This window comes from Denticeps clupeoides, chromosome 7, assembly GCF_900700375.1.
Source record: "Denticeps clupeoides chromosome 7, fDenClu1.1, whole genome shotgun sequence".
Classification (NCBI taxonomy): Eukaryota; Metazoa; Chordata; class Actinopteri; order Clupeiformes; family Denticipitidae; genus Denticeps; species Denticeps clupeoides.
Genome location: NC_041713.1, coordinates 20,580,781 through 20,724,959, shown reverse-complemented (window position 1 = coordinate 20,724,959; position 144,179 = coordinate 20,580,781). Strand labels below are relative to the sequence as shown.

The following is a 144,179-nucleotide window of genomic DNA, read 5'->3' as shown; positions in this document are numbered from 1 at the left end:
GAGAATACGAGGTGCAGTGTGAGGTGTAATAAGGGTTGTGAGGTAGGATGGGGCTACTCCATGTTTGGCTTTGTAGGCCAGCATCAGTATTTTGAACTTGATGCGTGCAGCTACTGGGAGCCAGTGGAGGGAACGTAGCAGAGGGGCGGTGTGGGTTGTATGAGTTGTAGAGGTCGGATGGTGCATAGTGGTAGACCAGCTAGAAGGGAGTTACAGTAGTCCAGTTGTGAGATTACTAAGGACTGAACCAGTATCTGGGTGGCCTCTTTTGACAGATAAGGGCGAATTCGTCTGATATTGTAGAGAAGGAATCTACATGAGTGGGAAAGGTTGCTGATGTGAGTCGAGAAGGAGAGTTGGTTGTCCGCCGTGTAATCCATTTATTTCAACAAAGTAACTGTATTCTGATTATCACTCATTTAAACAGTAACTGTAACGAAATACAGTTACTCATATTTTGTATTCTAAATACGTAACACCAGTACATGTATTCCGTTACTCCCCAACACTGCCTAAATTGAAGTGATTGTCATTGTGATACACTGCAGCACAGCACACAGTGCACACCTCTGCTTTTAACCCATCACCCTGAGTGAGCAGTGGGCAGCCATGACAGGCGCCCGGGGAGCAGTGTGTGGGGACGGTGCTTTGCTCAGTGGCACCTTGGAAGACCAGGATTCAAACCGGCAACCTTCTGATTATGGGGCCCCTTCCTTAACCGCTAGGCCACAACTGCCCCACACCTATGGCTTCGGATTGGGAAACGTTCTTGATCGTTTTCTGCACAGTATCATCTGTTGAATGATATGAATCTCACAACCGGTTCCGTAAACACATTGATCTCCTCGGAGCTGTTTTAGAACATGTCCCAGTCTGCATCATCCAGTGCATCCTGTAGAGCGGCCACGCGATTGGTCTGTCCAGTGTAACACCTCCCTCTGAACCGGAACTTCCTGTTTCAGCCTTTGTATTTAGACATGCCTTGTAACCATCCTTGAATGTAAACTGCACACATTATGACTGTTGTGAACTCCCGAGGAAGATAAAGAGGACAACATTTGATCGGCAATAGTCCAGGTTGGGTGAGCATGAGCGTGCAAGAGGAACAATGCTCGCACTGTTGCACCAGCTGTTGTTTACCATCAAGCACACGCTGCCTCCCTGAGACTTTCCTGAGTCCCGTGTCCTGTCCATGTGGTGAACCGAGAAGAACTCGTCCGGCTGGCTGGGTTCAGCCATGTCTCGTTGAAGCAGAGGAGACTGCAGTCCCGGATGTCTCTCTGGAACTCCAGTGACTGGACATTGCGGAGCAGGCTGCTAGGCAGAGGTGTGCGGTGTGCCTGGGCTCTCAGCCTGTTCCCCCGGGGCCGCTGCTTCATGTCCGCTTGTTCTTCCTCAGGATCTCACTCAGCCAGCTTGGATCTGGAGCAGTTAGTAACTTATAATTGTGTAACTTATAAATGGCTATAGCTGCAATTGCAATTCACCTCCCTTGCACTAATTTATAAGTCAATTCCCATGTACCCTTATATCTTAGGTCCCAGCTCCTATACCATAATTTAGAAGTGAAAATCACATAAAACAACAATCACAGGTACAATGGAACTATATATCACAACTGAACATTAAAACAAGAACACAAATAAAATAAAATACCCGGGTTTTAAAGGTTCACACAGTCTAGGTACCTTTTACTATCGTTGGCGCGCTTGGTGGAGCTCAAACTGGTGGACAATATGTGTGTTGAGTCTACTCACAACTTCCTCAAGTATTGTACCCACGATCCGCTGCACTTCTGCCATCTGCAAAATAAACCTTTCATCGGTGCAGTTCTTACTGTACTCTTAACGCTCCTCGCGTGGTCCAAGGCTTCCGCAGCAGCGGGCCATCCCGCGTCGCACTGGTTTCTCTGTGTGCAGAGGTGGTAGTAGCCTAGTGGGTAACACACTTGCCTATGACCCAGACGACCCAGGTTCAAATCCCACTTACTACCATTGTGTCCCTGAGCAAGACACTTAACCCTAAGTTGCTCCAGGGTGACTGTCCCTGAAACTACTGATTGTAAGTCGCTCTGGATAAGGGCGTCTGATAAATGCTGTAAATGTAACTGCAATAGTAATAGTTAAATTAGAAACTGTTCTTTCTTGTAACTTTTAAGTAATGTGCTAAGGAAAGTTTAGTTTCAAAATTCTCAATCTCTCCATTCACAAATATATTTCTTAACTTGGCAACAAATGTAACAAGATTCACAAATATATTTTATGACAAATGTAAATGTAACACCATTCACAAATCCATTTCTTGATTTGTGATGCACAAATGTCAGTGCAGTTTACATTTATTCACAAACCTGCATTTACAAACCACCATATATATTTGTGAGTATCCTTTTTTTGTGAGTATTTTGTTTTTTTTAATGTCTCCAGTGTTTACAGCCAATCACATGAACTGATGTTTGAGAGTTTGATTTAATGCCGACAACAATTGCGTATGAGGGGCCGTTTAGGAAATATTTCAGACTTACACAAGCACATGTGAAACACACACACATTCACATATGAAACTGACAAGCACGCCTTTATACTACTGAAAACTCACACACACACATATAAAACACACAGATACACGTGAAATGGACGCACACACACATATGAAACGCTCACACAGATACAGGTGAAAAGGACTCTGATGTAACAAACAAAAATTAAACTTAAACTGTGTTAAAGGCCTATATAAAGTAAAGTGAATGTAATTGTGATACACAGCAGCACAGCACACAGAGCACACAGTGAAATGTGTCCTCTACATTTAACCATCACACTTGGTGAGCGCCCGGGGAGCAGTGTGTGGGGACGGCGCTTTGCTCAGTGGCACCTTGGCGGATCGGGATTCGAAAATGGCAACCTTCTGATTACGGGGCCACTTCCTTAACTGCTAGGCCACCACTGCTCCATGAGCTTAGTAAAAAACAAATGAAAAAGATTTTAATATTTATAGGAGGTGCGCTGTGGCTGGTATCCCGGTTTGGACTGCACATGCGCAAAATACCATTACTGCTTTGAATCGGGTCTCCAAAATAGAATCCATAGAACCGCCTTCCGGATATAGTAAAATGACTTCCAGATATAGTCCATCACATGTATCTGTGTGAGCGTTTCATATGTGTGTGTGCGAGTTTTCAGTAGTATAAATGCATGCTTTTCAGTTTCATATGTGTTTGTGTAACAAAAGTCTGAAATATTTCCTAAACGGCCCCTCATAATTGCGATACTTTTGTGCATTGTCGCGGTCTTTTGGAAGGAATTTTCACTCACAATGAATTGAGACAAAAGACATTATATTTATGTAAATCCTCCAGTGTTTTGTTCTGGAAGTAACTGTATTTCAGCTGAATTTAAATTAAACTTACCCCGCTCACTCATGTCAAGTGGTGTCTGTCGGTCACATGTCAACATGGACAGCCTGGACAAACCTGAATACAAGAATACGATCTGAAATTCTCTGAACAGGTTAAAGGGAACACACATAGGTTGGATGCCGTTACCCATAAGCCTTGATTCAGCAGTCAAATACACTATCATCTCAAGTCAGATCTTTCTGTTTCACATTCCTTGGTTTATTACTCTGAAGCCTAAAAAGACCTCCTGCACCCCAGAAGCAGAGGTCAGAATCCAGATGGATTGTTAAAATCCTCTTTGATTCATTAACAACTCTCAGGAGTCATGATTTTCCCGCCTCTGGAAGAGGAGTGAAACATAGAGAGACATCTCATGAAACAAAAAACAACCAACCATGCATCGTATTTGAATTTGTAAGTCGCTTTGGATAAAAGCGTCTGCCAAATAAAGTAAAGTAAAGTAAAGTAAAGATCACAGGAATTAACCATCCCCAGGTCCCAGTGATAACGATGGAAGGACCAAAGGACCAGACACTGCGGCCCCCCTACTGTTGAAACGCGCCTAGAATCAAAGCTCACCTATTGACCGATCGATAAAGAACCGCGCACAGGACTCCAATGGACTCTAAAAGCACCCAAACTCATCTGCATAATCATTGATTCATCAGATATCATTAATTTAACCATCATGTTCTATTGAAGTGTGTTAGTGTAAAATATATTTTATGATATGTTTGCAGAATCATGGTCAGAACAAAGGACAAAATCTGTTCTACATAATCATCTAAAAGCATCCATGTGCTTACTGACATTTGCAATAATGGCACTTGGGTAAATTTCAAGACCTCAGTACGCAATCCCAGGCTCATCTTATTTCTTACTTGTCCAACTTAAATCTGTGATGAAGGTTTACAGAGTACCCTGGCGCTCATTACACTTTCATCCCTTATCTATTCACATTAGCCCAGTGGCAGTTTACGAGGCCTGGTTATGAAACTATACATACTTCTAATAATAAAATCCATGAAATCACTTCTTGTTATGTCAGTATGGGATATGAGGCTAAAATCAATGGATTTCCAGCCTGACAGGGATGAGATATGATCCAATCATTAACATCTGAATGTTTAGCACACCAATTAATTCATTGTAAGATGATTCTCAAGGCTTACGAAACACTAAACATAAGATTTAAAATGAATCTCTCTCAAAATCCACATTGCTCTCTTTGCCAGAATTCCATAGGAATGATTTTACATGTTCTGGGATTGCACCAGTCTAGTGTTGTTGTGTAAGACCCCTGATTTTCTTTATTAAATCCTGATATTAATTTAAAATGCTACTGGATCAGATCGTTACTCAACATTGCAAGAAGAGGAGACTGTAGCTCGACTGAATATTGCTAGTTAGTCCACAGTAAATGCATGGTTAATTAATAACACTATGCAGCTGAATTCCACTGGTATGATGTCCTTACTGTTTCCTTCTTGTTTACTTTGTTTTGTTTTGATTATTTAATTCTGCCCCCTCCCCCTTTTGGTTTTGTTGCTTATTCATATATGCAGTTAAACCGTCTGTTTGTATGTGTTCTATATAGAAAATATAATCATAGAAAAATAAAAGACAGACTTCAATGGGGGGCAATAAGCACTTCACCAAATAGTAGCAAGTGACCATCTAGAGGACTGTTCAGCTGCTGAAATCCCATATCAATAGAACAACATTTCAAGAACCCTGGAACTGGTGTCATCAATTCCTAGATATTTACTTAAGCTGTTTATTTAAATGATTTGAAAATTATTGCTAAATTAATTTATTTAAATGTAAAGATTATATATATCTGTAGTGATATTTGAAATATCACTTCAAACCTTAACATTCCTTTTACAAATTCACTACATGAGTGTCAGGTGGCAGGGCAGGAATATTCACATCAATGTGTATCGGACAGAATGTGTGGATGCAAATCAAGCTGATTACACCAGAAATCTCATAATTAACTGATTACTTTACTGCAGTGGGGCAGGATTTTTAATGAGGGGGGTGTGGTTTTAAACAACAGCCACTAATACATCAGTGAATCTGGTGAGCTATAAAAGAGTCCCTCAGTATGCAGGTTGATAGGGAGTGTTTGTAGTGTTGTGGATATGGGTAAAGGAGGGAGCATGTTTGGTGTCCTGGTGCTGGTTTTTGGGGGCCCTTTGTGCTTTGCCCAAATAAAGACCATTCCTTCTCCCTCTGGGCCACAGATCCCCAGCTTGGCCCGTGATCCAGGCCTGCCAGTTTCAGACCAATGTCAAGTGAATAATTTTGAGCGGGTACCCTGTGGGGAACCTGGAATCTCTGCTAGTAACTGCAGTGCTATAAGATGCTGTTTTGATGGTCACCAATGTTACTATGGCAAAATGGGTAGGTGTCAGTTTTACTTTATGGTTGACTGTGTAAGGAGGATCTTTTACTTTTTCTTTGACTTTCCTCAGTAACTGTCCAGTGCACCAGGGATGGACAGTTTGTGCTTGTGGTGTCCATGGACGCAACCCTCCCTCGGCTGAGTTTAGACTCCGTTACGTTGTTGGGAGGAAGCCATGCACCCTGTGCTGCTGTTGATTCCAATGGTGCCTTTGCCATTTTCCAGTTCCCTGTGACTGCATGTGGAACCCTTGTGACGGTGGGCATGTAATACTCTTTCCTGTATGTCCGGTCTTCCCAATCTTTGCCCTGTAGGCCCTCCTGGCAGTTCTGGTTGTAACCACTGTTCAATGGCCTAATTAAGTTTGGACTGAATGTGCTCAGTAGGGACCTTCAACCAGGCTCAGGAGCCCTTTCTGTAAGTGAAGCCAGAACGAACGCTTATCCTGTACGGTCTTGTTGCAGGTGGAGGCTGGCTATGTGATCTATGAGAATAGGATGTTCTCCTCTTATGAGGTGGGAGTTGGTCCTCTTGGTTCCATCACAAGAGACAGCCAATTTGAGTGAGTGAGCAGTTCTATTCTGTGTGTGGAATGAGTGTGGGGAGGTCTTAATGCACTGTCTTCTGCAGGCTTCTCTTTCAGTGTCGCTATTTTGGTGCTGCTGTGGAGGCAGTAGTGGTTCAAACTGGCTTTTCTGACTCACCACTTCCAGTTGCTGCTCTTGGTCCACTCCAGGTGGAGCTCAGGCTGGCTAATGGCCGCTGTGCCATCAAAGGATGTGTGGAAGGTACTGCACGTCATAAATTCGTCCTTTCCTCTATTGAATTGTGAGCTTTGCCGTTTTCTCTCTGTAGCGACTGTCGCGTACAATTCCTACTACGGTGATGCTGATTACCCAGTCACTAAAATTCTGCGGGACCCAGTGTATGCTGAAGTACGTATTGTGGGGAGAACCGATCCCAACCTTGTTCTGATGCTGGGCCGCTGCTGGGCCACATCCAACCCAAATCCCTACAGCTCCCCACAGTGGGACATCCTGGTTGATGGGTAAGGAGCGGTTTTGGATAACTGGATAAAACTGTATGCAGTGTCCTCACTACTGAATTCTCTTCAGATGTCCGTACCAGGATGACCGTTACCTGTCCACCTTGGTTCCTGTATCTGGCTCCTCAGTGCTTCAGTATCCAACGCAGTACAAACGCTTCATCCTTCAGATGTTTACATTTGTGAACCCTACATCTTATGTGGCGTTGACTGAGAAGGTACTCTTATTAAATATGAACCCCCCCCCCCCCCCCCCCCCCTCAAGGCTCATGCTAGGCTAAATGTGCTAATCTTACCTTCTTGTGTTAGGTTTTCATCCACTGTAATACTGCAGTTTGCTATCCTTCTCCCACAACATCCTGTCAACAGACGTGTGGTCGACAGAGTGAGTAGCTTGTGCAGTCCATCTGAAATGATCTAGTAGTGGTTGTTGCTGACCCTCTTATTTCTTCCTGCAGGGAGGTCCACAAATGTGAACACTGGTAAAGAAACCCTGGTTTCCAGTGGCGAGGTTCACTTGGGATATTTTTATTGAAATAAACCTTCTTAAATGACTCCAGTTCTGGCAGTGTGGTTTTTGTAATGGTGCATGCCCATAACTGGCTTTATTCCAAGTATTTTAGGATCTTGTACAGCTGTAAGGAAATGTTCCTTTTCTCTGGGCTACTCTGTTGGTTCATCCAATGCAACATTGCAAATGGTTTCTAATTTCATTGCACTGACAAGACTAATTGTTACTGGCCAATGTACATGAGCAGCTTTCTTGATATTACTCTTTCCCTCAGGGCTGGTTCTAGACTGTGTGCTCCCTTGTATGCATGCATGCATGTTAAGGGGGGCACACAATTGCAGTGGAGGTGGGAAATGACTGGGGTGCTCAGGATTGCACTGTCAGGCCTCTACCCTAAGACCGGTCAACATTGTCCCACCTGAAGGCCGAGCTTAGGGTCACTGAGGCACACTAACCCTGACAAGGTGTCGATCCCATTGGAGGGGGGCAAAGAACAGTATTCATCAGCTTAGATCTAAAAACAAACCCAATACCACTTCAGTATTGCCAATGTTTCCAAAATTAAAGGATTAGTTTCTTTTGTGAGCAGCTGGGGAGGAACGTAAATGAAATAAGCTTTTCTGTCTGGGTCCTCCAGTTGGTTCTTTGCAACAGACAGGCTGTTGCTTGTGGACTTGAGATTGTATAAGCAAGGACTATTTCTGTATTCCAACACTCAGCTTCAGTCATGGAATATTTTAGACTGCCGTGCCAGCAGCAAAACTGCAATCTCACCTTACACTTTGGTGAAGCGCAAGGATGGGTGGTTTTCCAACATTTATCTGTTGTGCTGCGCATAAGATGACACTGGTGTGTGTGTGTGGGGATTTTTTTTAAATTTAAGAATGGAGTCTTCCCAACGGCTACACTGTTTGCCTCTGCTTTGAATTCCTCTTTACCAAACTTTTGGAACAGCAGTTGATCTGAACTCCACTCCTTCGTCCTACAAACCATTGTAACCCCTGCTGGAGTAGCAATTGCTACAACAGCCACTGTCCGCTGCAGTGCCACCACAGCACGATGTAATCACGGGAGCCAGTTCATCAACTGCACTACAGAACTGGCAGGGGATTTCCTGGTTTGTCTCCAAGCTGTCTGATGACTGCAGCGGCTTTGCTCGCCCCAATGATTATGATGCTTCAGTGCATCTTGCTGATGTTCTGCGCCACGCCCAAGCCAGACAGGCTGAACCAAAGACCAAATAGGACAAATGACCAAAGAACTTCCCCAAGAGGCCCAACTTACTCTTCTGCAACATGCTGCTGCAGCCCCCCACCCCACATCTCGGCCTGGCTAATCAACACAGTGAGGGACAGTCTGATGTGTGCTGATGTGGCTGAAGTGGACATTAGGCGAGAGAACGCCCCAACAAACACAGAGGAAGAGGACAAGGCAGAGGATGAAGTGCCCCCTATGGCGAGAGATGTGGACACAGAGGATGACATGTCCACCACGGTCATCCCCAATTGGACTGATTGGTGATGCAAGGTGCAGCTTTGGAGGAAGCTCCAAATAAGGTCATGCACACTGACTCACTGTTCCCACCTGAAAAGAGCGTTCAGTCCCTTCCCATGTTTAATTTCACTGTCAATGGTATGGATTTTTTTTATTCTGGGGCGACCTATTCTGTAATAAAAGCTTCTGATTTACCCTGCATGAAGCACAGTGGAAAATACTGTAGCAAAGGGTAACAATGGCACATGCTCATCCCAATCCTGTTGGTGCTGGCCGGTGAGCATGGCCAACTGGGTAGCCAGGGTCCTGTTGAACCTCTTGACCAACCCGTCGCTCTGAGGGTGTAGTGAGGTTGTCCTTGTCTTGGAAATCCCCAAGTGGCCACACAGTTCTGTCACCAGGTGGGACTCGAAGTTACGTCCTTGGTCACTGTGTAGCTCCTGTGGGTTGCCGAATCGACAAAACATTCCCTCCATCAGGCAATCAATCACTGTGGCTGCTTCCTGATTTGGGATGGTGTAGGCTTCTGGCCACTTTGTAAAGTAGTCTACTACCACCAACACGCCTTGCCTAGTGGTCGGAAAGGGCTGCAACACATCCATGGCCAATCTCTCCATTGGTGGCCTCATCTGCAACTGTTGAAGGGGTGCCCTTGACTGGTTCAGTGGCCCTTTCTTGGCTGTGCAGACATCACAGCATTTGCAGAACCATTCTACATCTCTACAGCTTCCTTCCCAGAAGAACCTTAGTGATGCCACTCACGCCGTGCACCAGTTGGAGAGCCAGGGTGCGCATTCCTCTAGGCACCACCAGCTGCAGCACCTCACGAGTCCCAGTTGCGTTGCTCCAGTTCCGGTAGAGCACACTCTCTTTCAGCTGCAGGGTATCCTATATAGCCTCCAGACATTTTGTTGCCCCGGAATGCGGAGCCAGTTCCTGATGGTTAGGCCTCCGATCCATCTCCTTCCATACCAGCACTGGCCGAATGACGGGGTCCTCTCGCTGGGCCTGTCGCACCCTGGCTGGCTGCCAGGGATCAGCAGGTACTAGAATAGTCATTGCCCTCACCGGTGTTCCACCTGGAACTGGTAGGATTGAAGCACCTCTAACCACCTGTCCAGCTGCCCCACTGCAGTGATGAATGGTCTGTTCGCAGTCAAAAGTCCACGGCAAGCAGGTATGGTGTTACCCCCTCCACCAGGGCTAGCAGCTCCCGCCGGGTAATGCATTAGTTCCGCTCAGGGCGGCTGAGGGCACGGCTGTAGTAGGCAATTACTTGATCCCCCTCATTGTACTGCTGCGACAATCAGAATCAAAATTGTATTTATTGGCCAATTAAGTGCAAGTACACACAAGGAATTTGATTGGTGTCTTTCAAGTACAGTGTAGAAAAAAACAACCAAAAACAACAACAATGTGCAAGGATGTGTGTAAGTGTTATTGTACAAGTTGTGGAATTTGTTTGTACTGTTTATAAACTATATCTACAGTGTATAAATAAATATATGTAAGAATGTACATAGGTCTATGATTAAATAGGCAAAAAACTAAATCCTATATACAGAGTGTACATAAAGTGCAGTGTGCAATGTTGAAGAGATTTGCAGTATGACAGTTTCAGCTGTTTAGGAGGGAGATGGCGAGGGGGAAGAAACTGTTCCTGTTTCAGGTTGTCCTGCAGGTAAAAAAGTCTGTGTTCAGGGTGTGAGGAATCTGAGATGATTTTCCCTGCCCTTTTCCTGGATCTTGAGAGGTACAGGTCCTGGATGGAGGGCAGTGGGGCACCGGTGGTCCTTTCTGTTGTCTGAACAGTCCGCTGCAGTCTGATCCTGTCCTGTTTAGTGGCTGCTCCATACCAGGCAGTGATGGAGGAGCACAGGACAGACTCAATGACCGCAGTGTAGAACTGGATCAGCAGCTCCTGTGGAAGACTGTACTTCCCCAGTTGCCTCAGGAAGTACATCCTCTGTTGGGTCTTTTTGAGGATGGAGGAGATGTTGGTCTCCCACTTCAGGTTTTGAGAAATGATGGTGCCCAGGAACTTGAAGGTCTTCAAAATAGACACTGGGCTGTCTGATATGGTGAGGGGGAACAATGTTGAGGGACATCTCCTGAAGTCCACTGTCATCTCCACAGTCTTGAGCATGTTCAGCTCCAGGTTGTGTTGACTGCACCAGAGTACCAGCCGCTCAGCGGGCACCCTTTCATCCCAAGCACCCGTGCTTTTCAGCTCCTTCTTGCCCCTGGTTACCTCTCCCACGTCTCGTTGTAGCGTTGTCCTGCCGCAATTTGTCTGCATCTTTTCTGCCGATGTTGTCAATGTCAGATTTGCCTTGCCTTTGAACATTAGGCTTGCCTGACTTCTTCAAACCTTTTATCCAAACTCTTGATGAGAAATGTGGCTGTATAACCTTTGTTCTCCTACAACCACATGGTGATGTGCTCTGTCCAGTAGCTTATTTTTCATGCAAACTGGATCCAGTTGCTGCAGGCATGCCACGCTGGCTCAGGGCAATTGCAGCAGCAGAAAAAACCCTGTTGGCCTCTCGAGACATTGTGGCCTACTCTCCCCTCACCCTACTTTTTCCAAATGAAGTAACCTTAATCCTGTCTGAGTACAAAACATCACATTTCACTTTACCTTGTTTTTCCTTTTACCATACCTGTTTGGTAGGTACCCTCATGATTGTTTCGTGACCGTAAGGTTACTTAATGCTCCAAACACACGTTTATAAACCGCAAGTGAAGCACCACCAATGCACATTTTAAGAGGGTTGGTGGGTAATAAAATCAGTATGGTGACAAACCAGGCTGGTTATCTTAACCCCCATACACACACACAGCATTACTAATTATCTAATAACATATACCTATATAAAAATACCTATCTAATAAGAAGAAGATCTTAAAAACAGTCAATACTGGTCGGCTCCCCCCGACCAGTATGATAATTAGTCTACCCAAACCCACGAAACAAATGGTCACACGAATTGTCAAACCGGAATTGTTCACACTTCGGGCTCCAAGGGCTTCACTCCGCAGCTGCGCCGGATCACGCAGTCCAGGATCCCGCCAACACTCCCACGTCGCCCTCCGGAATGCTCGGCCACAAGCTCCGCCCAGTTCCCGGACAGGCCATATGAATGAAACCGTAACAAGAGTAGGCGCCGTTCCACTCTGTCCACGCTTCCTTCTTTCGTCGTCTGCCGTCGCCATACGCCGATCCCGCTGCAACACAAACACCATCGGGCTGCTAGATGGAATGATTCAGGTCCACATACAATACCGCGTCAACCGGAAATTACAACTCCGACGTCCCTTTGCGGGGTACATAGCTCGCGTTGTCGGTTACTGGCTGTAGCGCCGCTGGCCACTCCGCCCTCCACTACGCCGCCGGTCACGGTCCGGCGTCTGGTCGCGTCGCCGCCGTTCGTGCCGCTGGTGACGTCACGAGTCCCGGGTTCCAGTTCCTCGTCACGTTCTCTCCGCCCCCTTGCGATGTAAGGTGGGCCCTATTTATAAGACATACAAACCTACCCACAACCAATACCCAGTCTCCACCAATTAGTCCATCAGAGTCACTGAAAACCAGGCTGATGCAACACACCAGTCCCTGGTAGGAACATAGCCGGTTAGTGTTCATTTAGTCCTGGACCCATTAATGCGCACCAGTCAGTAAAAAACTAAAAAAAACACATTACAGCCAATAACACCATACTACAAGCCACTGTACTTGACAATTGTACATCTGAACTTTCTTTGTCATGCTCTCCTAGGCCTGACCTCTTGGACAGTCCACTTGATAACCCTGACTTTCTTTGTGTATGGATCGGATTTCTGCCCACTTCATGGCTCTTCTTGCATTGGATATGCAGTCTGTGATGCCCACTCCACCTTGGAATCTGGTTCTTTGCCCTCCCACTACTCAGTCCAGGCTGCTGAGCTGGTGGATCTCACATGTGTATGCATTTTGGCTGCAAACAAAACTGTTACCATATACACTGACTCACGTAATGTTTTTGGTGTTGTACTTTGGTGCCCAGTGGAAACAGAGGTTTTATTAAATCTGATGGGAAACCTATCCTTAACCATTCCCTCATAGCAGACCTTCTGGAGGCCATTTTGCTCCCAAGCCAGATTTCTGTGTGTAATGTACTGCCCATACTAATAGCTCTGACCTCATCTCCGCAGGAAATGCACTAGTGGATGCTGCTGTGAATATGATTTCTCCCACTCTGCTGTGCAGTCCCTAGCTACTAGACAAGACAAACATCTCTGGACATCAGCAGGCTTTGTTAAAAACCCTGATGGAGGGTTCTCCCCTGATGGGAAGCCCTGCCTATCATGTGTCAAAAGGAGGGATGATGTCTTCTATTGCAGCTGATTGGTTCACAAAAGGTTTCACTGTTTTTGCACTAAAATACTATCAGTCATGTATGATTGCGCTTCACATAATGTAGGAAAGTGGACACAGAACACACAACAAGCAGCACATCAAGCTCCATCTAGGCCTTTTGAGCATGTGATGCTGGATTTCATTGAGCTCTCTCCTGCCGAAGGGAAAAAATACTGCTTAGTGATGATATATATGTGGTCAAAGTGGGTGGAGGCATACCCCACATCTAAAGCTGACACATCCGCAGTAGTATGTGCCCTGCTGAGTGAAATTATCCCTCATTGGGGCATTTCACAGAAGATTTCTAGTGACAATGGAGCCCATATTGCTAACGAAGCCATTATCCAGCTCTCTTTGTAACTCGACATTGATGTTAGAAAACATTGTGCATACCACCCAGCCAGCGGAGGAGCAGTGGAGAGAGATAATGGCACATTAAAAACAAACTTGCTAAATGTAGTGCAGACACAGGTCTCAATTGGGTTAAAGTTCTACCTCTTGTCCTTATGTACATGAGAATGAGAAAAAGAAGCAGAGTTGGCTTGAGTCCATATGAAAACTTCTCCGTTGAACTCTGCCCTGTGTGAAAATGACATGTTAACCTATTGTGTGTCTCTCAGCAAACATCTGTCAGATATTCATTCCCAGGTTGTTTTTACCCTTCCAAAACCAGCTGAGATCCAACTCCATCGCTTCCAGCCAGGAGACTTACGAGCTGCCAGAGGAAGAAGTGGAACCATCAACACTGGATGGACCTTTCCAGATCCTGCTGACAACCCACACAGCAGTCAAGATCACAAAGTAAGCCACATGGATCCATGCGTCCAACTGTAAGAGGGTTCCAGCCCACCAGAAGGCCCTCCAACCTGAGCAGACAACGCACCCGAGCAAGATCAGTAAGGAAATCTGTGTCCTTACTGTAACACATAGCATGCCAAGCTACCAACCCAGCTCATCATGGATTAACCTCGCCCCGGCACCCTTTTCCCATATATGTCTGGTTCCAGAGAGGAATCATGTGCTGTTTTTTCCTCATCAGCCTCATCACTACACTCCCCATCCTTCAGTGGCATGAATACTTTAACCAGCCGACACCCAGCACCACCCCTGGCCCCACCAACTCTACCCTCTCCTCGAGCTCAATAACCTCTTCTGTTTCACCTCCATCACAAAGGAAGAGATCTGTCGAAGTGCCAACTAGCACTTCCCAATGCAGTATTAATCATGCACGCAGGTCTCTCATACAAGTGTGTTTTCCCATTAACTCTTCTGCCACCATCTCAGTTCCACTAACTGGCTTGTCCTTCAAGGGATGTAATGCCCTAGTCTCCTCATTGCAGTTCCTTAGATGCTTCAGTGCTGGAAAGATTTCCACAACAGACTTTTACAAGACTGAAACTGTGTGTTTCTATATGTTTTTTTTTTTTTTTGGTGTGTGTATTTCACCAGCTGTTGACCGGTTTACAGCATCTTCTAAGCCTCCCGCTCATTTTGCCTCCCACTCAATGCATTTGCTGGGCAGAAAACTAAGAGGGGGCAGTGTCTATGATTCCTTTTAAAGAGGGTGGGAAATCACAAAAATGTATTTGGTTTACCACTATAACATTTCTCCATGTTCCAGTCATAAGTAGGTGAGACTGTTAAAAGGGTTTGCTTTGGTATGCTACAGTGGAACCAACAAAGCCAATACTTGTACTTCTGTTATGTGTTTTCACATTCTCAGTGAGGACAGACCTTAGGACAGGTTACTAATTTCAAGAAAAGAAACCTGTCATTTAATATGTGCCTTCCCCAGTAGCTCTTTCAGCTACTGTAGTACATCTTGTCCATATTCAGTTTGTGGCAAATTTATTTTCTTTCTCAACTTCTGAAAGTTTGAGTGAAGGTGGCAGTATGTTTGAGGGAGCACATTCCATTCTTTCTTTTTTTTTGAAAAGTGTGAAAAAGAGATGCTAGAAGGCACTATATTAAAAAACACATATGATGTTATTCATGAAAGAGGCATGGCACAATAGATGTTCAATAGAAGAATGAACAGTTTCTAAATGTATATAACACCGGTAAATTACTATTGCAGTCACATGGAAATATTGTATGTAAAAAATGGTACAATATTACAGAAAAACCCAAAATAAAAGAAAAGGGAAGGGTTAGAGAAAGAGAGAAAAGCCAGGAACCAGGCTTCAGAGTGGCCGCCTGGCCCAGGTGAAAAAAGGAGAGAGAGAAAAACCCAAGGAACTGGGCGGCGAACCCTTCAGCTCTCGGTGGAGGAGGAAGAGAAGAGGTGCAGCCCACCAAGAGAAAAGTCTTTTATACATTTGACACCAAAAAAGTTGCCACAGACCAATCAGGATTTGTGCTTTGAAGTCGCTGCCTTGTCTTTCTCATCATGACACCTCAAGCCATTTGCTGGCTTTTGACATTTCGCTGATCGCAGTGTGTCTGATCCAATCAGACACACTGACCTGCTTCTATGCTGACAAAGATTCCTGCTCACTGGGTAATACTGCGGTGCAGCGGTGACCTGTGTGTCTACATCAATAACAGCTGGTGAAGGAATGCTGCGATCGTCTCTTTGCACTGTTCGTAGACATTTTAGCAGTCCAATGCAGACGGTTTATTGACTTCATCTCAGCATTCAATACTGTCATCCCTCAGAAGCTGGACCTGCTAGGAATAAGCTCTCCACTCTGCAGCTGGATCTTGGTTTTCCTAACAGACAGGCCCCAGTCTGTGTTTATAGGAAACACCTCCATGGTGTCAGACTAAGGACAGGTTCCACACAAGGATGCTGCTCACCCCACTGCTGTTCACTCTGCTGATACACAACTGTGATGCACTGTAGTGTTCAAACCACATCATCAAGTTCGCAGATGACACAGCAGTAGTGGGGATCATCACCAACAATGATGAGCCTCAAAACCACATCCACCACCAAGTAAGCCCAGCATTGTGTGCACTTCCTCAGAAAGCTGAAGAAGGCCAACTTTCCTCCCATCATTCTCCTCCCATCCTCATATCATTCTACCAGGGGAACAATGAGAGTGTTCTCTGCTGCTACATCACTGTCGTTTATGGGAACTGCACTGTAGCAGATAGTAAAGACAGCAGAGCTCTACGAGAAACACCTCATCCGCTGAGCTAGGAACATAATGAAGGACTCTTACCACTCCTTACATGACCTGTTCCCCCTTCCTACTGTCTGGCAGACGGTTTCGGGGCATCAGAACTGTAACGGCCAGGCACTGCAAGAGCTTCTTCCTCATTTACAGCATTTACCAGACGCCCTTATCCAGAGGGACTTTCAATCAGTAGTTACAGGGACAGTCCCCCTCGAGAGACTAAGGGTTAAGTGTCTTGCTCGGGGACACAATGGTAGTAAGTGGGGTATGAACCTGGGTCTTCTGGTGAGTGTCTTACCCACTAGGCTACTACCATCCTCAAAGCAGTCAGAGCTCTCAATGCACTGCCATCACCAGAACACTGTAAAACTCAACAATCAATACACTTCCAGCCTTATGCACTTGATAAAATACTGACCATTTTGCACATCTCAATTCAGTTTGCACATTTCTGCTCATTTTGCACATTTGTCTTGTCTTGTGTGTCCTGTTTGAAATATCCAACTCATACACTTACCTGCATCCTACATGATGTTGTCCAGTTATGTCCTAATTGTCCTGTTCATTGTACAGAAAAGTTTAACTTTTCTCCTATAAAGATAACCTGTACAGTATTTAAGCGTTAATTTTAGTTAGTATAGTTTAGTTCAGTGTGTATATACATATATTTTTTTTATTTTGTGATTGCACTATGGGGGGTCTGTATGAAACAGTATTTCAATACGCGTTATACTGTGTATACTGTTGTACTGACAATAATCCTGAATGTTGAATCTTGCTTGGGGGAGGTCACAGTTTGACAAAAATACAAGCGGGGACCTTCACGAAAGACAAAAGCACAAAATGCCATGGACCTGAAATTTCCCATCTTACAGAAGTGTAAATAAAAATTAGAATCATTAAAGAACAAAACAGACTTCAAAGGGGGACATTTGAACTTTATCAGATGACAGCAAGTGACCATCCAGAGGACTGTTCAGCTGCTGAAACCCCATATCATTCTAGAATAGGACAACAAAAACCCTGGAACTGGTTTTAACAATTCTCAGATATTTATTTAATATATTTATTTAAATGAATTGACAATAATTGCTGAATTAATTTATTTACCTTTAAACATTGTCCCAAACAATGTTTGTGACAAGTGACAAGACCTTAAGGAGATATTTGGTGCTTGTCAAAAAAGGTGACTGATGACTTTTGACTGGATGGATGGATGCATCTGATCCTCCAGTCTGATAAAATATTAATCTTTTGTGAAAAATAAAACTGATTTGAAATATCACTTTAAACCTTAACATTCCTTTTACAACTTTAGTAGATGAGTGTCAGGTGGAAAGGTAGAAATATTCACATCAATGTATATCGGACAAAATGTGCTGTTGCAAATCAACCTGATTACACCAGAAATCTCCTAAACTAACTGATTACTTTACTGCAGTGGGGCAGGATTTTTAATGAGGGGGTGTGGTTTTAAACAACTTCCACTTATACACCAGTGGATCTGGTGAGCTATAAAAGAGTCCCTCAGCATGCAGGTTGATAGTGAGTGTTTGTAGTGTTGTGGATATGGGTAAAGGAGGGAGCATGTTTGGTGTCCTGGTCCTGGTTTTTGGGGGCCCTTTGTGCTTTGCCCAAATAAAGACCATTCCTTCTCCCTCTGGGCCACAGATCCCCACCTTGGCCCGTGATCCAGGCCTGCCAGTTTCAGACCAATGTCAAGTGAATAATTTTGAGCGGGTACCCTGTGGGGAACCTGGAATCTCTGCTAGTAACTGCAGTGCTATAAGATGCTGTTTTGATGGTCACCAATGTTACTATGGCAAAATGGGTAGGTGTCAGTTTTACTTTATGGTTGACTGTGTAAGGAGGATCTTTTACTTTTTCTTTGACTTTCCTCAGTAACTGTCCAGTGCACCAGGGATGGACAGTTTGTGCTTGTGGTGTCCATGGACGCAACCCTCCCTCGGCTGAGTTTAGACTCCGTTACGTTGTTGGGAGGAAGCCATGCACCCTGTGCTGCTGTTGATTCCAATGGTGCCTTTGCCATTTTCCAGTTCCCTGTGACTGCATGTGGGACCCTTGTGATGGTGGGCATGTAATACTCTTTCCTGTATGTCCGGTCTTCCCAATCTTTGCCCTGTAGGCCCTCCTGGCAGTTCTGGTTGTAACCACTGTTCAATGGCCTAATTAAGTTTGGAATGAAGGTGCTCAGTAGGGACCTTACACCAGGCTCAGGAGCCCTTTCTGTAAGTGAAGCCAGAATGAACGCTTATCCTGTATGGTCTTGTTGCAGGTGGAGGCTGGCTATGTGATCTATGAGAATAGGATGTTCTCCTCTTATGAGGTGGGAGTTGGTCCTCTTGGTTCCATCACAAGAGACAGCCAATTTGAGTGAGTGAGCAGTTCTATTTTGTGTGTGGAATGAGTGTGGGGAGGTCTTAATGCACTGTCTTCTGCAGGCTTCTCTTTCAGTGTCGCTATTTTGGTGCTGCTGTGGAGGCAGTGGTGGTTCAAACTGGCTTTTCTGACCCACCACTTCCAGTTGCTGCTCTTGGTCCACTCCAGGTGGAGCTCAGGCTGGCTAATGGCCGCTGTGCCATCAAAGGATGTGTGGAAGGTACTGCACGTCATAAATTCGTCCTTTCCTCTATTGAATTGTGAGCTTTGCTGTTTCCTCTCTCTGTAGCGACTGTCGCATACAATTCCTACTATGGTGATGCTGATTACCCAGTCACTAAAATTCTGCGGGACCCAGTGTATGCTGAAGTACGTATTGTGGGGAGAACCGATCCCAACCTTGTTCTGATGCTGGGCCGCTGCTGGGCCACATCCAACCCAAACCCCTACAGCTCCCCACAGTGGGACATCCTGGTTGATGGGTAAGGAGCGGTTTTGGCTAACTGGATAAAACTATATGCAGTGTCCTCACTACTGAATTCTCTTCAGATGTCCGTACCAGGATGACCGTTACCTGTCCACCTTGGTTCCTGTATCTGGCTCCTCCGTGCTTCAGTATCCAACGCACTACAAACGCTTCATCCTTCAAATGTTTACATTTGTGAACCCTACATCTTATGTGGCGTTGACTGAGAAGGTACTCTTATTAAATATGAACCCCCCCCCCCCCCCCCCTCAAGGCTCATGCTAGGCTAAATGTGCTAATCCTGCTTTCTTGTGTTAGGTTTTCATCCACTGTAATACTGCAGTTTGCTATCCTTCTCCCACAACATCCTGTCAACAGACGTGTGGTCGACAGAGTGAGTAGCTTGTGCAGTCCATCTGAAATGATCTAGTAGTGGTTGTTGCTGACTCCCTTCTTTCTTCCTGCAGGGAGGTCCACAAATGTGAACACTGGTAAAGAAACCCTGGTTTCCAGTGGCGAGGTTCACTTGGGATATTTTTATTGAAATAAACCCTCTTAAATGACTCCAGTTCTGGCAGTGTGGTTCTTGTAATGGTGCATGCCCTAAACTGGTTTTATTCCCAGTGGGTTTTTTAGGATCTTTTACAGCTGTAAGGTTTTTTTTTTTTTTTTTTTTTTTTCTGCCCCAGAATATCTGTGCCTTTTCTCTGCAGCTTTATCAAATTAGTTTAAATGGTTCCTTATTGTTATACAAATCTACAGTTGTGGCCAAAAAGTTGAGTGACTTGTGTATATATATTTATTATTATTTTTTTTTGCATATACTCCAGAATGTTATAGGTTATCAGAAGAAGTGCAAACTAAATCCCAAGAAAATGTTCTGCTGCAATTCAGCCCTGCCCCAAAATTATCTTTTTTCACTTGTCTTGGGAAAACTTGTGATGAGCACAAGGCTGTAGGCCCTTGTCATGCTAAATGACTAGCAGACTGGATCCTTTTAAAAGGAGTGCTAATACTTCACATTGTGCTGCTGTTACACAAACACCTGCAATGAACCACATGTAGCCACAACCGTAGTCGTTGTCATTACACATGTTGAAGTACAGGGCAACGAAATGCAGTTTAGGTCTAATCAGAAGTGCAATAAACAGCAAGTGCAGGATAAGGGTAAAATAAGTTATGGGTATACATAAGGTGATATGTACAGGAGATGGATAAATATGAACATATTTATATTTAAAAAAAAAAAAAAGTGTAGTCAAAATTCTACAAATGTGTGTATGCAATGGATATATTTGTACATATCCAACTGTCAATATAATGTAGTGCAATGATTGTGGAAGATATAGTGGTTATAAGACGTGTATGGGGGGGCAGAGGAGTTCAGCAAGGAGACAACTCTGAGGGGGGGAAAAAAAAAAAAGCTGTTCCTAAGTCTGCTGGTTCTTGTCCGTGGTAGCCTAAAGTGTCTGCCCGAAGGCAGGAGAGGAAACAGTGTGGGAGGAGTCCTTAAGAATACTGTGAGCTTGACACAGACAACAACAACATTTATTACTTATATAACCCAAAATCACATACAGTATGTCTCAATGGGATTTGACAGGCCCTACAGTTGACACCCCCCACACTTGACCCTTCTGTACACAAGGTAAAACTCCACACAAAAAAAACTAGGAGAGAGAAAAAAGGAAAGGAAGAAACGTTGGGAAGGAGTGATACAGAGAGGGACCCCCTTCCAGGGTAGAGTGAGCCTGCAAATGGTGTCAGTGCAGGGTGCTGGGTGCTTGATTCCGTGTCTTATCAGTTGTAGGGTTGGAGGAGTCCAGGATGTAGTCAGTGTCATGGTCTAGATTACGTGTCCATAATGATGTTACTGGTCCATTTGAAGATCCCTATAGCTGTAGTTGTAACGCTGTGGTGACCCTCTGGTTTGTTTCATGGTATGTCCTTGTTAAGCAGTTGTCAGGAACCAGGATTTATCTGCTGGTCTCTTCACTGGGGTCTGCCAGTAGTCTGGGTGCTTGATTCCGTGTCTCGGAGAAAAACAAACAGAAGCAGCGGCAGACGGTTGCACTGTACGACCGATACTGAAATATGTGGCTATAGTGGTATATTGGTGCTACAGTGGCCTGGTACCCTAACTAGGACAGCCTAACTGGTGAATTTAACTTTGTGTCTAACAGGGGGACTCTGTGATAAACTGGACTTTATAATTGACACTGCGTCAAAGTGAAGTGAAATGAGGGTCTAGGACTTTAACAAAAAGCCAGAGTAAACCGATTGGAGATTGGACAGTGCTTCCTCTGGATGTCCTCAGTGGATAGAAGTGGAGTCCCTGTGATGTGCTTGGCAGTTTTCAATACCCGCTGCAGCGACTTATGCTCAGCAACAGTGCAGCTTCCATACCACACTGTGAGACAGCTGGTTAGGATTCTCTCTATTGTAGAGTGGTAGAAGTTCACCAGAATGGTTGAGGATAGCTGGTTCTTCTTTAATGTTCTCAAGAAGAAGAAGCGCTGGTGACCCTTCTTGACCAGGCTGGAGGTGTTTGATCAAGGACAGGTGGGTCCCCAGGAACTTGAAGGATGAAACAGGCTCCACAGCCATCCCATTGATGTGGATGGGATCATGCGAGCCTCTTCTCTCCCTCCTGAAGTCCACAATGAGCTCCTTGGTCTTGGTGGTGTTAAGGAGCAGATTATTGTCAGTGCACCAAGTGGCCAGATGCTGATTAATTTAGGGGGGAGTGTTAAATGCTGAGCTAAAATCAACAAACAGCATCCATGCATGGGTGTTTTTCTTGTCCAGTTGTGTGAGTACAGACTGCAGCGCTATGGAGACTGCATCCTTTGTGCTCCTGTTGCTATGGTAAGCAAACTGGTGTGGGTCCAGAGTTGGTGGGAGAAAGTCCCTCAGATGTGCCAGGACTAACCGCTCGAAGCACTTCATGATTATGGGTGTGGGTGCTACAGGGCGGTAGTCATTCAGGCATGTTGGGCTAGAATGTTTCGGCACTGGTACAATGGAGGTAGATTTGAGGCATGTTGGAACAGCTGCTTGGGCGAGGGACATGTTAAAAATGTCCGTGAATACGCCAGCGAGCTGCTCTGCACATGCTCTAAGTACGCGCCCCGGGATGCAGTCTGGTCCGGCAGCCCTGCCCGCGTTGATCCGGATCCGTGCAGTGCAAACATCTGAGGAGGCGAATGTGATGGGTGAGTGGTCGGTTGAGGAGGAGATCCTGACAGCAGGTTGCTTGGTGTCTCTTTCAAAGCAAGAATAAAAGTCGTTAAGCTCATTCAAAAAGAGGATATTTTTGGTTGTGGGGGTTAAGTCGCTGGGTTTATAGTCTGTAATGGCCTGAATGCCCTGCCACAAGTGTCGAGGATCAGCGTTGGAGAAGTATTCCTCTAGCTTTAGTTTGTAGAGGTGCTTGGCCTTTTTGATGCCCCTCTTCAGATTTGCCCTGGAAATGCTGTAGGCCTGTGCATCACCTGATCTGACGGCATTGTTGCGTGCCTTCAGCAGGAGACGCACCTCCTTGTTCATCCAAGGCTTCTGGTTTGGGTATGTGGTGATCTGTTTCTGAGTAGTGACCGTGTCTATGGTGGTGTTAATGTAATCCAGAACAGAGGAGGTGTAGCTGTCTATGTCCGTGTGAGAGCCACAGGTGGCCTGTGAAGCAAACATACTCCAGTCTGTGTGTTGGAACCTGTCCTGGAGTGTGATGTCAGCCCCCGCTGGCCACACTTTGATGATCCTCAGTGAAGGCTTCGCACGGTTGATGAGGGGGAGTACTTGGGGGTGAGAAACAAAGAAAGGTGATCTGATTGTCCCAAGTGGGGGAGAGGAGTCACAGCATAGGCTTCAGCCATGTTTATATAAACTTGGTCCAAGGTTTTGTTTACTCTGGTGTGACAGAGAATTTTTGGTGAAAGTTAGGGAGTACAGTCTTTAAATTGGAGTGACTAAACCCCCTGCAACAATATATGCAGCCTCTGGGTGATCGGTCTGTTTACTGATGGCGGCTTGTCTAGTTAATCTAGTCCATATTCATTTTGTGGGTATTCTTTCTCACCCTCTTACCCTCTCCTTCCCTCTTGCAAAAGAGTTACCAGTACATGTTTGGATCCTGGCCCCAGATAGTCCAGATCAGAAACACATCAAGTTCACTGATGACATTACTGTTGTCACGGCTGTGCACCCCCCCCCCCCCCCCCCCCCCCCCTTCCCGGCCGTCAGGGGGTGCAGAGACGTATTGGACCTCGTTACATCTGAAGGACACTAACAAGGAAGTGCACAGTATAAAAAGGGGAGATCGGAAAAAGCAGCCTTGAACTCATTAATTGAAACTTTTCTCTCTCCTTTGTTGTAAGCCGTTCCGTGACTGACCACACCTCAAGCCGACCTTCTTAGGCCCAACCTCACCTTCTTGCATTACTCTCTTACCCTCATTTGCCATTAATGACACTGGCCAATTTTTCTGTCCACGAACAAAAACCAACCCAGCCTCTGACATTGTATCCAACCCCGATGACTTTCAGGCCTGTCGACCACAAGTTCTGCCGGCCGCTAATGTGCCCCACGCCCATGAAAATGATGGCTGTTGTGAGAGTGGTGAGGGACTACAATGAGATGGTGTACAGCTTTTTTTTATTCTCTGGTTTGGTAACTGCTACACTGCAGACCACACAGCCCTCCAGAGGATTATACTGACAGCTGAGTGCATTAGCGGAAAATAGAATCCTGACACCTGGATGAAGAGGCCAAGCAAAGAATAACCATACAGGAAGTATGTTATGGGTTTATCAAACCTTATGTCAGTGTACAATCTTTCACAAAAATCAACACACTTGTGCTGAATGTCAGTGCTCCCATTAAACAACCAGTTACCTCCAGTTGGAATTATATCTACTTGATGCCCATTATTTGGTTTATCATAGGAAAAGAAGAACCTTTGCAGACTCGTGGTCAGAACACAGTACAAAATCTCTTCTACATAATCATCTAAAGGCATCCATGTGGTTACTGACATTTGCAATGATGGCACCTTGCAAAAACAAATTCCAAGACCTTCAACATCAGTAAGCAATCCCAGGCTTATTTCTTACTTCTCCATCTTAAATCCATGATGAAGGTTTACAGAGTACCCTGGCCCTCATTACGCTTGCATCCCTTATCTATTCACGTTAGCCCAGTGGTAGTTTACAATGGCCTGATCACAAAACTAAACTTCTAATAATTAACTCCATGAAATCACTTCTTGTTATGTTAGTATGGGATAGGGGGCTAAGATGGATAGATTTCCAGCCTGACATGGGGTGAGATATGATCTAATCCACCATTAACATGATTAGACCAATGAATTCATTAAACAATGATCCTCATGGCTTACACTATACATAAGTTTTAAAATGAATCTCTCTCAAAATCCACACTTTGCCAGAATTCCACAGGCACCTTCATAGGCACCTTCCTTCACATGTTCTGGGATTGTTCTAGTATAGTGTTGTTGTGTTAGACCCTTGATTTTCTTTATTAAATGATGATTCCTCAGCTACTTTCTTTATGTGAACAAGTTCTGTTTTTTTCTGCTTTACTGCTGCCAAAGAGGCAACCGTCCAGCTGTGGTTTAATCCTGATATTAATTTAAAATGCTACTGGATCAGATCATTACTCAACATTGCAAGAAGAGGAGACTGCAGCTCGACTGAATATTGCTAGTTAGTCCACAGTAAATGCATGGATAATTAATAACACTATGCAACACTATAATAATTAATAACACTATGCAGTTGAATTCCACTGGTATGATGTCCTTACTGTTTCCTTCTTGCTTACTTTGTTTTGTTTTGATTCTGCCCCCTCCCCCTTTTGATTTTGTTGCTTAAACCATTTTTTTTGTATGTATTCTATATACACAAATATCTTCACCAAATACTAACAAGTGACCATCCAAAGGACTGTTCAGCTGCTGAAATCCCATATCATTCAAGAATAGGACAACATTTCAAGAACCCTGCAACTGCTGTCATCAATTCTCAGATATTTATATTTAAATGATTTGAAAATGATTGCTCAATTAATTTATTTACATTTAAACATTGTCCAAAGAAATGTAAATAGAATTAATTTATTCTGAAGATTATATATCTGTAGTGATCGGACAAAATGTGCTGATGCAAATCAAGCTGATTACACCAGAAATCTCCTAAAGTAACTGATTACTTTATTGCAGTGGGGCAGGATTTTTAATGAGGGGGTGTGGTTTTAAACAACTTCCACTTATACGCCAGTGAATCTGGTGAGCTATAAAAGAGTCCCTCAGCATGCAGGTTGATATAGAGTGTTTGTAGTGTTGTGGATATGGGTAAAGGAGGGAGCATGTTTGGTGTCCTGGTGCTGGTTTTTGGGGTCCCTTTGTGCTTTGCCCAAATAAAGACCATTCCTTCTCCCTCTGGGCCACAGATCCCCACCTTGGCCCGTGATCCAGGCCTGCCAGTTTCAGACCAATGTCAAGTGAATAATTTTGAGCGGGTACCCTGTGGGGAACCTGGAATCTCTGCTAGTAACTGCAGTGCTATAAGATGCTGTTTTGATGGTCACCAATGTTATTATGGCAAAATGGGTAGGTGTCCGTTTTACTTTATGGTTGACTGTAAGGAGGATCTTTACTTTTTCTTTGACTTTCCTCAGTAACTGTCCAGTGCACCAGGGATGGACAGTTTGTGCTTGTGGTGTCCATGGACTCAACCCTCCCCCGGCTGAGTTTAGACTCCGTTACGTTGTTGGGAGGAAGCCATGCACCCTGTGCTGCTGTTGATTCCAACGGTGCCTTTGCCATTTTCCAGTTCCCTGTGACTGCATGTGGGACCCTTGTGACGGTGGGCATGTAATACTCTTTCCTGTATGTCCGGTCTTCCCAATCTTTGCCCTGTAGGCCCTCCTGGCAGTTCTGGTTGTAACCACTGTTCAATAGCCTAATTACGTTTGGAATGAAGGTGCTCAGTAGGGACCTTCAACCAGGCTCAGGAGCCCTTTCTGTAAGTGAAGCCAGAATGAACGCTTATCCTGTACGGTCTTGTTGCAGGTGGAGGCTGGCTATGTGATCTATGAGAATAGGATGTTCTCCTCTTATGAGGTGGGAGTTGGTCCTCTTGGTTCCATCACAAGAGACAGTCAATTTGAGTGAGTGAGCAGTTCTATTCTGTGTGTGGAATGAGTGTGGGGAGGTCTTAATGCACTGTCTTCTGCAGGCTTCTCTTTCAGTGTCGCTATTTTGGTGCTGCTGTGGAGGCAGTGGTGGTTCAAACTGGCTTTTCTGACTCACCACTTCCAGTTGCTGCTCTTGGTCCACTCCAGGTGGAGCTCAGGCTGGCTAATGGCCGCTGTGCCATCAAAGGATGTGTGGAAGGTACTGCACGTCATAAATTCGTCCTTTCCTCTATTGAATTGTGAGCTTTGCTGTTTCCTCTCTCTGTAGCGACTGTCGCGTACAATTCCTACTACGGTGATGCTGATTACCCAGTCACTAAAATTCTGCGGGACCCAGTGTATGCTGAAGTACGTATTGTGGGGAGAACCGATCCCAACCTTGTTCTGATGCTGGGCCGCTGCTGGGCCACATCCAACCCAAACCCCTACAGCTCCCCACAGTGGGACATCCTGGTTGATGGGTAAGGAGCGGTTTTGGAAAACTGGATAAAACTATATGCAGTGTCCTCACTAATGAATTCTCTTCAGATGTCCGTACCAGGATGACCGTTACCTGTCCACCTTGGTTCCTGTATCTGGCTCCTCCGTGCTTCAGTATCCAACGCACTACAAACGCTTCATCCTTCAGATGTTTACATTTGTGAACCCTACATCTTATGTGGCGTTGACTGAGAAGGTACTCTTATTAAATTTGAACCCCCCCCCTCAAGGCTCATGCTAGGCTAAATGTGCTAATCCTGCTTTCTTGTGTTAGGTTTTCATCCACTGTAATACTGCAGTTTGCTATCCTTCTCCCACAACATCCTGTCAACAGACGTGTGGTCGACAGCGTGAGTAGCTTGTGCAGTCCATCTGAAATGATCTAGTAGTGGTTGTTGCTGACCCCCTTATTTCTTCCTGCAGGGAGGTCCACAAATGTGAACACTGGTAAAGAAACCCTGGTTTCCAGTGGCGAGGTTCACTTGGGATATTTTTATTGAAATAATAAACCCTCTTAAATGACTCCAGTTCTGGCAGTGTGGTTCTTGTAATCGTGATTTGCCCTAAACTGGGCTCCTAAGGATCTTGTACAACTGTAAGGCAAGGCTCCTTTTCTCTGGGGCACCACTCAGCAGGTTCATCCAATGTTCCCCACCTCTGGGCTTTGAGACTGTATGTGCTTGCGCCCGGTTATTACTGGCCCCAGTAATGTTTTACTTTTCTCCTGACTGGCACTCCTGAGTCTAGGACTAATTGAACCCAAATCATGACTTATGTTCTTACCAGGCGCACCCCCACCCCCCCCATTTGGACATTGTGGGTTTTTACATCTACTCTGAACTTTGTCACTATTTGCTGTGTGTGTGTATTGGGGAGGGTGACATCAAATCGACAGTACTAGTGATTTTATTCTGATTTGCTGCAAACATTTTTTAACTGGTTGATCTAAATAGCAAATAAAGTGCTCCTATATTAATTTACTTGTGTCTGGGGTGGACCAAGGGTGAGCATAAAGTAAGATTGCAGGAAGTCCACTCTTGACTGACAGCATGAAAAGTGGAGGTCCACAAGGTGGTGCTGCTACTGCAGAAGTTCCTAATGTGCTTTTGATGCCTTGGTTTTTGGGAGGCACCTGGGTGCCTAAATTTGGGGATAAGGAGAGAAAAATGAGTCTAACTGATTGGCGGATTCAAGCGGAAACTCTCATTCATGCCCAAAATCTTAATCAGGTCCAGCATGTGGATTTTGTTTTGAGTGCCCTCCAGGGGAGAGCAGGGTGGGAGGTTTTACTGCTTGCTGGCATCAAGTCCAAAAAAAATCAAGGTCCTGGATGTGTATGGGGAACTAGTCTCTGTAGTGTGCCTGCTGCTTCACTTGTAAGTGGAGGAGGTTTGTGCATTTATCTTGCAACGCTGTGAGTGCATGGCCATGTGGAGGAACAAGGAACCAAGGACTGATGGTGGGGTTGAAGATGATTACTATGAAATGGTGAGGTCTCCACAGGGCTGCGGCTAGGTCCCTTACACGTAAGTCACTCTGGATAAGGGCATGCCAAATGCCTTAAATGTAAATTTACAAGGAATCCTGCTTTGAAGATTATAGACATAAGCAAGGAGGACAAGGCAGTGGAACAAGAGCAGAATCTCAGTGCGGAGCATGCCAATGTAAGACAGACATATGCAGCGGGAGTGCCCCCAACGGCAAACCCCACCACAGGGTTTGACCACTTCGGCCACTGTTGGGCGGATGGCCAAGCGTGGGACTCAAACAGGAACTCCACATAAGCCTGCAGTAGTTGGACAGTGCCTTGAAGTTGAAGATCCAAGGAAAGAAAATCCCCTGCTTTTCTAGATACCGGCTCACAGGTGACTATTCAGTCAATCATTGTTTCAGCGTCACGTCCATCTTGGCTGACTAAAAGCTGTTAATGCGCTGAAGTTACCTTGTTGGCTATGCTATATTAGACTTTCATATACAGGGGGTGGTAGTGCCAGCAAAGGGTGGTGTTCTAGTCTACTGACAACTTTCAGTCAGATTATGGCATCCTTGGGATGAATGTGATAACTCATTGCTGAGAGGCCCTCTTCCAGAATGGTCACCCCAGCCTGGCAGCATGTTCCAGGGGCTGGGCAAGCATCGGAGAGGGCTTTCCACGTGTGCTGACGTGTACAGGCAATAACCACCATTTCTGAAGTTCAGATAAATGCCTGTTTGTATTCCCAGGGACCAGTCCTCTTGCCCCCTGAGAGATGATAATGTGGGCTTGTGTGCCACAGGCGGCTGGACATGCAAATTGTTGTGTGATGGCCGGGCACTAGTGCAGATGAGGTCAGGCAAAATACACCTCTGTGATTGTAACCCACACACCTCTGGTAGAATTGCCAGCTCATAAACCCTTGGCACAGGTTACAGACATCCTGGGGCCCAGACATTTGGTACTGTGGCAGTCTCGGGGTTGTGAAGTGGAGGTTGATGTAAGCCTTATGAGTGTCAAAGGAAACAATGTAACCAGGGTGGTAGTAGCCTAGTGGTAACACACTCGTCTATGAACCAGAAGATGCAGGTTCAAATCCCACTTACTACCATCTTGTCCCTGAGACACTTAACCCTAAGTTGCTCCCGGGAGACTGTCCGTGTCACTACTGATTGAAAGTCGCTCTAAATCTAAATGCTCTAAATCTAAATGTAAATGACTGCGATCACAACATTGGAGAGCTCCAAGGTGACAGATTGTAGTGGACAAAGACTACTTTCCAACAGGAGCAATTGACTAATCTCCCTCAGCGGTGGTTGGATCAGTGCAGTGATGCACCAGATTCCAACAGTATGAGAACAATACAGACCAGTTACCCCAGTTTGTATCCTGAGCTCCTTGACCTGCTGCAAGGGTTGTTGGCCAGCGGGATCATCACAGAGAGTTCTAGTCTGTGGGCAGCCCCAGTGGTCTAAGTGAAAAAGAAAGATGGGACCTGGCTTAATGAAAGCTAAATGCAGTCACCCATAAAGAAGCATTCCCGCTCCCTCATATCAAAGAATCCTTCACTGGACTGAAAAAGGCTATCCGACCTTGGCTATTGGCAAGTTGAATTAGACCCGTGTGACAAAGAAAAGGCTGCTTTTGTAATGCCAATGAGTCTCTACCAGATGAAGTGTATGCCCTTTGGACTTTGTAATGTGCCTTTTACCTTCCAGTGCCTAATGCCGAGTTGTCTGGGGGAAAGAGTCAATGACTTCCTTTTGATCTATCTTGATAATGTGATCCTGTATTAATCAGATTTTGATAGTCACTTAATGCACCTGGAACAAGTGTTTGAATTACTTCACCATCATGGCCTTAAGCCCCAGCCAACTGGCCAACTACAGCTTTGAAATCTGCTAAAGGCCCGGATCTGTAAACCAAAATGCAGATGCCCGATTGCCCTGTTGGGGCCAGTAATAACCGGGTGCAAGCACATACAGTCTCACAGCCCAGAGGTGGGGAAAATATGGAGGTGCATATTGGAGGAGGAACATTCGCCGGTGATTCAGGAGGCTGACCCTGATCTTAGCATGGTACGCCAGTGGAAAACCGAAGGCATGGGATGTCCACCGCTGGACATAGTCCCTTTCAGCAGTGGGCCAGAAGTTAATTAGAGAATGGGAACATCTGAAATTGTGTGATGGGATCTTGGTATGGGGAAAGTCAGGACCCTGCAACTGGACAGATGTTGGCACCAGTGGTGGTGCCAGCCGAAGAAACATGGGAAATCTGGGAATCTTATCATGGCACCTTTGGCCATGCTCTGGGTCAGAGAATGGTGCCTGCACTCAGGGGGCAGGTTTATTGGGATGGCTTGGCTCGTGATTGTGGGAAGTGCCCAAAAGAGTGCTGTTAGTGCATACTGGGTCAGCACTTTTGAATTTTGGCTATGGACTTTCTTTCTTTAGGTAGAGTGAATGACTCCCAATCTTTTTGGTTTTAACTGATTTGTTTTCTAAATATGCCATAGCCGTCCTCACATAGGATCAGACAGCACAGACTACAGTGAAAGCTCCATGGAGGCATGTTATTCAACCGTTTGGATGTCCAGAACGAATTTTAACTGATCATGGGGGTGCATTTGAATCTGACCTCATGAGAGACTTTGCCAAGTGTATGCTTGTACTAAGAGTCACAGAACTCCCTATCATACTCAAGGTAATGGAGCTGGTGAGGGGTTTAATCAGACCCTCCTAAGGTTATTAAATACTGTGGATCAGGACGGCCAGACACATGGGGTCTATCAATTGCCCCATCTGTTGCAAGCATATAACAATACCCCACATAGATCAACAGGCTTAGCACCTTTTTACACTCTGTATAGGAGACATGCTCAACTACCAGTTGATATGGTCCTGGACATCTCCTTACCACAGACACAGGGCTCTTTGAATGACTGGGTATGACAACACCAAAGAGAGCTAGTGGCAGCCTACCACCAGGTATGGAGGTGGACAAAGCAGCAGCAAGAGTGGGACTGACACCCCTTGGTGCCGAGGGAAAGGGTACGGTCCAAGAACTTTAGACCGCAGGCCTGGGAAAAATTAGGCCCCCACTGCATCACAAAACCCTTTGTGGTCGTCTCCCAACTTAACCACGGTTGGCCTTTTTATGTGATATGCCCCGAAGGTAAACAGTGACCTGCTCGTACAATCCACCAGAACAACTCCCAAGAGGGAGGATATCCTGGGGGTGGGAAGGTATCACAGGGCGGTGTAGGGTTTTGGACTTTTAATATTCAGTGTTGTCCTCTACAGCCAGGCTTCTCCCAAGGTGAAGAATATGCATTAAGGCCTGTCATTGATTTACGGGAACAGAGGCAGGTAGGTCCTAACTCTCAAGGAAGTGTTTGGGTCGAGAATTTAGGACCTAGAGTTAATTTTGGTGTGCCTCCTGACAGATTTGGGAATTAGTGGTCTGGTTGACTACTGGTAAAAGGGGGAGGGGAAATGTCAAGTACATGGAATTGTAGAAATGTAGTAATGGTTGTTGGGATGTTTTACGTTTCTACTGACTTGCACTCATTAATGCGTGTAGGACTAATTGAACCCTTATCATGACTTTTATGTTCTTACCAGGGACTTGTGTGTTGCATTTGTCTTATTTCTAATGACACTGATGTATTGATTATAGGGGACTGGGTACTGGTTGTGGGTATTCTTATGTGTTTCTTATGAATAGAGCCCACTTTATGTCATGGGGAGGGCAGTCGGAAGAGCGGTGATGAGTACCTGGAACTGGGAACCACAATGTTGTTGATGACAGTGGTGCGAGCAGTGTGACCAGAGGCCGGCGGAAATTGTGGAGGGCAGTACAGCCAGTGATGCTACAACCAGTGACAGCAGCACGAGCTAAGTTTCCCTGGAAGGGACGTCAGAGTTGTAATCTTCAGTTTGTGTGTTCTTTTCTGTGTGTTTGGAGCATTCCATCCATTGGCCTGACTGTGTTTGGGTTACAACTGGATTTATTACCCACCCAACCCTCCTAGAGTGTGAAATGGTGGTGTTTTATTTGCGGTTTGTGTGATTTCTATTTTGACAAATTGTGGGTTTTTACATGTACTCTGAACTTTTGTCACTATTTGCTGTGTATGTATTGTGGAGGGCAACATCAAATCGGCAGTACTAGTGATGTGTAACAGCTCCGGACAGTATTTTATTCTGATATGCACCAAACATTAATTTTAACTGGTGGATCTAAATAGCAAATAAAGTGTTACTATGCTAATTTGTAGTTTGCGTGTACCAAGGGTAAGCATCAAGTAACCTCATGGTCACGACACTTCTGTTCTGTGTTTTCACATGCTCACATGACACATTTCAAGAAGTTTCTCAACTTCTGAAAGTTTGAGTGAAGGGGGCAGGATGTTTAAGGGGGAACTGCTCCCACTTTCGCTCTTGCAAGAGAGTGTATGAGTGAGAGGGACCAGCACACGAATGGATCCTGACCACAAACAGTCCATATCGGCAACACCTCCAGCTGCAATACAAATCACATGAAGTTCACTGATGACATTACTGTTGTGAGACTGGTCAGGGACAATCATATATACAATCATATAGTGTTGTCAGATGAGAAATTCCAGGTTCATGAAGACCCCCCCACTTTATCTCAGAGCTTTGTCCTTCTGCTCACCAGGGTGGCAGGTTGTATTAGCAGGTTTTACTGCTGCCTAAAAGGCAATCCTCCAGCTGTGGTATCTTGATAGTAATTTGAAATGTTACTGGATCAGATCGTTACTCAACACTGCAGGAGGAGGAGACTACACGTCGACTGAATATTGCTAGTTAGTCCACATTAAATGCATGAATAAGACTCCTTAATTAATAACACTCTGTCCACACAGCGCATGTGGCCAACATATCAGGCCTGCAGCAGCAACCCCTCCCTGCCAGATGAGCTGAATGACTTCTTTGCAAGGTTTGAGGCAGAGATCAGGGAGCCACTGAGAAAGACGACCTCCTCTCCCAATGACCAGGACCTCTGTCTTTCCATGGGAGACTGTGTCCTGCCTATATGATTATTGACCCATTGCACTCACACCCATCATTAAAAAGAGGCTGGTTCTGAGGCACATGAAGACCCAACTCCCACAGAATCTGGACCCACTTCAGTTCTCCTACTGGCCAAACTGCTCCACAGATAATGCAATCTCGTCTGCCCTTCACACAACCCCACCTTGACAAAAAAGACATTTATGCCAGAATGCTGTTTATTGTCTTCAGCTCAGCATTCCTGGGACCTGCTGGGAATAAGCTCTCCACTCTGCATCTGGATCTATAAAGCAGTCTCTGTTTATATGAAACACCTCCATGGTGTCAGACTGAGCACAGGTTCTACACAGGGATGCTGCTCAGCCCACTGCTGTTCACTCTGCTGACACACGACTGTGCTGTACAGTACAGTTCGAACCACATCGTCAAGTTTGCAGATGACACAGCAGTAGTGGGGGTCGTCACCAACAATAATGAGTCTGCTTACAGAGAGGAGATAAAACATCTGGTGGATTGGTGCCAGAGTAACAACCTGACTCAAGTCCAAAAATATGGTTGTCAACTTCAGGAAGAAACTGACTGTCCCCACCCCACTACACATCGATGAATGTGATTATCAGCAGCATGAAGTTCCTGGGTGTGCACATGGCAGACAACGTTTCCTGGAGTCTCAAAACCACATCCACCACCAAGAAAGCCCAGCAATGTCTGCAAATGTAAATGTCTGCACTTCCTCAGAAAGATGAAGAAGGCCAACCATCCTCCCTTCATCATTCTCCTCCCAACCTCGCATCATTCTACCAGGGGACCATTGAGAGTGTTTCTGGTATCGTCTGGTACGGGAACTGCACTGTAGCAGATAGTGAAGACAGCGGAGCGCATCATCGGTGCTCCATCTCCCAGCTCTACGAGAAACACCTCATCCGTCAAGCTCACAACATAATGAAGGACTCTCACCACCCCTTACATGCCCTGTTCTCTTTCCTACTGTCTGGCAGACGGTTTTGGGGCATCAGAACTGTAACTGCCAGGCACTGCAAGAGCTTCTTCCTCATTTACAGCATTTATCAGACGCCCTTATTCAGAGCAACTTTCAATCAGTAGTAACAGGGACAGTCCCAGACTCAGGGTTAAGTGTCTTGCTCAGGGACACAATGGTGGTAAGAGGGGTATGAACCTGGGTCTTTTGGTTAATACGTGAGTGTCTTACCCAGTAGGCTACTACCATCCTCCAAGCAGTCAGAGCTCTCAATGCACTGCCATCACCAGAACACTGTAAAACTCAACAATCAATACACTTCCAGCCTTAAGCATTTTACACATTTCTGCTCTTTTTGCACATTTCTGCTCATTTTGCATGTTTGTCTTGTCTTGTGTGTCCTGTTTGAAATATCCAACTTATCCACTTAGATGCATCCTACATGATGTCATCCAACTATGTCCTGTTTATCCTGCTCATTGTACAAAAAGTTTTACTTTTCTCTTTCAGAGATCTATAGAGTATTAAAGTTTTAGTTTTAGTTAATATAGTTTAGTTTAGTGTGTATATACATATATATTTTTCTTTTATGATTGCACTATGGGGGGTCTGTATGAAACAGTATTTCAATACATATTATACTGTGTATACTGTTGTACTGACAATAAACCAATCCTGAATGTTGAATTTTGCTTGGGGGAGGTTGCAGTTTGATAAAAATACAAGCGGGGGACCTTCACAAAAGACAAAAGCACAAAATTGACCTGGAATTTCCCATCTTACAGAAGTGCAAATAAAAAAGAGAATCCTAAAACAACAAAAGGGGACAATAAGAATTTTAGCGGATGGCAGCAAGTGACCGTCTAGAGGACTGTTCAGCTGCTGAAATCCCAAATCATTCAAGAATAGGACAACATTTCCAGAACCCTGGAACTAGTTTCATAATTCTCAGATATTTATTCAATATATTTATTAAAATGATTTGACAATAATTGTTAAATACATTTATTTACCTTTAAACAGTGTCTCAAACAATTGTAAATAGGGTTAATGTATTCTGAAGTATTCTGAAGAAGTGACAAGACCTTATGGAACTATTTAGTGCTTGTCAAAAAAGGTGACTGATGGCTTTTCACTAGATGGATGGACGCATCTGATCCTCCAGGCTAATAAAAAATGAATCTTTTGTGAAAAATAAAACTCATTTGAAATATCACTTTAAACATTCCTTTTACAACTCAAGTACATGAGTGTCAGGTGGCAAGGTAGGAATATTCACTTCAATGTAAATCAGGCAAAATGTGCTGATGCAAATCAAGCTGATTACTTTATTGCAGTGGGGCAGGATTTTTAATGAGGGGGTGTGGTTTTAAACAACAGCCACTAATACATCAGTGAATCTGGTGAGCTATAAAAGAGTCCCTCAGCATACAGGTTGATAGGTAGTGTTTGTAGTGTTGTGGATATGGGTAAAGGAGGGAGCATGTTTGGTGTCCTGGTGCTGGTTTTTGGGGGCCCTTTGTGCTTTGCCCAAATAAAGACCATTCCTTCTCCCTCTGGGCCACAGATCCCCACCTTGGCCCGTGATCCAGGCCTGCCAGTTTCAGACCAATGTCAAGTGAATAATTTTGAGCGGGTACCCTGTGGGGAACCTGGAATCTCTGCTAGTAACTGCAGTGCTATAAGATGCTGTTTTGATGGTCACCAATGTTACTATGGCAAAATGTGTAGGTGTCAGTTTTACTTTATGGTTGACTGTGTAAGGAGGATCTTTACTTTTTCTTTGACTTTCCTCAGTAACTCTCCAGTGCACCAGGGATGGACAGTTTGTGCTTGTGGTGTCCATGGACGCAACCCTCCCTCGGCTGAGTTTAGACTCCGTTACGTTGTTGGGAGGAAGCCATGCACCCTGTGCTGCTGTTGATTCCAATGGTGCCTTTGCCATTTTCCAGTTCCCTGTGACTGCATGTGGGACCCTTGTGACGGTGGGCATGTAATACTCTTTCCTGTATGTCCGGTCTTCCCAATCTTTGCCCTGTAGGCCCTCCTGGCAGTTCTGGTTGTAACCACTGTTCAATGGCCTATGTTTGGAATGAAGGTGCTCAGTAGGGACCTTCAACCAGGCTCAGGAGCCCTTTCTGTAAGGGAAGCCAGAATGAATGCTTATCCTGTACGGTCTTGTTGCAGGTGGAGGCTGGCTATGTGATCTATGAGAATAGGATGTTCTCCTCTTATGAGGTGGGAGTTGGTCCTCTTGGTTCCATCACAAGAGACAGCCAATTTGAGTGAGTGAGCAGTTCTATTCTGTGTGGAATGAGTGTGGGGAGGTCTTAATGCACTGTCTTCTGCAGGCTTCTCTTTCAGTGTCGCTATTTTGGTGCTGCTGTGGAGGCAGTGGTGGTTCAAACTGGCTTTTCTGACTCACCACTTCCAGTTGCTGCTCTTGGTCCACTCCAGGTGGAGCTCAGGCTGGCTAATGGCCGCTGTGCCATCAAAGGATGTGTGGAAGGTACTGCACGTCATAAATTCGTCCTTTCCTCTATTGAATTGTGAGCTTTGCCGTTTCCTCTCTCTGTAGCGACTGTCGCGTACAATTCCTACTATGGTGATGCTGATTACCCAGTCACTAAAATTCTGCGGGACCCAGTGTATGCTGAAGTACGTATTGTGGGGAGAACCGATCCCAACCTTGTTCTGATGCTGGGCCGCTGCTGGGCCACATCCAACCCAAACCCCTACAGCTCCCCACAGTGGGACATCCTGGTTGATGGGTAAGGAGCGGTTTTGGCTAACTGGATAAAACTGTATGCAGTGTCCTCACTACTGAATTCTCTTCAGATGTCCGTACCAGGATGACCGTTACCTGTCCACCTTGGTTCCTGTATCTGGCTCCTCCGTGCTTCAGTATCCAACGCACTACAAACGCTTCATCCTTCAGATGTTTACATTTGTGAACCCTACATCTTATGTGGCGTTGACTGAGAAGGTACTCTTATTAAATATGACCCCCCCCCCCCCCCCCCCCCCTCAAGGCTCATGCTAGGCTAAATGTGCTAATCCTACCTTCTTGTGTTAGGTTTTCATCCACTGTAATACTGCAGTTTGCTATCCTTCTCCCACAACATCCTGTCAACAGACGTGTGGTCGACAGAGTGAGTAGCTTGTGCAGTCCATCTGAAATGATCTAGTAGTGGTTGTTGCTGACCCCCTTATTTCTTCCTGCAGGGAGGTCCACAAATGTGAACACTGGTAAAGAAACCCTGGTTTCCAGTGGCGAGGTTCACTTGGGATATTTTTATTGAAATAAACCCTCTTAAATGACTCCAGTTCTAGCAGTGTGGTTCTTGTAATTGTGATTTGCCCTAAACTGGGTTCTTATCTAAGGATCTTGTACAGCTGTAAGGAAAGGTTCCTTTTCTCTGGGCCACCACTCTGCAACTTCATCCAATGCAAATGGTTTCTAATTTCATTTCACTGACAACACTAATTGTTACTGGCCAATGTACATGAGCAGCTTTCTTGATGTATTTGTCCTTCCCTCAGGGCTGGTTCTAGACTGTCTGCTCCCTTGTATGCCTGTTAAGGGGGGCACACAATTGCAGTTAAGGTGGGGTGCTCCGGATTGCACTTTCATGCCTCTACCCTAAGACCTATCCAACTTTCCCACCTGAACTGAGCTTTGGGTTTCTGAGGCACACTAACCCTGACAAGGTGGTGATCCCACGGGGGGGCAAAGAACAAAATATTCATCAGCTTAGAACTAAAAACATTTACCCTTTTAACTAGATGGCCTGTCACTTATTCAAACTGGTAACACTCCCTATTACCAAAACTAAAGGATTCATTTCACAGCATTGTTTCCTTTTGTGATCAGCTGTGGAGGAACGTGAAATAAGCTTTTATATAGTGTCTGGGTCCTCCAGTCAGTTCAATGTAACAGGCTGTAGCTCGTGGAATTGAGAACACAAGATGGAAGAACAGTGGCCTAGTCCACTGTTGGTTATGAATGGATTTTGCTGACTGAGCAGGAGGCTTAGAAGATGCTGTAAATCAAACATGCTGCTGTGTCAATTTGCTGGCCAGAAATATAAAAACAGGCAGCCTCTATGGATCCTTTATAGAGAGGAAATAGTTTTATTTGGTTTACCACTATAACATTTTTCCATGTTCCAGTCATAAGTAGGTGAGTGTTAAAAGGGTTTGCTTTTGGTCTGCTACAGTGGAACCAGCAGAGATTCCATGTGCTGATACTTGTCAAGTACGTGGAATTGTAGTAATGGTGGTTGGTTGGTTCTGTTTTACTTCTCTACAAGTAGTGACAGCGGTGTGAGCTAAGTTCCCCTGGAAGGGACGTCGGAGTTGCATGTTCTTTCTGGAGTTCTTGGAGCATTCCACCTATTGGCGTCACTGTGTCATAGTGGAATTGTCATACAGCAGCTGAGGTCGATGTTGGGAGGAAGTTTGGGGATGTGGGTGAGCATGAGAACCATGTCAATGCTCCGGTTACATTTACATTCATTCAAACTGGGTGGAGGGAATAAGCTCTCCACTCTGCAGACAGGCCCCAGTCTGTGTTTATAGGAAACACCTCCATGGTGTCAGACTGAGCACAGGTTCCCCACAGGGATGCTGTTCAACCCACTGCTGTTCACTCTGCTGATACACTACTGTGCTGCAAAAAGATTGTCAGCAGCATGAAGTTCCTGGGTGTGCACATGACCGACGACCTCTCCTAGAACCTCAACACCACATCCACCACCAAGAAAGACCAGCAACGTCTGCACTTCCTCAGAAAGCTGAAGAAGGCCAACCTTCCTCCCATCCTCACATCATTCTACCAGGGGACCGTTGAGAGTGTTTCTCTGCTGCTACATCCTGTACTCGTCTGGTACAGGAACTGCACTGTCACTGTGAAGACAGCAGAGCGCATCATCATGGCTCCACTTTCACCATCTCCCAGCACTACAAGAAACACCTCATCCGCCGAGCTTGGAACATAATGACTCTCACCACCCCTCACGTGCCCTGTTCTCCCTCCTACCGTCTGGCAGATGGTTCCGCAACATCAGAACTGTAACTGCAAGAGGTTCTTCCTCATTTACAGCATTTATCAGATGCCCTTATCCAGAGCGACTTTCAATCAGTAGTTACAGGGACAGTCCCCCTCGAGAGACTCAGGCTTACGTGTCTTGCTCAGGGACACAATGGTAATAAGTGGGATATGAACCTGGGTCTTTTGGTTCATAGGTGAGTGTCTTACCCACTAGGCTACTTCCATCCTCCAAGCAGTCAGAGCTCTCAGTGCACTGCCATCACCAGAACACTGTAAAACTCAAACATCAATACACTTCCAGCCTTATGCACTTGATAACACACTGACCATTTTGCACATCTCAATTCAGGTTGCACATTTCTGATCATTTTGCACATGTTTGTCTTTTCTTGTGTGTCTTCTTTGAAATATCCAACTTATCCACTTCAATGTATCCTACATGATGTCGTCCAGTGTTACATCCTGGTATTTTGATATGTTTCTGTTCTGTGTTTTGTGTTGAGTTTGCAGGTGCCTGGTAATAACAAATTCAGCCCATCTGTTCCTGCTGTGGACAGACAATAAAAGGAGCCTCAGTCTCCTTTTTCAGGGCTGCGCTTGCCGTGACATCCACCCCGCCCGCCTCCCTACCATTTCCCTTTTGCATCATTTCCGGTTTCCCCTGCGCTTCCCCTAGGAGGCGACGCAACTTGTGTCGGCCTGCTGCGTTTTTGTTTTTTTGTATTCTAGTTTTGTTTGACGTTATTCGTTGTAATTCGTTTTGTATGTATTTCTTCTTTATTTGTATATTTATTTGTTAATAAAATACTTGTTAAATTTCTCAGTTTAGTCTTAGTAGGTTTTTTTTTTTGTCCTTTCTTTTGTTACGGACCGGATCCCCTAGACCTATGTCCTCTTCATTGTACAAAAAAGGTTTTACTTTGCTCTTACAGTGATCTATAGAGTATTTAAGTTTTAGGTTTAGTTAGTTTAGTGTGTATATATATTTTTCTTTTATGATTGCACTATGGGGGGTCTGTATGAAACAGTATTTCAATACACGTTATACTGTGTATACTGTTGTACTTAAAATAAACCAGTCTTGAATCTTGCTTGGGGGAGGTCGCAGTTTAACAAAGTTTAACAAGTGGGGGACCTTCATGAAAAACAAAAGCACAAAATGCCATGGACCTGGAATTTCCCATCTTACAGAATTGAAAATATAAAAATATAATCAGAAAAGAACAAAAGTTAAACTTTAAAAAGGGACAATAAGAACTTTATCAGATGACAGCAAGTGACCATCCAGAGGACTGTTCAGCTGCTGAAATCCCATATCATTCAAGAATAGGACAACTAGTGGAACTAGGATCAGAATTATCAGATATTTATTTAAAATATTTGTTTAAATGATTTCACTATGATTGTTATTTACCTTTAAACATTGTCCCAAACAATTGGAAATAGGGTTAATGTAGTCTGATGTCATGTGACAAGTGACAAGACCTTATGGAGATATTTGGTGTTTGCATTGTCAAAAAAGTGACTGATGGCTTTTTGCCAGATGGATGGATGCATCTGATTTGAAAAATCACTTTAAACCTTAACATTACTTTTACAACTCTAGTACATGAACGTGGCAAGGTAGTACGTGGCAAGGTAGGAATATTGACTTCAATATAAATTGGGCAAAATGTGCGGATGCAAATCAAGCTGATTACACCAGAAATCTCATAATTAACTGATTACTTTACCGCAGTGGGGCAGGATTTTTAATGAGGGGGTGTGGTTTTAAACTTCCAGTGAATCTGGTGAGCTATAAAAGAGTCCCTCAGCATGCAGGTTGATAGGGAGTGTTTGTAGTGTTGTGGATATGGATATGGATATGGATATGGATATGGATATGGATATGGGTATGGGTATGGGTATGGGTAAAGGAGGGAGCATGTTTGGTGTCCTGGTCCTGGTTTTTGGGGGCCCTTTGTGCTTTGCCCAAATAAAGACCATTCCTTCTCCCTCTGGGCCACAGATACCCACCTTGGCCCGTGATCCAGGCCTGCCAGTTTCAGACCAATGTCAAGTGAATAATTTTGAGCGGGTACCCTGTGGGGAACCTGGAATTTCTGCTAGTAACTGCAGTGCTATAAGATGCTGTTTTGATGGTCACCAATGTTACTACGGCAAAATGGGTAGGTGTCCGTTTTACTTTATGGTTGACTGTGTAAGGAGGATCTTTACTTTTTCTTTGACTTTCCTCAGTAACTGTCCAGTGCACCAGGGATGGACAGTTTGTGCTTGTGGTGTCCATGGACGCAACCCTCCCCCGGCTGAGTTTAGACTCCGTTACGTTGTTGGGTGGAAGCCATGCACCCTGTGCTGCTGTTGATTCCAACGGTGCCTTTGCCATTTTCCAGTTCCCTGTGACTGCATGTGGGACCCTTGTGACGGTGGGCATGTAATACTCTTTCCTGTATGTCCGGTCTTCCCAATCTTTGCCCTGTAGGCCCTCCTGGCAGTTCTGGTTGTAACCACTGTTCAATGGCCTAATTAAGTTTGGCATGAAGGTGCTCAGAAGGGACCTTCAACCGGGCTCAGGAGCCCTTTCTGTAAGTGAAGCCAGAATGAACGCTTATCCTGTACGGTCTTGTTGCAGGTGGAGGCTGGCTATGTGATCTATGAGAATAGGATGTTCTCCTCTTATGAGGTGGGAGTTGGTCCTCTTGGTTCCATCACAAGAGACAGCCAATTTGAGTGAGTGAGCAGTTCTATTCTGTGTGTGGAATGAGTGTGGGGAGGTCTTAATGCACTGTCTTCTGCAGGCTTCTCTTTCAGTGTCGCTATTTTGGTGCTGCTGTGGAGGCAGTGGTGGTTCAAACTGGCTTTTCTGACTCACCACTTCCAGTTGCTGCTCTTGGTCCACTCCAGGTGGAGCTCAGGCTGGCTAATGGCCGCTGTGCCATCAAAGGATGTGTGGAAGGTACTGCACGTCATAAATTCGTCCTTTCCTCTATTGAATTGTGAGCTTTGCCGTTTCCTCTCTCTGTAGCGACTGTCGCGTACAATTCCTACTACGGTGATGCTGATTACCCAGTCACTAAAATTCTGCGGGACCCAGTGTATACTGAAGTACGTATTGTGGGGAGAACCGATCCCAACCTTGTTCTGATGCTGGGCCGCTGCTGGGCCACATCCAACCCAAACCCCTACAGCTCCCCACAGTGGGACATCCTGGTTGATGGGTAAGGAGCGGTTTTGGATAACTGGATAAAACTGTATGCAGTGTCCTCACTAATGAATTCTCTTCAGATGTCCGTACCAGGATGACCGTTACCTGTCCACCTTGGTTCCTGTATCTGGCTCCTCCGTGCTTCAGTATCCAACGCACTACAAACGCTTCATCCTTCAAATGTTTACATTTGTGAACCCTACGTCTTATGTGGCGTTGACTGAGAAGGTACTCTTATTAAATATGAACCCCCCCTCAAGGCTCATGCTAGGCTAAATGTGCTAATCCTACCTTCTTGTGTTAGGTTTTCATCCACTGTAATACTGCAGTTTGCTATCCTTCTCCCACAACATCCTGTCAACAGACGTGTGGTCGACAGAGTGAGTAGCTTGTGCAGTCCATCTGAAATGATCTAGTAGTGGTTGTTGCTGACCCCCTTCTTTCTTCCTGCAGGGAGGTCCACAAATGTGAACACTGGTAAAGAAACCCTGGTTTCCAGTGGCGAGGTTCACTTGGGATATTTTTATTGAAATAATAAACCCTCTTAAATGACTCCAGTTCTGGCAGTGTGGTTCTTGTAATCGTGATTTGCCCTAAACTGGGCTCCTAAGGATCTTGTACAACTGTAAGGCAAGGCTCCTTTTCTCTGGGGCACCACTCAGCAGGTTCATCCAATGTTCCCCACCTCTGGGCTTTGAGACTGTATGTGCTTGCGCCCGGTTATTACTGGCCCCAGTAATGTTTTACTTTTCTCCTGACTGGCACTCCTGAGTCTAGGACTAATTGAACCCAAATCATGACTTATGTTCTTACCAGGCGCACCCCCACCCCCCCCATTTGGACATTGTGGGTTTTTACATCTACTCTGAACTTTGTCACTATTTGCTGTGTGTGTGTATTGGGGAGGGTGACATCAAATCGACAGTACTAGTGATTTTATTCTGATTTGCTGCAAACATTTTTAACTGGTTGATCTAAATAGCAAATAAAGTGCTCCTATATTAATTTACTTGTGTCTGGGGTGGACCAAGGGTGAGCATAAAGTAAGATTGCAGGAAGTCCACTCTTGACTGACAGCATGAAAAGTGGAGGTCCACAAGGTGGTGCTGCTACTGCAGAAGTTCCTAATGTGCTTTTGATGCCTTGGTTTTTGGGAGGCACCTGGGTGCCTAAATTTGGGGATAAGGAGAGAAAAATGAGTCTAACTGATTGGCGGATTCAAGCGGAAACTCTCATTCATGCCCAAAATCTTAATCAGGTCCAGCATGTGGATTTTGTTTTGAGTGCCCTCCAGGGGAGAGCAGGGTGGGAGGTTTTACTGCTTGCTGGCATCAAGTCCAAAAAAAATCAAGGTCCTGGATGTGTATGGGGAACTAGTCTCTGTAGTGTGCCTGCTGCTTCACTTGTAAGTGGAGGAGGTTTGTGCATTTATCTTGCAACGCTGTGAGTGCATGGCCATGTGGAGGAACAAGGAACCAAGGACTGATGGTGGGGTTGAAGATGATTACTATGAAATGGTGAGGTCTCCACAGGGCTGCGGCTAGGTCCCTTACACGTAAGTCACTCTGGATAAGGGCATGCCAAATGCCTTAAATGTAAATTTACAAGGAATCCTGCTTTGAAGATTATAGACATAAGCAAGGAGGACAAGGCAGTGGAACAAGAGCAGAATCTCAGTGCGGAGCATGCCAATGTAAGACAGACATATGCAGCGGGAGTGCCCCCAACGGCAAACCCCACCACAGGGTTTGACCACTTCGGCCACTGTTGGGCGGATGGCCAAGCGTGGGACTCAAACAGGAACTCCACATAAGCCTGCAGTAGTTGGACAGTGCCTTGAAGTTGAAGATCCAAGGAAAGAAAATCCCCTGCTTTTCTAGATACCGGCTCACAGGTGACTATTCAGTCAATCATTGTTTCAGCGTCACGTCCATCTTGGCTGACTAAAAGCTGTTAATGCGCTGAAGTTACCTTGTTGGCTATGCTATATTAGACTTTCATATACAGGGGGTGGTAGTGCCAGCAAAGGGTGGTGTTCTAGTCTACTGACAACTTTCAGTCAGATTATGGCATCCTTGGGATGAATGTGATAACTCATTGCTGAGAGGCCCTCTTCCAGAATGGTCACCCCAGCCTGGCAGCATGTTCCAGGGGCTGGGCAAGCATCGGAGAGGGCTTTCCACGTGTGCTGACGTGTACAGGCAATAACCACCATTTCTGAAGTTCAGATAAATGCCTGTTTGTATTCCCAGGGACCAGTCCTCTTGCCCCCTGAGAGATGATAATGTGGGCTTGTGTGCCACAGGCGGCTGGACATGCAAATTGTTGTGTGATGGCCGGGCACTAGTGCAGATGAGGTCAGGCAAAATACACCTCTGTGATTGTAACCCACACACCTCTGGTAGAATTGCCAGCTCATAAACCCTTGGCACAGGTTACAGACATCCTGGGGCCCAGACATTTGGTACTGTGGCAGTCTCGGGGTTGTGAAGTGGAGGTTGATGTAAGCCTTATGAGTGTCAAAGGAAACAATGTAACCAGGGTGGTAGTAGCCTAGTGGTAACACACTCGTCTATGAACCAGAAGATGCAGGTTCAAATCCCACTTACTACCATCTTGTCCCTGAGACACTTAACCCTAAGTTGCTCCCGGGAGACTGTCCGTGTCACTACTGATTGAAAGTCGCTCTAAATCTAAATGCTCTAAATCTAAATGTAAATGACTGCGATCACAACATTGGAGAGCTCCAAGGTGACAGATTGTAGTGGACAAAGACTACTTTCCAACAGGAGCAATTGACTAATCTCCCTCAGCGGTGGTTGGATCAGTGCAGTGATGCACCAGATTCCAACAGTATGAGAACAATACAGACCAGTTACCCCAGTTTGTATCCTGAGCTCCTTGACCTGCTGCAAGGGTTGTTGGCCAGCGGGATCATCACAGAGAGTTCTAGTCTGTGGGCAGCCCCAGTGGTCTAAGTGAAAAAGAAAGATGGGACCTGGCTTAATGAAAGCTAAATGCAGTCACCCATAAAGAAGCATTCCCACTCCCTCATATCAAAGAATCCTTCACTGGACTGAAAAAGGCTATCCGACCTTGGCTATTGGCAAGTTGAATTAGACCCGTGTGACAAAGAAAAGGCTGCTTTTGTAATGCCAATGAGTCTCTACCAGATGAAGTGTATGCCCTTTGGACTTTGTAATGTGCCTTTTACCTTCCAGTGCCTAATGCCGAGTTGTCTGGGGGAAAGAGTCAATGACTTCCTTTTGATCTATCTTGATAATGTGATCCTGTATTAATCAGATTTTGATAGTCACTTAATGCACCTGGAACAAGTGTTTGAATTACTTCACCATCATGGCCTTAAGCCCCAGCCAACTGGCCAACTACAGCTTTGAAATCTGCTAAAGGCCCGGATCTGTAAACCAAAATGCAGATGCCCGATTGCCCTGTTGGGGCCAGTAATAACCGGGTGCAAGCACATACAGTCTCACAGCCCAGAGGTGGGGAAAATATGGAGGTGCATATTGGAGGAGGAACATTCGCCGGTGATTCAGGAGGCTGACCCTGATCTTAGCATGGTACGCCAGTGGAAAACCGAAGGCATGGGATGTCCACCGCTGGACATAGTCCCTTTCAGCAGTGGGCCAGAAGTTAATTAGAGAATGGGAACATCTGAAATTGTGTGATGGGATCTTGGTATGGGGAAAGTCAGGACCCTGCAACTGGACAGATGTTGGCACCAGTGGTGGTGCCAGCCGAAGAAACATGGGAAATCTGGGAATCTTATCATGGCGCCTTTGGCCATGCTCTGGGTCAGAGAATGGTGCCTGCACTCAGGGGGCAGGTTTATTGGGATGGCTTGGCTCGTGATTGTGGGAAGTGCCCAAAAGAGTGCTGTTAGTGCATACTGGGTCAGCACTTTTGAATTTTGGCTATGGACTTTCTTTCTTTAGGTAGAGTGAATGACTCCCAATCTTTTTGGTTTTAACTGATTTGTTTTCTAAATATGCCATAGCCGTCCTCACATAGGATCAGACAGCACAGACTACAGTGAAAGCTCCATGGAGGCATGTTATTCAACCGTTTGGATGTCCAGAACGAATTTTAACTGATCATGGGGGTGCATTTGAATCTGACCTCATGAGAGACTTTGCCAAGTGTATGCTTGTACTAAGAGTCACAGAACTCCCTATCATACTCAAGGTAATGGAGCTGGTGAGGGGTTTAATCAGACCCTCCTAAGGTTATTAAATACTGTGGATCAGGACGGCCAGACACATGGGGTCTATCAATTGCCCCATCTGTTGCAAGCATATAACAATACCCCACATAGATCAACAGGCTTAGCACCTTTTTACACTCTGTATAGGAGACATGCTCAACTACCAGTTGATATGGTCCTGGACATCTCCTTACCACAGACACAGGGCTCTTTGAATGACTGGGTATGACAACACCAAAGAGAGCTAGTGGCAGCCTACCACCAGGTATGGAGGTGGACAAAGCGGCAGCAAGAGTGGGACTGACACCCCTTGGTGCCGAGGGAAAGGGTACGGTCCAAGAACTTTAGACCGCAGGCCTGGGAAAAATTAGGCCCCCACTGCATCACAAAACCCTTTGTGGTCGTCTCCCAACTTAACCACGGTTGGCCTTTTTATGTGATATGCCCCGAAGGTAAACAGTGACCTGCTCGTACAATCCACCAGAACAACTCCCAAGAGGGAGGATATCCTGGGGGTGGGAAGGTATCACAGGGCGGTGTAGGGTTTTGGACTTTTAATATTCAGTGTTGTCCTCTACAGCCAGGCTTCTCCCAAGGTGAAGAATATGCATTAAGGCCTGTCATTGATTTACGGGAACAGAGGCAGGTAGGTCCTAACTCTCAAGGAAGTGTTTGGGTCGAGAATTTAGGACCTAGAGTTAATTTTGGTGTGCCTCCTGACAGATTTGGGAATTAGTGGTCTGGTTGACTACTGGTAAAAGGGGGAGGGGAAATGTCAAGTACATGGAATTGTAGAAATGTAGTAATGGTTGTTGGGATGTTTTACGTTTCTACTGACTTGCACTCATTAATGCGTGTAGGACTAATTGAACCCTTATCATGACTTTTATGTTCTTACCAGGGACTTGTGTGTTGCATTTGTCTTATTTCTAATGACACTGATGTATTGATTATAGGGGACTGGGTACTGGTTGTGGGTATTCTTATGTGTTTCTTATGAATAGAGCCCACTTTATGTCATGGGGAGGGCAGTCGGAAGAGCGGTGATGAGTACCTGGAACTGGGAACCACAATGTTGTTGATGACAGTGGTGCGAGCAGTGTGACCAGAGGCCGGCGGAAATTGTGGAGGGCAGTACAGCCAGTGATGCTACAACCAGTGACAGCAGCACGAGCTAAGTTTCCCTGGAAGGGACGTCAGAGTTGTAATCTTCAGTTTGTGTGTTCTTTTCTGTGTGTTTGGAGCATTCCATCCATTGGCCTGACTGTGTTTGGGTTACAACTGGATTTATTACCCACCCAACCCTCCTAGAGTGTGAAATGGTGGTGTTTTATTTGCGGTTTGTGTGATTTCTATTTTGACAAATTGTGGGTTTTTACATGTACTCTGAACTTTTGTCACTATTTGCTGTGTATGTATTGTGGAGGGCAACATCAAATCGGCAGTACTAGTGATGTGTAACAGCTCCGGACAGTATTTTATTCTGATATGCACCAAACATTAATTTTAACTGGTGGATCTAAATAGCAAATAAAGTGTTACTATGCTAATTTGTAGTTTGCGTGTACCAAGGGTAAGCATCAAGTAACCTCATGGTCACGACACTTCTGTTCTGTGTTTTCACATGCTCACATGACACATTTCAAGAAGTTTCTCAACTTCTGAAAGTTTGAGTGAAGGGGGCAGGATGTTTAAGGGGGAACTGCTCCCACTTTCGCTCTTGCAAGAGAGTGTATGAGTGAGAGGGACCAGCACACGAATGGATCCTGACCACAAACAGTCCATATCGGCAACACCTCCAGCTGCAATACAAATCACATGAAGTTCACTGATGACATTACTGTTGTGAGACTGGTCAGGGACAATCATATATACAATCATATAGTGTTGTCAGATGAGAAATTCCAGGTTCATGAAGACCCCCCCACTTTATCTCAGAGCTTTGTCCTTCTGCTCACCAGGGTGGCAGGTTGTATTAGCAGGTTTTACTGCTGCCTAAAAGGCAATCCTCCAGCTGTGGTATCTTGATAGTAATTTGAAATGTTACTGGATCAGATCGTTACTCAACACTGCAGGAGGAGGAGACTACACGTCGACTGAATATTGCTAGTTAGTCCACATTAAATGCATGAATAAGACTCCTTAATTAATAACACTCTGTCCACACAGCGCATGTGGCCAACATATCAGGCCTGCAGCAGCAACCCCTCCCTGCCAGATGAGCTGAATGACTTCTTTGCAAGGTTTGAGGCAGAGATCAGGGAGCCACTGAGAAAGACGACCTCCTCTCCCAATGACCAGGACCTCTGTCTTTCCATGGGAGACTGTGTCCTGCCTATATGATTATTGACCCATTGCACTCACACCCATCATTAAAAAGAGGCTGGTTCTGAGGCACATGAAGACCCAACTCCCACAGAATCTGGACCCACTTCAGTTCTCCTACTGGCCAAACTGCTCCACAGATAATGCAATCTCGTCTGCCCTTCACACAACCCCACCTTGACAAAAAAGACATTTATGCCAGAATGCTGTTTATTGTCTTCAGCTCAGCATTCCTGGGACCTGCTGGGAATAAGCTCTCCACTCTGCATCTGGATCTATAAAGCAGTCTCTGTTTATATGAAACACCTCCATGGTGTCAGACTGAGCACAGGTTCTACACAGGGATGCTGCTCAGCCCACTGCTGTTCACTCTGCTGACACACGACTGTGCTGTACAGTACAGTTCAAACCACATCGTCAAGTTTGCAGATGACACAGCAGTAGTGGGGGTCGTCACCAACAATAATGAGTCTGCTTACAGAGAGGAGATAAAACATCTGGTGGATTGGTGCCAGAGTAACAACCTGACTCAAGTCCAAAAATATGGTTGTCAACTTCAGGAAGAAACTGACTGTCCCCACCCCACTACACATCGATGAATGTGATTATCAGCAGCATGAAGTTCCTGGGTGTGCACATGGCAGACAACGTTTCCTGGAGTCTCAAAACCACATCCACCACCAAGAAAGCCCAGCAATGTCTGCAAATGTAAATGTCTGCACTTCCTCAGAAAGTTGAAGAAGGCCAACCATCCTCCCTTCATCATTCTCCTCCCAACCTCACATCATTCTACCAGGGGACCATTGAGAGTGTTTCTGGTATCGTCTGGTACGGGAACTGCACTGTAGCAGATAGTGAAGACAGCGGAGCGCATCATCGGTGCTCCATCTCCCAGCTCTACGAGAAACACCTCATCCGTCAAGCTCACAACATAATGAAGGACTCTCACCACCCCTTACATGCCCTGTTCTCTTTCCTACTGTCTGGCAGACGGTTTCGGGGCATCAGAACTGTAACTGCCAGGCACTGCAAGAGCTTCTTCCTCATTTACAGCATTTATCAGACGCCCTTATTCAGAGCAACTTTCAATCAGTAGTAACAGGGACAGTCCCAGACTCAAGGTTAAGTGTCTTGCTCAGGGACACAATGGTGGTAAGAGGGGTATGAACCTGGGTCTTTTGGTTAATACGTGAGTGTCTTACCCAGTAGGCTACTACCATCCTCCAAGCAGTCAGAGCTCTCAATGCACTGCCATCACCAGAACACTGTAAAACTCAACAATCAACACACTTCCAGCCTTAAGCATTTTACACATTTCTGCTCTTTTTGCACATTTCTGCTCATTTTGCATGTTTGTCTTGTCTTGTGTGTCCTGTTTGAAATATCCAACTTATCCACTTAGATGCATCCTACATGATGTCATCCAATTATGTCCTGTTTATCCTGCTCATTGTACAAAAAGTTTTACTTTTCTCTTTCAGAGATCTATAGAGTATTAAAGTTTTAGTTTTAGTTAATATAGTTTAGTTTAGTGTGTATATACATATATATTTTTCTTTTATGATTGCACTATGGGGGGTCTGTATGAAACAGTATTTCAATACATATTATACTGTGTATACTGTTGTACTGACAATAAACCAATCCTGAATGTTGAATTTTGCTTGGGGGAGGTTGCAGTTTGATAAAAATACAAGCGGGGGACCTTCACAAAAGACAAAAGCACAAAATTGACCTGGAATTTCCCATCTTACAGAAGTGCAAATAAAAAAGAGAATCCTAAAACAACAAAAGGGGACAATAAGAATTTTAGCGGATGGCAGCAAGTGACCGTCTAGAGGACTGTTCAGCTGCTGAAATCCCAAATCATTCAAGAATAGGACAACATTTCCAGAACCCTGGAACTAGTTTCATAATTCTCAGATATTTATTCAAGATATTTATTTAAATGATTTGACAATAATTGTTAAATACATTTATTTACCTTTAAACAGTGTCTCAAACAATTGTAAATAGGGTTAATGTATTCTGAAGTATTCTGAAGAAGTGACAAGACCTTATGGAACTATTTAGTGCTTGTCAAAAAAGGTGACTGATGGCTTTTCACTAGATGGATGGACGCATCTGATCCTCCAGGCTAATAAAAAATGAATCTTTTGTGAAAAATAAAACTCATTTGAAATATCACCTTAAACATTCCTTTTACAACTCAAGTACATGAGTGTCAGGTGGCAAGGTAGGAATATTCACTTCAATGTAAATCAGGCAAAATGTGCTGATGCAAATCAAGCTGATTACTTTATTGCAGTGGGGCAGGATTTTTAATGAGGGGGTGTGGTTTTAAACAACAGCCACTAATACATCAGTGAATCTGGTGAGCTATAAAAGAGTCCCTCAGCATACAGGTTGATAGGTAGTGTTTGTAGTGTTGTGGATATGGGTAAAGGAGGGAGCATGTTTGGTGTCCTGGTGCTGGTTTTTGGGGGCCCTTTGTGCTTTGCCCAAATAAAGACCATTCCTTCTCCCTCTGGGCCACAGATCCCCACCTTGGCCCGTGATCCAGGCCTGCCAGTTTCAGACCAATGTCAAGTGAATAATTTTGAGCGGGTACCCTGTGGGGAACCTGGAATCTCTGCTAGTAACTGCAGTGCTATAAGATGCTGTTTTGATGGTCACCAATGTTACTATGGCAAAATGGGTAGGTGTCAGTTTTACTTTATGGTTGACTGTGTAAGGAGGATCTTTACTTTTTCTTTGACTTTCCTCAGTAACTGTCCAGTGCACCAGGGATGGACAGTTTGTGCTTGTGGTGTCCATGGACGCAACCCTCCCTCGGCTGAGTTTAGACTCCGTTACGTTGTTGGGAGGAAGCCATGCACCCTGTGCTGCTGTTGATTCCAACGGTGCCTTTGCCATTTTCCAGTTCCCTGTGACTGCATGTGGGACCCTTGTGACGGTGGGCATGTAATACTCTTTCCTGTATGTCCGGTCTTCCCAATCTTTGCCCTGTAGGCCCTCCTGGCAGTTCTGGTTGTAACCACTGTTCAATGGCCTAATTAAGTTTGGCATGAAGGTGCTCAGTAGGGACCTTCAACCAGGCTCAGGAGCCCTTTCTGTAAGTGAAGCCAGAATGAACGCTTATCCTGTACGGTCTTGTTGCAGGTGGAGGCTGGCTATGTGATCTATGAGAATAGGATGTTCTCCTCTTATGAGGTGGGAGTTGGTCCTCTTGGTTCCATCACAAGAGACAGCCAATTTGAGTGAGTGAGCAGTTCTATTCTGTGTGTGGAATGAGTGTGGGGAGGTCTTAATGCACTGTCTTCTGCAGGCTTCTCTTTCAGTGTCGCTATTTTGGTGCTGCTGTGGAGGCAGTGGTGGTTCAAACTGGCTTTTCTGACTCACCACTTCCAGTTGCTGCTCTTGGTCCACTCCAGGTGGAGCTCAGGCTGGCTAATGGCCGCTGTGCCATCAAAGGATGTGTGGAAGGTACTGCACGTCATAAATTCGTCCTTTCCTCTATTGAATTGTGAGCTTTGCTGTTTCCTCTCTCTGTAGTGACTGTCGCGTACAATTCCTACTACGGTGATGCTGATTACCCAGTCACTAAAATTCTGCGGGACCCAGTGTATGCTGAAGTACGTATTGTGGGGAGAACCGATCCCAACCTTGTTCTGATGCTGGGCCGCTGCTGGGCCACATCCAACCCAAACCCCTACAGCTCCCCACAGTGGGACATCCTGGTTGATGGGTAAGGAGCAGTTTTGGCTAACTGGATAAAACTATATGCAGTGTCCTCACTAATGAATTCTCTTCAGATGTCCGTACCAGGATGACCGTTACCTGTCCACCTTGGTTCCTGTATCTGGCTCCTCCGTGCTTCAGTATCCAACGCACTACAAACGCTTCATCCTTCAGATGTTTACATTTGTGAACCCTACATCTTATGTGGCGTTGACTGAGAAGGTACTCTTATTAAATATGAACCCCCCCCTCAAGGCTCATGCTAGGCTAAATGTGCTAATCCTGCCTTCTTGTGTTAGGTTTTCATCCACTGTAATACTGCAGTTTGCTATCCTTCTCCCACAACATCCTGTCAACAGACGTGTGGTCGACAGAGTGAGTAGCTTGTGCAGTCCATCTGAAATGATCTAGTAGTGGTTGTTGCTGACCCCCTTATTTCTTCCTGCAGGGAGGTCCACAAATGTGAACACTGGTAAAGAAACCCTGGTTTCCAGTGGCGAGGTTCACTTGGGATATTTTTATTGAAATAATAAACCCTCTTAAATGACTCCAGTTCTGGCAGTGTGGTTTTTGTAATGGGGATTTGCCCTAAACATCTATACTTGACCTAGGCCAACCACAGCCTACTCAATGGTGCTCTATTGTATCGCTCCACATTCTCTCGATGAGCTTCAAGAGGTAGTCACCTGAAATAGCTTAACAGTCTTGAAGGAGCTAAAGTTCAAATTTTGTCAGTCATACATGGTGTGAAATGCTTTTAGTGACTGCTACAGACAAGATTATTGCAAGTAAACAATGAACCAATATGCAAATATTTCAAGCATAACCAAATATTACACTACTTTTAACTAGAACATAAAATGTGTAACCGGTAGGGTAAAGGTGTGCAAATAGATTTACTCAAAGTGACTAAGTATAACAAGGTGAATGTGCAAGGATTAAAAAGTTAATTTAAATTTGTGCAAGGATTTCTAGGGGAATTGAGTCCAGAAGTGATTGAGAAGAGTGCTGGAGTGTTATGGAGTTATGTACAGTTGTGGTTGAGAGCTTGGATAGCCTATGGGAAGAAGCTCCTCCTCATTCTCTCTGTGTTGGACTTGAGGGAGTGGAAGCGCTTCCCTGATCGCAGCAGAGAGAAATCCATTGTTGGGGTGGGTGAGGTCCTTCATTATCTTCCTGCCCCTGGTACAGCACCATTTGCTGTAGATGGATTGAAGGTCAGGGAGCTTGGTACGGATGATTCGTTCGGCTGATCGAACCACCCTCTGTAGGGCTCGCCTGTCCTGCATGGTGCTATTCACAAACCAGGTTGAGATGTTTCCCATCAGGATGCTCTCTATGGTGCAGGAGTAGAAGTTCCTGAGCACCTTGGAGGGCAGTCTGAAGTCTCTCAGGCGTCTGAGGTGGTAGAGACGCTGCCGGGCCTTTTTCACCACGGTGTTGATATGACAGGACCATGACAGGTCCTGCGTGATGTTAACACCAAGGTAATGGAAGCTGTCCACTCTCTCCACTGGGCTCCTGTTGATGACAGGGGTCTGGTAGGTCCTCTCCTGCTTTGTACTGAAGTCCATTATTAACTCCTTTGTTTTGCTGACGTCCAGGTGGATTGTTCCTCTGGCACCAATTCTCCAGATTTCCAACCTCCTCCAGGTAGGCAGTCTCGTCGTTGTCAGAGATCAGGCCCACCACGACAGTGTCGTCAGCAAATGATGGTGGTGGAGTTTGTAGTGGCTGAGACATGTCCGCCCATCTTTACTGCCTGTGGTCTCCTGGTTAGGTTGGAGATCCACTGACAGAGATATGAGCTGAGTCCCAGGTGCTCCAGCTTGGTGGTGAGTGTGGAAGGGATTATTGTGTTAAAGGCTGAGCTGTAGTCAATGAAAAGCATTTTAACATAATTTCCCTTCCAAGTGTCCAGGTGGGTGAGTGCTGTGTGGAGGAGATATGAGATGGCGTCATCTGTGGAAGGAGTTCCCAGAGGTGTTCGTGTCGTTCACAGAATCGACTGTATAGACTTAGGGGTTGCAACACTTAGAATTTTTGTTGATACCTTTGCTTGTCCCATTTAACAATGGCGAGTGGCCAGGTAGAGACACAGCTGCAAACAATTAGATGGCAGTGTTTAAAACAGGCATAGCTAACTAACTAACTAGGGAAAAAAACACAACAACAAAAGACTGTCTGGGTCCTGGAGTAGAGACAGTGGTGAACAAACAGCAAAGATCGAGAGTGTATTGTGATGCAGTTGTTGGTTTGGGGCTCACCTGGGGTAAGGGATCGTTTATATTGTATTCTTTGTATTTTTAATGTTTTGGTGGGTTTTTTTTTAGTTTGTATTTTAATGTATGTAATTAAAGGTTTTCTTATGTGTATGGGAAATAACATCTTTATATTCTCTTTTTGGTAGTTGCTGTAAAGCTGCTGGGTTGTCGGCCGTTGTTTTATGGATAATTAGACTTAATTGGTTCATCTTTTTTTAAGCCTTTGCTTTAGATTTTTTTTTTTTTTATTGGTTATTTATTCCGATGTTTTAGGATTTTTAGTTTAGTTCTTTTAAGTACCTGGCTGAAACACCAGTAATCCATAACAGAGGACATTATAAGGAAGGTTTGGTTGTCAGCAGAGTGTACTTTTTGTGTTTTGATGTGGAAACAGCTTATTACAGCTTATACAACAGATTATTTTGCATGAAATTTTTATTTTGATTGTGTTATTGTGTGTTTTTATACTTTTACCTTTTTTGCTTTTATACATTATACCGGTGACCATGCACACCCAACTTCTCTTTTTCAACTCCTGTGTTTTAGATATTTTAAATTGTGTATTAAATCTGACCCTACATTAAAGAATATTGTTTGTTCCTAAAATGGTGTGGTGGTTTATGGGCTAAACAGAACTCATAGGTAACCATAGGCCTACAGAGCTGAACCTCGGGGCATAGTTGCTACACACAGAAATGATGGTCGTCAGCATTGCTGGAGAAGGCGAGGTGAGCGATATGCTGAGGTAAACATGGTCCCCATTAAAATGCAGATCAAATAGGAAAAGCTCTATCACTAACTTTTTGTGAGTAGCGTCAATAAAATAAGTCACTGTACACATCTATAGCATAGCTCATATGTTACTGCCAAAATCATTAACTTAAATGCCGTGATAAAATAAAAATGAATAATGTTAAGCCTGTCCACATTAGCGCTTCAAGCACGTCCCAGGTGGCGAGGTCAGGTTGTTGGTTGCCTCTCATTGTCTTTCTGCCATGATCCGCTTGAAGTGTTTTGTGTGTTTCGCTTTGTCTCTGTGGCTTTTCTATGTATTTGGTTCAGTTTGGTAGATTTTTATTTATATATATTTTTTAATATGCAATGTTGCACACCACAGTTTATCCCTGCAACCCTATTTATAGCTATTATTTAAACTATAAGACGACAAGGACATGAGGAAGAGAAGGATGATTAAGACTAGGAGGTGAATATAAAGGAAGAAAATGAGAAGGTGAAGAGGAAGGGTAAGACTAAATACAGTTACTGATGTCACTATAATAATGGATTATGTGATCAACCATGGAATGACCTTGTAGAAAGCTGGACTAACCTGAACACCTACACATGTCAAAATGAGAATTGGTTAGAACACCTTCCAAAACATAATACAGAGATGCTCACATTGTTTATCTTGTGTACTGGCATTCAACAGAATCAGAATTCAGAATCAGTTTATTCACAAAAATCTAAACATTCATACTTCAAATTTGAATGTGAGCGCAGAGGATCGCGTCATCTCGCGATTTGGTTCCACATCTCCTCCTACATTCACCCTTCAACTCCTCCCACAAAGTCAACCTAAAAGAGACAGGACACAAAACCAAAGCCAGACAGACAGAACACGTGGGAGCATACGTCCAGGGACGTGACAGGGATGAAATTACAACCGTTTATTCCAGCTATCTAACACACCGGCAATACCATGTCCTGCACCATCCTGCCCCATCAGGGAAGCTGTGCCAAGTTGTTCAACAATTACTCCAAATTTGGTGTACAAATCACTGTTGTTTATAATTTATGTAAGTAGTCCAATCAGCATTTTTTTATTTCGCATAATCACAAGAGTACCCTCTCTGTAATTGGGTCTCTTGCTTTACTCCTTAGATTTCTCACAAAACACCCCCAGACATAGATGTGTGGAGCCATAAAACCCTCCACAGGGTAGGAGGCTCCCTGTGCCCCTATGCTCATGACCCCTCAAGCTGAACGGGGATAGAAAGGCATGAGCAAGTGGAATAATGCACAGCTTCCAGTCCAGGCTGGCCAAGGAAGGTTGGAGTCTGTAATCACCACACACACACTCATCACTTTGCTTAAGATAATTCAGATAATCAGAAGAGCATCCATCAGAATTTTGTGCTACTTAAAACATAACCATATATTTTCAAACCTAGGGTCAATATGATTTTACTACATCTTCTGCTATGTTCGAATTTGAAAGATATCTGGCTACACCCACTGAGATCTTGATGTTATGATCTCTGGGGCTCAGTACAGGTGCAGCTTCTGGTGCATCTGTAACTCTAATTTTAAGGATTTGGATCCTTAAATCCTGCTTACATATTAATTTAAGCTAGTAAAGAATATTCGTGAACAAACTTCAATTTTGACTCGGAAATCAATGAAAGGTTTAAAGACAAGAGGATGAAAGGATAAAGGATAAATCATTATTGTATTAATTAATTTTGTGGAATTGGTAAAATTGTAAATAAAAGGAAAAAAAAAGAATGGACTCAACAATTCTAACCTCAAATTTGAGGTTGAATGAAGCATAAGAAGAAATAGAAGAACAAACTTTTTCATTTACCAAGTCAAAATAATAAGAAGAAGAACAAAGAGAAGACATTTTGCTTCCCAATTTTCTGTCCCTCTTTTTCATTCTCCCCTATGTGAGTCAGGATCTGTTCTTATATAAAAACCCCTTTTGTACTCCAGTCTTCCACTAACCCACCTTGGGAGATCTGTCCCTTCACTAAACTGCACCTTCTTACAGTGGGAGACATGAATCCACAAGGATGGGTGTGGAGATTGACATGACTCTTCACGCCTTGGGCTGAACCAATTCTTCCCCATCTCTTTGACAATCGGGCCTCAACCTGAAACAGAATAAATCTCCATCGTCCCGTTAACATTTTTGCCATTTACTCTGATAATATTTAGTCTGTCTTTTTGTCATATCCATCCATGCCTATGTAATCCTTGTAACCATCAAAATATGACAATAAAGAAATGACACCAGGCATTATGTCACCTTGTTGGTGCCCTCAGAAAGGACAAAAAAAAAACGTTTCAACATTTTCAGAGAGGACAGAGTCTAAGAAATACACTTGTATTCTTACTCTTACTGGGGCAAGGATGTAGTTCTACAGCAATATGCCAATCCCTGTCACTGGATTACAATGCACGGGGGACTAGAGTACATTTGTATTGCCAAAATTATATTAATATACTCTCACTGTCTCTTTCACACACACACACACACACACACACGCAAACATAACACAGGCCTGTGTGTCCTGACCTCTCTGACATCTCACTGATAGTGCAGCTCTGCCGTCTCTCCCTTGGGGCTGTGGGTTGTTGCTCATGACTGGATGAGGGCAGTGGGAAGGTCAAGGTTGTAGATTCACACAGCACTGGAAACAAAAATCACCAGTGGCGATGCAAAGCCAGCAGACTTAATTACATTTCCTTCTCCTCACAAGACTAAAGAACAAGTTCAAACACACTTCACACATCAACATCTGTGTAGCACTGTGCTGTAGTTTTAAAGCCATGCAGGCTGAATTAAAGCCCATTAAAAAGTGCTTTAAAAATAATTAAAAAACCATCAAAAGTGGACATAGCAACATGATCTGCAATTAAAAGGTGTAATAAACCCAGGTCAACCACGAAAACAACAACTTAATGTCATTGTAGAGGATGAATGAGCTGCAAGTGCAAGATATCGTTCTTTTTAATTAAGCAAGCAAAATATGTCACGTTGGCCGAAAAAAAACAGAACAACAATCTCTTGACTGGGCACAGCAGGTAAAGACATCTTTCATCACAAATAAAAATGTATTCCAGGCGCAGATGGGTTCTGGTTTTCTTTCCTTTCCATACAAAAACAAACAAGGGGACATTGGAACTGGGATCTGAAAACACTAAATTTACATTTACAGCATTTAGCAGACGCCCTTATCCAGAGTGACTTACAATCAGTAGTTACAGGGACAGTCCCCCCCTGGAGACACTCAGGGTTAAGTGTCTTGACACGCAGGGACACGATGGTAGTAAGTGGGATTTGGACCTGGGTCTTCTGGTTCATAGGTGAGTGTCTCTGGAGAGAGAGATCGTAGAATTGGATAAAGAGACAAGGACTAAAACCCAGAGTCGTTTTTACCTTGGGACAATACGGCCGGTGAGGTGACCCAGAACACTTGTCCTCATATAGTGATGCAAGATTGATAACATCTGCCCATGGGAAAGAATATGCATCATTTACATGCATAGACCCCCATTAAATTCTACTTAAGAGCCGTGAACTTCTTCAGTAAACATTTGTAAAAATATTACAATTTTTGGTGAAATCACTCAACAAGGACCAGTGAGTTGTCAGGGGTGAAACTAAAACGTATGTGTATAGTGTTTTGCGTTCTGGCAATCACCACACGCCTGCGGGTTGGTTTACGTTCTCCCCCTTTTCTCTTAAAACACATGATGGCGGCGCATACACATCGCAAGGCTCAGCGTCTCACCAGTCTCTGCAGTTTTGCTGTATTTTTCTTGCTCATTTCGGAGCTGTTCGTGCAGAATAGTAGTGCTTTAACATCGTACACCCAACAGGAGCTTCTGGAAATTGGTTCTCGCAATTTTAACAGTTTTATCAGCAATCTTCGACTCATCTCTGACGGGGGGAAGCGCGGAGGGCTAATAGCTAAACTAAAGCTAACACCACACCGGCTCTCTTTGCCCAGCATTCTTCTCGCCAACGTACGGTTATTGGTGAAAAAAATGGACGTGATTCGAATCCGAATCAATCACAGTAAGGAACTCTGTAACTGCAAAGTCATGACTTTCACCGAATGGCGGATGACTCCGGTAAGACCAGAGGTGGGGGATTGTGCATTTATTTTAACAAAGCTTGGTGCACGAACTCTACTATCATTGGGAGACACTGCTCAGCTAACCTGGAGCTTCTCGTGGTTAAGTGCAGACCGTTTTATCTGCCAGGTGAGTTTACTTCTACCATTACAACTGCTGCTTACATTCCTCCTGATGCTGATGCCAAGCTTGCTATGAACGAACTTCATGCGGCCATCAGTAAACAGGCCGATCACCCAGAGGCTGCATATATTGTTGCAGGGGGTTTAATCACTCCAATTTAAAGACTGTACTCCCTAAGTTTCACCAAAAATTCTCTGTCACACCAGAGGAAACAAAACCTTGGACCAAGTTTATACAAACATGGCTGACAGTCTATGCTGTGACTCCTCTCCCCCACTTGGGAAAATCAGATCACCTTTCTTTGTATAAAACGTGTGAAGCCTTCAGTGAGGACTATCGTACACAGCTACACCTCCTCTGTTCTGGATACATTAACACCACTATAGACACTGTCACTACTCAGAAACAGATCACCACATACCCAAACCAGAAGCCTTGGATGAACAAGGAGGTGCGTCTCCTGCTGAAGGCACGCAACAATGCCGTCAGATCAGGTGATGCACAGGCCTACAGCATTTCCAGGGCAAATCTGAAGAGGGGCATTAAAAAGGCCAAGCACGGAAACAAACAGTACTTCTCCAACGCTGATCCTCGACGTATGTGGCAGGGCATTCAGGCCATTACAGACTATAAACCCAGCGACTCAACCTCCACAACCAAAAATATCCTCTTTTTGAATGAGCTTAATCACTTTTATGTTCGCTTAGAGTAGCTGGCCATCGCAGTTTGGTCATTGTCAAACTCACTCAAATTTAAAAGTTTGCCATTTTTTCTGGATAAAAGGGTAAAATGTTCACTTGCCCCCTTTATCCCACCCAACAAAAAAAAAATGTTATTCCTTTCATCTGTAATTGGTCATAATATTGTCTGTAATTAAATATTTGAAATGAAAAATAAATAATAGCTAATATATTATTAAATTTGTCTCGACTATATATTTTGATTAGGTGTTGCCGATTACACTTTTCTTAAGAGTCGCAAGTTTCTATTACATTGCAAAATCTGTGCCGGGAAATGATTAAAATGTGAAACAGGGTTACAGCATTGAGCCGATTCTTGACTAATTCCATCAGAACTCTCAGTATGTTTCATTCATTTTCTCCCCAGTGTACAGATCCTGATCCCAGTTCTAAGGATCTCAGGATCCCTCTGAGAAACTGTGCAGTAAACACATCAAACAGCGGAACGCTTTGATGTACAGTAAGAGACAGCCTGACTTTGGCATAATCAATGATGTGCTTTCGCTTCTCTTCTCTTCTCCAAGGCCACTAGTAAATGCAGTGTGAAACTGGCCTGCCATTATGACTGTAAGAGTGCCTTTGTGCTCAGTGTTCACAGTTTGAACCAAGGAAGTGGGCTAATTGTGTATTTTTTCCCTTTGCTTTAGGAGGGAAAATGTAGACTCAGAATTGAATGGAAGCAGATCGAGGAATTTCTGTGGTTTTGTTGCTTTGGCACAGACAGACATTTGTCACCAGACCATTTAACAACTGTTACAGTGAAGAACCATCAGCACCATGGCAACACTAACTAAAATGTTTGAATGGCAGCATGAAATGAAATCCACTGACTGTGCTTGGGCTGCTGGTTGAGTAATGGGTTCCAAGCTGACTATCTGAGCCCGGGCAGTCAGTGGCTTCTCTCAGCTGAGCATGAGCCAGTTTCCAAAGTCTTCTCTTTTAGTCACCTTGAACAGTCCTGAGTGAGACAAAAGCCGCCAAAAGGACACAAACTCACACACACGTATATTTGTTTCATACCAATATAAGGATCTGGTGTAATAAATGTCTCTAGTGTATATAGAGAGTCTATTTAGAGTCTATTGGGTATATAGCCTATGATGTATATAGCTTCTACAGCGGCTTGTTTCTGCCGCAGCACATTCCGAGACATTGGTGACAGGGCAGGGGCTCATCCAGGGCTGTGGGACAGGTTACGCTGTCTCTACCTGAAGCTCCACCAGAGGGCAGTCCAAGCCAGTCCAGTCCACTTCATCTCCTCCGGGTTTCTGTGTCTATTTCCTGTGGAGAAACAGCCCTAGTTGATTCTGGCTGCTGCGTGCAACTTAATCTCCAGGCCATTAGTGAAGCGGCTCGCTCTCACCTGCTCAAGGCTGCCTTATCCACTCTCTGTGCATGCCCTGGATGGAGACCCAATGGGGAAAAACATAATCACCCACAGCACACACCCTGTAGCCCTCGAAGTTGAACATAGCCCCCACATAGCCTGGAACACTCACCATATTCTCTGCTGGACCTCCCATTACATCACACCTGCCAGTCACCGTAAAGAACCCACTACTTTAATTAATCAATCAATCAATTTTTATTCATACAGCACTTTTTTTTGGCTTACATTGGCACAGCCCGACACAGGCATTTGGTTTTTTTTTAAAAAAGAGCAGTGTCTCTTCATTTTGGCGTCCACTGTAACTTTAAATTATATGAACAAGAAAAAATATATTATCTATTTAAATTATATATATATAATCAAACAGTGCACCATCAGCAGTTATTTTTCAGGATGCTGTGATTGAAATAGTTTCACAATATCGGTTTGTGCCCGAATAACAGAGGGACTTTGTCTTTCCTTTGCTGTAAAAGGCTATATTGGTCTTAAATCATCATGAGAAATATCAGATACTAGATACATTATAATAGCATCACTTAGTATTAATCTTTGTATCACTCTCTGCACACCAATGACTTTATTATGCTCAAATTGTCTAAAGGACGCCTTGTCATGCCCACGCCTGGTGGAAGATCCAGTGAGGTTGCTGGGATGTGTTGTGGCACCAAACCCTGTTTGTCGCTCTTTTTTTTACCAAATGATCACTGTTTACCAGAGTGTTTTGGTTTTGTGCATATTGTCTTTACACTGTGTACGGCTCACTTTAGATCAATATATGTAGACTACAGCCAGTTACAAAACTAGAAACCACCTCCCAGTTACATTCCCAGATTCCTGTTGTGGTACAACTGTGCACCCTTTCTCTGTTTATACCACCTTCTGCCTTGCTGCGCAGGTATCCAGCTATGGACATCAGGTTCTGAGCTTAGTGGGTCTTAGTCAAGATCTTCAGATACTTTGTCTTTTTAATTCTACCCAGAAATAGGCCTTCTTCACAAGAACCAACGTAGAAACATTAAGCACTAACAGAGTGAGGAGACCATGAAAGAGGCAGAGCATGGGGGATCAGGATGAAAATGAAAATGAGAAGAGAAGCGCAGAGCAGCTGGGGAGAGGAGGTGACAGGTGGCTCAAAAGAGCTGTTTTAGCACCACAGCATGGACTCAGCTTTTAAAACCTTACACCCTGACATACACCATTCACTTTAATTGCATGGCGTCTCTAACTACATATTTTCAGCAAGGAGCTAAGAGATCCTTTTCAATTCCACCGATGGGCATGGTCAAAATACTGTTGCCACTGATTCATCTGCAGCTCAGACCTCGCTCAGAGCCTGCAAACTGACAAAGGGGAAAAATTAGGTTTCTTACCTCTACATCTCTACATCTTTAATTCCATCTTCATAATCAAAACATATCTTATATTTTTTTTAGTACAACCTTTTTTTTTTACCATGCCTACCAGGATTTTGTATGTTTAAAATATGACCCAATAAAGACACATCGCATAATGTTCAAATGACCGTTACTTTTCCACATTCCATTCTTTTGACAATGTCCAAAAATCGCTGGCAGGTGCTGAAAAATTAGAACATTCTTCAGAAATAATTTGAACAGGAATTCAATTGTAAAATATATTCTAAAAGAGAATTAGGTGGTCACAAAGAAAGTTGAAATAGAAAGTGTAACATGATTGTGGGAAACTAAATCTTAGTTAATCAAAAGAAATGAAGACATTATCAATAAATAAGTAATTTAACACAGAATATCTATACTTCAGCATGAAAAATTTCATCCGGTTATGATGGGACAGCTATAGAGTCTTCTTCCTGCTCCCGATTTGTTGCTGGCATAAATTCTGTTTTCTGTAAATTAATCGTAAATGCAGCAGCTTTATCCAAGAAATTATTTCAGGGCCAAAACCAAATTGCCTAAGGGAATAGATTGTCCCACTCCACCTGATCAAATGCCTTCTCCGATTCAAGTGATATCAGTCCGTCTGAAGTATCAGATGGAAAGAGATCATAAAGAATGTTACACAGCCGCCTTAAAATATGTAGGGAGAGGACCATTCCTTAGAGTCTCCTCATAAACAGACAGAAGAATTTCTTGGAAAAGCATTGTGGTCTGGCAATTTTTCAGTCTGTAGTAAGATCCTTTTTGGCTAGGGGTCTACCCAAACCTACCCTTGTTTCATCATTAATCTTTGGCATGTTCAGATTCATGCAGTCCACTCACGGAGACTCCAATTTAGAGAAAACACAAGTTAATTTCAGAGTGATCTGTGATATTTGTCAAACGGCCTCCACTCGAGCAAGAGGTGTGAAAGGCCATTTGTTTGGGGTCCTCTGCTTGTGTCTTTGTTGGGCTGCTACACCCCCGAAGCAGGAGTCGCCAAGGGCCGGCAAATGACGACGAGAGCAACAGGGCGGAAACAACAAATTCTGATTGGTCTGTGGCAACTTCTTGAGAGTCAAATGTATACAAGAATTTTCTCTTGGGGTCTCTGGGCACTTCTTTTTCCTTTCCATTGGGGTTTTCCCCCCAGTTTCTGGGCCTTTCCCTCGCCCTGTTTCTCCTGGACCAGGCGACCTCTCTGAAGCTCTATTTGTCTCTATCCTTTTCTACTTTCTTTTATTTTGGGCTTTTCTGTAACATTGGTACCCTTTTTACATACAATATTTACATGGAACTGCAATAGTAATTTACTGGTGTTAATAAATTAGAAACTGTTCATTGCTATGATTGCTATGATTATTAACATTCACCATCTTCTCATTCTTACTTGCTAATTCTCAGCCTGCCCACTATCAATCACTAATGGCAGTACCTGTATCAGCTTTCATTCAGCTTCTCTTTCACTTGTTCGCTATCATGTATTTTCTGTGAAGCTGGAAGATGCTCACAGATCATCTGGTCGTTCCTTTTAAATTTAGATTGCACCAACACATTAAAATTGGTCCATCACATCCATCACCAAAAAAGGCCAGCAGTGATTGTCCTTTCTTAAGACACTCAATATATCACATTAAAATCAACTCAATCACTGTCAAGTTAACATTAAACCAATACTCTCTCATTGTTCATTGACCATTTTAAAAGACGTGACACGTCCAATCAACCATCACTCCACCACAGTGTCATCACAGTTCCAACAATGACATCTGCACCTGTCTCGTTCCTAACCGGAAGTTTCCGGTTTCCACTGATTACCTTAATTGTTTTCTGCTGCTATGATCAGTATCCTTGCTGTGTCCCACCCTCGCCCCGTCATCCGTAATTTCGCCCGCGGTTCGTGTGTACATGTCCGTGTCTTTTTGCCGTTTATTTCATTAAAACCCGTTGTGAGTCGGGCGAATGCATCCTTCTTTTCCCCGCCGTGCGCTGCTGACAGCACGGCTTCTTTCCTGAACCCATCCATTTCCTAAATGCTCTCTGGAGAACCCCCTGACAGAATGTTTACATTCTGTGCTTTCATCCTCTCTCATGCATCATTGCATGATTTAATAAAGGAAAACATCCTGTCAGGGGGACCTCCGTCAACAAGGCTGAGAACAGCCATCATGAAAACTACACTTGCACTTATCCAATAAATGTTAACATTTTTTTCCATGTCTGCTTTTATCACAAATGAACTGCTACTACTGCCCTAGATATGAATGAATGAAATATTTTTTATTAAATACTTTGCTCTGTTCTTTACATAGTTGAATGTGCTGACAACAAAGGCACACAAAGGTTATCAATGGAAATCAATTATCAACCCATGGAGGATTTGGAGTCACACTCAAAATTAAAGCGAGTTGTTGCCGTCCTGCGGCCTCCTGCACGTCTCTTGATGTACGGGCCTGTCTCCTGGTAGTGCCTCCATGCTCTGGACACTACGCAACAGATACAGCAGATATGTGCCATCCTGGATGAGCTGCACTACCTGAGCCACATGTGTGGGTTGTAAAGTCCGTCTCAAAGCACCACCAGAGTTCAAAAGTGATCAAAACATTAGCCAGAAAGCATAAGAACTGAGAAGTGGTCTGTGGTCACCACCTGCAGAACCGCGCCTTTATTGGGGACGTCTTGCTAGTTGCCTATAATTTCCATATGTTGTCTATTCCATTTGCAGAACTGCACGTGAAATTGATTGTCAGTGTTGCTTCCTAAGTGGACTGAAGTGTGATTAACTTGGAGTTCCATTGTGTTGTTTAAGTGTTCCCTTTTTTTTAAACAAAGGGGTGTTGAGCGGGTCAACTGGCAACCCATCTGAATTTACTGTGACCTCAAACATTGTCACCCTGTTAATACAGTAATTTAGTAAAATGTGTTATGAAAACATCCACCTTTAGTAAAACAGCTTCATCTTACATTGCTTTTAGAGAAACAAATACATCCACAGGAAATGTATATGTTGAATGTGGATGTGCCACTGAATGCAAATTGTACATTTTTAGTTCATTGGAGTTTGTTTAAAATATAATCCATAAATTAGTATCTTGGTTAAATATAAAAAAAATCACTTGTGCATCAATTGACAAGAGATAAATAGAAAAGTGTGCTGGCCTCCATAAATCAGGAAAAGGTTATAAAAACAGCTTTGAAAATGCCCATTTCTACTGTTAGACAATGATAAAACTGGACATCAACAGGAACAGTTACAAATTTGCCCGGAGGACAACTTAAGTTGTTCATCAGATGCCCTGCCAGCAAATTATTTGGCTGTGATGCAAGAAAAAGTCTTCTCTGTCAGTTAGCCATGAATGCAAGTGCCTGTACTGCAAAAAAAACCCATTAGTATTTTGCTTCAGCAATTTTTACCAAGCAAAATTTGATTGCCTCATTGGCAGATTATTTATTTATAGTATTGCATTTTACAGTGCATAAGATGATTTATCTATGATGGCTTAAACAAGGCCTTGCTGACTTTATGCAAGACTTTACGGCCAGTAATATGGCCAGGTGGTCCGCTGGAGTGCCGCAGTACTACAGGGTGAGAACAGAGACACACCCTTACATTAAACTCTCATTCACCCTCAGCCTACAGTAGTGCAGCAGCTGCTTTACTCCATTCACAGAATCCCACACAGCAGAACATGATTTATCAACCGAAGATTCTTCTACATTTACATTTACGGCATTTATCAGACGCCCTTATCCAGACTTACAATCAGTAGTTACAGGGGACAGTCCTCCCCTGGAGCAACTTAGGGTTAAGTGTCTTTCTCAGGGACACAATGGTAGTAAGTGGGGTTTGAACCTGGGTCTTCTGGTTCACAGGTGAGTGTGTTACCCACTAGGCTACTACCACCCTAAGAGCGGGCACTGACCGTCAGCGGAGAGATGGCGGTAGCAGCCTAGTTTTTAACACCTTGCCAATGAGTCAGAAGTCCACAATGTCACTGTCAATGTTACCACCATTGTGTCCCTGAGCAAGACACTTAACCCTGAGTGTCCCCAGGGGGACTGTCCCTGTCACTACTGATTGTAAGCCTCTCTGGAAAAGGGCGTATGAGAAATGCTTTAGATGTATAAATGTATATCTTTAGTATGGTTGACTGTGTCTGAGACTGTGTCTTTATATGTAAATACAAAATAATCAGTGCTGTTTCGATTTAATTAAGCAGTGAGGATTGACCACATGACCGGAATGATGTTTAACTTTGCATGGTGTAGAACTCAGGACCAATGTCAGGGGTGGCGGCTCGTCACAAAAGCACACATCAGCTTGCGCTTCTCAGGAACTATTAATACTTGACGGCCACTGCACACCAATTGACTGATGCCAATGTCACTCCTACAACTCTCCATTACACCATTAAGACTCATTAATACAAACAAGTCACCTGCCGTCACCTGCCGTCACCTTACTAAGTGAAGTTGGCAGGTGCATTATTCCCGCACACAATCTCGCTCACGGTATTTTTATTCAATAGACCAATGCATTCATTCATAAAATAGCACAAGGGATGGAAGGATGTCCATTTTAGAAAAGGAATGATGATGACCTTTTATTTCTGGTAGGGTGACATCCCTCCTCATCCCCCTCAACTTGAGTACTGTCAATATATTAAGGAAACTAATTGGCACAGATTCGTTTAAAGCAATTGGCAATTTCTTTTGTTATTTTTTAATACCAGCATACTTTGGTGTCAAATTGTGTTCCTTGTGTTCAAAATGCAGACAGGATGGCAGGTTGACAAAGTATTGGTTATCCTTCTGCTACTATCGCCACTACTAATAAACATAAATGTTTATAATAAATGTTTTAATAATTACAATAAATAATTACAATAAATCACACTACAATAAACCAGGGGCAAATAACTGGTGGCTTAGCCTTTTTAGGAATCAGAAGATTGCCGGTTCGAATCCCGATCTGCCAAGGTGCCACTGAGCAAAACACCGTCCCCACACACTGCTCCCCGGGCGCCTTTCATGGCTGCCCACTGCTTACTAGGTGTTTTGGTAGATTAAGGCAGTTAGCAGGGAAAGCATGTGGCTCTTTCCCCCTTACACACAGTAAATCCCCACAGCGTTAGAGACAATAAAACCAAGTGCTGAAACAACTCCCAAAACGATGGGGTAAAGTACTTGTTCAAAGCACCGTCCCCACACACTGCTCCCCGGGCGCCTGTCATGGCTGCCCACTGCTCACTCAGGGTGATGGGTTAAATGCAGAGGACAAATTTCACTGTGTGCACCATGTGCTGTGCTGCTGTGTATCACATGTGACAATCATTTTACTTCACTTCAGTTCACTACTGATGGCACACACAAACCCATGTCAGATAGACAAGGTCAAACAAATGGCATAGAAACAATTGATCAGGACGGAACCCCATGTTGAAAGACCGTGATGGACTTATGGACCTGCTGCTGTCGGTCCCAGTGGCCCAGCAAGGTGAGGACATGATATTAAAAGCAGCTCAGATAATACATAATGCTTATTTATACATTACATCATACTGACTCAACACGTAGAACATAGTCCTTCTGTCTTTACTCATTCGGAACACCTGTTTCTGCCAAAAAAGGTAAACTGTTGCTCTTCATGAATACAGTAGAAGAACAGTTGCAAATCCTTCACATTATCTATGAGAACATATGAATATAGTTGTTGCCTTGTTCAGCCATTATGTGTGCTTTTGCCCTTAAGGCTTCACACCCTTAATTATTTGTGTGAGAACATATTGTCTGGCACTTTTAATAGCTGTTGGCGAAGATAATTTTTTTCAGAAAGCCATATATAAAGTCAGCATTTTTCTTCTGGAAGTTTTGGATTAAGCTCAACTACCAGTCTATATAGGCATGATTTATCAGACCAAATGATTTGCATTTTAGTATTATGGTTGTATATTCACATTAAGCTCCACATTTCCACACGGGAACAGGCCTGGTTGCAGTGGTAGCCTTACATTACCTCCTGAATAAGGCTCAACAATATCTGCAGGCACATCAATATGCTGTAATCTGACTGAATTTGAAACAGACTGTTTTATTGAATGGCGCATGTTAATGTTACAGTATTCAGGTCAAAATTTGCATTTGAGCAAGATGTGAAGCACAATGTGATGAACAGGCAAAATTCGCTCTTAATAAAATCACTGACAGGGTCCATCAAAATGTTTCTAAAAAATTGGGCGCAATTGAACTTAAAAGCATCTGTGACATGAAATTGCTCATAGCCCCCAGACATCAGCTGCTGTTTTTTTTTTTTATTATTTTTACCAGAAATAGCTCTTTTAAATCCTGGGCAAATTGATTGCAGCCATTTTGGCACTTTAATGAAGTGAGATGCTAGGCCAAACCCACAGGGACTTATTAGTTTTAGAGGTGCACTTTCCGGCCCTACAATTTCACCTCAGTACATGCTTGGAATGCCAGACCAATCCCAGCCTTAGCTCACATTAATTCCCAGTGTTCTTCAAACAAATCTGAAGGGCTGCCACAAACAAATGATTCTGATTGGCTGGAGAGGAGGGAGTCCTTGGGACACCTGCAAGATTGCGGAATCCACCCAGGAACCTGAAAGGCTGCAGTGTCAGCATATTACCAAAATCAGGCACAGAGGAAGAGGCCAAACCCTCCTCGGCAATGGAGCATCTTTGAACATAAACATGCAGGAGTTATGGAGTTATTAGAACGTATATTAAAGGAGTTATATGAACTTATATTAAACACATACACAGACAGTATGATTAGCAGGAAGTAGAGTTGTTGCAATCTATGCCATTCACTTTAATATTTGGTCCAAATATTGTACGTTCAAATCATTTCAGTCTGCAATAACCAAACTGCATGAAATACAACGACTAGAGGATGAGTCACAACCAGGAAAAAATAAACAAAGGTATATTTCAAATATGTTTTATATATAGATATATAGATGTATATATATATATATTTATGTCTAACCCTTTAAAAAGAATACGTTCAGACAAGTATTTCAATGTCTTTTTTTGTTTGCTTTTGAACATACATCCACTCAATATACACAATAATAGTTCTTCTCCCAAAAATACAGGATATCATGCAAATATAACATTTTTATTTCTTTGTGGACACCCTTTGTCTTCCATGACATGAATCACTGCATTAGCCCATAAACATCCAAAATAACGACCCCTGTGACCCACATCCCCACCCCCCATACAGAAAGAAACACCTAAAGATCAAGCTCGGTAGAAAACATCCATTGTCTTTTTTTTTTAGTATACAAAATTCACAGGTTCTCATTAAGTGATTATTCTTTCCACCTCTTTGGAACAGGAACCCAACCATCTGAAGTAAGTAGCATCTCAGGGTGGGAGAAAAAAAAAAAGAATCTTTAAAAATTCAGTCTTGTTTAAGGCTCTGGCAGTGCTCTCCTCATCAAGAATGGGCTTGAAGGTGCCTGGCAGGGGCGACTGGGATGAATTGATCAAATTGAGTTTGTGTGTTCTGTTGGCAATGTTCAAGCCTCACAGGTGACAGGACGCAGCTAATTTTGCATGAACCAGAGGGGGATCATGCTCATCCCCTCGTCCTCCTGCTCGTCCTGCTCTATTATGGGACAGTGAATCAGGCAAGGGGCTCATTGTGAACAGGCCTGTGCTCCCAGAGGGACTAGAAATGAAACGGAGAGGTAATAACAAGCAGGAGGTAAGTCACACGGATCCGGTGGTCTAACTTATGATCTGCTTTAGCAGTGCGGTTGCAGTAAAAACCACAGATGGAAAAAAAAGTAATTCCTTGTGCCCGGTCAATAAAAAACTGACACTAAATCAGACAGACCAGTTTTATCTTGTTAACACGTACTGAAGCAACATTTGACCGAGCTGCCCTCAACCCGGATGTGGCATGTTCATCAGTATGTCACAAAATCTGCATACAAGCAACATAAACGAGGAGTTCAGAGTCCATACAACGTTATTCCCTAACAGGGTTTGGAGGCTTCTGAAGCGTTATTATTAGGGCAAACTCAGACATCGGGTGCCGACAGTTAATTGAGATTGGGATGATAAACACAGACAGGCCTGTCACTTGAGACTCAGCCGATGACAGCAGATAGGACACTATTGATGAAACTTCTGCAATTCTGAGAGCTCTTTCTTCCTACTGATAACCTATTTTCCCACGCTTCTTTCCCTGGCCACTCTTAAGTCTTTCGTTTGGCAGATTAAATTAAGTTTGTTCTCTATTTCCTTCTTCCTTCATTTGATGAGTCTCTTCGGACTCATTTACTGAAAGTTAAAAAAGAGTAATTCTGAGGGATCTGCTTTCAAAAATCGAATGTAGTGTGTGTGTGTGTGTGTGTGTGTTCAGATTCGTTTTGCTAATAGAATAGTGTGAGTATCCAGAAAAACTACCAGCTAGCACCCACTGGCACCTGATGGCCACCATAGGTTGTAATAATTTGGAGAGAGCAGTGGGAGGTGAATTTTGTTGGCCATGATCTACAGCCTTATATTTGACGGTTACTGCACGTTTGAGAATTTATATGCATTTATTTCTTCCATATTCTTTCTGTGAAAATGTTCTGTTATCGCTCTCTCATCCCAGGCCTCAGCTCGAAGGGCTGGCGCGTGTGATTCTCAGGCCTGGCCTCTTTCATGTTGGCTCCCTGTTTTCAGCCAAGTGAACACATTTCAGAATTCTGCCGAGACGGATGCGACATGTGCGCGTTCACAACATCCGTCTGAACTCAGTGAGGGGAAATAAAGACTTAAAAGCCTCATCAGGCACTGACATAAGAAACATTTTTCTTTGTGTGTTTTTTTATTTGTTGTGGGACTTATTTATTTAATTACTCGAGCTCTTGATGAGAACAAAGTGAGCGAAGAGAAAACAGGGCTTCAAACACTCAGGCTAGACCTTCCCCTGGCTTAGAGAGATTGGCTGCTGTTGGAAGCTTCATAAATGCATTTCGCAGGAATGTTAAATGGTAAACAGTCCACCCGACGTCTAGTCACAAGACTAATTCACTTTTTTTTCATAAATTTATAAATCTTAATAATTATTATCAATAACAGAAGAAACCTACCAAAAGAGTAACCATGCAATAAGGACATAGACTCTACCATGCAATAATGATTTAGACACAGAAGTCTTTCTTCCTCAAAGATTCTAACAGGATAAAGAGCTTATAATAAACTCTCATGGAAGTGTAATCCATTTTCAGCATCTTGTAATATTGTTGCCATCTTTCATCCTCAACTAGTGTTAATAAACGGGAATATTATTTATTGCCCCCTGTAGATGCGTTGTGTCACTTTCATAATGTTCTAAACAAAGGCACAAATTTTGAGATTTAATAACATGTTAAACTACCGTCACACACTGGTCCCAGCGCAGGTCCCATAATGTGACGCCTATCACTGCCTGCCTTCATGAGCTTCCAGAATGGCCACCGCTTCACTGTATTGGGTTTTAGTCAGTATGTACACGATCCACAGAACAAAAAAATACAGCATGTAACACATGGGCTATGAAAACAATGTAATGAGTGCAGCAAATAAAAATGAAAAAAATAATTTAATCATTGAGCTACCAGGGGGGTCACCTGACTAACAGCACTTAAAAGAGTGCACAGCTTTATTCAGTCAAAACAGTCCTTAAAGAGGAGAGCACTTGATAGAGTGGCAGTCTTTTTTCCTCCAAGAACAAAAAAAATTATTCACTCAAGATAAACAATGGATCAATGAACATATTAAAATCCCACCCCGATCAACTATATTCAACTCCAAAGCTCTTTTCATTAGCAAGATTTCAAATGGACTTACAGAGAAGATGATAAAATAAATGTAAAATTTTTACCTTTTTTTTTTTTTTTGTCACAAAACAGCTTTTTGATCATTGTATGAACACATTGTTAAAAAAAGAAGTCACTGGTGTGTATATGTGTGGAGGTTGTCCATGATTGTTTAGGGTTTGTCACAGTAAACTTCCATTAATTGTCCCTCTCCATTGTTCCCTTTGTCACTTCATTCTGTAACACCATGTATTATATGCTGCGTGTATATCTGATCTCAATGTAAACTGCAGTTGTCCAAAATGTACAGTTTTTCACATGCCCTCAGGCCTGGAACTTCTGGAGCCAATATCCCACCAAAACATCAAAAAACAAGACCAACAAGCCCCACTAAGACCTAAGCCTGTCTGCGTAAAATAATTATATTATTCATATTTCATGTGTATATGCAGACACAAGGCATTTGGTCAACACGCTGTAATCATTAGTACATCAGTAGGTGGTACAAAAAAGCATGCTTCAGAAATACTGTTGATAAAATTCTGTTGCCATTGCCAAATTCAGGGGACGATGGCAGATTTCAAACCCAAGGTTAAATTTTAGGTTCATTGTATGGGTTCATGTAGTTGACTTTGAAAGTAGAGGCCAACTTCCCACATCAGATGATCAAGTTCCAGAATTGCAAACCAGAGATTTATTATACATCCTGCAGGAGGTGCCAATGATGGTAAAACCAACTGCTGTGAATATTTGCTTTTAAATTTGTTGTGGTGCTCACATAATTTTCAACAGAGATCAATTTAGATGAAAAATAACAAATGAAAAAGTAATGAAGAACGGGTAGCTTTACATGGCACTGCAAAGGGTCATATTTGCCCTTTTTCATTATGAAAGATATAGGATGTGTTCGCTAATGTCACAATCACTAGTTCACCCATCAGAATGCTTGAATTACAGCAGCAGTCCCTAGACTGAGAGCTGTCAGTCACTGCTAAAAACGTCTTGTGGAAGTCAGAATAATTACACAGTCTAAATACAGATAACTCGCAAGCAGTCAGTTCTCGATCTGTTTATTTCTGTCACTCCAGAAGACATTAGCAAACACTGCACTCCATCGTATAAAGCACAGCCAACGGTGCTTCTACATCCAATACCGAATTAGTCAACATTTGGTTATAGGGATTGGATAATAACCACACCATTGAAAGAAATGCAAGCAATTAAATCACAGCCCACTGAGTTCTGAACAATTGTGCATTGTGTCTGCTTTCCAGAAGAATAGATTTGCTCTGTATTCTCTAGGCTACTATTCTTAGATTAATAAATTAATTAACGGGAAGGATTTAGTAGAAAGCAAAACTAAGAAATTTACTGACTGGTCTACATGAAGCATTGATTTCAATTTAACAGAATTTCTCTCAAATTAATATGGGCTGATTCAAAATCCCGTTTCAAATTTACAACTGTAGTTAGAGATATACACCTCCACAGTAAACTCCACAGTTCCAAAGACACCTTTATTACTCGCTGCTAATTATACTGCATTGCTAAAATAAAAGCAATGGAGTTAATTAAATTTATCTCCACAATAAGAATAATCTATTCAAATGTCTCCCTCTGTTTAAATTTAAAAAATATATTAATGTGCACATTTCTGAAGACAATAAGCTTAGAAAGCAGTAAATAAGCAAAAACTATGTCGGACTACATGGGACGTTGTACTTCAAAAGCTTTTTTGTTGCATATGAAGACTTAATGCGAATTTCAGTTCTTCAGTTCTTCCAATTAATTCTGACATGTCCTTGGAATTTGTATTATGTGGTTGAAAGAGGGATCTTTCATTGCAACCACATGCTGCTTGTAGGGGTTACCATTACTAATTGAATTAACATGCATGTGTCCCGTTCTTCCATTGTGTGTCTCTTTTAACTAAATGGTTTTTGAAACCAAAATTCAACTGCTCTATAGCATCTCTGAAATGCCGGAGGAAGACACAAACAGACATTGCTGGCAATGACAGCAGTGTCCTACATGCCACACAAAGTGTGTGGGAGAGCACTGCTTTTTTTTTTTTTTTCTTTAAGGCAAAACAATCTCTCTGCTTTTGTCCAGCTAAATACAGGTGGAAGGATTCCAATTAATATGCAATAAACATGATATCAGTAAGCATTGTGTTCCCTGGAACTTGATCACTAAATCAGGTCAAAGTGAGAGTTGGTCTCTGCTTCTGACTCTCTAGATAAACATTTATTTATGCTACCGAAAAGCCACGACCTGGGTTGAACTGCAACATCAGACCATTTGATTGTTAATTATGCTTTATGCAAACTAACTCGCCAAACTATACCCATTTTTGTTTGTTTGTTTGTTTTTTTTTAAAAAACTTTTGTATAGACCTGACTTCTTCTGAACCACATTTTCGTTAGCTATGGCTCCAGTGGCTTACCAGACATATGGAAAAAGCCTGCTTTATCTGCCCCACACACCATATCTCACAGCTTTTGCTGTGCAGAAACCCCTTTCCAATAGTCAAGGATGTCATGAAGGTCTTCTCCCTTGGCAAACTGGACTTTCTTGCGTAGAGCATTTCCGGCAGTGACATAGCACGACTCGTCACGCGGGCCCTTCCTGTAGGGCCGAAACCGCTCCCAAATGCGGAGGGTGTTCTCTGAGGAGTACTCAGGGCTGGACGAGTAGCCTGAGTAATTCTGGTGGCGTGGTGAGAGCTGAGAGTAGGAGGCAGCATCCCTCTTGGAACGTGTGAGGGGCTTGAGGAAAGATGCCTTCTGTGCAGGGGAGTCATGGGAGCCCTCGTAGTAGAGAGCTGGGACGGAGTGGCGGTGCTCTGAGCAGTGATAGTCCGGGTGCACCTCTAGGTGTTGCTGCATAACCATGCCATCCACAGTGCCTCCGTCAATGCTACAGCCACCGCCGCCTCCGCTTCCACTCCCAGACCCCACCAGAGGCAGTCTCTCCAGGGGCTCCCCGCACCCAATGGGGCTACCCTTATCTGTGTACTGGCACTGGTCCGGGCTGCGGGGCTCGGGGACATCCAAGCTGTAAACCCGGCCAGTTTTACTGTGTCCTCCAGAGGAGGGGCCGCAGTGTTTTTTTCCAGAGCCGACTATCACCGCCGCATCTGCGCTCATCTGTCTCTGAATTGGCCGTACAGCTGTGGCAGGAGGAGGCGGGCGGTAAGGAGGTGATACAAAACCTCCCCCGGTGATGCCAGGCCTCTCTGACAATGGGGCAGTGAAGGGTAGAGGGGGAGGAGGAGGAATTTTGGGGGATGGGAGGACCTGGCAGTTCTCGATCAAACCAGGGGACAGTGGGATGAGACCTCTGGTCAGAGCAGAGGTTAATGAGGGTGGAGGGGAGGTGGGGTTTACTGTCACCATAGTAGCTGAGGCTGTAGTGACAGCAGCGGAATCCATTTTAAGAGCATCGATGCAGTTGTTGATGATCTGGTTGACCTTGTCAACCTCCATGGCAATGGTAGAGATCTCAGAGTTGGACCCTCGACCGTCGTCATCCGACTCGTCCCCCATGTCACTCCCATTTTCTTCACGGAGGTCCTGCTCCCTCAGTCCTCCATCCCGGCCCCTGTCATCCACTCCCCCTGACGTCCTCACATCCATATAATTTCCTTTGTTGCTGGCCAATGCCTCTGAAAAAGCTGTTGCCATCTTCTCGACCTGGGGGATGGATGAGAGGCGAGAGGAGCTGGTGTTGGCTGAGCCGTGGAGCATGCCTGAGCTAGAGGAAGATGACATGGGCAACTTGCTGTGGTGATGCTGGTGGTGGGCTTGTTCATGGAGCTTCTGTACTGCTGAGGGCTCATTAGTGGCAGCTGCAGCTGCTTCCGGACCGTACCTCATCTCAAGAATAGTTTTTTTGACACAGATAGACTTCTCTTGCTCCTCTAGCATTCGTCGCCTACGAAGGCAATAATACACCAGCCCGAGAACAATTAGCATCCCAAACAGGCAGCCTACAATGGTCATGATGTAGTGGGTTGTGGTTGAAGGTGTAGGGAGAACGTTCTCAGGCACTGGTGTGGCAAAGTTCAAGCAGGTGTGGTTGTAGCGCTGCGAGTTGCGTATGGATGCCACACAAAATGTGTAGTTGGTGTGTGACTTAAGCTTGTTGAGGGTAATCAGCTCCTTCTTCTTGTTGAGGTTCATGATATCTGACACATAAGTGTGATTGTACTGCACAAGGATGTACATCTTGCTGTAAGGCTTTGGGATCTGGACTAAGAGTGATGCCGAAGAAAAAGATACGTGCCGAAGCTTGAGACTCGGGCTGAATGTGTTTTCCATAGAGGAGGATGAGGTTGGCTGATTATACAAGACAACATTGTCAAAACTAGCTGTCCTATCGCCAGAAAAATCTGAATCGGGAGGATGCGACGTCATCCCAGATATAAACACCCCGTCCCGGCACATAGTGGACAGAAATGTTCTTGCATTGCGACCATGGCCAGCCAACGGACTCAGCAATGGGAAACCAAAAAGCTCACGAGGCGTTTCACACTGTAGCCGGTCATATGTATGCGTGACATTGTTGAAAGCTTCCAACCACGTGAGGAAACTGTAGAGCTCACAACCGCAGTGGAACGGGTTCCCTGCCAGCTCACAGACCACGAGCCGCCCCAACACAGTGAAGGTAGAAGGGTCCAGTCGAGTTAGCTTATTAGATGACAGGTCAAGGCTGCTGAGACTTGGGCATTCCCAAAAGGCATTAGCTGTGATGACTTCAATGAGGTTGTGCTGCAGAAACAAACATTGCATCCGGCCCAAGCCTCTCAGCATTCCCTCTGTGATGTTGGTCAGCTTGTTGTAGCCTAGCTGCAGCACCTGCAGGTTGGCCTGTCCAGCAAAAGCCCCATCTTCAATATAAGAGATCTCGTTCTTAGTAAGGTTGAGATCAGTGAGGTTGGTAAATCGGCTCAGGGAAGTAAAGAAGATGGCCTTCAGCTTGTTCTCATTGAGCCGGAGGTCATGTACCGTATTGTTGATGTGTTGAGGAATGGTCTCATAAGGGGGCTGGTTCTGGCTGCAGATGGCAAGCCAGACATAGCCTTTGTCTCCTTCGATGAGCCAGCAGTCACCCTGGACGGGAGCTGGTAGGGAGAAGATGACCAGATGCACAGGAAGAAAAAGAAGAAAGAAGGGCGCACACCAGCTCCTCTGCATGATGGAAAGTAAGGCAGGATGGGGTAAAGGGCTGCTTTCCAAATGAAAAAAAAGTGTGGTGGGGATTGAAGGACAGTAAGAGAGGCGAGTCACTGGCTTGTCCCTGACAGTGAAGGTTTGAAGGAAAAGGTTCAAGAGCAGTTCCCGTTTCACAGTTTCAGAACAGACATGGTATCTGGTGCAGTCCCCATGTTTGAGAATTTCCTGTTTTGCTACAGTGCTGAATAGTCACAGTTTTTCCTCATAGTCTATCCAACACTTTATTCCCCAGAAAAGACTGGATGAGCCAAAATGTAGATCCAAACCTAGGAAAGATAAGAAGAGAGAAATTAAAAACAAATAATGGGAATCAACACACCACAGAACAAACTGTGCAAACAAAATGTGATGCATTGTCATACTGTACTCATTGTAGAATCATGGGACAAAGCCTATTGCTATTCTATAGGAGAATATATACAATGGCTGAATAATCTAAAAATCCATTTCCATAGCCACACTCTTGTTGAGCCTTTTTATCCCAAATGAAAAGTGGCAGAGAAATAAAGCACACCACAAAAAGCCACAACAAAATACGCCTCATGAATAAATAATGACTTTTTAAAGCACAGAGTATCATATGAATCTGCTGGGCACCGGTGCATCTTAAATCTAGTTGTAAGCCATCCTCAAGGTTTACTGGTTCACTTTGGCATGCATCTAGATTATAATTTAAATTCTGCATTTTGCACAGCAGCTACAGATGCTGAGTGCTCATTCCTTTTGTATCACATTCTACAACTACATATGTGAACAGGGAAGTGCATTGTTACAATTTGGCTCTTAGAACATGCCCGCTGGTGTCTATATATGGTGTGCTTGTTTAGTACAAACGTGAAAAGAAGGACCATCTCCAGAGGAAAATACCTGGAAATCTTAGACCTTCACTTTACCCAATCTATATTAAGATGTGTAATGCATGACACAAAGTCTTAATAAGCATGTGACTAAAATAGGGTCATTTGTCTCCTTCTCCTAGATATCTGGTCTATGGGACTTGGAATTCTGTGGAGGTTTGGACCCCCTGGTGCAGACCATTAATCAGCAGGCTGTCAAAAAGGTTTCATTTCCCAACTGAACCCATGGACACACAAATTCCACTAAGCCACTGGCTGCATCCAATCTGCATGTCTGATGAGACTGGATGTACGGGCTGGATGGATTTGAGCAGAGCTCCATTGTCCCAAAATTCCTCATCACCAGATTTTTTTACTCCGCAAACGAAGCACGCTCACTTTTCATTGTTCAGCTCTCAGTAAAACAAAGATTTTAATCACAACCTCAGTCAGTCATGAAAGGTGTAAAAGCTTAAAATAACATTCTGCATTTAGATGTTGATACTGCAGGTAAATAAGCACAGAAAGAATGGGAAACGTGTCTTACTCTAACGAAGCTTCCTGAATTCAGATTAGCAGTAGTCATTAAAAAAAAGAGCCAGTGATCTGGAAAATCAGGAGAAGCACCAATTTCCAAGTCTACTTAAAGGCATGGGTTTTGCACTTTATAGTACTCTCTGACATATTAATTATAGCCCCAAAATCTTTCTCCTACTGTCTGTGTCAGAGTCCTCAGCTAAATTCTTGCCTTTGTTCTACCTTTCAGATGCTCCTTCCCTGTCTCTCCCTCTCCTTTTTTCTGTCCATGCCATAGGCTCGCTGGAGATGTGATCTCGTTTGATGCTCTACATACTCAAGCCCAGAGGAAGCCTTAATTAGGGCTTTCACTAAGATAAGCTATTCCAGAGAGGTTGACTGTGTGTATGTGCGTGTCTGTGTCTGTGTGTGTGTGTGTGTGTGTGTGTGTGTGTGTGTGTGTGTGTGTGCATCTGTGTTCACAAGATCACAAAACACAGAGGTCTGCCCGAGAGACAAGACAGTGGTTGGAGGTTCCAGGATGTGTAGATGCATTCATTTGATCTAAATATGAATGAATAATACATATTCTCTCTGATGAAACAGCACTGAAATATTTGGTCGGAGTGATGGTTCCCAGGCTTTTCTCTTGAAGCAGGTCTGGGTAATGAGTCCTTTCATAAATGAACGAATGAAACAAACGCATGCAAGAGTACACTCATCTCATGACTGGACATAGCTTCCCTGGCTTGGTTTGGTATTGTACCATTTAAAATGGAGCATCATGTGTCTCTTCAGACATCTGTGCTTTGATGAGCGTCCTGAATTCTTAATTCTTCTAAACTCCCTGCCAGTTTTAGTCATCAATTCATTACTTCCTACTGTGCAACACTGATTCCAAACACTGCATATAGTTGGCGAAATACGAAGGAAATGCCGCTCTCAACTATTTTAACCTAGGCAGCACAGATGGCTCTGCTATGAAGTGCTTTGCACTAATTAGTTCATCCTATTTGTCAGTGGCCTTCCAGAAAAATACTCCAGCTTATAATAGCGGATGGCTCCACACCAGCCCCTAATGTAAGCGCTGTGTGGGCTGATAGCCATGCCTTGAAGTCACTGTACATCACTGTGACATGCCACAGTAAGGCAGGCAAAAGAACATAGGAACAATCCCTACATTAAAGTCACGTCAGTCAGCAGCGTGACGGCTGACAGACGTCCTGAGCTGGTTATTGCTGTTTTTTTTTTTTTTGTTGAAATAGGTTGTGCTTTTTTTTTTCTTCAATTTTGCTCAGTTGTTTTTTGAAAGAAAGTGTGGTAAACGTAACATGGTGCATTGTTTTGTGACGGGAGAATCTGCCATCTCAGCTCAAGGTCAAAAAGCCCGGCTGCTGGTGAAGCCGTTGGTCACCCTCTCACATCAGCTCATCTGGATGCTCAGCAGGCATTTTGGGGTCGGTCACCATTACAACCACAATGGTGGTCCATGACGGAAAAATGGCAGGAAGGTAGGTTTGGAATCAGCATTAGAGTGGTGTTGCATGTTTTCGGCAGACTGTGTTCTGGTGCACAGCCAATAAGGTTCAACATCTGCCGCAACAATGTCCGCCAAATCAACAACCGCCAAACCAACAAGGAGCTCACATAGCCCACGGTATTACAGCAGTATGACGTGAGTTTTTCACAAATACACAGAGGTGTTTGATTGGCTATCCCAGAGAATAAGGCAAAGATGAGATGTGCCGGGTGGACAGGATGAGAATCGATAAGCCTGAGAAGGCATGAGACTGTGAAGATCAAAGTGTTTAACTTGTTTATTGGGTGGGGCAGTGTGTATGGATCACCAGGGTAGTGACTTTGCAAGGACAAAATATGACAGTTTTTGCTTGATTGAAGTAAAGGAAAAAGGAATATTTGAAAATTCAAATTCAGCAAACTGGGTGTCTGTTACATTATCTTACGTTCAACATGCAGCTTCTATTACATAAATTCATAGTTTGTAGTTCAACAGTCTAAAATCCTACAGTTTTAGCATAACAAGCAATGACGTTAAGCCAACATAATTCTAATGGGTTCACTTGCACCTATAACTCCAGAGCAGAATGTGGCAGTAGTGTGCAAAATAAGTGGGTCCCTCATGATTTTATTCAGACCATGGTCAATTGTGTCCATTACAATCCATCTCACATATGGAAGGAGATATTTTCAATCCTTTATCATCCATCAATCAGAAAAGAATACAGGAGCAGATATGTTAGTGTCCTCTTTGGCATTTGTTTTGTTGCCAGGTGTTATATTAGAGCATATCTCACTGACATTAACATATCTCACTGACACCACATGCATCCACACACTCAGAGTTGCCAACTTAGCCGGAGATTTTTCAAAAAAAGCGACTAGCAAACAAGTCAGTTTTTCTGGTGTTATTGGAGACTTTTGGAGACATAGTCCTACCACTCTCAACTTTGTGAAATGTAGGCTGACTAGACGCTTGCTGGCCAAAGCATTGAAGGATAACCTGTTGGCCAATGAAGCGAAGCCCCGCCCACACAAGAGAACTGTGCCAGAAGTGCAACTGAATCCTCAGGCAGTGCAAACGTGAAACAGGGCCGAGTGACTGAACAGCCAGCAGTGAAACCGAAAAAATGAGCAGCGTAACTGCAAGTCTCAAAAGTGATAAAGAACAAGAACGTGATGTAAGCAAAAACGTAGACTGCTACGTTTCATTTTACATGTTAACGTCTTTTTTTTGTTCGATCAAATTTTTGGCACAAGTCTGATTCCATAGGGTTGGGTGTGTGTGAGTGGTCATAGATCTGATTGAGCTTAGTGACCTAGTAGATTAGTGACTTAGTGACCAACCCTCTGGCAGACTACTTGGTTGGAGCACAAAATTGATTAAAAGATTTACCAAAATAATATATTTTTTCAGCCTTATTATGGCTTGCTTCATTGATAGTAACTGCTCTTTGGACCTGACTATGAATTTATATGTTTTAGTTTTTTTTACAGACTGTTGAAAAGCTGCTCTAATAAAGCACAGAATTATACTCTGAGAAAAAAAGATGGAATTCCAGTCACGGTCCATGAACTTATTCAGGCAGTATGGGGCAGAAGCCCACTTGAAGCTGCAATTTTTGATACCTACTCAGACGGTGAATCTGCAGAGACAAAAAAAACAACAAGAATGACATTTCAAGAAGTCAAGAAGTTATTTGTGATGCACCCGTGACTGCAGATTTCAAAAGCAGATGGCTGGCTTTCTTCTGTTTCCATGGGTAAGAACACAATGTATTTTTAGTAAGAATAAATGTATTAGTATTATAATGTAGTATTATTCATTTCATTTAAACTGGGATGGGAAGTCATTGTAAAGTAAAGTTGATTCAAGATTTGATCAATTATGCCATTTTTTTCAACTACCGGTACTTTGACTGTGTGCACCTTTTTCCCATTTAACTGTTGAATTTCAGAGTATCACAAAAGTCAGTTTGTTGCCCGAGTTGATCTCCAAGTTGGATGCTCAGTCTACAAACCTGGCCATACGGGTAAGGAAATGGACCTGTAATTGGACGGTTGCTGGTTCAAATCCCAAACTGCTGAGGTGATACTGCAAAAACACTGGATGTCATAGTACTGTCCCCGCACACTGCTCCATGGGCGCCTTTCATGGCTGCCTACTGCTCACCAAGGGTGATGGTTTAAAAGCAGAGGACACATTTCGGCAATGACTTCACTTTCATTTTTCACCTTTGATGAGGGTGTCTGGCAGGAAAGGTGGAGTTCAAGAAAGAAAGATTTAGAGCAGTGTGATACCCATAACACAGGTATGATGGGGAAAAATAGAAATTGTCAAACCGGTACAGTTTTAATATTTTACACTTCACCAAAGGCTTGAAATGTATAAAGGGTATATAAGAGAGAGGAGAGAAAGAAGACTAGGAAGAGAAAGTACTTCCATCCTCTCAAAGAAAGACAAAATATGCAACGTTGAGCAGATTTGACAATATCCACTGGTGTTACCACATAGATGCTTTTATTTCACATATTTCTCTAATTTAATGTTCATAAAAAAGTTCATGAATAATTCAATTTGTCAATAAAGATTGTTACAACTGGTTCATAAAAAATATATATACATTTCTGTCTGCCCAACACAATCAGACCTATGCCACTGATGTCAGGAGGGAGTGCATCATCAAAGCCCTCTGTGAGCCCTCTGTCATTTTAGTTTTTAATCTCCAGGCCTTGCTTTCTGTAAAGTTTGTAAAGTTCTGACAGTTTACCTGAAAATTAAGTAAATGATCATAGCACTAATGATCATATACAGTTAAGTTAAAATGGGTGGGGTAACATTGCATGTTCTGGATGAGTTGGAAAACATACTACTTGCTGTGGTCATGATGTTCGCCCTTGTATACACTCTAAATCTCAGCTAACGTACGGATCTGAGGTACACGTTTGAGGCTTAGCAGAAAATAATCATGGGGAGGGCCTGTTGTGAAGCCATTTGATGAGTAGCCATTTGAAAAATGGCAAGCTGTGTTTGTGTTGTAGTACTTTCAACAGTTGCTATTTTGGGGTAGAATAATGTTGAGAAATGTTTCTTTCAAGAAAAGTGTTATTTTTAAAACAAAACTAAAATGAATTAAGTGCTATCATATATACATATATGTGTGTGTGTGTGTGTGTGTGTGTGTGTGTGTGTGTGTATATATTTATTTATTTATTTATTTATTTGTTTGTTTATTTATTTATTTCAGAATACATGTTCATAGTTTTCTACCAATATAATTGCCTGAGGCTTTTTTTATGAGCGCATTTATATGTGGAATATATGTAATGTGTTAACTGGCACCAGGCGCAAACAGCAGGCTGAAATTTTATAGCTCAGCAGTCACAGATGACATAATACACAGTCTGTTGTACATTGAAGTTTTAGGTTATCTTTTTTAGGTAAAAACTAAGTAATTCTAAGACATGAAGTTTACATTTGGGTTAGTGATGGAAATGTATTTATATTAGTCAAATTTTTATATAAATAATTTTGTTATGTTCACCTGACAAGAAATTAACATGAAATTATAATCATATATATTCTTCTGCTTTCCCATGATTTATGTAATTTAATGAATTACATGTAGCCTATGCAAAACCAAACAACTAATTAAATGTTTATGTTTTGCGTCTATATACAGTATGTACTGTAATCGTTTCTCAGCCATTTTTGAATTCCCATAATGTGTAATTACATAATTCACTCATTACTTGCATTCATGTCTATGCCTTCTGGGAGAGTGAAGCACCCAGGAATTGTACATTAATTAGAATGGTTGACATTTCATTGTGCTACTCATTACCCCAGCAGCACCAGACCACTGGTAGTTGGTGTTGATGTGTAGTACATAGGTCTTAATGTGTGAAGTTGAAGAGATGTTAGGCTGGATATGTGCTACCGTATACAGAACACACAAAATTCTTCAGTTTGGATCCATAATGACACACTACAATGCAATTTTTTGGATGCAGGAAATTTAATCAAAATGACGGAACTCTCAACACCACATATTTTTATCATGGCAAAATTGGTTAATCACCTTCAATAAAAAGGAGCATTTCCCAAAGCAAGCTGCGTTGATATTATTAGATATCATGCTTCATATTGATATTATGCTGACATACTAACTGATTTTTATCATTAATGTTGGTATCAATTTGTGTAGAGCACCACTGCTGATGCTCTGGTTCTTCAGGCCTGATTAACTTGGTAAAACTAAATCAAAGGAATACCTCCATCAGGAGGAAAACACATAAACCTGAACTTATGTGACATTTCATGAATTTTTTTGTGCATTAAAATGTTTTAATCTGAATACAAGCAGCTTTAGCACTAACTTGTGTGAGTTCATGTGAAAAGATTGGTCACAATAAAATAAATCTGTAATCCCCGCAAATTACTCACTTCTTTCTTTCCCATTACTCACTCCAGCAGCGTTTCTAATAGCATGATAACATTTGCTTGCATCACTGCAGCTGAGAAAAAAAAGCAATGCGCTTCCCAGCCAACAGAACAAAAATATGTCTGATATTCCTCTCGAACATTCTGCTTAACATCCAGCTAAACATCTTATTCACACAGTATCTGTCAAACGCTTTGAAGGTAAAGGCGGAAGGTAACTGGAAGGTTACGGGTTCAAATACTAACCCGCCAGGGTCCCAATGAGGTGCCACTGTGCAAAGCGCCATCCCAACACACTGTCTACATGGCTGCCCACTGCTTACTAAGGGTGATGGTTAAATGTTGATTTTTTATTGTGTCACCGTGTGCTGTCCTGCAGTGTTTCACTGCTGCAATCACTTCACTTTGAGATTCCAGGGGTATGTTCTTTGTAGGAACAATGCACAATGTGTGCACCCTACTATTATTCTAATTTGCACTCTGTAAACCACAGAAACAATGGCCTCAACCTAAAGTACTTTTTCAACCTTAGAATTCCACACTGCTGCAGGTGCTTAGTGACGCAAACCCAGCAATTTCCATGCATGGTGGAAGTTAGGGTAGGGTAGACACACACCTTCATCATAGTCATCACTCATTCCGAATGGAGGCACAGACCACCCTAGTCTAAAAGACTACGAACCAACCAGTTACTTGAGTGAGGGAGCAGGAGTCAGTTGACTCTTCCCCTGTCCCGCGGGGTTTCAGCAAGCTGCAAAACATAGATAGAGGAGTCATCCTGCTGGCTCACGGATAAAACATTTAGTGTGCAAATGGTTGCACTGTGGTTGTTCTACACAGCCTGCACATACGAGACAGCTTGAGTCTGCCTGCAGTCTGCCCCCTTGCCTCTGTCGACAAGCAGGAGAGCAAAGCGTTGAATTGTTTTATCCACCACTAGTCACATGGCATGCTTGAGAAAAAGGGTTAAGCACTCTGGTCAGCATTAGAGTTGGCAGTGTTAAATTAACATCCACATTATATATTATATATTATATCATCCACACACAGTGTTTAATTCGACACTTTACAGAACCAGTAAAAAAGATTAACTATTAACAGTATTTAGAGTTATTGGGTCAGAGGTGGCCTTGTAGGGGCAGAGGTGGTCTAGCAGTTAAGGTAGCGGCCCCATAATCAGAAGGTTCGAATCCAGATCCGCCAAAGTGCCACTGAGGTGCCACTCAGCAAAGCACCGTCCCCACACACTGCTCCCCGGGCGCCTGTCACGGCTGCCCACTGCTCACTCAGGGTGATGCAGAGGACAAATTTCACTGTGTGCACCGTGTGCTGTGCTGCTGGGTATCACAATTGACAATCACTTCACTTTATCACTTTAAATCACAGTGACTCCACCTCTCCCCAGGTAACGTGCCATCACAAATTTTCACTTGCCTTCATCTGCATCTTATGATTCTTGGGTTTTGGAAAATGATGTGTGTTTGTATTGTATTGTAATGTATTGTTTGATTCTGTTCTAAATTAATACACATGAAAGCTGTTGTCTTGACGATGCCATTATTTGCAGATTGGACATTGCACAATGTAAATTAATGCCAGAAATCTTTCCTGACAGTATGTTTTTAGTCATTCCAAACTCCTTTTTGGAAAAGGCTGTTAATGAATTATTGTGTATCTTTACAATAATAATATACTTGAAAATTTGGGTTTTTTTTATGCAAAATACAGAGTTTGCACATAAACGAATTAATGATCCTGTCAGGATTGCCTGCAGCTGGCCTCCACACCTGACTTTAATCCTGACGCCCCATAAATGCCGGAAGTTTCCGCCCGTTCGGGGTCGCTGGCATTTTCGTGAACTCTATGCACGAACTTTACCTTGTTTAGTGTTATGTGTTTTGAGTTCTGGCAATCGCCACACGCCTACGGGTTAGTTTTAGTTTATCTGTATTTAAGTTAAATCGTTTTCGGCCACCGCGCCATTGTTTCTTTGTATTTCTTTGTTTGTTATAATAAAACCCCCTTCCCAGAATGTCAAACCTCTGCGCTTCCTTCCCTCGTAAGTCCGTAGTCGTGACAGAATGCCAGCGACCCACCCAAAAGCGCAGAGGTGGAAAGCAGAGGAGAAGAAACGCCGCGAAGGACTCAGCCCGGCGCGGCGAACGCGGACGCCAGGGGAGAGACGCGCCGCCCGTTCTGGTGGAGCGTTTTCTCCCCGAGAAGCCGTGGTACGCGGCGCCGCGTGATGACGTCACCCCCGGGAAACTCCGCGAAACCCGGAAGCGACAACGTCGGCGGGTGAGTGGGCGGAGCGATGACGTTTGCGTCGGCAGCAGCGAGGAAGTGACGTGGGCAGCGAGCGCAGAAGATGCGACCCCCACGATCTTCGCCATGTCGAGTCAAGAACTCTGCGCTCTGCTGGCAAGGCTCCCCGTGGACTGGGACGACACGGACGACGACGAGAGCACGGGAGACGAGAGTTGGGCTCCGCCCATCGCGCCAGTCTGCGATCGTCGCAAGGTCCGTGGGGACCCACGTCACTTCCAGGGGGGTGAGAAGCAGCAACAACGGCGCCGTTCCTCCAGCGAGGAGGTGGGCAGCCTCCAGCCCGAATGGCCAGAGTACTGCCCATGGGAGCTTATCGCGCCATGGGTCCAGGATGTCCGCAGGGTGGACGACCCTCGGAGTCACCGGTGGGAGGACACGGATGACGAAAGCGATGATGACGTGGATTTTCGGTGGGCGGTCGGTGCCGGGATGGCTCCGCCCAGCGTGCGCGTCCGAGATCATCGCGGCGTCCGTGATGACCCATGTCATCACCCATGACGACGACCAGGATCGTCACGAGGTCCGTGGAGACCCACGTCCCTCCCAGCAGTGTGAGGAAAGCTGGTGGAAGAGGGCGACGGGAGGTCGCCAGCCAGCAACTGCGCTGCCGGGACTGCCTCGCAGGGAATCCTCCATTCCTGCTCCAGTCGCCGACCCGCCTTCCCTCTGCCCGGACGTTCCCCAGCGAAAAGGCAGCGCAGCACCAGCGTCCACACCTGCTGGAGAAGACGTCCACCCCCCTCCACACCACACACCTACCACCATCTCCAGCAACGTGCCCAGCCCCATGTGGGACAGCCCAATTGTCCCGGGACCCTTCAGTGGGGCAGCAGACACTGATAAGACCACCACCATCCTCTCGTGTCTGCTTGGGTCAGCATGGGGCTGGAGCGCAGCCCTCTGGCAACAGGGAGAGACAGACAGCAGTTTTCGGGACTTCCAGCAGAGACTGAGGGCGGAGTTTGATCGGCCAGAGCCTGAGCCAGGGATCGAACTCTGCCCCTCCACCACGTCCAGCGCCAGTCAGGATCCGGGGCAAGAAGACCAAGCACTGGCGGGCGACGAGAAGGTCGCACCTCCCGAGATCCTGGCTGTGCCCCCTGAGGAGGTCCTGGAGAGCCCAGAGAGGGAGCCAGACGACCCTCTCTTCTGTCTGTCTCTGTCTGTGTGTGTCTGTGTGACATATGTGTCCGTATGTCGCCCCCACTTCCCCTCTTTGTGTCCACCAGATGGCGACCCAGCCGCGGAGCCGAACCCCAGGGAGGAGGTTCCTGACCCGAATGTGCTGGTCCAAGGCGAGGTGGACAAGCCCCAAGGTACCCCTAAGTCCAGCCGGGGGGGGTGCTCCCCCAAAGAATTTTTTGGGGGGGTGCAGTTCGGGTTGGGGACTCCTCCTGAGGGGAGGGGAGGTGGGGAAGCGATGGAGCTGGGTCCTCCGGTAGCCAGTGAGGAGGGCGGGCCAGGCATGGGCCTGCGTCTGCCTCCAGAGGGGTGGAGCGCCATAGAGCCCCCGGGTAGGCATGAGGACCCAGCTGGGACAGGCAGGAAGAGGGCCTGCTTGTCCCAACGGACGCAGAAGGGGCTAGCCGGATGGTCTGGCAATGCCCCCCCCTTGGCACCAGGGCCGTGCAGCGAGAGGGGCTGCATAGTCCCAGAAGGCACCAGCCTGGGGTGCCTGGAACAGTCGCCGGAGGCTCTGGGACAATCTCCCTGCGCGGTGCAGGGGGTGACACAAGATGTGTCAGAGGGGACATGTGGAGACAGGGCCCACACGTACCCAGATGGATCGGCCCTGATTATTGTGTGCAGGTACGGGAGTCCGGGGGCCGTCATGCGGGACCACGCCGGGGAGCCAGGCCGAGGGTCCGGGGCCGCCATGCGGGACCACGCCGGGGAGCCAGGCCGAGGGTCCGGGGCCGCCAAGCGGGACCACGCCGGGGAGCCAGGCCGAGGTCCGGGGCCGCCAAGCGGGACCACGCCGGGGAGCCAGGCCGAGGGTCCGGGGCCGCCAAGCGGGACCACGCCGGGGAGCCAGGCCGAGGGTCCGGGGCCGCCAAGCGGGACCACGCCGGGGAGCCAGGCCGAGGGTCCGGGGCCGCCACGCCTGACCACGCCGGGGAGCCAGGCCGAGGGTCCGGGGCCGCCAAGCGGGACCACGCCGGGGAGCCAGCCCGAGGGTCCGGGCCGCCAAGCGGGACCACGCCGGGGAGCCAGCCCGAGGGACCGGGGCCGCCACGCGGGACCACGCCGGGGAGCCAGCCCGAGGGACCGGGGCCGCCACGCCTGACCACGCCGGGGAGCCAGCCCGAGGGACCGGGGCCGCCACGCCTGACCACGCCGGGGAGCCAGTCTGAGGGACCGGGTCCTCCAAGGGGAGGATACAGCAGGGCAGGAGCCCTGTGGTTGCCGCCGTCCACCCCGCCGCCTCCACTGATGGTACTGTTGGGGCTCCGAGGACGTAGCCCTTGGAGGGGGGGCTCTGTCAGGATTGCCTGCAGCTGGCCTCCACACCTGACTTTAATCCTGACGCCCCATAAATGCCGGAAGTTTCCGCCCGTTCGGGGTCGCTGGCATTTTCGTGAACTCTATGCACGAACTTTACCTTGTTTAGTGTTATGTGTTTTGAGTTCTGGCAATCGCCACACGCCTACGGGTTAGTTTTAGTTTATCTGTATTTAAGTTAAATCGTTTTCGGCCACCGCGCCATTGTTTCTTTGTATTTCTTTGTTTGTTATAATAAAACCCCCTTCCCAGAATGTCAAACCTCTGCGCTTCCTTCCCTCGTAAGTCCGTAGTCGTGACAGATCCCAGGAAACACAAATTCTCAAATTAGATTAGTGTTCAGATCATCCACTGTCTTGAGTTTTCTCTATTTGTTCCAGTTTTATATAAAAATAATACATTTTATCAGCCCCTTTAAAAAAACACGGATCAACTTAAAAATTGAAGTAATCTTTCACACCTAATATTTTAGCATTGCCGTAATGCAAAAAACCTGCTGCCAATAGCATTATAGTACAGCAAAAAAATATTAATAACACATTAATTAGATGACAGCAATGCTTTAAAATTTTAACTGACTGTGGAGTTGTAATTATTGAGCTTTTAATCTCCTTAAAGTCATGTGGTCTGATGGGTTACTTGGAAGCGACCCCGGAAGCGGATCAGCATCCAGAATAAAAGTCAGGTGGCTAGGTGGGACACTGTCCGCTCCTTGGCGAATTTTATTCTCAGAGACACTAGCCTTCTTCTTAGTAATCTTTGTTCTCGCTTTGCAGGCAACTCGACCTTGACTTTGCCTGCCCGCTTTTAAAACTACAATATCTGCATGCTGCCCCACCTTCCTGCCAACCAGAGCCAAGCAACAGCATCTGCCTGTGCCACCCAAGACATCCCCCCATCCGTCCCACGCTCCTGGACCATCCTCAAGCCAGCCATCTTCCTAATCCCCCCCTGTATCATTATAAGCAATTACTTAGTTATCATAAATCATTTTGGGGACCCTCTGTCATGGCTGGGTGCAGCTGGGGACACAGCTAGCACCAATCAGCTTGACTGCAGGGCTCCAGCCATGGACCGGTGGACCCTGTTATAAGGACCTGTTGGGCAGCAGAACAACGCTGCGACATTGATGTGGACCATGCAACTCGTGTGTGTAGTTGTTTTCAGTTCTGGCAATCACCACACGCCTGTGGGTTTGTTTTGGTTGTGTTTCCTTTTCGGCCCTCGTGCCTGTTTTGTTTCTTTGTGTTAATAAATCATTGTTTCCCTGTGTGTCCCGCTTGTGCGCTTCCTTACCCCGTCAGCCCGCGGATGTGACACTCCCTTTTTGTTTGCACATTATTATATGCAAACATATTTCCAAATTTGCCACAAGACCAAACCAATGCAGGGGTAGTCAATACTGTGTAATTCTGGAAAAAAATAAAAAAATTTAGTCTTTTATGAATCCGTTACTAGAACAATATCATAAAGCCTTTTCAGCTGCTTTCTACACATAGCTGCTTACACATAAGCAGGAGATGCTCCTTTTAGTCTCCTTTAATGCAATAAAAATATACTGCCATATATTTTGACCCCTGCCACAATGTCATGTATATGTAATTATTATCAGCATATTAATAAATTCTGTGCATCATATGTTACCAACAACCTTTAGACAAAGAAAAAGTATCTTAGATTGTGAGCCATCTGAGCCTGCCAGGCCTGGCTACAACCAAGCCTGGAGAGGATACTGTGAAGAGCTCCTCAGACTCCACTACAGAATCACTAGGATTTGAAGATGCACCGCAATGAGTGCTGCTTCTTTTTACATGCCAAGGGATGTAAATTTATAAGCAAACTCCATAAAGTTTACCTAAAGAGGTCAACATTGAAATTTGATGGAAACGTTTTGCTTACTTAAATAGCCACTCAACTCACTCCATCGCTCACCTACTATTCTTAACCGCTTAGATCTGTCACACTGCAGCGAGGTGACGAGATGAAAGGGCGAATGTCGGAAGAGACGTGTAACCAAATTGCAAGACGACGTAAAGCAGTGGGTGAGTCTTCACCGTTTGATCTGTGAGCGTGTTCGGTTTACCCATGGATGTTGACACTCGCACACCAAAAGCAACAACCAGGACAACAGGTTTGAAGGAGGCAGGAGAGAGGATTGGGCTTCAGGATGACGAACAATGACTGAGCACCGACCAGCTGTCAGGACGCTTATCGCTTCAGCCACGGGACTGAAGTCATGTGACAATCCCGAAACACGGGGCGCAGGGTGCACATACACTCACACATTTACAGTCACCGATCCATATAGTGCACATGCCTTTGGACGGTAGGGACTGCATGCAAACCACGCACACACAAGGTCGAACTCACAACCTTGGAGGTGTGAGGCCATGTTTCTAACCACAATGCCACTATATGACCCATAAACATCACCGAAATGCCTGAATCAGTCATTAGGCTTACTTCAAATACCCCTCCGAAGAAATCAGCACAGGAAATGAGGTCACCCCATCCCTTCCTGTTTCACTTTTGAAGCAGAAGGCCGCAACACCGTATGACCCAGATCTCAATAGCACTCATTTCTCAGGTGAATAGACATGAGGCGAAAAGGAGGCAAAGGACAAATCCCATCCTAAATACAGACTCCAGCCAAAGGAAGTTTTCTTACTTGCAAACCTACTTCTATCGTCAGTTCACGGCTGTTCATTGTGGCGCTCATCTCTTGCATGCACCCATAATACAGATCAAAAATACCCTCATTATTCCCCTTCTCTTCAAATATAGCAGGCTAATTACACCTCATTAAAACAGCCCGCTCATCTGCACATGAAAAATCCCAGGGGAATCTTCCTTAGTATCTTGACTAGTATATAGAATTAAAAACTGTGCACTTTTTTCCTCCCTCTTTTCCTCTCAACCATGCACACACACACATAATGACAGGACAGTGCTGTGTGTGGCATCCACAGAGCCTCTGCCTGACATCCACCATGTGTTCAGTGAAGGGAAAGGTCAAATCTCGTGCCTTCTCTGTAATTTGCACCTTTTCTCTTTTAGTTTGAGTAACTCTGAGACTGAAAACAATGAAATTACCGTATATACTAATCATTACTTGTGCGGGACTTATAGCATCGCAATTAACCATGCATTGGTATTAGCCATTTCCCACATCTGCCACAATGTGATAAGGACACTATCAAAGCAAATAGAACATTCGTTGCAAGCAACATTTATACTCCACTGAACATGTTGTCATATAAATACAGAAACACGTCTGCACAATAATTAGACGAAGGCAGTCAGACATACGTTAGACCCTCTCACATGAGCAACAGCTCATCACCCTGCACGACAATGACAAATGAGTCAGCCTAATTCTGGTGTTTTTAACCAGGTAAACAATTACACCCCGCTTATTGGTCATTAACGAGTATCAGGATGCATAACGTTCATTAATAAATTGAGGCAGTGGTGGCCTTGCAGTTAAGGAAGCGGCCCTGTAATCAGAAGGTTTCCGGTTCGAATCCCGATCCGCCAAGGTGCCACTGAGGTGCCACTGAGCAAAGCACCGTCCCCACACACTGCTCCCCGGGCTCCCCATGGCTGCCCACTGCTCACTCAGGGTGATGGGTTAAATGCAGAGGACAAATTTCACTGTGTGCACTGTGTGCTGTGCTGCTGTGTATCACATGTGACAATCACTTTACTTTAATTAAACCCATTCATTGTAGTCTGGATCACAAACATCACAAAGTCAATGACTGAATGAAAACTATTGTTCCACAGTGAAGCCTGTCAGTGCCACCCGTGCACACTACTCTTGAGAAGTGTGTTTAAATAAAATAAAAAATGCTTTATTGCTTTGACAATTTCTTTATTTAATTAACATCTACATAATAATATTGATACACAACGTAAGGTATGTTCGCGGCTGATGCAGGACGTGGACACTACTGGGTGTCCAATCTATGCCTAGGTTTTGTCAAGGTTGCATGTGAGTTTTCTTGTGTTGTTTGTTGTAAATAAACTCTGTTTTCTGGAAGTCTGCGCCTAAGAGAAGGGGAAGAAGGGTTAACGTGGAGTACTCAAAGTAGAATGTGGCAGGCCGGATCGTCGGCATGGGTCAATGGGATCAGCAGCAGGGATTTCAGAGGACGCGACGTTAGAGTAGTCAGGGGCAAGGCGGTGGTTTGGTCAACATTCGGTTGCAGGAGAAGGTACAGAAAATGGGCATTCAAGAGAAGAGTCGTGGTCCGGACGGTTGGTGTGAGGCTTTACCCACTGGTGAAAAAAAGCCGGGCAACAATGTGATAGAAACCAACAAAGAGCGAGCAGCATCCAAGAAGGCTGCTCCTGTTTTACATGAGCCATGACCCTTCCAGATGGCCGGCAAGGATGCCCGTGCGCCCCCTGCTGCCCCGGCAATGTCACGGAGGCCGTGACAAAGGTCTTAAATTTCAGACACAAGTTTATACACAGAGTGATGATATTTTACAGACATTTTGAACCTAACAAATATCAAATAACACTGATGGTGTAACATTACTATCTGACCCTCCTCTGTCTCTGTGTTGGTAGCAAATGAATTAAAGTTGCTCTGGATCCAAAAAAGGTCTTTCCCTGACAGACAGCTGGCAGTGATGTACTGGGCACCTAGTGGACTGCCACACTGATGAGAAAGAATGGAAGAGCTCTTTAATGGCCACCCTCACTGCACAAGTTTAATCACAGAATTTGACTGTGCTTTTGATCATAGAGATTAATTGATTTGTGCTGAGGTGCTTTGCCACCATGTTTGGGGTAGGTCTGGCAGTGTGATGTAATTTGTGCTGCAGTATGTGGACCATCACAAACGCATCATGAAAAGTCATAGCTGTGGAGCAAATTTTGGGTGTAGGAATACATTACTGCTTGCTTGTGTCACATCCACTTGCTCTTGCATCAAGACATCATGCGATATAAAACATATACCAATATGGCTGTGATCCTCTAGAAATATGAATTTGTGAACCACTGTATTACATTGATGTTTGCATATTTGATGAGATAAAGGACTTTTAGAGTAATCTGAATGTTTTCCATTTTATTTGGAAACTGTGAGACTATGTATGACTATACAAATTTCCAGTTGTAAGGACTGCTATTTTAGCTTCACATGAGGAATGTGCTGTATGCAAACAGCCTGATTTCCACAGAGAAGTGTGATGCCCATTTCTCCATTATGAGTCTCTCCTGAGTGGCCGGGCCATCTGCTACATCGTTCTCCAGTATCGTGGAAAATACCCACTCCTGTTTCCATGTGAATGCACCTGGCAGAGAGAGAACTCTTCAAAAATACCGCATCTTTTGAGAGCTGTGCATGGATTATTCATGTTTAAGTCATGAATATTCCACTAGTTTGGGCAGGGAATCAGTTCTCCATGTCTAGGGGCTCTGCTGGCAAGCATCAGGTAAATGAACCTCGAACATGTGCTTTAGTGTCCGAGGAAAAGCTTCCGCATGACTGACATGACAAGAAAATACAAGAAGATCAGTCAGGATCTCCAAAACAGCGTGAAAAATTATAAACAAAACTGCTTTTTAGTAGAACTGTAACCCCCAGACCTCAGTGTGTATATGTGCGTGCATTGACTGCTAGGAGATGCGTGGTCGAATTAACTATACTCTCTCTCTCCCTCAAGGAGGAACACTGAGGTCCCCTGGCACACCAGCTTCAGACATACTTCTGAAGCAGCAGCAAGAACATTACAAGATCAGATCATGGTCTCCATCCAAGAGCAAAGCCCAGGAGAGACCTATCAATGGCCCTTCAAATGGTTTACTGCCTTCCACATTGTTTGAGACAGGGAATTTTTTTGCAGAGCCCAAGGTATTATATGCAGTTCTTCTCTGAATTCATTGAGAAGCCCAGCCTCTGGAGGAGGTCCAATACTGTGGTCAATACTTGGTCTCTCCATTGAGAATATATTAATATATTATATCTGTGTAAGAAAATACCGCCTCCATGCACTTGCTGAACACCCTTGGTGTGACACTCTGATAGGGACATTTTGAAATATGTGTCTGATGGATGAAACTGAGTGACAGACCACTTCGTGGTTCAGCATCCTGATCGTGCATATTGATAGATGTCTGTCTAAAAGACGGTGTGTGAGAAACGTCCCAGATGACTCGACTGTGTAACAGAGACCGGGTCTCGCCCTCCATGACTCGAGCTGAATCTCTGTACTGAAACTAAGACACCACTGAATCTGGTTGGTTTCATAGCAAACTCCAGTTTGTACCCCTGAGAGAATGTGGACAGAACCCACAGCTGAGTGACACACCTGCGCCACTCGTGTAGACGCGCTGGCATGTGGCCCTGGGGTTGCACCCCGATGATGTCACCACTTCAGCCGGCTAAGTGTTGCCGTCACTCCTTATATAAATGCTTAATGTCTTGTTGAGTTTGGGGTAGTGCTCTGCCCCAAGATCTTTGCCTGGATATAATGGTGCTAGTGTTGTTTTTGTCAACAAAATTTATGAAGAAATATCTTCAATTAACCTTTTTGATGTGATGGAAATGAGACGAGATGCAACATACATGCTGGTACTGTGATGATAACTATAACGAAATATATCATGTGATACTGTTTAGGAATAAAAATGATATATAGTATATAGTTTACAAAATAAAAACTATACAAAGATGTATAACAAAAGCAAGATAAGACATTATTTCTTCCTGTTTCATCATAGATGACATTACTTTGGTAATACGCAATTAATTAATTTAATTAATTTCAACATTTCAGGATATTTGTGGTGGAGAAAATTATGAAGCAATCTTTGGATGCACTTTTGTTACAATGAAGTGTAAAAGAAAACAGAATGTGTGGTCAAAAAAGATTATTATTAACATTATTATTATTAACATTATTAACAAAAGACTAAAATACATTGTCATTGACTAAAAATAGACCGAAATAGTCATTGATAATTCTGACTAAAAATAGACTAAAATGCCCTAGAAGAATGCACTTCCTGAATCCCTGGAGACAGAGCATGTAGACTTGAATTTAGAAAAAACATGAATTTCAAACCCGGCATAACTTCAGTCACCGGAAGAACAATGGCAGGAGAAATTATCTTTATACGATGGCTTTTGCCCCGCCACTGTGAGGCCCATCATGTGGCCGCACTTTGGCAAGGTTCCGGAGAGGCCGGGAACCCGAGTGCTTGCCTCTCCTTTCCTTTAGTTTTTTCGGCCAATGTTGTGCAGTGATTGCATGTTTGGGGCTTTGCCATAGATGCCGGGCCACGATGGAGAGAGGGAGGTAGCTGCTCAGCATGATTCAGGGCACAGGCAGGATGATTTCACATTCGTCTCATTCTCTACAGACGGGGCGGGGTCATAGACATTTCTAAAATTGGGGTAAATAACACCTGAAGGGCTAGCTTGAGGTTCACTACTAACTTGATGCAAAAGCCTGGGTTTTTGGAGCAACCACGCCGATAACTATATACTATTCAGCCCAAGGAATAGCTCACTGTGACACAATAGCTAACCCCACTTTTACCAAATTGACTTTTTGTCTGCGGCACACTTTACCAGAGCCTCCCCTTGTCCTTAACAGGCCACCTGAGAACAGTTAAGCAAGTTGCCAGTCTGACTGTGCAAAATGAAAGCAGTTCTTCACGGCAGGTGCAAGAAGTGAAAGTCATTGTGAAACACTGCAGCACAGCACACGGTGACACAATGAAATGATTCCCATACTGATTCCCATACTGAAACCCAGAGCAAAGTAAAACATTCTCAAAGAAATTTAAACACTGAATTGTTGGGCATTAAACACTTTTTTAATTGCCAAAAGGTATTATGAATCTTAAAAATCTGATTGAATATTAAAAATCTAAATTCTTCCAAAATGTAAAATGAGGTATTTATTCGATCAAAGGCCAAAAGGCCAATATTTTTACTCAAGCCAGAAATCCCATTCCTATTCCCATCCCATTCTCTTCCAGCTGTACATAATGCGTCTTGCTGACCAGAAGTGCTGTAGTCTAGTGAAAGAAAAATGTGTTTTGAGTGGGGCTCGTCCTGTTTTTGTCCTGGGTGCTGTGGGTCATGTGATATTTTATGGTCAGGGGAACAGGGGCTCTGTTCAAGTGAAAGAATGTGACCAGAGAATATTAGTGAGATGGAAATGAAAGAGAAATGGAGGTACAAGGAGAAGGATCAGACAGAAGCTGTGTGTGTATGTGTGTGTGCATGTGTGTGTACATGCGTGTGTTTGTCTGTGTGTGCGTATGTGTGTGCACGTGTGTGTGTGTGAGTGTGTGTATGTGTACATGCATGTGTTTGTGTGCGTATGTGTGAGTGTGTGTGTGCGCGTGTGTATGTGTGCATGTGTGTGTGTGCGCATGTGCATGTGAGTGTGTGCGTGGGTGTGTGTGTGTGTGCATGTGTGTGTGTGCGAGTGTGTGCATTTGTGTGTGTGTGCGAGTGTGTGTGTGCATGTGTGTGCGTGCGCGTGTGCATGTGAGTGTGTGCGTGTGTGTGTGTGTGTGTGTGTGCATGTTTGTGTGCGTGTGCATGTGAGTGTGTGCGTGGGTGTGTGTGGGTGTGTGTGCGAGTGTGTGTGTGTGTGTGTGTGTGTGTGCATGTGTGTGCGAGTGTGTGCATTTGTGTGTGTGTGAGTACATTTAGGCTGTAAAGATAGATGGAGAGGAAAGAGGAATAGAGCGCTGCTCTCATTTTCTGTGTGTTTACTGAGCTGAATGCTAATGAGGACCAGGGGTGAGTCACACATGCAAACGTCTGCTGGAGCCCACAGACACACAGGAGGTGTGTCCTAGTACAACACACTCACCAAAAACTCACTCACACACGCACTGCTTCACTAAGATGGTACATACACACTTGTACAGTATATACACACACACACACTTCCTATATGTCACCGCAGAAGCCTAGAGAAATGTCTTTCAGGTTATCTCTCTCTGCCCCATCACCCGTTCCTGCAGCCCCCTGCACCGTGGTAATGATGGTGCTTATTTACCGTCCTCGTCTCAGGCTGTCAGGGGCGCCTTGTGCACAAAGAGGGTTTTGAGACGCTCCGACTCCGGCAGTTCGTCTGCAATTAGAGGGTGGGTCGCAGCATGGCCAAGTCCAGTGATTACACACGCCTACACACACACACACACACACACACACACACACACACACACACAAAAAGCTCGGAATGTTTCTCTCTCCATCACTAAAAACACAGACGCGTACATGCACACACACACGGAATGCACACACACACGGAATTACACGCCTCCAGGCGCGTAATGCAGCATTTTACAGTGCTCAGCCCTGTAAAGATACAGCACATTTGAAGGCCTAAATAGTGAACCCAGGGTCACCGGACGCAGGGCGGGAGACGGCAGCCCAACTCAGGGCCGTAAACTGTTCGACAACAAGAGTATAATGTGCAGCGTGCGGTATTACGTAAAGCTGTGCAAGTTTGTGAGAAAACACACTCCCACTCTCATGCATCCGGTGCCTGGAGGCTGTGGCTTTAAAAAAATGCAGCTTCTTCTCCAACCTGTTAGTGTCCTGAAAACACGCTGTGCATGATGGGAATAAACCCATCCCGCAACTCGGAACGGACACGACAGCCGGTGAAACTCGACCTGCGGCCAAAAGCTTTAAATGAGAGCGGGGCGAGGTGGGTCACGAACGTGGAGTGGAGAAGAAGGAGGAACGCGAGGGATGAAGCGAAACCAGGTCATTATGTGCCAAACCACTAAAGATCCGGCTCTGTTCCATCCTGACCGGCGCCTGTGAGGGGACGAATGCGGCGGCTTCCTCTGAAGAAACCAGATTCCCGCAGCGTTCCACGCCCGTACTGCTGGCTTTACAACAAGATCAACTTCTCCTTCTTCCCTACAAAGCCTGTCAATCATGCGCTCTTTCGTTCCGCCTGCACCCCTGCTTTTGACAGCCTTGACTTTAATTGAAAAGGGTAAATAGCGTAACCGTATATATATATATGACTGACTGACAGGGATCGGCCTCTCGCCGCGAACGTCTTACAATGTGCGAGGGCCCTCCGGGCCCCGCAGAGCACCGGGACTCACCGCTAATTGGCCGGCGATGGTCACGTGGCCGCGCCCCCTTTTTATTCTAACCGCTCTTCTGTTTCCTGCGTTTTTGGGACGACAGAAGCCGTTCACTAACTAGGCCGCGGCGTCTCCAGGCACCGGGCGCAGAGAGGAACAACAATGACGCTCGACAACTCGTCACCACGCCCTAAATCCCCGCACCGAGTTTTGCGATTCGTGTGCCGCGGGTGTCCGGAGGGCTTTTGCTTTCTCTGTGCGCTGAATGTCAGAAATATGGCGCAGTCACGGCGAGGCCACCTGCTGCAATAATCAGCTTACAATCTCCAGAACGTAGCATCGCAAATACACACATGCAAAAAAAAAAAAAAAGGCTTTTATTATTGCTGTTCATGCATTTGTTTTCTGGGAAAATGGATGTGAATCGTTTTAAATTGGGGGGGGGGGGGCAGAGAGATGGATTGTGCCAGGATTTGAGGGGGCAGGGCGTGGCGGTTCAGGGGATTAAAGCGCCATCGCCTCTATCTCTGGATCCTTTATTTTCAGGCTGAACGGGACGGCGGCCAGATCCGGAATCTGGGACCGGGAGATCGGTGGAGCGCCCGCCTCCGCTCTCAGACAGCTATCCTGCTGGTGGCCAGATGTCAACAGCAGCACCGCCGGACAGTCGCCTGGGCCCTGGGTGTCAAGCGGTGACACACCGGCAGGTTCAATGTGGAGGAGTAGAGGAGGATGGAAGTTGCTCCGGCCCAGCATGCCCGAGGCGGATGTCACTCACTGCGAGATCTGACCGCACCACTTCCCAGAGACCCAGTGCAAAATTGGTACAGTTTTCTCCTGAACAAGATCTTCAGACCGGGGGGATATTACGAGTACTCTCATTTCACGCTGGTGGATCATAACCAGTTTGTATGTAGAGATTTAAAATAACAAAAAATTCACCCCAAAACAGCTTTGATCAGTTCATTAGCTGTTTAAGACCATAGACTTTAAACGGCAGAATCTGTGCAAAACTCTGTCTTTCATGTCATTTACGTATTTCACATTACGTTTTCTGTCAGGCGTTCGCGCTGTCATGACCTCTTGATGGCACGGGCAAAAAGCCTTTCTGTCTTTGAACTTGGCGGGACTGTTGAGCTGCACAAGAAAGGCCTCTCACTGCGCCTCTCACTGTCAAGGTTGGACACAGTAGGACAGTCATTTTACATTTCTGGGAGTTATGGGAGTGGCAGGCCCCCCTCAGACAATGTCACCCACAGCGGATCAACGCGTGACCCAAATAGAGCCCTCTACTGAGCAGGAGATCTGGACCATTCCCCAGTATAGATTCTCTCCAGATCGAGCAGGGTCCAAGACCCCTTCTGCTCTGCTCTCTTCTCCAGCTTCCCCTACATGTTCTGAGAGAGGTATGGGTCATGGGTTTTGACTTGAACATATGCTTAACATCCTTGTCACGCTGAAAGATCCAATAGCGACCCAGAGACAGCCAGAGTATGGTTTAAAATGAGGGCAATACTACACAATTTAGAATCAGGCGAAACATGGGTTGCTCTAATGGTGAAGTTGCCAGTGTACTCAATTCTGGTTGAGAAGGGGATGCTTTATTCTTTTCTTTTTTTTTTGTTAGTTAATTGTCATTTGTGGGCCTCTGTCTAGCAGAAGACCGTTTCTTCTACCATGTTGTCTCGGCTCGCGTGTTACCCGTAATTATTTGCTGCTAGCAGCTACTTTTCTAAATGGAGTACTAGCAGAGTGTCCAAGAACATGAATGCCAACAGCTGCACACTGGATGCCCATGCTGACTTGCCTTAAGTTCTATATGTGGAGTTACAGTTTAAGGATCAAACTTGGTAAATTTGTTAAGGTCAATGAAATTTTAATTGCGAGAATGCAATACATTTAATTTGTTGGACTGTTGCTAATAAGTTCTAATAAGAAGTAATCACTTAAGTAATCACAACTAAATTGACTAAGTTGGCTTCACTTAAAACCTCTAGTGAACATTTTTAGTTGCCACAACTATTTTATTTTACAGTTTCCTAGGTATTTTTAACAGTAATAAAAAACAACCTCTAAACATGGACACATAAGCCATCTATACTGCCACATTCTTCTGAAAAACTAATCTGCCACAGTGCAGTCGCACATTCATAGAAATTAATGATCCTGAAAATGAAATTGATTGGATAGGTTAATTATGCGATTCGTTTTTTTACTTTACATACGACATTACTGATATGCAGGCAAAAAATAATTTCTAAAATATCGAAATATCTAAATACAATATCTGAAGACAATGAGACAACCAAAGAATTGCCTGCTCCTGGACATTACAGCAAGTTACAAATCAAGCAAAATGTTCCTCTGCTTGCTGATGTTAAGTTGCAAGACTGTTTTCATGTTGGAGACCTCCGCAATTGCAGGTAACGCAAAGGTTCTGCTCTGGTTTAGAGCTGGATGTTCTGGCCCCTGATTTCTGTAGTAGTTGCTTCAGTGGAAGATGTACACATGGCTGTGATCTGCAAATGAGATGCACTGTGAAAGTGCTGCTCTCGTTGCTGCTGCTGAGCTGAGGAATATCATTCACTGTAAAATATTCTCCACTTCCTTTATGTTGAACTTGAATATATTCCATAAAACAGATCTGATTCATTTGGGGAGAAATTTGGATGCGCTCTGTTTGGGGGATGTTTGCAAATGTAAGACTGACTAGTGCGCCAATCTGGATGTCTGGTTTGGTAGCAGACGTAGTCTATAAAAAAAATCATTAGCACCTTTCACAGCCTTGAACCAAGCTCATGGTGAACAACACAAAATGATGAATATTCCACTACATCATCAAGGGCCAAGTCTAAAACAGGCATCAGTCTAGTTCAGGCGTATATACTGTTTCATATTTATCTGTCTTTTAGTTGTACTTTCCACAGAGGAAACATCTCCTGAGAGCTGCAGAATTGCTCAGTTTGCGGGCTGCATGCAGTTGCCGAGGGGAGAAAAATCGACTGTGGGGGGAAAGCAGAAGACAACAAGGAAGTAAAGCTGAAAGAAAGAATGGTGCAATTTTCCAAGTGTCAAATCCTGTCTCCCCTGCTTTCTCTGAGCGAATTCTCCGCCTATCAGCGTGAACAGATGTGCAGCAGCAGCAGCACGCCCCCAGGGGGCGACAGACGGAGCAACAAAACAAACCAAAAAAAAAAAAATGAAACAGAAAAACAGAAGCCAAGAACTCGACTGTTGACTGAGGTTAAGAGGTGACTTTTTTCCCCCTGCACGTCAACACACACCTCACCAGGGTGAGTTAAGCTTAGTGCTCCAACCTGCCATTTTCAATTCCAGGGGTCCGAGTCTGTGATGCGGAGGGCATATTCCTCTGGGCTCTCAGGTTCAAAATAAAGCTGATGCTCCACGCACGTGAGGACACAGATGAGCCAACACCTCCTGGCACCCAAAGACCGCCTAAGCTCTGATCCTGCCTGACCCACCCATACCCTGCCCCTGCACTACTACAGTTCATTTACTCAGAGACAGCACTACAGCGGCCGATATTATCTGATATTATCTTTTCATTTAGCACATAACGAAGACAGAAGTGTATGACTTCCACGGCATGCAAATCAAACTAGCATCACCCACAACAAATGCAGAACAGCAGCTAGGACGGTGAGGGGAAAATGTGTGTGTGTGAGAGAGAGAAAGAGAGAGAGAGAATCAATAAGACTGACTGTGTGTCTGTGTGTGTCTGGTTGGCCCTAGTTTAGCGTCCTTCAAAAACAAAAAAGGCAACTGGACCCAGCTTATCCATTTTACTTTCATCTTCATTTCTCTGGCCTCCACGGCTGAATTATAGAAGCAAGAGTTAAGAGTTCGCCGCATATGCAAAAAAGGGCTGAAAAAAAAAAAAAGACAGCCGGAACACTGTTAGTGTAGGTTTATATTAAATATTGAACAAAACTTGTGACCCTTGCTAAATAATGATCCAAAGTCTTCCTCTGTCCCCGAGATATTTCATCACTGGATGCAAGGCTCTCCTTCTGCAGATAAATTATACATCAAAATCTTCCCCAGACTCCTCCACTCGCTGTCCCCTTTCACTCCACGCTCTCTGAGGGGGGAGGGCCAGTAATGAGAAGAGAGAAAGCACATGAAAAGATAATCATCAGCTTTTGGGCTGATTCTAGAGTGTGTGGAGCAGTCATTAAAATCTCAGCATCTGTGCAGGAATCTTGGAAAAGGAGCCCAGGATGAAGGGCAAAACGATGTTCCCTCATTTCCTTTCATTTACTCATTCCTTCTGTCATGTTGCAGACCACGGGCCTATTGTGGACATCGTGAGCATGGACAGATTTAAAAATGACCCCATTTGTACAGCTGTGCTCGCTAGCGCTGCGTTCGTTCTCCACTCGTGGCTTATCCGTCCTGCAACAATTAGACAGATTTAATGTGAAGCCTGGCCTCATTATAAAGGCCATTTTAGCTGCTGTCTTTCCTTCAGATGGTTCCTTTTTTAAACAAAGTGCTGGTGGTGACCCAGCAGTCTGCTGAGAAATCATTTCACTTTGATTCTTTAACACCAAAGCAGCCTCAAATGAAACTGCATTTGATTTAATATTATTTCAAGCCAAATAAGGAAGGCCTGGCAATGCATAAAGATCTTTTTTTGGCAGAGTTCCACAGGGATGTATTCCTGGACGTCTTTTAATCTGTATAGACTACCAGTCAAAAATTTCGACACACCTACTCGTTTCTTTCCCTGACTACTTCAACACTGTAGAACAAGAAAATGTAAACAAAGCAAAATTCGAATTTTTGCTGTGTTGAAGTAGGCAGGACACCATGTTGGACTGTCAGCTTCCACTGTTGCTGTTTACAAACAATAAAACACTATCTGTATTCAAGCCCCTAAATTTACATTTCATTAAAATAAATAAATTAGAATGTATAAATTGCTATATTAAGCAATTCTTATGGAAATAATCGAGAATCGAACCGAATCAATTCTGAAAAACGAATTGTTAGATTAATCAATGCATCGTAAAATAACTGTTAGATTAATCATTTTAATACCTGTTGTCCTATTTCAGGGATCTTTGCATAGAATTCTTCTATGGTGCCTCCAGAAACATAAGTAAATATGGTACTATAGTTGTTTTGGCGGTCTGTTATAATTCTAGTTTTAGTCTTTATTCATCTTAGTCAGGTCCATTCTCATTTTAGTCTAGTCAAGTTCCAGCCGACTAAACATCTGAGCATTTTAGTCTTATTTTAGTCAGAATTTGACTATTTTAGTAGAGTTTTAGTCAACAAAAACTGATGACAGATTAGTCTAATTTTGGTAAATGAAAAAGAATTCAGTTTTCTTTTCCACTTCATTGCAATGAAAATAAAGAGACATATTTGTATAATTTTTATTTTGTAAAAAATATCTAGTCTTATATGAGGTTATATGAGGTAAATTTTGTTGATGAATACAACACTACACGGTACTGATGCTCATCCAATTTTAAGGTTGAAACTTGTTATTTTTTACATAAAAATCTCAATTTACTTATATAAAGATGGAATTTTTTGAGAAAACTTTAAATGATGTTCTACTAATCCCAAATGGAAACGAAAAATCAATTAAAAGCTTGGCTCTAAAGAGGTTAACTTGGGGAACAGTGGGGAAAGTGTTTCTCCTTCACTCATCTTTTGAAGCTGCTTATGATCATGATAACAATGAAAAAAGCATCACAAAGGTAAAGACAGTTCACTCTGAAGAATCTGATTCACTAAACATTCAAGCTGATTAAAGACTTAATTTGATTTTAGATCTTACTTTTGGTGGAAGCTGAAGAACAGTAGATGTTGAAAAAAAAAATAGCAATATAGCATCAACGTTTAGACTCTAGCCAACAGGATTCTGCAGAGGATGCATAATACATTATGACAACTGTAGAAACTACAAAATAAAAGAATTTGGCCAAGTTTTCACAGCATGTGGAAATCAGGTAAGGGCCCACGCAGCCACCCACCCACAGAGATGCAGTAAAAACAATGAAGTACAGATAAAGCCCCATGGAATTTAGAGCTAGAACCAGTATCTTACATCCTACACCCGTTACATGTAAAGTGCATAAGCTGTGGCATGGGGCTGACGTTTACATTTTAATGGCCCAGGAGGAAATTGAGTGTTTCTGCAGATCCTGCACACTGAGGCGATGTTACTACACCACTCCAGACACCACTTTCCGGAAAAGGCTAAAAGGAAGTCTATATTGTACTCCAGAAGAGTACAAAAGCTGCTGTTTATGTAAATGTTCTGCCTCCATCGACAGAATCTGGTCTGGGATAAAAACTCACCACAGAGCCATTTGGACTGCTTGTTCTCCTGGAAAACATGAAGCCAACTGAATCACTGTCTGCAGTCATAAGGCTACTGCAGCAATTAAATTTCCAAGGTTTTTCACTGTAAAATGGGACATTGCTCATGCAAAATCCAAAATAAATAATATTGTGATCAAAAAAAAAGAAACACAATGACGTTCACATGAATTCACTGTCCATTTTAAGGTCGAGAGAAGGAATTACAGGGAGCGTGCAGCCTGCCGGAGCGTCTTCAGAGACTCTGCAGAGTGCACCACCTCCTCTGGCTTCTATCGCAACTTCAGCACCTTCACTGGACAGCAAGCAGTCGCAGGGAGTCAAATCCAGACAGATCCAGATTTCAACCTGCCCTTCTGTCAGTCACTTTTCTTCTGTGCAAATGTTCCATATCATTCCAAATATGGCCTTCATTGTAACGGACCATGCTAAACTCACCTCTATTATCATAAACCTTATTAACAGATTTTGGGAGAGTATGATGAATATTTGGTGATGTTACGGGTGGGCTGGACATGGCATGAAGGAGGACGCATTCGCACGATCGCGACAGGGGTTTAATACAAACTTCACAAGACAGGGGAACATCTACACACACAATGACCCGACGGCGAACAGACACGAACAGGATAGTTTTATACAATTATATAAATATACACCAGGTGAACACGATCAGGGAACATTACACAGGACGAACATGAAACTCCGGTCCGGAGTCCGGATACGGAGTCACCCCTGCCGGTCCGGATCATGACAGGTGAATAAACAGAATATATTTGGTGAATAAAAAAAATGAATGAAATGAACACTACTCACCTGATTATTTAGCATTACACGAGATTTGGTATGAGAATTATTAAATTTGCATTGTATAATGGTTTATAAATCATTAAATTATAATGCCGTTTCTTTCAAATATAAAACAACATTTGTTTGAACAGCTAATTAACTTGTATCTAGTACAATTAAATATGTGAAACATTTCCTTCATGCTTTATGTTACAATGCTATATTTTTGTGTGCCTGAGTTGCAAAAAAACAACTTAGTTGGTTACAAGATTTGATAGGGGAGACTTGTGCTGTGCATGTGATGTGTGGCCGTATGCAGACTGTATTACCTTTTATCCAGGTATCTGACCAACTCACCGAAATTACAGACATATCCACGATTGTAATGGGCCGGGTCTCATGATAGAACTGGCAGGTATTGCTGAATTTTAAATATGGTCAGTTTTTCTCCAAAAAATACACACACACACACACACACACACACACACACACACACACACACATACACGCATACGAACACACACAGGCTGATGAGAACACAGAGAGACAGCAGGACCATAGGCTTCCCCATCAGGACAGAAAAGCCCGCAGGAAGGGCACCCAGTATCAGGGCAGTTACTGAAAGATGCATCTGTGACAGACACATCCAGCATCCTCTCATCACCGAAGTCCAATGCACATGTTCCCTCCTGTCTTTTTGACTGTTGTTTCTCAGTTGACAGTTATTATGTCTCCAGTGCTGATCCCATTAGAGAAAAGATGGGTCATTTTACATAAGTTCACATAATTTAATTTATCTATCTATCTATCTGTCTGTCTGTCTGTCTGTCTGTCTGTCTGTCTTTGTTTCTGTAAGCCTGTTGGTCATTCTATCTGTCTGGGTCATGAAGAAGAGGCAAAGAAGAAGCACAATAGCATGACACTGTGAAGGGTTTTAATGGAAACTGTAATTAAAGGGTATGATGGCCAAAATGCAACAGAAAGTACTCAGGTGAGGTCAAACTGAAAGGAAATAGTATAGTGACATACACATGGAACTGTGCACACAGGATGAATGACCATGGGTGGAGGAAAACAGGGGCTTAAATAATGGAGTACATTAGGATAATTAAGTACACATGAGGAGACCTTTAGGTCTGACACAATAATAATCAAAGATATGGTGCACTTGGTGGGCCCGAGGTGTTACAGTACCTTCTCAAAGGCACAGCACCAGGGCACAAGTTCATTTACAGCATTTATCAGACGCCCTTATCCAGAGCGACTTAGTTCAGAGTTAAGATGAAGCTGCACTAAAGAGAAATTCCCAAGGCAGTGGCAGAGCAAATCTAATTAACATTTCATAAATAAATGTACATTCAATAAAACAAATTTACAGTATGAAAAACACTTTTACCAATCACTGAAAACCGAATTTACAAGCAGCGAATCTTACGGAAAGGATAAGTATTTTAAACTGGAAGTTCATGTTTGCCGACTGATTATCTACCGTCAGTGTTACAGTCAGTGTGACAGGATAGCTGTCTACACATAGTGTCAGTGTGTCTTTCACCTGTCTCTGTCATGCCTTCCAGAGCTTCATAAATAACTATACAACTTGGACCTTTTTCTTTGTTTCTATCATCAGTCACCTTCATCAATTCTCAATCTCTTGTCTCTTATTCACTCCTGTCCCACTCTCTCTTTCTCTCTGTATTTCACACACTGCATGTGGTGAACACACACAAATCGCACACAGCGTAATGAACTAAATGTCAGACATGCTTAATTAAAATAAGGTTGTAGCTTCATTAGACAGAAGGTCTGACTGTTTATGCACTTCAAATAGTGGAGAGAACGAGTGACAGAAGGAACAACATTCCGAAGGAAAGCCACTGACACAGAGTGATAGACAGACAGACAGGCAGAGTCAGACAGACAGGCTGATCACAGAGCAAAGGTGGAGGAGTCGTCTTTCCATTCCTCCCCATATTGGAGATGTATAATAGAATGTATTCAATCCCAACTAGCATGATTAGCAATATCATTTTAATCTCTATGGCAACATTTATTTCCCAATTTCAATAAAATAAAAACAAGGAAAACAAAGTGCATTTGAAGTTGTACTATGTGATTGCTTTGAAATTTTATGCAAAACTGTTTAGTGAAAAAAAGGGTAGGATTAGGTCATTTCCCAACTTTCCAACTCCAGTTTGAATATTCATCTTTGCAATAAATCAAGTTTTTATATAGCATGACTAGTTTTATTCTTGTTTTACCCACAAAGTAGTGACATCACAGACAACAAAAAGACCAATTGCATTTTCAAGTGTCATCTGATGGACAAACAAAAATTTTAGTGTTTTAATAGTAGTAATTTGCATGCAAGAAAGTGAAATTGGCCTATTAGAATCCTTGGCCTAGGAACTAGATCTAGTAGTTGACCAACCCTGTTCTAAACAATCAGGCGTACTGATGAAAGATTCAGTACAATCAGAATGTCATTACTTGAGCGTATATATAAACCAGGTAGTCAGATGCCATGTTTTCAATTGTGACAGTTTTCTAATGCAAAGCGAGATTGGGATCTTGCTAACACTGGCTGAAAATGCACAAGTCAGCACTTTTTTGTGGCATAGCTATATCAAGAGACTGTATATGTTTCATGACATTTCAAAATGTTTACTGCGCTGTAGGGTTTGTTCTGCAATTTCTTCCAATAAAAAGAAAAAACGAAGGCAGGCAATGTTACAATATAAAAAACAAAGGCTTTTACAGGATTGTGCATTCAAATGTTTTGGTCAAACACAGAAAACAGAGTGTGGGAAAAATTATGGATCGGGCGCTGCACTCGCCAAAGGCAAACGTCACTCCACGCACATTAAGCTATTTAATCAATCAAGCTATTTAATGGAACCATATCACATGACTCTGACAGCAGGAGGAAGAATAAGGCCTAGTTTACCAGGTTAGAGAAGCCTCAACATATAAAAAATTTGATTTAACAGTGTTGTTGATTTGATTAACAAGGTTATGACTTTATAACTATATGATCTTAAAAATAAATCAGACCTAAATTATGGAGTAGCAGGTAACCGGAATCGGTTCGAATGCCGACCCGCGAAGGTGCCAATGAGGTACTACTGAGCAAAGCACCGTCGCCACATACTGCTCCCCGGGCACCTGTCATGGCTGCCCACTGCTTACCAAGGGTGATGGTTAAAAGCAGAGGACACATTTTGTTGTGTCACGATTTGCTGTGCTGCAGTAACACAATGATACTTCATTTTCACTTTAATTATCTTTATTAAATTTATCAATTTCAGTGTTAATGTACCGAAAGGAGTTTGTCAGTATTCAATGTTAAGTACTACTGTAAACACTGCCAATATCTTTTTTTTTTTAAATGAGTTAACAGTTAAAAATACTTATTCATAATTGACAAGCAGTTAGTTACTGTTTCTGTAATTATTTTCATTTAGTCCTTGGTGTGGTACACAAGACTAATAAGCCCCAGGTTCAAACCCCACTTACTACCTTTGTGTCCGTGAGTAAGTCACTTTACCCTGAGCAAGTCTCCAGGGGGACTGTCCCTGTAACTACTGATTGTAAGCTGCTTTGATAAATGCCGTAAATGTAAAATGTAATTAAAACAGTTACACGGCTTTCACATTTTAAATAGGGTAACGTCTAATTGTAATCTTTCAACATAGACCGTGAAAATCTATGCAGCTTCTGGGTCTGAACCTCAGTAAAATAAATGAATTGTCCCTTCCCACTCAGCTGCATGAACAGCTGCATTGTTTCTAGCTGTGGTGACATTGCAGCATCCAGAAGTTCTCCCACCAGGGTGTCCCAGTTGGTGTCTTGTGCAAAAATCTGCACAGTTCCTTGTTTTTTCCTTTACCCCCCAAGGACGAATAAAAGAGGCAGTTTCCCCACAGGCGAATTATGAACAATATCCTAAAAAAGGCATAATACTACAGTATAAAGGTAAACAGCAATAGGACTAAGGTAGCTGTGCAACACGTGCGCTGAGTATCAGTCCCCCACCACTCCTCATCAGTTTAGTGGCGTATACTGTACCTGTACTATATGTGACTCCTCAGAGTACTGTTCACTGTACATCCATACATTGTACAGTATGCACAAAACGTTCCGCTCTGTTTATATTTTTTTTTCCAGTTGAAAGTTTGTGGAATTAACATTTGAGCTGTTGTTGAGAACTGGTCATAGTTCACGTGACTTACTTTAGCTTTTTGAAATGAAAGAAAAGTACAAATACTGTATGTTAAAGTGAAGTGATTGTCACATGTGATACACAGCAGCACAGCTAGCACATGGTGCAAACAGTGAAATGTGTCCTCTGCATTTAACACATCACCCTGAGTGAGCAGTGGGCAGCCATGACAGGTGACTGGGGAGCAGTGTGTGGGGACGGTGCTTTGCTCAGTTGCACCTCACCTTGTCGGATCGGGATTCGAACCGGCAACCTTCTGATTATGGGGCCGCTTCCTTAACCGCTAGACCACCACTGCCCCTAAATGTTTGACAGATTCGTTTGTTTGTATGTTTGACAGATTTTGACAATTAGTTCAACACTTTTGACGCTAAAGTGTAGACATACAGAATGATTGTTTGGTTGGTCGGACTCTTCAGCATGGGACAAGTTTAGTGTGTTTTGATCAAAATGATATCAACAGGCAGTTTTGAGACATGCACCAATTTGACTGTGAAAAACTGTATTGTGAGAGATATCTGATACGTCATCATTCCTTTTGTATTTTATACAGACTCCAAAATTATATTATTCAAACTAGTTGAACAATTACAAACATACAGCTTTAAAGCAATTTTTATTCCATTTGTATGTAGTTCTGTGAAACGCATGTGCCAAAACAACAGTGCATGAGAGGAACTGAAAGGTATAAAGGGTACAAGGGTAAAATTTGAACTCTTTTATTTCTCCACCTGAGCCCTGCTGCCACAATGACATATTTTACACATGCAGCACCAGCTGGTCACACATCATTTCATAAATCTCAGGTTTTCATCTTATTACCAGCCCATCATAACTTAAAGAACAACATATGGATTGACATTGAGTAAACTTTAGTAAAAGCAAAATGTGTCATGGTATCATCAAGTAAAAAATAAAATGCATGTTTATATATCTCATTTAATATTTTTTTTCCTTTTGATTCTTTGAATGTCCTTTATTCTAGTTGATCCCGTGCAGCATTCTATGATCCTGTGCAGCATTTATGCCCCAACGCATAAGAGAAAAATAATCATAATTACATTGTTTGCTATACAATAGTAAAACAGCAATTAATCATATTTAAATGTATGAATTGAAATGTATTAATCCATTATCTACAGTTTACTTTAAGGACAGTGTCAGCTTCAGGTTCTTTGCATGCCAAAATATGACAAAATAACAATTGTAACCTAGTGGATATTTTAACCCATTAAAATGTTTAAAAAGTCTCTCTTCATAAATTTTTGAAGTGATTGTCATCGTGAAGCACAGCACTCTGCTTTGACTCAACATGAAACGACAGCCCCCCACCCCATGATAAAAGTAATCTGTGTGAACCCGGCACATGCCTTCAACTGAATATTTTGCGAACATGAGAGCGAACGCGGCTGAAAAGGCACACAGCTACCCTCATTTCCAGCGGCACATTTCGCCAGCCCCCCAATTCAATCCATCTCGCATCAACCATTGAGAAACAAGCTCACGCCCTGCACAGTCAGAGTCAGAGACGTCCTCTGCGGAGAGTGCTGACACGGCAATAAACAGGGGGAGGGAAGCCAGGAGTGGGGAGAGCGGATGAGAGAAACGAGGGGTGCGCACGGAGGGGAATCGTTGACAGTGAAATGGAGGGGAGTGAGACACATCGAAAGCGGAAATGGAGAAACAGGAGAGAAGGGAGGGGGCTTTTTTATTTTTCCAATTTTACACACTAACAGAGGGCTGAGTTAGGCGAGTTACCACACACTGACCAGTGGGAAACCGCCGGCAGAGCCGGGCACTAATTAGTGGCATTGACGGACGGCTCAGGCTGGGCTGATCCGTGCAGCGCACCAACACACAGTTTGATGAACGATGCCAGGATGTGGGCTGATCCCGAAAGCTCATTGAAAAAAAAAAAAAAAAAAAACGAAAGTCTCGTCAGAAGGTGCGGCAGGGCCAGAGACAGTAAAGCAGCCTGGAGAACCAGGTTTTTGTTCCATTTCCATCTCGTCTGAAGTCCATATTTTACTGATGTTGAGCTGTAACCCTCACAAAATTCTGCAATAAATGAGTACATCTTTAAACAAAGACAGATAACTGCCACGGAAAATGTAAGTACAGCCTTATGCATTCAAATTCCTAAGTGTTCCAGATTAGGTATCATTGATTAGAACCAATAAGAACATATGTCAGACATCCAGGGCAGGATGTTCTCTTCGCTATTGAGGTGTGCGGTTATTTGATGTAAGTCATTCCGTGGAAATCATGCACAAATGACAGAGTTCAGTTCATTCTGAATTCTTATTAAATAGTCTCATGACTTGAAGCTTATTGAAATGGAGCATTTAGAACAGGCAAGAAAAACAGATGGCCTGACTTGGTCTTCTTAACAGGAGGATAACTTTAGAGACTTCAGAGATTTGTAAACTGGTCTCTACATCGCTGAGCAGCGTGATCCGGACTATCCTACTCACAACTTCTACAAAGACGTTCTCAGTTGGATTATGATCATATGGCTGCATTGGGCATGTACATGAACTTTCAAGAGCTTTTTACTGTAGAGGAGCAGCTTAGCTCAGAATGATCACCAGAGATGGTTGGCTCGCCTTCACATTTCTTAAACATTTATGGGACTATATTGGGGCAGACGAGCAAGAGGTGTTATGTGACGGCAGAAAAGCACAATCTCTGCAAGTTATATGTCAGCATGCTGTATTTTGCCTTCTCTTAGCATTTATAGTCAATAAGGATACATAATGTACAATACAATAATGTCTTTCTAATATTTTATATATATATATATATATATATATATATATGTGTGTGTGTGTGTGTGTGTGTGTGTGTGTGTGTATATATATATATATTGTTATATAGTGGAGGTAGTAGCCTGGTGAGTTACATACTAGCCTATGAACCAGAAGACAACAAGGTTCAAAAGCCTCATTGTTGTGTGCCTAAGCAAGACCCTTAACCCTGAGTGTCTCAAGGGGGACTGTCCCTGTAACTACTGATTGCAAGTCGCTCTGGACAAGTATGTACTCGGTCAGTTCCGCTCTACGTCCTCAGTTAAATGGTTTTTGGATAAAAGGGAATGTTCAGGGTCCAAACTATGCAAATGTTTCTAAAAACGGAGATCCAGGAGACTTTTTCTGGCCTGTCCTACATTGATTTATAGGTCAGACGCATTGTTCCTATACAGGGGGCTGGATAGAACCTGGTGGATATCTAGTCCAGTTCCTGTCAGCATCCATGATGGTTTTCATGCTGAACAACTTTGAATCCATGTAGAAAAAAAACAATCATCACCTCACTGTATTTCTGAGGCGGTATCCTTTAAAGACATCATTGCAAAATAATGACTGTTCATGTTCAGTTGGTTTATAGGACATAAACTGCAGTTTACTAATGGAGAAACAACACTGTGTGTGCACCTTTTGGTATAATTTTGACATAGATGCAACTGACACATGGAATAAAAACATCATATTGAACATGCAGTGGAGATATTATGAATGATATTAATTATGAATTATTTGAGAGCTAAACATTTATTTTTTGCTGACTTTGAGAGTGATTTATGAAACTGGCAAATCTGCTACCATGTGCAGGAAAAGAAGGTAAAACACATGCCTGTACAGGTGACACATAATAATGGCATTTCTTTTTGAAAGTGAAAGTCATTGTGAAACACTGCAGCACAGCGCATGGTGACACAACGAAATGTGTCCTCTGCTTTTAACCCATCACCCTTGGTGAGCAGTGGGCAGCCATGACAGGCGCCCGGGGAGCAGTGTGTGGGGATGGTGCTTTGCTCAGTGGCACCTCAGTGGCACCTTGGCAGATCGGGATTCGGATCGGAACCGGCAACCTTCTGATTACGGGGCCGCTTCCTTAATTGTAAGGCCACCACTGACCCAAGCTTTTGAAAACTTGTGTGTGTGTATGTGTGTGTGTGCGGGTGCGTGTGTGTGTTTAGTTAACATATGCTGTTATTTCTTCAATAAGACCGCCATGGTGTTGTCGTAGATAACGGATTCCTAGTGCTCATGCATGCTTAAGATCACTTTTCCACCTCTTTGCTCTGTGTAGCTGCTTGGATGATTTGTTTACTTTCTTGATTCAATGGGCTCGGTCCTCTGGGGTGATTTCCACTCTTGGCTTCAGAACATCCCGGTGTTGTTATAATTCATTTTTGGCACAGCAAAGCAGGTAATTTGGAAAGCAATATAATAAAAAAAGGATTTTGGAGCTATGTTCCTGGGGATGGTGGTTGCACTTAGAATCCAATGAGGCGTTTTGTTCTGCTTATGGCCTTTTGGAGGGTTAATGGCATGTAATGTACACTTTGTAACGCCACCATCAGTCTCCAGAAGGTATTACAATTCTCATTTTACGTTGTATTTGTTTGTGTATTGTAACAGATTTGAGCTTGACATGACTATTTACTTTCCTGGTGAAGGTGGGTTTATCTCAGTAGGATTTCTTGGCTGGTCATGTCTTTCCATGCCTGTTGCACATCCAGGCATGAACTCATTGAACTCATGTTTTTTATTATTATTAGTTCATTGAGTAAAATTATCTTTCAAAATTTTCCGTTGTTCCCTTGATTTCTTGCAGGACCAAGAATTGAATAATTCTGAATTGTGAAGTACTTCCACACTGCAGACGCTTTCCCCCTGTTTTACATGAACACAATTAGCTTTACTACAGGTATAGCCTCGGCACGGTGGTTGGTGTGGGCCTGGCTCACACGTGATGCAGAAATGGGGTGTTAAGCGATGAATGAGTTGATTGTCGGTGGTTTTGAGAACGCTGTACTGCTATGTTGTGGTGAAGAGTGACCGGAGTAAAGAAACAGCTCTCTGTTTCCTACCAGTTGTCCCCAGTGACCATGAGAACAAGATAAAGGATGCGGGGGGCTAAAATAACAGATCCTCAATCAGACTCTGGACATTCTGGTACGATGATGATGCCTGACTTCTTGTCAATTGCTGCTGGGGAAACAGTGTGTTGTAACTGTCATTTAAAACCATAAAAATACCCATATGAGTCGAATGGATTATATAAATTTAGATAACAATCTGGTTATGCCAGTGTGGTGACTGATAAAAATTTGAGATTTGCGCTGATCTTTTAGGGAAAACGTCTCTTTAAATCATCTCTTTTATTTGTTTTTTTCAGTACAATTTTCCTCTAGAAATGAGATTGCTGGCCGGCATTACAGTTTATGAGGCCTGAAGAACACTGGACTGTGAGATGTTAAAGTGAATAAATGTCCGTTCACAGAACATGTCTGCCCTGGGGTGCGAGACTGTCACCATCCATCGCTAACTTAGCAACAAACCAAATCCCAGTCTGAATCAATACACTCATTATCGGCCCCCATTCTGTTTGATTGCTTTCTGTGTGCCTCAGAGGCTTGCCCACTGTCAAAAATGAGTTCATCCCCCAGAGCTGGTTCATGAACGTTTTAAGATTCTTTGTATGGAACTTAATTAAGGAACCAAAATTAAGGGACCCATAACAAATAGGCTTCCATGAAAGACATGAAACTGGACATCATTGTCTGAACTAAAGCCAACGGCAAGCCAGTGAAAGAGACTGCAGAACCTGGTAAATTCAGGTTCGTGATGTGAAGCTACAGCTACGTGTCCAGAACCAACAGACTTGTAAACTCCCTTGTCCCACACGCTGAGGGGCAGGACGGGGAACAGAAGGACAGAGGAGAAAGGGGAGGAGCAGGAACAATTAGTCTAGCCAAACACAATCAATCATACATTAACGACTGTGCAATAGGACACATGACTGTGCAATTAACACGTGCAATAACTACATATATTGCTATCTCCACCACTGTTTTATTTTTTCACATTTTTGTGTGATCGCTGTTATATCATTTTAATATTTTTAATATATATTTTGTAATTCCCATATTCTTTACATGACTTTATTTTCTGCTACTGCTAGAAACAAGATTTCCTGGAGGATCCTCCCTGAGGAATTAATAAAGTTCTACCTACCTACCTACCTACCTTATGACTGCCTGACAGCTAGGAACACTGGTAAGCTGATTTTCATCTGCATGATTGTGATGAATGCTGCTATTTTTATACTTTTTTACCTGAACAATGAAAAATATATACTATTTAAAAGAACAATACCATTTTGAGACTAAATAGAATCAAGTGCAGGGGTATTATTTCAGGTAATATGCTCGATCTTGCAGAGAATGAAATTCTATTTATCCTGAATAAATTAGTATATCAGTATCTTGAATCATATGATCTGTATCTTGCAGAGTATGTGTAATTACTCAGAATGGAAGCCAGAATATGAACTTTAATGATGTTTTAATGATACCTCCTCATTCGGGATGCACTACATCTTATATTGAGGCACAAAAATACTACCCCAAAATGTCAGGGTGTCAAACGATTGACAAATATTTCTCTCTAAACAAAAGTGAAGCTGAAAAAAGCCTTCAGATTGCTGAGGACTCAGGGTCATGCTGGGGAAGCATCTTAAAGCCTCTGTATTAAAAGCACATTTGATCAGAATCACAATATGATCCAGAATACACAAATTCCCAGCCACATTCGTCTGTAAAGACTCATCATCATCTGCTGAATGCAGAAATACATGTGCATCCTCTCTTTCTCTCTCTCTCTCTCTCTCTCTCTCTCTCTCTCTCTCACACACACACACACACACATGCACACGGCTTAAATCCATATACCCCCTCTGTTCAAATCCTCTTAGAAAACTTAAAACCCTCATTACACACAAATCATGGATTTGTGCAGAGAGAGAATATTCTGTATGTGTGTGTTTGTGTGTGTGAGTGTGGGGATGAATAGGTGAATGAATTAGAAATAAATATGGGCTTTACAGAGCCCCTTTGAGATTGTATGTGTGTGTGCGACCAATCTGACCTGCAGGACCACTGACCAAATTTCACAGCTGCCCGCAAACTACGCAACACCCAGGGGGGTAAAAAATGGATGGCTGCACCGCCAGAGCACACAGACGCACACGCGTTAACACATACACACGAATGCTGTCATCGTCTAACAGGTATCATCCAAACAGCCCTTCTATTCCCGTAAGAGCAGGCCTGGTCCGCCTCCATGTTAGACTCAGGCACGGCTTGAGATGCGAGTGAGGCTGAGGACTTGTTTAAGATTGAATTGAGGGATTAGTGGTGATTTGAGGGCCCGTGGTTCGGGCTGAGACTCGTAATTAGAAACCAGCGTCGAGATTACACCGAATCTGGGCTCAGGTGTATCTCCAAGCGAGAGATTAGCGTACGGCATTCATTCAGTCGTCATTGCCTTATGCACTCGTATACGTCCTGACGTGGGGGTTGCCTAAGAATGATATGATTCTCGCTTTCTATTGTTACTCCAACGCATGCACACACACACACACACCTATGGTGTCAGTCCCCCAGCACTTGTTATTATCACAGAGGGTACAGAAGTAGCTTGTGGCGAATATGAAGGAAATCCTAACTACTGCTGTCAGGCTGTAATAACAGTGGCTGTCAGTTAATAGCAATGTGGGGAACGGCGGCAATGGCATAATACCCGAGTGACGGAGCCGCTATGTTCAGTAGAAACATAAAAGGAGGAGCTGATCCAACTGCATGCATGCACGCACACACTCCCACACGCCCACGCGGCAGTAAAGATTAAATGTCCTCATCACGGTGTGTGTGGCTGTTCGGCACTCCAGCTCTAACCTTTGCTGTCACACGCCGTACAGCTCTTTAGTCCCATGCTGGGACGCAAGGACCAAGCTGAGGCCACCGCACCATCTGCAGCCCCGGCCGATCCCGCCGCTGACCCCGCCCCCGCTGGAGGCCTGTCGGGGCTCTGCTCACTGTCTGCAGCTTTGCTTCGCTATCTTGGTCTTTCCTTCACTGCGGGGAACTTTTCTTTCGTCACGCACCAACTACATTTATTAACCTCTCCAATTTCGCAGGAGCCTCCAGGCTTTGCTTGATGGTTTAGGTAATACGTCTTGTCCAGCACAGATGGATTTTATTTGGAGTTTATTAGACTGCGTATGTAATAAAATATCGTTCCTTAATCAGTTCTGTTAATGGCAAAACACTTTATTTTGACCAAAAGCAACATCGATGTAGAAATGAGCAAAAACATTGACAAAAGTCTACAGATAAATGTGTGTAATGAATAAACACATTTCTGCTTTTGTGAAGGGACTTCACAGAATCAGCCTGACTATCTCCATTTCAGCCAATCGCAGCACATGCATCAGCCAGCATCAGCGATGAGGGAATGAGAGTTGCTCCCCAGAACAAATTCTAAGTGTGCATGTGTCTGTTTCACGTTGACACGACGTTCCTGGACGTCTCCCGGCGCTCTGGTCACAAAGTTTTTTTTTTCTTTTGCTCAGTCTTGTGCTTTTAATCTGTTAGTACTAGTATTTACGTATCCTTGCCATGTCCTGTCCTCATTCTGTCGTTTGTCATTATAACCCTTATTTCATGTGTGAGGGCCCATGTTATTTTAGTAATACACTGTGTTTGTGTCCTTCTGTACCCCACCACTCGTTCCAGACAGGACAACATCCTGTCCTGTTGCCTCGTGTAAATGTGTATTTTCATTTAGTTGGGACCATTGGAAGAGGAATTTGACTTCCCCATCCCTGAGCACATTCTGTGATGCCTTGGTGGTCCTGGGCTAGCCAGGTGCCACACATTTACATGTGTGCTGGGTCTGGATCACCCGAAGGTTCTGCCTGTCAGATTGGGGTGATTAGGCCCCTTTATATGTCAGTCTCTCCAAAACCCCCACATGTCCTGCTTTAACGTTGTTTCCGTTTGCTGTGTGGGTTTCTGTTTAAACTGTGTACCACGCCTTTTTCTTTTCAATTATTAAACATCCACATTTATTAAAGAATGTCGAGCATTTGTGCCTCTCTCCTCTCACGACACATTCATACGTGTCAAAAGTCATTTAATAAAACTTCAGTAACTAGATCGCTTCTGTGCTGCCACTGTTTATTCCAGTGTGCATTGTAGCCTAGAGGGTAACACACTCGCCTATGAACCAGAAGACACAGGTTCAAATCTCATCTACCATTATGTCCCTGAGCAAGACACTGTGTCTCCTGGGAGACTGTCCCTCTAACTACTGATGGTAAGTTGCTCTGGATAAGGGCATCTGATGAATGTAAATGATCATTTTACTTTTTCCACACCTGTGTCCCACATTTCTTTACACTTCTCTACTTTACTGAATTATTATTCTGATTATTATCAGTGTTATTATTGTCTTGTTTTTAATCTGTATTTTGTGCATATCGGTATATATGATCCTGACTGTATATATTGTATATATTGCTCTATATTTTATGTTGTATAATCTTTGTCTGTGTGCTAATGAGACACACACTCATTGTGATGTGTATTTATCACTGCTTTTGTTATAGTTAATGTAATCACAATTATTAAAGTTTTTGGCATAAACCTGTTAGTACTAAAGGATAAAGTATATCCCTAATTCTACTTTTGAAGCCAAAACAATACAGCTCCCACTGTATTTCACTGTATTTCATTATTTGAATCTCACTGATAGCAGCACTGATTCTAGTGGCTTTTCCAGTAACCTTTAAATTGAAATTGTGCAGAAAACACAATGTGTTGACTCAAAACCGTTGTCATGGAAAGTCAGCTAACATCAGGCCTTATTCATGCTCTTGTTTTACTCACTCCGTGAAGAAATTTCTTTAAAAGAATCAGCCTGGCAAAAGTTATGTAGTCTCACGTTATACTTAATAAATTAAATTAAAGACCCTTCTAAGGATTTGTGTTCTCAACTGGATGCTATTGCAAACTTCAAAGTAAGCTTCACTGCCCAGGTCTTGTAGAGTCGGAATCCTGTAGGAATTCCCTCGGCAGGGAAAGTGACACTGGGAAAGTGACACTTCAGGACTTGTTGAGGGTGAAACTGACACTGTTGGACTTGGTCCAGTGATCTGATGTGTAGACTCTTGGCTCTGGCGTGTGAAACATTACCATGTGACCTTGTGTCAGATGCAGCCAACTGGAAGACTGCTACCATTATTAAAAACATTCTCGTACTCTTGCGACAGCAAAAGTCTTTTTTTTAAAGCATTTTACGTGCCATAATGAGCAGTTTTGTCCCACCATTGTGTCCCTGAGCAAGACACCTAATCCTGAGTGTCTCCAGGGGGACAATCACTGCTGGATACCTCAGCACCCTGTGTAGGTTACACTCATGTGAAGCAATCAGTCGGAAGTTGCTTGATCTGCATTGATCCCTATCTTTGTCTGCTACAGAGACTCTGGGGGCTTCTAGGAGCTCTTAGGGGATGTGGGGAGTGGGGTCTCACAGTCACTATATTTCCTGGGGCTGTGACTCCCCTGAGACTACAGCTGTAAAGAACCAATGAACAAAGCTCTTGGAAAGCTGCAAACAGAGTCACATCCTACCTGCTATTTTCCCTCCTGTCTTCCAAATGTTCAAGTTCAGACACCGAACGTGGAGGATGAGGATGTCCTTTGTTTTCCACCTGCTAGAAGGTTTCACGCTGTAGTCCCAGTTGGTCCTTCGTTCGTGGAGGTGCACAGGGCCACGGGAAGAGCCGCTAAAATCCTCACTGAGCGCCTCTGAAGCCAAAGAGGCTTTGGGTAAATGCACTGCAGGAGGAAACATGGAGAGAGAGTGAGAAGTTCAGAGGGCAGGATGTGAACAGCACGGCTGACACACACGACAGGACGATGATGATGGAGAGGAACTCGTGAGACTGAGCCATGGGAAATCTTGGTGTTGGCTGCCTGGCCGATGTAGAAATTTCGCATCGAGGGAAGAGTCTGACTATGAGTAGCAATCTATCACCGGCACAAATGAGAGGAAGGAGGATGGGAGCGGAATGGATGGGAAGATGGACTGGAGAAAAAAGCACAATAAAAAAAAAAAACGAGCTTGTAGTCTGCAATGTAAGTTATAAGTCATAATTAATCTTAGCAGGGTCGTCGATTTTATCCACGCCATTTGTCGTCTTGGAGCCCCACCCCTAACACATTACAGTCTGTAAAGATTGGCAGCGGGGAATCATTTTTGACTGAATCAATACCGGAGGTGTCTACAGCAGACGGGAAAAGGCGCTGCAGTTTTAAGCAAGAAGGTGAGGAAGAGTATGGTGGACATGCAAGTGTAAGGAAGGATCAGGCTGTGTGGGAGTTTTTTGCGTTGAAGACTCTGTTGTCCCTGGCAACAGTCCCCCTCTCTTCGTGTCCTCACTCCTCCACTTTATCGTTCTATCTCCCTCTCCGCTCCCTCGTTGTTTCCATCCTAACTACGGCCTTCTCCATTTCCGTATGCAGATGCAGAAAGAGTTCGCATGAAACGCAGAACATTAAACAGAGCGACCGTTCTCAGTGCGGACTGTGGATTACGAGACTACGCTGCTTCAAATGCGATAAAAGGCCGTCGCAGTTCTGATGATGTAAGCCTGAGGCGTTACTGAATGATGACGGCCGCGCTGGAACTGCAACTAACCTGGACCGAAGCAGCTCTTCATCGGCCGAGTCAAACCAATTGTTCATGCTGAAATACGAATAATCTAACCACAAATTTCATTTGTGTCATGTATTGGACTTTTAGTTAAAATGCTCCCTCTTGGCCTTCCACGAGGATATCCTGTAAAGCACCTCTAAGGCATGAAGTGCTATGAAAAATGGGTCCTAAAGCACATTAGGCTCATAAATCAATATTTGAATGCTTGCAGGGATAACAGGTCAAACTATGGATGCTGCAGCGCCTCCATACCAGGGGACATTTAACATGCACGTGGATTAAGGACTTTTTAACATGGACACATCGCTCTTCTTCCCTGACACACAGCTCTCCTTAAGGCTCCTCTATTCTACCCACTATACAAACACCCATCCCCAACACAAACTGCATCCCAGCGAAAAGGAAGGAAGTGGGACTGATGGAAAATGGTGATGAATCAGCCAACAGAGAGGAGCCCCTGAAATAACATGAATGCTGGACATGATGATAACTAATAAAAAATGTCCTGTAATATTTTTTGATGAATAAAAACAAGACTCTGTATGTTTTACAGGATAAAAACTAGACTTAATGTCTCTTCGTTTTTGTTGACGAAAACAAGACGAGACATTATTTGCTCTCAATTTAACAATATTATAATAAAAAGATAACCTTGTCTTAACTATGTAATGGGCTTGACTAAAAGAAAATGTTGCTTTTGTCTGTTATTGTACAAGGTGCTTGTACAATATTGACTGGGTTAAATAGAATTGCATTACTTACAAGAAAAAAAAGAAACTGAAATACAATTTTCATTGACAAAAAGTAGACTAAAATATTGATGTATAATTCGCTCTTAGTCGACTAAAACTTGACATCTGTCCAATTAAGACTTGGAAGGAAAGTGGACATCACAAAACCTGGCAGTGGTGGCCTAGCAGGTAACGAATCAGACCCGTAATTAGAATGATCCTTTTTCTTCTACACTTGTGCCAGTGCTGGAGCTGGAGTTTGAAACCAGTGAGTATTGTTCCACTGATTCAGAGCCTTAAGTTCCAGGTCAGAAATCCTTCTCTTTTTTGGCCACCGACACCATTTTCAATGCTGGATTCCAAACTGGGAACCACCACCAAAGTAGTAGAAAACCTGACATGTTTGAAGGTGTAGAAAAGCAGGCAGACAGATATGACTCTTGAGCAAGTTCCAGAGTGAAGGTGCAAGTCAGAGTGAAAAGGGAAGCACATAAAGAAATGCACCCATCATCATGCATAGTCCCCACTGTACAAGTCTGTTGAGAGAGTGATCTGAGTTTTTGTCCTGATGGCACAGGCAGATCTCAAGATGACAATGACCGGGTTCATATCATTCTCTAGTTGTGAAAGAATGATTCATGAAGCATGAGTCGTAATTTCCACATGTTTATTGGCCACCCAATCTGAGTCCCAATCTGAACCCAATTCTGAAGATTCCTATGTGTGTATGTTTACATATGCCACACTGAACCCATCTTTTTATCATTTCATTCATTTTGCTTAACGGAGTGCCATGTGAATAAACCATTATTATTTTTTGAATGCACTATATGTGGGATCCACCCATCACAACCCTACACTGTCATGCAGTCAGGCTGATTTAAATCAGCAAAAAGTTGGCATCTTGTTAAAATAGAAGGAGGGATGGAGGGGAGCAAACCACAAACGACAAACAACGAGATGCCCAGAACGCAAGCCTGAGCCAAAATTCATGAAAATATGATATATGAAACTACACAGTAGTAATGAGAGTAAATGCTGTCATAGCTGTTAAATTGTCTGCCATTGTCTACTTTTAGAGGCTTCTAGCCCTGTGTGTATTCTTTAAATTATGCCCATGCAATTTCAGAGTTGAGAAGGTACACTTAACAGAGGCCCTTGTCCAGAGCGACTTACAATCAGTAGTTACAAGGACAGTCCCCCTGGTGACACTCAGGGTTAAGTGTCTTGTTCAGGGACACAATGGTAGTAAGTGGGGTTTGAAGCTGTGACTTTGTGAACTTTTGGATTGTGCGAGTGTCTTACCCACCTAACCGCCTACTGTAACAAATGCATTTCATAAGCAAGGGGGAAGGCAGAAACTTAAGGGTCATAGCAGAGCTCAGGAGATGAGCGTTGTTGACAGCATCCTGAATGAGTCCTCAGGGGCACAATCGGCCAATGCGCTCTTCATTTCAAGCTGCTGCACGCCGATACCTGGCCTTTCCCAAAGACTTTGTGGCTGAAAACAGATTAAAGGGCTGCATACAAATGCTGGCCGGGTTTGTAGCAAAGCACCGTGACTCTCCATCGTGGCAGCTGCCACAGTGGCCTCAAGAACAAAGCTTCACAGAGGTGGTGAATCATGCAAAGTGCATGCATCTTTAGCAGAGACGGATGTCATTTGACACACAGCGTGTGAGGATTGTCACGTCTCCATCAGGGGTGCAGGGTCAGTTACAAAAGAGAAACTGAGTTGCATAGAACTATCGATCAACCCACGAACAGACACCATAACCAAATTATTAGCACCATCAATGTGCAGCGGTTAAAAGCCAAATGCAACAAACAAAATAATCTCATTAAGAGCCCAGAAATAGCCGTTGTTGTCATGCCAGTCTTGTCTTTTGAATGTTGCCGATGCTAAGGATGGTACACAGGGAACTAAATTAAAATGAATCATCTGACGACGGTGGCCGAGAATTGCAAATCGAATTGACATTTTATTTTAAATATGTGCATTTAATAACAGATGCAAAACCCATTTACCAATCACTGAAACAAATTTACAAGCAGCATTGGTTTCTCCAGGTAGCCGGGGGAGTGGTTGTCTGTTGCAATGCCTGTTGACAGTTGTTTTAGTGTGCTGGTGATCTCCACCAACTGGAATTTAAGTATCAACACCAGTGCTAATTGGAAGCGTAATGGATACAAAATACAAAGTATCGATATATATCTGAAAATCTATTTTTTGACAACCTTAAAATCTGCCAATCCAATAATCAAGAGACACAAGAACCACAAACAGCAGACATGTGGGACGTTAGAAGGCTGCATTAGCATGTGGACGCCCCATTGTGATGTTGCGGTACATCGCATACTACGGTGCTTTCTGCACTTATAGATGAATCAACTGAAAGATATCTACTCATCCTGCCATTAACATCAGCTCAAGCTCACACACTGCACCATTCAGTGCTCAAAGAAGCAGCTAATTGGCTGTTATTGACCAATTACACACGTCCGCACGCACCCGCACAGAGGAGCAGACCAACATGTTACAGTCAAACACCCCGGCTGCAAAAAATTCCTGAATGTTTTCCCGATTTTTCGCCTCCCAGGTCAGAACTGTGACCTTTACAGATGCCTCGGCTTTTCCGCTCCCGCCCTCGATGTCACGCCGCGCTCTCCTTGTTTGTGGCCCTCAGCAGGAAAGCCAGGGAATGGAGGTGCGGTTGTTCACTCCTGCCCTCCCGTACGCACAGGTAAATTGCAGGGCAGGTGCTCCACAGACGAGTGTCGCATCAACGTTTGGGAGGGCGAATGCTCTCCCCTCCATCTCTTCGCGGCTTGTTCTCACACACGGTCAGGCAATTTCACAAGCACACCGAGCCTTCGGAGACGGAGGGCGTAAACACAGCGTGTACACAGATGGCATGATATGAGAAAAAGGAGCCCTTTTTACAGCAGAAACCAGCAGAGTCGCCAGGTGCCTTCTTCACCCACTAAGGCACTCACTGTGTTTTTAAGCAACTCAGACAGATCGACATATTTCTGGTTTTTGCTGTGTACGTGTGTGTATGTGTGTGTGCGGGTCTATTTCCCCACACTGCACAGTGTCCCGCAGCCCTTGTGAGTCAGTACAGTTCCTGCTTGCCAGATTAACCCTGGCAAGTGTGATGGGGGTTGGGGAAGGAAGAGGGGAGCGCAGAGGGAGGAGAAGGAGGAGAAGAGAAATAAGCGAGGTTAAAGGGCTCTGGGGCGCTCCCTCAAGGTATACACTCCATTACAGCGAGAAACACAGCAGCGTCACCTGACCATGACCTAACAAGGTGTTTTTCTTGTGTGTAGCTCCATTGAATGCATGTGTACTCAAAGGTACACCAATCCACTGGGAGGTTTAAACATGTAAATATATAAATACAAGTTCTGGGATCAGGCTTTTGCCAAAGGAAAGAGGCAGTGAATACCAAGATCAATATTACTTTGTATATTGATTACATTGGCATTTCTAATACTCATTAAAGCTCACAATTAGTGTGCCACGATTAGGCATGCTTTGTGGATATTACAAAGAATGAATATTGACAACATTACGATGTCCATTCCATGTCAGGTAAACTGAGTCTGACTCTGAGTGACTAATAAAATGCGACATGGTGGTGAACACCATGAACAACACTGCAAGAGAAAATCAGTAAAAACTCGTAATTCACAGCAGCACATGATGACTGTAATGCCAGCAGATGAAAAGAACCCACATGCTGAATTAAATTTTTTTTTAAATAATTCATCATTCAAACAAAAGATACCTTTTCCTTTGTTAATTAATTGAAAAACTTTCAAAAATTAGGATCAAAAATAATAATAATAGTAGTAATCATAAAAAGCAATGATACATTTGGGTCTGTATGGCTGATTTCAAATTAGACATGTCATGTAATTGCCTTAAAAAAGTGAAATTTGTGATATAACACCTGGGTGCAAGCCATTGCATAACCTGTTTTCGCTGAGCGCACTCTGGCATCTCAGAATGCCATCAGGCTTATGGGGACTCATGTGCTTTCAAGATGATGTTTTTTTTTTGAGTGATATGACATGTTTGCATGATGGCACCCCAGTGGGAGTTAAAAGCAAATGCCTGATTGTGCCGCAAGAGTCCATTTTAAACACATAAACAGTGTCGCGTCTGCTTCGCTCCATGCTCTGGTCTCTGTTAAACTAACCAGGCCATCTCTCAACCAACCTAGTACGCTGGCGTTGCCATTAATCCCTGTCTCTACATGCAAATCCGGCACTGAATGAAAATTAGGAGTTGTGGTTGCAGTTCTCGGACCACTCCCTTCCAGACAGCTCCATTATCTGACTCCATCAAATAAAAGGGAAATAAAACAACAGGACATACTTGAGTGTAATGGCCTTATGTTATCCTCCAGTAATTAACTGGTTCAAACAAATATTGCCTGCTGAAGAGATCATAAGCTTCCAGAATTCACTTAGCATTAATGAGCAAATATCACGTCCCAGAAGCTCAGAGATGCCGGCTGACAGCCTCTGTGTTTTTAAGGTGTGTGGGGAAAGGAATATATTGTTGTTTATGTGCAATACACAAGGCATAAAGGGCTGTTGGGATAAGACAAACATTTTGTCCTCCTTTTGACCTCATTTGGAAGCCCTATTAGAAGGGCTCCCTGGTCATCAAGCCTGGATACAGCCTGGGGATTCTTAGACCATAATCAGACCGCGAATCGCTCGACACACAGGAGGTTCAATGTCCTGCACAACATTCATGAGGTTGCAGTTTAACGTTTTCTTGTGAAACTCACATCTTACTCCACATTGTAGTAATCAGTCCTTATCCGTCAATTAAGTAGAACTTGACTTTACTTTACTTTACTTTACTTTATTTGGCAGACGCTTTTATCCAAAGCGACTTACAATGGGAAGACACCAGCAATTCTCGTTCGATTTCTATAGAATATCAAGTATACAAACTAAGAGCCCTGATAAGGCTTAGACTTGTCATTGAAGAACATGCTCGGAGAGTGTTGGGTGCTAGACTAAGAAAAATTATAATGTATTTATACATTTTGTATTTGTTTGTTCAATGTGTATGCATGTGTATGTGTTAGATTTGTCTGTAATATTTTTGGAATAAGAGGGTTTTCACCTTCTTCTTAAAAGTGGTGATAGTCTCGGCTAGTCGTGTGGAGGAGGGCAGGTTGTTCCACCAGCCAGGGACAACAACGGAGAACAGACATGATTGGAATCGGAGACCCCGTGAAGAAGGAATTTTTAGTCTCCTTTCGTTTGCCGATCTGAGAGAGCGTGCAGGAGTGTAGCTAGGTAGTAGTGTGTTGATGTAGGAGGGTGCAGTTCCATTTACAGCCCTGTAGGCAAGCTTGAGTCGGCAAACAACATATATATATGTATAATATTATAATATATATTATACTATATATTGAACTAGTCCACGCTGACAGGTCCATGCAGAAGACCAGCACGGGACCAGAATGTGAGCGTGTGTTTGGACGCAAGGAGGCAGGCAAGTTTTTTCTGGTTTAATATGTGAACGAGAGCCGGCGTGAGCCGCAACACCACGTGGATGTTGTCGTTCGCGTTATAGGTTGGATTAGGCCGAATTGGGCCGATTGGAGTCGGTACGCTGCGGGTACTCAGTCACCAAGGAGGGGTCTAGGATGAAGGGGTTTCAGCCGACTGAGGATTTGAAGCACACCTCAAAAGGGCAGTGTCCTGTGGCAGAAGAAACCTGCAGGTTATGGGCCAGCTCCGCCTAAAGGAGGTAACCGGGCCAGGTGCGCTGATTGTCTGAAGCGAAGCTCCGTAGGTATACATTTACATTTACAGCATTTATCAGACGCCCTTATCCGGACAACTTACAGTCAGTAGTTGCAGGGACATTCCCCCCCCTGGAGACACTCATGGTTAAGTGTCTTGCTCAGGGACACAATGGTAGTAAGTGGGATTTGAACCTGGGTCTTCTGGTTCATAGGCGAGTGTGTTACCCACTAGGCTACTACCGCCCATCATCCCAGCTGTTGGTTGGTTCACGTTGTAAGAGGACAGCGAGATGGTAAAGACCAGGAACGTGGGTCGTGGGTCCAGTGGGTCGAAGTAGTGATGGCGGAGGTCGGGGAGTCCAGTACACGACAGGAGTTGATGAGGCTGTTCTCGGATGAGCCAGCAGGTGGCGGTCAATGCGGAGAGCCAGTTGAATGAGGGCTTCATAGGTCTCTGGCATCTCCTGGCTGACCATCTCGGCGCGGATTTGTGGGGCCAGCCCTTCATAATAAATCCGGAAGGCATGGGCGTCCAGCGGAGTCTTGAAGGCCAGGGTCCAGAATTTCGCGGTGAATTGGCTGCCTGCGCTTTTTTCTCCCCACACACATCACAGCAGTGAATTATAATCCTCCTGCCAGCCCATATCAATGGACAGTGGCATGCGACAGGTTCAGTTCAGCACAAGGCAGAGTTCATCTGAGAACACCGCTGGGAGCACGACTCGTCGAGTTCTCTCAGGGGGGCGTCAACTTGCGCCTCTGAAGTTGACTTTTCATCAAACCGGCTTTTCTGTTAATTCCCTTGTTCCATTACCAAATGTTCTTTATATGAATGCATCTACCAGGATTCACAACTACACCTAGATTAGCCTGCAAAATGGTTTATAAAAGAAAAACTTTGTAATTGGACTTTTCACTTGCAACAAGAGCATTTTAATGTAATGATCATAAGATCAGTTTTGACTGAGACCTGACAGCAACCCAATGACTCTACAATGAGAAGTACATGTTTCATGTGAGTCCATTGCCTTTAAAATCAATGAGCCAGGTCCTATTACACCGGTCACTGTTTATTGACCACCTATTTTCAGTAATGATTTCAATAATACTCCTGTGAGGGACTATACTATGTCTTAACAGTATTCGTTTCCAACATTACACTAAGATATTTGGTGCTCTGAGGTTATTCTTCTTGTAACTGTATACCATGTGATTTGTGCATTGCTGTTCACAAACTGGCATCTTGCAATGTCAAATTAACATTATCTAAATGAAACCCACTTTGCTCTGCCTCATTCTCTCACTGCAAGACTATTGATTTATCTGCCTTTTCCAATGGAACTGATAACCTCCCCACCAATTTCTCTACACCAGACTAACTGGTCAACCATTACAATGATGGACTGCAGAGTCCTTTAGGTGCTTTTGCTTCTTAAAAATTGATTCTTTAGGTTCTCTCAGGGAACACAAATATACTGTCAATGACAATCTTCCAACTACATTACATGCTTGTAATTTACATGAATGCAGATAAGATCATTATTTAGCGATAGTTTCAGGACTATTTTAATGTTAAAATATCCTCCAGTAGAGGGTTGTCCACCCTTCCTCACTCTACCAACGATCACATGGAACTTTGACATAGGCAATGCTTTGTCCAAAGAAGGACCGTAAAAAGGTGAATTGAGTCATTAGACCAGAGGTCCATGAGATCATCCTCCCCCATCCACCTCCTGACCATCACAGTGTTTAGCGTATTCAGCTTTGCTTCTCCTCGCCTCTGCAACTCCCACCCACAACACAAGACATCTATAAAATTCTCTCTGTCATAACCTTCGCATTCTGCCTTAAAACAAACCTCACCACGCATGCCTCTTCTGTCAGATTACAACTGTAATATTTTCAGGCGTTTGCACTGATTGGGGTTTCTGTCTTATTTTCCCTCACAATTTTCAACCGAATATTAAAGGAATACAATTATGGACATGTTTCTTCTGTTTTGATATTTTGACCTATGTCGCATGAAGGAAAAAAAACAGTCATGTAAATGAGTAAGCCTAAACCTGTTTTTTTTATCATTTCAAATATTTATATCAGTGTTTCTTGTTATCAAACAATAATTAAATAATTATATCACATCTATGAGTTATGAAACAATCAAGTCGAATACACTGGAAAACTCAATTAAAATGCCACATGGTTTTGATGTATAACTAAATGTATTATACATATACATGCTGGGGTTTGGGAGGGATTGTAGGGTTGAATGTTAAATCTGTCAAATATTTCAATTTTTCCAAAACAGAACAAATTCAAACTTTGGTTTTTATTTTATTTACTTGTATTGGCAATATTGCACTTTTTATACTGATCTGTTAGTATATGTCACAGTGCGAATTTTGCTTGCAGACATGCTTGGAGCGAGGGGACAAGTCGTTGCACAGGGAGAGGACAATGGACGAGCTGGGGAGGAGGACCGGAGGCACTTGGTCTGTGAGGGGGAAGCTGGAGGTGAGTGTGAATGGGAATGAAGCAGTGGATGCGCCGCAGCGCGATGGGGAGGGAGCTCTGGCCCCGTGGGGAGCAGCGTGGAAGGAGGTGAGGGGATGAGGCTGGGGTGGACCTGGGCAGAGGAGAACAGGAAAATGGCTGGTTTGAGGACAGTTTTGGAGAGGGAGCTGGACGGGAGGACGTCTTGGGTGGCAGGAAGAAGGGGTAGCATGAAGTAGCATCTTAGCAAAGGGGGCAGGCAACGGGCAGTGGCAGTGGTGGCCTAGTGGTTAAGGAAGTGGACTCATAATCAGAAGGTTGCCAATCCCAATTGAATCCCAATACACCAAGGAGTAACACACTGCTCCCCGGGCACCTGTCATGGCTGCCCACTGCTCACTAAGCGTGATGGGTTTAATGCAGAGGACACATATCACAGTGTGCTGTGCTGCTGTGCATCACAATGATAATCACTTTTTTATCACTTTATCAAAAGTCATGGTCAAGAGGTTCAATCAGTTAGACGATCGTCGTATCCAAAGGGGCAGGCTAATCGCGAAGTCGAGGACAGGCAAAGGTCGTGGTCAAGAGGTTCTGGCGCTCTCTGGTGGGCTGGAGGTGTGTTGGCTGTGACAGTATAGATTCTAACCTTATTTATTTTAGGGGCTCTTCTACTGTTCACTTTCTGTTCTGACAATGCAGATATTCCATTAGTGAGAGTAATAATGGATTATCTTATCTTAATAATTAAAATTAAAATGGCTTATACAAATTAAACCTGAACTGAAAAAATACATTTTCAGTGAAATGAAATATAAGCAATTAAATAAAGGTTATAACCATTTATGGTGTAATGACTTTCTTGTAATGACTTTTAGAAAAAGTCACACCTCTATTGACAATAGCATTTAATTCTGCAAAAAAAATGCTGGAATTTGCAGCAAGTGAACCAGATTGTGAGCATTTGTGGATTTAGTGAAACTAGCCTGAGTAAATCTACTCCTCCCGTTCTCTCAGTTCGCAGCACACTTTCAGTCTGCACTCTATTCACCGAGAATCTTCAGTCCTCCATCTTTAAGATGCGCACACTGAGCGCCTTCTGAAAGTCGCTCTGCCCCGTCCTGCCAACTTCTCTCCACATGGCTTCCCTCACGGTGTCTCACGTACAACCACACAAAACCCTGAATCCACCTAGCTCAGAATATTCTGGACGTGAACCATCAACGTCTACAGTCGAGCGATATGTCTCTCTGCAGTGTTGCTATGACCACCAATGCAGGAACTCAGTGTGCATCCTGCTTGTGGCATGAATCCATCCTGATTGGCTGGTGAGCAGGCATATCAGATTTGTGTAGGAAGAAACAGGGACATGAAGCAGCCTGAAGGCCTCCTAGGCATCATAACTGTCCTTGTTGTATTTTTCAGGATGTGCATAAATCAAGGCCTTGCCCCACACAGCCTTCCCACAAGGCTTTGCGGGGAAAGGGATAAGTTACGTAAAAACACAGACGTTGCCTGAAAGGGCAGCATCAGCAATGACCTCGTTACCACCAACGAGGCAGGCTAAAAGGGCAATGCCCTTCGGATAATCCTCCAACACAGAATCATGGGATAGATCAGAAGCGTGCTGGACCACGATGGAGAAAGAGAGCGAGAGGAGGGCGGCTGCTCTATTTACTCCATGTCAAAATCAATTTAGTAATCACACAAGCAATCCCGCTGCTGTCACATGATGGAGATGGATGTGGAGATAGCTGAGGGAGAGTCAACCGTCTGACCGGATGGATAGAGGCAGATACTGAGGCTCACGTCCCTCCTCTCCTCCGACGTTCAATGCAGGGGGTTCAACATTCAAGGGTTGGTCGCGCCAAAAACGAATTGCCAGTCAAATTTGAAGTAAGAATGAAGAGGATTCATCGCTGTCCCACACTCTGGGTGAAATTTTGTCCTCATAGCACATGCCTCCATACGGTCAGTATTTTGCATTTTTGACCAGCTCTGTAGTCCCTTCTGCCACCAACAAAATCTGCTCATATAAGCCTGATGCCCTGAAAGCATAAATCCCTGCTCACCGTTCTCTGGTCATTGTGCTGCACTGGTAGCAACCGTACTTCCAGGAGCTCCACGTGATCCCCATTCACAGCAAAACAGACGAAGACAAACCCAAAGGATCAGACCTTGAAGACCATTTTTTTATTTCCTCTTTTATTTCTGCAGGACTGAAATGTTTGAATAACGTGTTTATACGAATGTTAGACATTGGATGACACATTTCTTCATAAATGAGGAGCACAGAACATCTCTACATGGTTCATGTTGCTTAGTAGTGAGCAGAGCTTGTATTCATTGTCGGAAATGCAGAATTCATGTTGCAACCTTAGGGTACTGGAGGCCTGCACATTGAAAAGCACTGACGGAGGATCAGGTGCATTTATGCCTGAGTCAGTATTCTCACTGATTTCCAGAGAGAACATTTGTTCTTCTATCGATTAACCCAATGCCCACCACCTTATTTAGGTTGTTTTCACAATTCCGCCCACCTCTACATGATAAGATGGAGACATGAGTACAAATATATTAAAACATTGTTTAAGACGCAGGCTCTTAGCAGGCTTGAAGCTATGAGTACAGAACCAGTGTTGATAACAAGATATAAATAATGTTACATTCAGCAGCCGGTGGTGTCCAGGAATCGGAAATGATGATGAATGAAGAATGGATGACTAGTCTACAGCTGTGGGCTTCCATGTTATTCCATAAAGTGACCTGCTCGGCAACGTCACCCTGCTGCCCGTCAGTTGTGTGACTGGAGTCGGTGGACTGGCCTGGGCCGGACCCGAGGCTGGATTCCTATTACTCTCTGCCCTCTCGGGCCTTTTCTGCATTTATGAGCAACAGTGAGCAGTGACTGCACACATAATTAGGACTTGGTAGGTAAAGGTGCAAATGTCCAATTAAAAGTCCAGCCCTCCTGCAACTAATACAAACCATACGTTCTGCAAGATCACACTAAAATTCATTAAACGAAGAGTCCGGTTGTTATTGTTATATACGAATAAGAATAGTCTAATATTGAGTAGATGTCCAAAGCTTGGCTGTTCTAAATGCAAGATCAGTCCTGACCCCGTTTATGTGCACAGTCATAATACAAAACCGAATGCTGCAAATATAAAGGGCCGTACAGGTCCAGCACAATTCCTAGTTTCTAAATGTGTGCCTTATTTTTTTAAATATTATTGATTCTTCGGTTAGGTAATAGTTATTAATTCACTTATTATTAGTGGGTTGCATCAGACACTTTGTAAAAGCCAACTCAGGGTTAAGTGTCTTGCTTCGGTAAATCCCCGTTTATTAAAGAAAAGAAAAAAACATGATTTTTGTGTACCGTTCCACCCCAAGAAATAATCAAAGTGAACCATGACATAACCTATATGGAGCATGTTTCTGACTGCATGAACAGTATGTGTGAGAGCACTGACTTAAATCAGTTAAATTCATTGTCACAGTACTGACTCCTGTGGAAAAAAAGTGTATAATTACCATGTTTTTTGTGTTTGTCATGGAGTCTGCAGTGATCCAGGAATTCATTAGTGCCCAAGTGATGAAAACCCAGGCAGCCATGTGACCCAAGGGAAATTTCTCGCCTTAGCTGTACCAAGTTTTCATTAAATTCACCTTACAAAAATAACCAATTATCATTTAATAGGCCAATCCTTCCAGTGCGAGCTTCAAAATAACCTGAATGTGAGATTGGGAAGGTGTACTATTTACTGTGTATTTCAAGTATTGGTTTAAAAATGTACTGCTTTAAGTGAAAGTGATTGTCATTGTGAGACACTGCAGCACAGCACACGGTGACACAACGAAATGTGTCCTCTGCATTGAACCATCACCCTTGGTGAGCAGTGGTAAAAAATGCTCAAGCCCCTTTGCATTCAGGCATGAACCATGTCACACATTACTGAAAGTTGCGGCTCTTGAAAGTTGATGAAGAATATTTTATTAAGGAATAAAAGAATGAATAGTCCATGCAATGAGGTGATGTTAGCAAGGTTCAAATCTGACCTTGTGTGTGTAGTCTGCATGCTCTCACTAGGTGTGTGTGTGTGTGCGCACACCCTGCGTTAGGCTGGCACCCTGCCCTGGGTGAGTCCTCGCCCTGTGCCCAGAGTACCGGGATTGGCTCCGGTAGCCAGCCGCAACCCTGAGGACATTTACATAAAATTACGACATTTATCAGGTGCTTACAATTAGTAGACAGTCCCCCTGGAGACACTCAGGGTTAAGTGTCTTGCTCAGGGACACAATGGTACTAAGTGTGGTTCGAACCTGTGTGTCACACACCAGGCTACTACCACGCTGACCAACCCCCCTGTGTAGAACTAACCAATTAAGGCGCATGAGTAAGTAAAAAAGGAAACATGCTAGTCTCTTTATTGTGACCATGACTAAAAGTTAATAAAATGGACAGGTATGAAAAGAACACATGTAGTGTTATCTAGTGGTCATCAGTTAAAACTGAACTTATAATAGCAATGAAATTGGCCAAGCAGGGATTAACCTTGTTCATCTTCAAAATGGGTTTGATCTTTAGAGAAGATGTGAAACATGGTATCTCTCTTTCACCGAGACCATCATATTTGCCTAGAACAGACTAATTTTTTATTTCACTGAAAGGAGAACACTAGTTTATGCTTCCTAAACCAGTTTAAAATGGGGAAAGGCCTACAGAGATTGTGGCAGGAAACACAGAAATGAAATTCAACCAGGAGGAAAGTTATCCAGATAAAATTCGAATCTATACCAGCTGTGTTAAGATTGCATATATCTAGCTGCACTGATCTTGAAACAACCACGGAGTCTACAGTCAACCTGTTTATCATCTGCGTGGTCATGGTACACACTAGCGGCTGGCTGTACTCATGGTCTTCGGGTTTGGGTCGTTTCGGGGTCGGATGCGGTGTCAGATGAAGGCTGAAAAAGGCGCCTTGCAACATCAGGTTCCAAGCGTAAGGCGGGCAAGGACCATCCGAGAGAATGGTCAGGAACAAGGCAGTCGATGTGAGGCAGGGTCAGTCAAGACAAACGCTTACACATACACGATGGGAATAAACGAATGAGTTTGTTGCCTTGGGTGTGGTGTCCCTGCGCCCCCTGTCACACCAGTCCACCACTCATCACAAGACACCTGTGAAGGTGTCACACATGTGAAGAATTTTTTTTCCATTTTTCTTCACCTCACCAGAATGTAACTGGGGTTACTAGGGGATGTTAACACAAAGCTTTACAATAGGCAGATGGTATTTCCACTCTCTACACACACCCACACACACACTGGGCACTGCAGGAGTATCCATAACCATGTATCTTGTCACTGTGTGATGCAGCTTGACACCACAGTTGGTCAGCATGTCACAAAGGGCACAGAATCTTTGTCCCTCTGCAGAATGTCACACCCCAGACTCCCCAGATTAGATTCACACAAATTGTTTTAGCCTCATACTATCAAGCCAGGCAAATCCCAATGGCCCTCACAGGGACCTTAAGCAAAAACACACACACACATCAGTAAACACACTTTCACACAAACAATCATCATTCATTTAGTTTCAGGTCAGTGCGTTGTGTTTAGTCAGACAGACGCATCTAAATGAAAAGTTCAAATTCTGAGAGCAGCAACACAGTACTAGTTTAAACCCTGCAGCAGTTATGCTGATCCAGATCAAATCCTGAGAACCAGTTGAAGAAACACAAGCCTCGTATCAGCCACGTCCATAATTTCATATGTACAGCAAGAAATGATCTTCGGGGGTGTGATGATAGGTGGAAATGGAGCACAGAATACATAATGGGGCAGTGGTGTCCCAGCGGGTAAAGAGGCGGACTCGTCACTGAAGGGTTGTCGGTTCAAATTCCAAATCGCTGACGTGCCACTGAGGTCCCCTTGAGTAAAGCACCGTCCCCACACACTTCTCCCCGGGCAGCCTTTCATGGCTGCCCACTGCTCACTAAAGGTGATGGTTAAATACAGAGGACACATTTCTTCGTGTCACCGTGTGCTGTGCTCTGCTACGTATCACAATGACAAAAACAATCAATTTCACTTCTTTTATAATCCACTTGCTCCACATTGGGTATTGCAGGGTTGTCCCTCACTATCCGTACAGGCTATTCCTAAGCAGGGCTGCACAGTTGCTGGAGCCCATCCAGGAACACGGCGCAGGGGACCCCACACACGCACACACACACACACACACACACACAGATCAAAGCATGCACCACCGTATGGCCCCAGCTGGGATCAGCCATAGAAATCTTTATCTAATATTCAGACTGTCCTCAAAGTCACTGTTACTGTCATGGTCACAGCTCACAGGAACCTTGTTGCTGAAAATGCCTCATCACCTACAGATCATCTCCATAACTTGCATTTATTCCTCATTCATTTCTCTTCTACCAAATGGCCATGACACTTTTCTCACAATTCTGCTCCTCTCAGCATTTGTCACTTCGTATGGTGACATCCTGGGCCTGGCACCATCACCAGATCTGGACACTCTTCACACTGAAGTGGTGCCCTGTGCTGGGAGGAAGTGATGGATTGAAGATCCATGACTGTGGGGGGAGACGCCTGATGGTGCGGCAACTGTGCAAGAGGAGTCTGGTGTTCTGCAGTCGGTCCGACGCGAACGAGCGCACTCTCCCATTCACACAGACGCAGAGGGCATCACGCCTCATCTTGCTTTATTAGTTGCGGGGGGTAGATGACTCTCCTTTAGTGGGTGGTGTGCACAAATCAAAGAAGAAAAGTCGCGGTGCAAAGTTCCACCTGTGATTTATACCACTGCAATAAAAGCCGCACCACGTTACGGCCGTGCTGCGCTCGGTATTTCTCTGTACCGGATGCAATGGCTGCAGTTAAAGCAGCTTCCGAGAGGAAAATCTTTAGAAAGCGCTGCAAGCGCTGATAAATGGCTTTCAAATGTAATTTTTCTGAGAATGGAGCTCGAGAAACAATAAAAGGCAATAACAATAAGGTTCATAAAGCATAAACCACTGCAAGCTAGAAGCCATGAGTGTCTGTCTTGCTTTCGGCTGAAATATGAATTTTCCTCCGAGTTTGTATTTAACAAGTTGAAATGGGGCCAGTTGCAGTAGTTCCCAGCATGGTGTACACATTCTACCTAACTTCTACTTAACTGTGTCCCTGTGGTGAAGATCTGGATGACAGGGCCAACCGGTTCCTCCAAGAAAATAACTCACTTGTGTCTGTCTTGGCATGTGACAAAAAGAAATAAATAAAAACGTTTGCAGATCTGATCTCTGCTACACAGGTATTTCCTGCACTTCATGCAGAGTGAGCATTTCGGACTTGATCCAAAGAAAGGACTATCTGGGGGATGTGCTGATCCTGTGGTTTTAAATGAGCACCGGATTGGATGAGGACGATGACTCATCTGATGAACGATTAAAAAAACGCGCCCTGTCCAGAAGGTGTGACTCAGTCCATCCATCAGAAGTGCTTCACCAGCGGATGTTCCTCTCATAATACCTTCTATTCCATTCCGAAGGAATGAAAATCAATTAAAGGACATTGCTGGGTCCAACCACGAAAACGCTTAGAACTGTAGTTGTTTTTGGCAGCCTGTCTTAATTTTAGTTTTAATCTAGTCTTTACGCCAAGCTGTTGTTGGTCTAGTCTAGTCTAGTCAAGTTTTAGTTGATTTTAGTGTTATTTTAGTTAGAATTATTCATTAATATTTTGGTCTAGTTTTAATCGAAAACTGATTACATTTTAGTCCAAGTTTAGTAAATTAAAATTGTATTTTAGTCTATGTTTTATTAATGCAATTCTATTTAACCCAGTCAATATACCTAGTATATTCATAATTAAAAGCAGGCTGTCTTATTATTACATTATAGTTACCTTATAGACTCACTAATACTCTACATCCATTCCAGCCACGGAAGGCGCTCTGATTTGTTCAATTCTGTTTCTTTCCACTTTATTTTAAAGACAGTTCATCCAAAGATCACTACATCATTCTTTCCCAGGCATCTGCTCACGCATCACAAGCATCCTGAAATGTAATTAATGCCATGACTGCGGAAGTGACGTCATCTGTGTGACCAGATGGGACATACAGTAAACAAAAAAAACAATACTACTTATACCATACATTTACTTTATTTCGTCCTTCTGCTGGATCGGACCAGTTGCGTATTCCTGCTTCAGTGTTTCCCACCAAGTCCTCTCCGTTCGTCTTAATTTCCGATATGATAATAATTACACTGCTGACTTGTTAGCACAGCTTTAGAGGTGGTGAATTCGCTGGAATTCCCTGGTGTAGATCGGGTGAGTGAGCTGGGTCACTGCGCCTGACTGTGAATGGGAATATGGATGTTGCCAGAGCCTGGCAGGGACAGTGTTTGTCTGTCAGCGTTAGAGTTTCTCCATTTTGACGCCCTGCCATCTTGGAGGTCGTCTAGAGATGCTGAGGATTAACAGAACGACTGAGCGATTAACTGAAGAGGCCACGGCGAGGCAATGGGACAGTGAGGAGAGGTCACTTTCACCTGAATACCAGAGTCACCTAACCATTTGTTCATCACTGGACACGCCCATTTATCACCCAGCACCTGTGCACTACCCGCCAGTCTTCCTTCGGGCCTCAAGTTCACACGTGTCTTAATTCCGGACTTTTCTGCATCTGGGTCCTTTGTTTCTCTCACTGCCCTCTGGCATCACAAGAGGATCTGGGTTCCACTAAAACAATGACTGGTATAATGTGTTGGCTCATGAATTTGTGTGTCTGTGTGTGTAGGTGTGTGTTTGCATTTGTGTATATGATGCAATAAATATGCAAAGAGGTGAACGTTCTATAAAACACTGCATATTCTACTGCAGTCAGCACATTCTCTTATGCAGGTCTTTCCTTCATGAACCAGTTTGAGGGAATACTCAGCTCACTTTAATCATATGTTGGGCGCTACATTTAAGAATAATGGCACATGGCACTTCAGTAATCTGTCATCTAATGCATATCATGATGGTGACATTGTGTGCTGAATGCATTATGTTAGTTACATTAAGAACAAATAGGGTCACTACTGTTACACTGGGAAATAAAAAGTGTCAAAGATTTAAATATCAAACTATGTATTACTGTATTGACACACAGCACTGTGTTTAACAGCAATGTTTAGCATAGCATAATCAGATCTACATCTGAAATGCAAGTCAGCCCACTACTACTTAAATCCAGTTTATTCATACTAAGTGGACGCAGATTGTCAGGCTGAAATGCTATAAAATCATGCATCTCGGTAGACAAACCGGCTTTGATATACAGATCACAACTGCAACTGGTTTAACGGGTAAAGGGATCATCAAGGAATCGACCCTATCAGCAGAACCATCATAGCATCATCAGCATTTCACGTCACAGTTGGTGATCGGATCGGTTGGTCACTATGACATCATCAATCCTGACTCGTCAGTTGAGGAGTTCGTTCTGACGCTGCACAGGCAACCTGACGTATGGACAATATTATAGTCAACTAAAACTGTATATAAATGATATACAATACAGTTGATCTGAAAGGCCTTTGGGTTAGAGCTCAATTTGGCCAAATAGGACAGAAGAATACAGAAGTGGTCATCCATGACGCCCACCCGCTAATGCTTCTCGCTCTCTCCCTCTCTCTAACACGCACACAGACGGCCAGTAAACATGACCTGGGACCAAACTCCAAACCAATTATTAATTCATAAAGAGCCACCTCTCTTAAAAACATCATTAGCCCATTCAAGGATGAACAGCAGGCGGACGCTTCACTGTTCCTGATTACTACAAACTCCTCTCATTATCTCAGCCACATGGGTCTGTGTCACAGCTCTTGTTAAACTTTACAGGTCGAAAATGGATTTTAATGACCTCCAGACTGGTCTGTACCAAATTACAAGCCACCATGCCATTGCTTATTAGTATACGTGTCCGCTGCATCTATAGACTCTGTCAGCAGACGTGGTTGGGAAAGTTTGCTTTGGAGGACATAGCTGTCTTTTTATATTACCATATCCAACTTGCTGCATGTACTGCAAATGTATATTTCATGCGCCCTGGTGGCACAGAACAGCATACGGCACTTATCTATAGTGTGTGCTCGCCGAGTGTACAGATCACTTCATGGAAGGCATTATGCATCCTGGTTCTAAATGAAAAAGCGGGCTGTCAGGCCGGGGAACAGGGCGCTCCGTACCTTCCTCAGAACATCACCGCCGCAGAACCACAGCGTGATGCCTGCACAGGCCGCTACAGGTGGATCCGCTTTCTCCCGTCCACATTGCCATCGGACCTGGCAAACTAACTGGGGGTGCGCAGGGGTTTCGACAGTGGCCTATTCCATCGGTGAATCTACGCTCGTCCTAGTCTCATCTAACAAAAAAGCAGGAGCTGAGCAATTTGGACCATGTGTCATCTGCAGAAGCATTGTTGCATCACCGTGGAAACCAATACAGTCTTGATACCCCAAATAAACGTCTTTGGAATGGCCAACTGTTACATTTATCTGTACAGTGGATCGGCTCCTGCGTGGCCACTACCATCACTCCTTCCACTCAGGCAGACTAAGCCGAGATCAACAAATCAGCGCAAAAAGCGTCCCCTTCCCCCGCAGGCGCGCACATCTGTCCAGATGCGGCCATCCGCGCAGCAGCATCCCGCCGAGAAACCGCGTCGAGCACGAACCTGTTCGAACCGCGTCCGGCGCGGACCTCCGCCAGGCGGGACGGGAGACTGGACGTGAGACGGGAGACGGGAGACGGGACGGGAGAGATCCGCGATGCGAGGGACCGAGTCCGGAGCTGGGCGCGAATGGCTGACTTTCCACTTTCCTCCCCTCGTCCAGCACGGATCGGGATAGATGGAGGGAGGGAGGGAGGGAGGGAGGGAGGATGAGAGGATGGGAGGATGGGAGGGAGATGATGCCACTCCCGCCTGGATTTAACCTCTTTTAAGCAGCGCGACTACTCGCCTCTTCATTCACAACCACATCGGTAGCGATTCATATTTATTCAAAATAATTACATATTATTACCCATCAGCCAGGACAGTGACAAGTCATACTCTCTCTCTCTCTCTCTCTCTCTCTTTTCGGGGATGCTGGCTGGACAGACTGCCCCCC

At 44.0% G+C, this 144,179-nt stretch overlaps 7 protein-coding genes across 9 annotated transcripts; 6 read left to right on the top strand and 1 right to left on the bottom strand.

The window, feature by feature from the left end:
• Positions 1-5,544: 5,544 nt before the first annotated feature.
• LOC114793855 (zona pellucida sperm-binding protein 4-like) lies at positions 5,545-7,387 on the top strand. The gene is made up of 8 exons (XM_028985987.1): positions 5,545-5,806; positions 5,878-6,065; positions 6,272-6,369; positions 6,438-6,595; positions 6,663-6,855; positions 6,923-7,070; positions 7,162-7,237; positions 7,311-7,387. The coding sequence occupies exons 1-8, from the start codon at positions 5,545-5,547 to the stop codon at positions 7,385-7,387; spliced, it is 1,200 nt and encodes a 399-aa protein (XP_028841820.1).
• A 10,557-nt stretch (positions 7,388-17,944) lies between these two features.
• On the top strand, positions 17,945-19,785 carry LOC114793854 (zona pellucida sperm-binding protein 4-like). Its single transcript, XM_028985986.1, has 8 exons — positions 17,945-18,206; positions 18,278-18,465; positions 18,672-18,769; positions 18,838-18,995; positions 19,065-19,257; positions 19,325-19,472; positions 19,560-19,635; positions 19,709-19,785. Exons 1-8 carry the CDS (start codon positions 17,945-17,947, stop codon positions 19,783-19,785), a joined length of 1,200 nt encoding a protein of 399 aa, XP_028841819.1.
• A 3,989-nt stretch (positions 19,786-23,774) lies between these two features.
• LOC114793853 (zona pellucida sperm-binding protein 4-like) lies at positions 23,775-33,475 on the top strand. Its single transcript, XM_028985985.1, has 10 exons — positions 23,775-23,858; positions 25,710-25,869; positions 25,938-26,125; positions 26,332-26,429; positions 26,498-26,655; positions 26,725-26,917; positions 26,985-27,132; positions 27,211-27,286; positions 27,360-27,412; positions 33,302-33,475. Exons 1-10 carry the CDS (start codon positions 23,775-23,777, stop codon positions 33,473-33,475), a joined length of 1,332 nt encoding a protein of 443 aa, XP_028841818.1.
• Positions 33,476-35,516: 2,041 nt separating this feature from the next.
• Positions 35,517-39,164, top strand: LOC114793852 (zona pellucida sperm-binding protein 4-like). Its single transcript, XM_028985984.1, has 10 exons — positions 35,517-35,529; positions 35,907-36,155; positions 36,226-36,413; positions 36,616-36,713; positions 36,780-36,937; positions 37,007-37,199; positions 37,267-37,414; positions 37,505-37,580; positions 37,654-37,706; positions 39,111-39,164. The coding sequence occupies exons 1-10, from the start codon at positions 35,517-35,519 to the stop codon at positions 39,162-39,164; spliced, it is 1,230 nt and encodes a 409-aa protein (XP_028841817.1).
• A 2,169-nt stretch (positions 39,165-41,333) lies between these two features.
• Positions 41,334-49,254, top strand: LOC114793851 (zona pellucida sperm-binding protein 4-like). The gene is made up of 9 exons (XM_028985983.1): positions 41,334-41,649; positions 41,720-41,907; positions 42,114-42,211; positions 42,280-42,437; positions 42,507-42,699; positions 42,767-42,914; positions 42,991-43,066; positions 43,140-43,192; positions 49,081-49,254. Exons 1-9 carry the CDS (start codon positions 41,334-41,336, stop codon positions 49,252-49,254), a joined length of 1,404 nt encoding a protein of 467 aa, XP_028841816.1.
• Positions 49,255-51,295: 2,041 nt separating this feature from the next.
• LOC114793850 (zona pellucida sperm-binding protein 4-like) lies at positions 51,296-53,502 on the top strand. The gene is made up of 9 exons (XM_028985981.1): positions 51,296-51,308; positions 51,686-51,934; positions 52,005-52,192; positions 52,399-52,496; positions 52,565-52,722; positions 52,792-52,984; positions 53,052-53,199; positions 53,277-53,352; positions 53,426-53,502. Exons 1-9 carry the CDS (start codon positions 51,296-51,298, stop codon positions 53,500-53,502), a joined length of 1,200 nt encoding a protein of 399 aa, XP_028841814.1.
• A 16,553-nt stretch (positions 53,503-70,055) lies between these two features.
• elfn2b (extracellular leucine-rich repeat and fibronectin type III domain containing 2b) lies at positions 70,056-143,913 on the bottom strand. 3 transcript variants are annotated; one of them, XM_028985198.1, is made up of 3 exons: positions 143,744-143,913; positions 122,905-123,111; positions 70,056-79,083 (listed from the first exon to the last, which is right to left on the bottom strand). In XM_028985198.1, the coding sequence occupies exon 3, from the start codon at positions 78,776-78,778 to the stop codon at positions 76,073-76,075; it is 2,706 nt and encodes a 901-aa protein (XP_028841031.1). In that variant the 5' UTR covers positions 78,779-79,083; positions 122,905-123,111; positions 143,744-143,913; the 3' UTR covers positions 70,056-76,072. The 3 variants fall into 3 exon arrangements, with proteins under 3 accessions (XP_028841031.1, XP_028841032.1, XP_028841034.1); XM_028985199.1 differs by lacking the exon at positions 143,744-143,913 and adding an exon at positions 141,173-141,526; XM_028985201.1 differs by lacking the exon at positions 122,905-123,111.
• Between the last annotated feature and the right edge of the window lie 266 nt (positions 143,914-144,179).

Excerpts from the sequence above, each read along its gene's own strand:
- LOC114793855 (XM_028985987.1), top strand. The coding sequence starts at position 5,545 with ATGGGTAAAGGAGGGAGCATGTTTGGTGTCCTGGTGCTGGTTTTTGGG. Across the intron at positions 6,856-6,922 it reads TGGGACATCCTGGTTGATGG|ATGTCCGTACCAGGATGACC; the intron begins GTAAGGAGCGGT and ends AATTCTCTTCAG. Across the intron at positions 7,238-7,310 it reads ACAGACGTGTGGTCGACAGA|GGAGGTCCACAAATGTGAAC; the intron begins GTGAGTAGCTTG and ends TTCTTCCTGCAG.
- LOC114793854 (XM_028985986.1), top strand. The coding sequence starts at position 17,945 with ATGGGTAAAGGAGGGAGCATGTTTGGTGTCCTGGTCCTGGTTTTTGGG. Across the intron at positions 18,770-18,837 it reads ACAAGAGACAGCCAATTTGA|GCTTCTCTTTCAGTGTCGCT; the intron begins GTGAGTGAGCAG and ends TGTCTTCTGCAG. Across the intron at positions 19,636-19,708 it reads ACAGACGTGTGGTCGACAGA|GGAGGTCCACAAATGTGAAC; the intron begins GTGAGTAGCTTG and ends TTCTTCCTGCAG.
- LOC114793853 (XM_028985985.1), top strand. The coding sequence starts at position 23,775 with ATGACTTTCAGGCCTGTCGACCACAAGTTCTGCCGGCCGCTAATGTGC. Across the intron at positions 26,126-26,331 it reads CATGTGGGACCCTTGTGACG|GTGGAGGCTGGCTATGTGAT; the intron begins GTGGGCATGTAA and ends GTCTTGTTGCAG. Across the intron at positions 27,287-27,359 it reads ACAGACGTGTGGTCGACAGC|GGAGGTCCACAAATGTGAAC; the intron begins GTGAGTAGCTTG and ends TTCTTCCTGCAG.
- LOC114793852 (XM_028985984.1), top strand. Across the intron at positions 36,714-36,779 it reads ACAAGAGACAGCCAATTTGA|GCTTCTCTTTCAGTGTCGCT; the intron begins GTGAGTGAGCAG and ends TGTCTTCTGCAG. Across the intron at positions 37,707-39,110 it reads CCCTGGTTTCCAGTGGCGAG|ATTGTCAGCAGCATGAAGTT; the intron begins GTTCACTTGGGA and ends TGCTGCAAAAAG.
- LOC114793851 (XM_028985983.1), top strand. The coding sequence starts at position 41,334 with ATGGATATGGATATGGATATGGATATGGATATGGATATGGGTATGGGT. Across the intron at positions 41,908-42,113 it reads CATGTGGGACCCTTGTGACG|GTGGAGGCTGGCTATGTGAT; the intron begins GTGGGCATGTAA and ends GTCTTGTTGCAG. Across the intron at positions 42,438-42,506 it reads CATCAAAGGATGTGTGGAAG|CGACTGTCGCGTACAATTCC; the intron begins GTACTGCACGTC and ends CTCTCTCTGTAG.
- LOC114793850 (XM_028985981.1), top strand. Across the intron at positions 52,497-52,564 it reads ACAAGAGACAGCCAATTTGA|GCTTCTCTTTCAGTGTCGCT; the intron begins GTGAGTGAGCAG and ends TGTCTTCTGCAG. Across the intron at positions 53,200-53,276 it reads ATGTGGCGTTGACTGAGAAG|GTTTTCATCCACTGTAATAC; the intron begins GTACTCTTATTA and ends TTCTTGTGTTAG.
- elfn2b (XM_028985198.1), bottom strand. The coding sequence starts at position 78,778 with ATGCAGAGGAGCTGGTGTGCGCCCTTCTTTCTTCTTTTTCTTCCTGTG.